This window comes from Strix uralensis, chromosome 7 (genome assembly GCF_047716275.1).
Source record: "Strix uralensis isolate ZFMK-TIS-50842 chromosome 7, bStrUra1, whole genome shotgun sequence".
Taxonomy (NCBI): domain Eukaryota; kingdom Metazoa; phylum Chordata; class Aves; order Strigiformes; family Strigidae; genus Strix; species Strix uralensis.
In genome coordinates, this window is record NC_133978.1 from 8,393,795 (window position 1) to 8,537,610 (window position 143,816).

Consider the following 143,816-nt stretch of genomic DNA (forward strand, 5'->3'; position numbering starts at 1 on the left):
TTTTTGTGTTTTTACAAAACAAACAAAAATTGCCTAGAGTAGAATAAAAATCAAAATGGCAGAAAGATGCAACGAAAAGCCTGACATTCTTCTAGTGTTCAGCAGCCTTCATAACAATGCATGTTGCTCTACGGCAGCATGTCAGCCATCCAGAGTATTTAGATTAGCAGTGGGGAGATTCATGATCCTGCAAGGAAATTTATAATCGTGACAAAAATGGAATGAAATCCAATTTTCCTCCTTTTTACGTATTTTATCTTGAATTGTACCTTATGTGACAGGACTGCAATTAATATCTCTTGTAGAACAGAAGGCTCGTTAAATTGGTCTCATTATGGTTGCCGAGGTTGTGTGCTGCTGCTGAAAGGGATTCCCCCATTATCTGTGTTTGACACGTACTCCTAATCAACCAGGCCAATTCTGCTTTATCAAAGGTCTGTCACATGAGTGGAGATAATATTTATTCTGACTTGTACTATTAGCGTAAAAAATGTAGGTTGTGTTGGCAGACTCATAACCCTCTGTCACAAATGGCCACGCAGAGCATTTGTTGAGGTGTTCCCTTTCTGCAAAGGTGGTTCTAAATGTAGCCCACTTCACCTTTCAGTACAGGGGACCTAGGCCATTGCGGATTTTTAAAACCTCTACTTTCAAGGGATATTTATTAAATTAAATTTAAATAGACTGTGAGGAAATCTCACAGCAAGAAGTGTTAAAGGGCAAGATTAATATCAATTCTGCAATTTCCTCCACAATTTAAAAAAAAAAAAAAAAAAACCACACAACCAAAAAAACGAACCAGCAGCCCTACATATCCAGCTTGCTTTGGAAGCTTGTTAGCAATGAATGTTCTTTCTGAGAGGTCTTAATATGTATCACAATATTACCTCATTAGTTGAAAATTTTCTGAACACTTGGTTTTGTTTCATATCAATACTCAGTTTAACAGGGATACAGATATTTCCTCTGTTTATAGAACTGTTTATAGAAAATTGATGAGTTTTAACAGAGGTGATGTGACTTTCGTTTGTTGGGTTTAGCAACCCTAATACACTAAGGCAAGGCTTAAGAACACCACCCATAAAAGGTCTGCACAGATATTTTCATATTGTTACAGTGATATGTGTTCAAAAGAAACATTTGTAGTTGTAATGCAGCTTCATATGTTTGTATGAGAAACCGCCTACCCCAAACCGCGAACCAAATGCTCTCTTAGTTACATGTAAGAAATTCTGGATAACAGGTAGATCCATACAAATTATATATATATATAAACACCTATACAAATGCTACAGACTTATTTTTGATTTTTCATCCTTTTCCTCATATACACAGCATCTCTTACCAGGGAAGGATGCTTCCTTGTCTCCAGTAATACAAAGCAGTCTCCGATTTGAGGGAGAAAAAGGGAACAGGGAGGAAGGGGAATTGACAGTGCTCATGTCAGCTGCTGGAATGGTGCTGCAACATGCTGACCAGAACCAATTGCTGGGAGAATGACAGGAAAATGAGGTGCAAGGATGTTATGGGCTATAGGAGTCCTTCTTTGGTTGTTTAAACTCTTTTTATTTTTTTTTTTTTTACATCAGCATAAATTCTTTCTTAAAATGCCATGAAACTGAGAGAACACTGACCTGCATTTTGTGACAGCCCCCTTGGTACAGCAGTGCTGAATATTGGCTGATACTTCAGACAAGGTAAATGAAGCCAGGAGAAAACAAGCATCCTTCCTCCCCAGAGGAGGTGTGGGAATGTGATTGCTGCAAAAGTCACTGTCACATCAATGAGGAAGGTGAGGACCTGTAAGGGCGCTGAGCCTGAATGAAAGCAGATACGATCCTGCAAATGCCTGGAAGAGGTTTTGCAGGAGGGCCCTTACGAGCACAGCTTAGTGCCAGATCTCTTGGCCTCTCCCTTCCTTTTGTCTTGGGTCTGATGGCTGAAATGCTGGGTGACCAGGAATCAAATTATTTCCCAGTCATTATTCTGTCCCTGGGAAAGATTTATCTCTTAATGAGGGCCTTATGTTTATGATTTGCTCAACTACTCTGAAAAGGTTCATCTGGGGCTGTAATTCAGAAGACAACATTTGTCTCCTTCTACAAGAAATGTTCTGAGTCATTGTGTTGATGCCAAGAGATTGGGCCCTTTATTCCCTGTTGAGAGGGAACTTTCCCTTTTTTCTGAGGTGATGGCCTCAAGTTGCGCCAGGGAAGGTTTAGACTAGATATTGGGAAGCATTTCTTTACAGAACGGGTTGTTAGGCGTTGGAATGGGCTGCCCAGGGAGGTGGTGGAGTCCCCATCCCTGGAGGTGTTTAAGAGTAGAGTCGACATAGCGCTGAGGGATCTGGTGTAGTTGGGAACTGTTAATGTTGGGTTGATGGTTGGACTGGATGATCTTCAAGGTCTTTTCCAACCTAGACAATTCTGTGATTCTGTGATTCTTTCTCTCCTTCTTCCCCTTCCAAGGTGAAAAGCTCTGTATTGTTTCTCTGGTCCCACACAGCATGATGGAGGAATAGTTGTATTTTACAAATTAACAGAGACAGAACATCACACTAGAAAGACTTTAGTCTTCCTCATCAGTCAATCAGTCAATCACAGCTTGGAAATTATTAATACATTTTTAGCCAAAACAGGTAAAGCTAAAAGTGAAATGAAGTTTCTGATCACATAGATAATAATCTTTCCCTCTTGCAGACTTATCTTCCATGAGCTCCCAGTACTGTGTGTACTTCTAACACTGTGTAGCTTGGTACATAATTAACGAGCTTAGTATAATACCGTGTTTGTTTATTCATACCTACTTCAGATTTATTAGATTAAATATCCTGAAAGTCAGTCATCTTTTGATGAATAATTTGTTGAGAAGTCGATGCTTTTGCAGACGTAAATCATCAGTTAAACAAACATGACTACAGACAACAGAATGGTCCCGGTGGGGTAGCCTTTGCCCCCAGAAGCTTAACCAGTCCCATTTGCACAAAGTTCCTGCAGGCCTTGTAAAGCCACTGCCTTGTACATGCAGTGACCTGCTTGTCAGCTGCGTGGTGCCTGTCGGGGTTAGCAGGAACTCCCCAGGCACTGCTGCGCTGGGAACAGTCAACAGCCACATCTTACTTTGTGGGGGACAGTTACTCCTGGCTTCAGTAGGGCTTGAGGCCAGACCTCGTTCTAGTTATTTACAGTGCTCGGAGAAGAGGACACCTACATGACCTGCAGTTTGCATGGATTATCAGAGCACAACTCTGCTTGTGCTTTCAAATTTTCATTCATTTTTATTGCACAATGTATTGTCTTAATGTATTGTCTTTGCAAGATGTGGCAGGAAGGATGCAGAAACACAGGGGTGTGTTTCCTGCAGTAAGTCCATCTTTCACTCCTTAGTGGACTGAGGTCTCAAAGGGAAAGTCCAAGAGTTGATATGGGCAGGGAATAACTGAGTCAACAGGGCTGAGTGGGCAAATGCTGGGCAGGTTGTAAGTCCAGGCGTGGTCTGATGCAAGAGGTTGAAGTTCTATAGGAACTTCTTAACATAATTAACAAACAACAAAGGCCAAATTCTTTCCTCTGAGTCTTTCTAATCTGGAGAAAGAATGGAAAGAAAAATCTTGCATATGCAAAGATCAGAGATGTGCATTATTCCAAAACAGTGAGGCTGAAAATAGAACTTTAAGTGTTTAGGGCAAAGATGAGCCTTTAAAAAGTCTTTCATTTAGAGATCTGGAAAACTGGAGAAACAGAGGTGAAGATCTCTGCTTACACTGAGAGCTGATTTCTCCAGGTCGGTGATACTGGGGTCAGTTTTGGCTGGTTGTGGAGGATTTCTGTTTTTTCAATAATTGCACAGAGACATCTCAATATTTTGTCAAGAGAATGTAATGAAATGAAAGGACAGTGATTTATCTGAAAAATACTGACACGAAGTTTTTGTGTTGCGAATGTCAGACTGTAGGAGTCAGGCTGGTATTCTGCCAGAAAATGTGATTTTGGTGAATTCTGTGGAAATTTCAAGAGTTCATAAACAAAAGCTGTCTGGCAAAAGGTATGGAATCCAGTGTTTTTATCTTCTGAAATATACTTATTTAAGAAATACTACAGATATGTGAAAAATTGAACAGTGCAGGGGGTGAGGGAGGAACTCCTGTTCTTCCTTTAATCCTCCTTTAATTTCCTTCTGACCAATCTCATTAAAGTATCAAGATGACTGATTTCTAACTGCACCCAGCAAAAAAAAAGGAACTGTTTCTTTTTACTCTGTTTAAATTTTTAGCTTGGTGTGGATTTTTAGAAAGTAATGTCTTTATGAAATTGGCAATGCCAATGGACTTTTCAAAGGAAACTCAATCCAGGCTTCATCAGTTCAGTTACTAATATATAAAAATATATGTGTGTATATATGTATACACCCTCTGCTGCACTTTTATTTTAGAAAGAACTCAAAGAATTTAGACTTCAATTCAGCACCTTATCTAAATATTCCCCATAGGTAGACATGTACTCAGCTGACCAGCTGCTAAATTGATAGCCACCCTAGAAACACTGTCCTTACACTTTGATATTACAAAGGCCTTCTGTTTTAGTTCCATATACATAAGGAAAAATAGAATGGGTTCCAGTGTGAGTAGGACAAGAAAATGGGATGCACATGTGTGTGAAGTTAAACATATGTGTAAGTGTTCAAAGTACTGTAGCCTGTACTAATAAAAATTACAGATTTGGTAATTTTCAATTACTTTTTCACCCAAAATGGTTGATGAATGGCTTTTTTATTCTTGTTTGGAAACATATTTATTTTAGAGTTTATACAGTAATTCAGACTGCACAAAACATACAGTTCTTACTTGTAGAGCAAATAGAACAAGCCATTATGCTGCAAAACTGCTGTGTCTGCCTGAGTCTTCTCCCAGTTTCTCTTAGTTATTACAGACAGCCTGAAATGCTTTCCTTATTTGTGCTTATATATAATGCCTATCTTGCATCCATATTTTCTATCCTCTAGATCATACTAGATAAAAACAGTGTGAAAGTTAAAAGTGATTTTGGCAATGTATCAAAGTTATTTCAGGAGTAACCTTGTTCTTAATTTTCTATTAATAGGTAGTATTTTTATAATAAATTAATTGGGGGGGGGGGGGCAGTCATTATTCAACAAAAAGGATTTTTGTGTTTCTCCAAATGGGTAGCTCAGTGCCTTTTTATTGGCTCTAAGCCTAAACTTCAGCAAGTGTGTGATCAAGTATACCGGAAAAATCCTTTGTCCATTGCTAAACCTTATGAAATTGTAGATCAAAAGAATTTTCCTATCTTACAAGGACTGTAGTACTATTCATGGGCTAAAAATGACTGTCAAAGTAATAAAACAACTACTGTTGTCAGGGAAAGATTAAAAGCAGCAGCTGGATTGTACACAGTCAACTTTAAAATCTTTCTCTAGGAAGGTAGATGCTTTAGAAAATGATCTGGCTTTTCAGTTGATTTGCCATGATTGGCAGCCCCATAAAATGACTACTGACACAGGAACTTGCGAAAGAAAGAAGCCTTTTTTTCCCTATAAAGAGAATATTCTGCTTCTTGCCTTCTCCCAAATTGGACTCTGCACTTAGAAGTGAGATGTAATGCAAGTGTCATGGCGATGATGGGTGCCAGCCTTTTCCTCTGTTTTATCCAATTTACCTATCCTCTTTTTTTTTTCTGAAATCATTCCTGCTGTCAGTTTTCTGCAGCTTGTATTTTCACCTATGTTCTTTTTACTATTTTGGTTTTGTTCCTTGAGTTCATCTGTACATTTTGCAATTCTCCTTAAATTCAGTATATTGCAACATCGGTTTCCATGTAATTTTTCCAAGCTCATAATCAGCTGGAACAGTACCAAATACATCTAATCTCCATTTGGATTCTACCTTTATCCCTGGTATCAAGGAGTGAAATTTTTTAATTGTCTCCAAACTTCTAGCCATCCTGCTCCTCAGATTAGCATGTGTGCAATCTTTGAACCTTTATTTATGCAAGGTCAGCATAATGGTTTCTTTAATTCATTCCTTTCTTCCCATTTTAATTATCTTTCTTATTTCTAGTCATCCAGACTTTCTTGTTCTATTGAAGGAAGACTATCTTTCTATCTGTATCACAAGATTTGGCCACCTGCTTGCACTTTTTGGTGATTTTTCCCAGATTGTTGTTGTCTTTGGGGTTTCTTTCCCTATATGTTTTTGATTTATATTTATTTCTTAACCTCTTCCCTCAAATATTTCTGACTACATAACTTGTTAACTTGGTGGGTAGTTTATCTTTCTTTCATCCTGACAGCACCATTGGAAATCAGCTAAATGGTTTGCTAATCCTTTTCTTTTCCCTGGCTTCTGATTCAAGCCCTTCTAGCATATTAGATTGTAATTCTGGACTCCACATTCCCCTGTGAACATCACTGTACCTCTCCTCACCTCTGCTTGGCTAGGTTAACAAAGATAAGACCTGTTTGCTTGTGCTGCTTTCCCTTAGGGTTATGGGCTACAGAGTTATGAAATGGACAGCTTTGTTCCACTAATTCCTTTTTTCCATGCACTGGTCTTAGAACCATGTATGTGTTTGGCTTTTGTGAGAATAAGAATGCATGTGTGTTGCATAATTTGTCACAACTCAAATTCATTAGCGGTGGCTGTGCGGGCCTGTAATGTGCCCAGTTTGTGAGCGTGTACGTTTTCTTCGTGCCCATTCAGATACTGGGCTTGGAACATACTGCCCCGCAGTTATCAGGTAACATCAGCAGTGTTCTTCATACCTGTGCTGAGGATGGAAAACTTCAGCTGGGAACCAAAAGTTACTGTCCCTTCTAATCTTTTTTCAGTGCCCTGCCTGAAAAACACAAGCTCCCACAGTAGGCGACAGTTGAACTGATTCAGAAGGACTGGTGTGCTGCTGAGGAATGGAGCTGCTGAGTAGGAGAGGCGCTGGATGTGGCCACTGGCACAACAGCAGGCAATGATGTGGTCCACCCCCTTGGCAGTTCCCCTGCTTACAAACTCCCTTTACTCAAATCTATAAGCACCACCGTCTGAATGCTTCTTTTTGGGCTCAAGCTCTAACAGCAGCGCCAAACCTCACCCTTGCTGACTGTGGACCTTGAAAAAGAAAAGAAAAGGACAATGTCTGATGTTTTTTTCAGATCTTTCTGAACGAGAAATACAGATAAAAGCAAAGCTCTTTGTGACTGACTTTTTTCACTATCTACTTGAAAGGCAGTGGGTCAGAATTAAGGCATTTTTGCTGCGGAGGAAATGTGTGGGATGTTGGCTGCAAGCCAGTAGCCACTAACATCCCTGCTGCACTAGGAATACTTGAATGAAGTGGGCGTCAACCTCGGGAGAGTGGGCAGCACTACCTACATCAGAGGAAAACCTCTTCATTGAGATTCAAGGAGTAAAAATATTGAATGGAGATAAACCGGTCTGGTAGTTTTTTCCGTGAGGGACAATGAAAATGCAAGAATCATCATCCAGTCTGGAAGCACATCCTCTAAGGTCCTGTGCTTGTCAGGTCCCATTCATTCTGCAGGATAAGAGATCCATATAGTCCCTGACTTCTCTGACAATTTTAAAGTTTCATCTTCTGTTTTCTCAACACAAAGAATGATGAAATAACATCCGGAAACTTTCAGCCAGTAGTCCTTGCTACAGCCAGTCTTTTAGTATTTTTTTCCAAAACCAGAATAAAGATCTGAAGTGTGTCAAATGCTTCTACAGATTATAATTTATCCAGACACTCATCCTGCTTGTGTCCAGCTGAATATCCACTGGGAAAAAAAAGTGCTTTCTAGAGTCCCTTTGTACCACTAAATTATGAATCTGAAAGATCAAACAGCATACTCCCAGTGTTGTCATTCTCATTGTTATCTGCCCTAGTTACAGAGTTAAGCCATCTCGCTGAGTCAGTCACCAGTTCTATCCAGTCTAAATATGACCACATTTTTCTTGAATCAAGTCCATCATCAAAACACCATGCCTATGAAATAGCTTTTCTTTCCAGCTCCAGTAATGTGATATGTAAGCAACAGATTTTTTTGTCCGAAACTACAGATCTGTTCTCAGTATGCATAAGGGAAAGGAGATTCCCATCTTATTTGTGACATCATTGAATTATTAGAAAGCAATACATTCGTTTTTTCAAACAAGAAAAACGGCAATGATGGAGAAAGGGAAGTGTTTTGATTAAACGTTGGCACTGGACAAGCGGCCATATAAAGAGTGGCTAGAATAGAGCATCACAAATACTTTAAAAAGCTCTCCTTGGATGGAAAATAAAGAGATCCTGGACAAGTGACAAAACTACTTCCGTGTAAATCTAGATGTTTACATGGTAGTGATGATTTAGATTTTGGATACAGTTGCTCATGTTGACTCAAACATGCCTGGTCTAGTAACACTGAGGTTACAGAAAGCTAGGGGCTAGGGGATCCAAAATGACAGGTATCTGACATGGATGAAAAAAGTGAATCTGAACAGGATTTGGGAAAACTAGACCCATGAACTGGAGCAGGTCTACTAAAGCAGACAAGGTAATTCTTGGCTTTGCTTTTATTATGTATAATAGCCTTTGTGTTGACAAATTGCCCTTCAAATTCTGGTTTTGGAAATGATCTGTAACAATGTGTTTGTGGACAATTGGTTTTCAGTGTCCTGTCTCCAGAGCAGAAAGCCTGGGACTGGGGGGAAACAGCTTTAGTGGCTCAGGACTGCGTAGTTCCTGTACCTGGTAAACTGAAAATCACCAACCAACCAACCAACCAACCGAGCAGGTCTAGGTGGGTTGATGGTTAATGTCTGGTATGAACAAAGACTGTAAGATCAGGGAGAGAAAAATACTTGCTAGAGCAAAACTAATTGTTGGATTTTTAATGAGTTGGAAAAGTGAATTAGGGCTGCAGCTTGAAAAAAAGGGGGGAGCCTGAGGAAGCGTGCAGCCAGGAGAGCCCATTAGCTGATGGATGTGGTGGAAGTTGCAAACGCCAAGGTAAGAGTGGACATCTGTGAGAAGACACAGAGCAGAGCCAAGAGACAAAGTCTGAGCTGAGGAGAAGGGCCTGGAAGAAAGCTTAATGGCAGCAACATAGGAAGGAGGGAAGGAACATTGCAGAGAAGGTTTGGATGTAATATTGGAAGATGCTTAGACACTTCAGCAAGAAAAATGGTCTGAGGGGTGAAATACTCAGGAAAGTGGAAGAAAAGAATGCAACTAATGTCTTCTACTGTGAAGAACCTTTCTCTTTCTGACATCCCTGGGTAGCAAGCAGCAAATTACCAACTCCTCAAAATGAATTTTGAAAGTAACCACACTTTCTTCTCTGAGAGGAAAGTTTAAAGTGTCTAACAAAGTTTTTGTAAGGAAAAGGAAAATGTGCTGGAGGGCTGAGAGTTCTTAAGACCAAGTTATAAACCTTTGAAAATAGGATTTTATAATGGAAATGCAGAGATCGTTAACTATTGTAAGCACCTCTAAGAATGACACCTCTATAGTAAATTACATTCAAATTAATATAAAACTGTAAAGATTCCCTGACAGCTTTGATTATGTAAGTTGATTTTAGTAGTTAAATGTTGACTTTCTATAATGCATTCTCCAAATATTATACTGAATGCTGCATCATATATAACAATTACCATGTCACAGTGCTATTTTGTGTAAATTAAATTATTGACAGCAATATAATTTTGTATTCACTTTATTATTTTGATTCATTTTTCTGTCAAAATATACAATGACTCTTCACTAGATTTAGAAACCAGAAAAACTCTTTAGATGGTGAAGTATTATTCTCCATATATTATTTTTCCTTAGCCTGTAATGAGGTTGGGGGGGAGAGAGGGAAGCAACATTTCATTCCTTCTCTGACATTGTGTGTGTTTTTAGACATGTTGTCAACTTTAAATCGTGTTACAATAAGTAAGTGTGCTTATCAGAAAGCCTGCAAAGTCCATGGCAGCCCTGGTCAGCCTCTCCAGGCATGCTGCAGACCTGGTGTTTTTAGTGTACACCAGCACAAGAGCTGTCCTGAGTCACAAGGATGGGGTTCATGAATATTCAGCCTAGCTTTAAGGAAGGTCAGTTGTACACCACAGGGTGAATACTTTCTGTACTTTGATATTTCCTGTGGATAAATGTGAAAAACATCATGTTTGGCACTGCTCTTTCTTCACACCTTTTCTTCCCATGTCCTTTGTGGGTTATGGCAACAGTGATTGTCCCTCCTTGGATGCCTGGAAAGTGCTTGCACTTTGTTGTTGTAACTGCAAATTGATACTTGTAACGCAGCACTTAAACTTTTCTCCTTAACCCTCCTCCAGATGCCTGTCAGCTCCTCGCGACCTGCTCTAAGAAGGAGTGTGGAAATGGGAACACCAGCTGTGTCTTCTACTGGATCTTGGCTCTTCTCCAGGCAGGTACCCTGACCTCTGCTGCAGAGCCAGTCCAGCTGGCTCACTTCACCTAAAGCTCAAAGTCTGCATCAGAAAAACAGAGTCAGGCCCCAGAATGACTCTGAAACATGGGTTTGGGTGCCATCCTAGAAGGCAGAAGAAATGGGCTCAGCTGCATTTTGGCAGAAAAGAGGGCTGAATCCAGCACGTCACACACCATGGGCAAGGACTCTAACTGGGTATGAAAATTCCCTCCATTCTGAGTGGTAGTAGAAAGGCCCAGAAAGTGCTCATCTTCTCAGTTTGTCCAGACCAAGGAGACTGGGGAAAACCTACTCTGCAGATTTCAGTGGGGTTTAGTTATGGCTTAGATGCAGCCAAACCTTAGACACATCTACATCTGCTTAATAATAAAAAGCAGAGGCACATTGACACTCCTGAGAGTCCAAGAAGCAGTTTCTGGTCCCTGGGCCAGTGAGTGCAGATCTGTTTGTGGCCATACAGCTGTGGGCTAGCTCCCTCTTCAGCAAACCTGCCTAGGTCTGTGCAGCGTGTAGTGCCCTGGGAGCCTTAAACCTAAAGATTATTTTTCAGATGCTCTCTGCAGCTGTGTTATTCAGCTGTATTGAGCATGTGGAGTCAAGGAGGCTGAGAGGAAAGCTGCAAGTTGCCAGCATGGTGGGGATGGGACAGGGGATGAGAGGTAACAGGGGAGGGCTAAATCCTCTCTGAGTTCACCATGTATTTAGCAGCGCTCTCCAAATACGTCAAAGTTCATTTGTCTGTTGGCCTGAGGTTGGGAACACATAAATAAAATATATTTGCTTTCTATGGCAGCACAACATTGCAAAAACTCATCTGATACTGATGAAATATGCTTAGCCATTGCACTTGCGTTTAATTCGGCATTAAATGTTTTTATATTGTCATGTCTGCAGCATACACCAAATTCTCTTGTGCTCAGTTTTAAGGGACAGAAGCCCAAAGAGACACTTGGCAGTCTCCGTTGGGGATTAGTGATAGTGCTGGAAGTAGATGTCACTTCTTAGCCTGGATCATTCATTTTTCCCTTTGTACAGCCTCTGTTTGATATGGCATATTCAAGATCTGCAGTGTGGTGGCAGTAGTAGTAATGTGGACATGGAGAAGAAGCTGTTTGTGTGAAGACTGATCTGTTTTTCTGCTGGATGGTCTGATAGAAAAGCATTAGAGCTCTGTCAGCCTTGCCCTGCTAAGATATCGGTATTGACGTGTATTCTGTTGGCAAACTGAATGCATTAACAATTATTACAGAGACAACGGTGGAAGCCCCATGTCAGCATGACCATTTGTGTTAGCTGGTTTATAAAATTCCAGGAAGTCATCAATGGATGGAAGAATCGATTCCTTCTAGCTTCTTGTGTAACATTTAGCAGCCATCCCTCCTTTAACTTGTAAGGAAAGATCTTGTCCCTGCATCTTTCTGCCTGTAATTCCATGTATCTTTCCCTGTATGAAGCAGTTTCACACACAAATGCATGTACAGCAGTACGGTTTTAATAGAACCAGCTTCTTTTGGGAACAGACAAATAGACTTGGGTCTTCTTCTGGCACAGGCACAAGATGCTTAACCATGAGGCTGAATTTCTCATTTGGCCTCATTTCTTGTTTGGTTTGCCAATGTGGGAGTTAATCGTATAAACACAGAAATATGGGGGATAGGGAGAAATAACGTTCTGTGCTGTCCTGTTCACGTAGCTCCGTTTCTTGCTGGCTTTGTTAGTGTATTGCTTACAGCGGTTTAAATGGCAGGGGTGATGAGGAACAGGTGGTGATGAGAAGGAGTTCATGTGAGAGGACATGGAGAAATCATGTTGCTCGATAGGAAATTGTTCCTCCCAGCATATTTCTGTGCTAGCCCATACGAGTGGAACTCTATAACTGTATCCTGTGACTACACCAGAAGATACAACAGCATTGAGTTCAAGTGTTAAACAAGTACATATCCTGTTTCAGCTAATTCTGGTATCTGAGATGTTATGTGGCAGTCATTCCCCTTGATGTGTGAGTGCCCAGACATTGTGGTGATGAGCTAGGCCTTGCTAGGACCTCAGGTTACTAACCTGGAGAGAGGAATTTTGCACAAAAGGGTGATTTAAAGCTAAAACAGAGCAAACAAGAACTAATAGCTGGCTAAGTTATCCTGAGAGTTGGGAAAGACAAACCTGCTGGGCAGGTATTCCCTAACAATGTCATTTTGACTTTACTAGCCTGCCTTCTCCTCGATGTATCCTCTATTTGTTCAAAGAAAATCATCTGCTCCTCTCAGTTATTTCAAAGTAAAGTCACAAGAATAGCTTGTTCCCACTCTATTCCAAATATAGCTGTTGGCAGCAATTGCTGAGATAAGGGGGAAGGAAAAGGAACTACCAAGGAAGAGGAAAGGCAGGAGGGGGAAGAGAGAAGAGAAAGCTGAAATTGTTGGACAATAGAGAGTAGAGAGAGAGACATGAATGAGAGGGGAGGTGAAAGAACAAGGACAATACATCACAGCAGAGAAATCAAAGATAGAAACAAGCTCCTGCAAAACAGGTGGAAGCAGCCCAAACACAGAATGAAAAGGACCATGCCCACCCTCAGGAGAAGTTTGAGTTTTAGCCTTGAAAAGTAACCAAACCTTAAATGAAATCATGTCCAATTTTGACTTTCGCTCAGATTGTAGGGGTTATAGCATCACAAAACTTATGCTAATTTACACCGCTTGAAGATCTGGCCCTAGAAATTTTAAAGAAAAACATGTTGCTTATTTTAATCTCTTGTGGGATTTAAAAAAAAAAATCTCTGCTTCAATAAACTTTGCTGGCAGTTCCTGACAGAAAGCCATCCATTGGGTAACTTTGCTGAAAATGAACCTCAACACCCTTCTCCTCAGGAGTTCACAGTCATGATGGTCTTCTGGTAAGACTGGAGCATGTAGACATGCCCTCGGGAGCAGAAAATAAATGACGATAAAAACTAAGGAACAGCCAGAACCACGCTCAGACTTACCCAGAGCAAAGAGCTGAGGGTTTTCAAGGCTCAAGGCAGACTGGTTTAAGACCAAAGTACAGAGAAATGAGACATAAATGGAAACAGGTTCTGAGAAGTGGCGCATAGACAGGTCAAACACAGACGAGTCCTTGACAATCTAGAAATCCTGTGAATAGCTCCAGCTTCCCTGGAGGGGTGGGAAGTTTCTGAGAAAAACCCCACAGAGCTCTTCTGCTTCTCTTCTCAGAGGACTACTTGGAAAATGGTGCCAGAGTTTTGCTTTCCTTCCTGGTCTGATGAAAAGAGAAGCCATACATGACCTTACTCCTCAGCTGAGGACAAAAAGCCATACGCAATTCTGAAGGCCTTGCTTCCTATAAACCAAGCACGTCCGGAAAGCCTTCTGACAAGCTTTCTAAGTACTCAGACACTAGGTAACGGGACCAACAGGGGAACTGAAAATGTGACACTAGCTATACTTCTTTTATTTCAGTCCTTCAAGGAAGAAGGCCACTTGCATTGCTGAGGGATGTGCTCAATTAGTCTCCCTCTGGACTAAAGGCCCAGCGCAGCCATGGGACAAGGCGGTATTTGCACAAAGCACTGGAGACGCATTAGAGCAGGAAATACGAGGGTAAGTGAAACTAGTTTCGGAAGAAAGGACTGGAAAGTAGAGCTTAGCAGTCTGACTATCGCTATTCAGAAACAAAGTCATCATTATTTTGAGAGTCTTGTCTCATGAATGATACGTGTATCTGCGTTATTTTCCCTGTTATAAGAAGCAACTTTTTTTTTTTTTTGTTCCCCCAGCAAGCATCATGCAGAGCTGATATTTTAGCCTTTCAGCAGGGATGCCCCCGCTGTGGCTTGCTCCCAGCACCTCTCTGGGGTTTGTGGTCTCCATCCTGACACCTCTGGGGCTACGGGGGTCACAGCCTGTGGGGCAGCCATCTGGCAGCCCCACTGCCCTGCCCGGGGTCTCTGACTCAACAGGGCTATACTTTGGTCTCTCTATAGGCAGCATGGCTGTGACGTAAAGCTTTAGGAGTGCTGTTACATGGTGAAACACCAGCAGCACTCAGCCTAGCGCACTGCTTTTTGCTCAGCTGCCGTGTCCTCGCCGGCTCCCGGGAGCAGCTTCCCCCAGGAGAGGGCAGTGGAGCCCGCTCCCCGCTGCTCCCCGCTGCTCCCCGCTGCCCCCCTCTCTGCACCCCGCTGCTCCCCTCTCTGCTCCCCGCTGCCCCCGCTCCCCTCCCGCCGTCTGCGGGGCACAGCCGTTCCCTCCTGTCTTACCCAAGGAACGGAAGGGGTGAGCAGCGGCAGGACTGCGGATTTAATATGTGTGCTAGAAACCGTGTACGGGAATATCCAGGAAATGTTCTGCGCGTTTAATAACGAGAATAGGTTTGGGGCGAGCGTGTTTGTTGTTGCTTTCATTTGACTGGAAGTTTCCTGTGTCACACATACTTGTTTACAGCCACACAAACTTAAACTAGTAACTCGCTGATTCCACACGGGTTTGTTTAATTCCTATAGCCCGAATTAGAAAACATTATTGACATTTAAATAACCCTTCAGGATGCTGCTAAGGCTCTCCTGAGCCAAATCCTCACAATAAAGTCATTTACTTATTTCAAATTTACAGGCATTCATTCGAAGACAACAAGCAGCCTTGGCTGAAAACCGCAGAGTGTGGTTTCAAGGTACTGTAATTAAGGGCAGACTGGGATGCCTTCTCTTCTGCTCTTTAACCATCCCCTTCCCCTGGCACGCCAGCAGCCAGGCGGCTGTTTTCTGCAGGTTCATGTTTACAGCAGGTTTCCCTGGCTGGGTACCAGGTTTCAGCGACTGGCCAGTATAGGCTGAGAGCCTGTATCGGGCCTGTGAAGGGCAGGCAGGGTAGGTTTAAGGGAAGTGGCTTTTGTCTGCAGCCTGGGAATCCAGCAGACACCCCTGGCAAAGCCAAAGGTCTCTGCAAACCAGCATTTCTTCCTGTAAGGATGTGACAAATCTCTCTACCCCAGTGAAAAGGGGCAAATTTAGGAAACTCTGAAATCCAGCTGTGGAGAGAAGACCTTCTCTTTTACGTGAAACATTAAAAAAACCCACCACCCCCAACCTGAATCTAGTCCAGCCTTAGGACAGGTGTTCCTTGCTATTGTCAGAGGACAGGGTCACTCACCTCCTATCCAGGAGCAAGTCCCTGCTCCCAGCTGAGCCCCCACTCCCGAGGGCACCTGCTGAGCTGGGGCCACCTTAACGTTCCTGAAAGCAGCGGGGTGCACGGTGGAAGTGGCGGGGTGCGTTTCCCAAGCAGGCCTACTAGCATCGCTGCTGTTAGCACATGAGGTTGGTGGAGTTTTGCTACAAAAGCATAGTAACCCCCTGGAGAGATGACTCAAATGTGTGATGTTAAGCTGGTTAAATGGTGTTGCCAGCTCTGCAGATGACGAGCTGCCTTTTCTTCCTCAGCCACTCTCAAGCTCAGGTATGGAGGCAAGGACAATTTTATTTCTACAGCTCCTGTCTCAGGTACTTGTGGTAGAGAATGACTGCAGGAAAATATACCCAGTGCAAACCTCAGCTAGCACCTTGTTAAAAGAACAAATACAGTAAATCCAAAGGGGGCTGGTTTCAAAGAAATTTGGAATAAAAGAGAAGTTCTGCCCTTCAGCTCTGAACCTTCCTCAGTCAGTCAGTGCTATATCCAGTCAGACATGTCATGCGCGTACGAGGCGCAGCTCCCCTCTTGGTGCAAGTGGGGCTTTGGCAATTTACACCAGCAATCTGTCTGTCATATGAAACCACGTGGTTTATAGGAACCACAGGAATCAGTAGGATTTTTTGCATGTAAGGCTCATTGACGTCAGCGCGAGTTGGACGGTCTAACCCTTGGAGTCTGGTATAATCAGCCAAACGAGGATCAAAGGCACAAAGCACACGCAAAGCACTACAGCAAGAATATCTGAAAAGGGACGAGAAACATTTGAGTTTCATCTGTCAACATCTTCCTGAAGACCAAGCATTAACTACATTTCCATCTTGCCCGGCACCAGATCCTGCTGCCATTCAGACAAAGCTCCCATTGAGAGAAGTCGAGTGACTTGATTGTCCCTGTAAAGGCTGGAAATCAGACACAATTTACCCCATTCTTGAGAAGACTTTTAAAATTAACCAACAAAGTCAACTAATAGTAGTATTGCTTAGGTGATGTTAGCCAGGAGGTACGTTAAATTTTACTTATGTCAGTCTTTCATTGAATCCTTCTCTATAGTGGAAGAACATTAAATTCACCAAGTTAGTTCAAAGGTGGAATTGAGACATGGGGAGGTTGAAGTGGGATGTGAAACCTTGAGTCTTCTTTCTCCTGTGTGCATTATGATTTAGTGTCATCAATGGGCACGTGGTATTTTCAAAGAATACAGGAAGATGTTGTAGAGTAACCCTAAAACCTGTATCTGATACATCTGCGACGTTCTGCAGTAAGGAGGATACTGTACTTAGAGCTACCTGTTTCTCAAATTCATGTAAAGTAACTTGCCTCACCGCACAACAGATTCCAATATTTTGTTCTTTCATAGTAGCGATTAGACCAATTATAGCTCAGCTGTAATGGAAAGGTACAATACAATTGCTCCTACTTCTCAGTCAAATTTCCCAGAACCTGTCTCTCTCTCTGTCTCTCTGTCACAATTTAACTTTTAAATTGAGATGGGTTTTTTTAAACGAAAATATCTAGAATCCTACTGAAATTGAACACAAGCTTTCTTTCAACTAAATCTTATATGCAGAACTGTATTGGCTGTAGATGAAGAGCTAGAAGGGACCGGTGACAAAATCTACATCAAAAAACACTAAGTAGTATGTATTTACTAATTACTGTGTACGCTTCCCCTATCACCCACAAAGGAAAATATCTAGGTTTATGCCTGTTATTCCTTAGCAAGTATGACAAACACCCCTAAAACTTTTACTTTTTCCAGCACGTTCCTGTCTAGCCTGGGCTGTGTGGTGACCGGACAAGTAGTGAGCCCAGGGCATCACCAAAGGCAGTGAAACAAAGCTGGGGGAACTGAGAGCACCTTTCTCAGCTGGGGTGTGAGGCGTTGCGAGGATCCAGAGGGGCCTGGGATGCAGACGCCCCGTGACAGCGTTTGGGACCCGAGGCAGAGGTAAGTGCACACGCCGCAGGGACGCCCGAGCGTGCCACGCTTCTGTGGCATGTGCTGTAAGGTCCTAAAACCTGTAGATATTGGTACCTGTAGTTAAAAATGAAAGTGATTTTAGCCTCCCTATGGATTCTCTGGCTTGTTGCTTTGGAACAGGAGCGTGCTTTTGTAGCATCTCTCATATGTTGCCGTGTCTTGCCGCCGCTTGGGTCGTCAATGTTTTTTTTTTTCTGCAGACCACTGGGAAGGGGCCTTGCACGCTACAGACCATATGTGAGAGTTGTTTTCCTAAAGGCAGGACTAAACTGCCATAAGATGAAATATTCCTGAGTAACGAGATTAGTGACACGAACGTAGCATGAGATACAGCTTTTAAAAATTATTACATCCCGACACCAGCAAGAACATGTAGGGGCTGCAAGCTTGGAGCTTGGGAACAGCATAAGAAAGATTGGCTTCTCCTGGGAAGGGAGGCACAAGGGAGGTTATTTTTAGTACTTTGGGGGGAAAGAAAAAGAGAAAAAAACGAGAATTTAAGCACTCTTTGGTTTGATACCCTCATTATGAGGGAGAAGAGGGATACGGCAGTGGAAGCAAGAGGCTGGTGTGAGCAGGGGGGGAGCGGCGGGGACGGGACGGGACGGGGGGGGGCGGCGGGGGGGCACTCGTGCCCCCCCGCCGCCCCTCCCCGTCCCGTCCCGTCCCCGGCTGCGCCCGTCGGTACAATAACAACACACCGACGGCGGAGCAGGCGGTTCCGTTTTCGCGACGGTATATATAGATCAGACACTTTCCAAAAAAAGCAGCGCCGCACTCGCTCTGCTCGGCGCCTCTTTCCACCCGTAATTCAGAAGAAAAAAAAAAAAAAAAAACACAACACAACAAAACCCAAAAAACAAGATTTTTTTTTTTTAAGCCTGATTCCGTGAATGCGGCTGTTTTCTGACCCGCCGCCGCTTTGCGGTTACGGGCTGCTGAGAAAGTGAGCGGGGTCCGGCGGGGCGGCCCCCGGGACCTCCTCTGTTTTTCCGAGCTTTTTAAAATTTTCCGGAACGAGCCCTAAAAAGGGCAGGCGGGGCGGGGCCGGATCCTCGCCTTTTTAGGACAAGGGCCCCGCCACCGGAATACCCCCCTGGGCGGCGCGGCGGGCGGCGGCGGGGCGCTGCCGGCGCGGCGGGGGCTGAGCGGGGCCGGGGCGGGTCGGGGCCGCCCCCGCGGGGCGCGGATTGGGGGGGGGGGGGGGGGTTGGGGTTCGGGGGGGTGTCGGGGCGGGCGCGGAGCGGCGGGTCCCGCACGCGGGCGCCCACGTGACCGCCGGGCCCCATTCCTCAGTCCTTATATGGGCAGTGACGTCCCGGGCATTCAGGGGGCCCCCATAAATACTTACCGCCAGACTTGTCCTCCAGCGCGAGCTGCGGCGGGAGCGCGGCTCTCCCGGGGCACCGCGGGCACCGCACCGCCGCGACGGGGCGGCCGCCCGCCCATGCCCCCCCGCCCGCCGCGCCGGCTCCCCGCCGTCCCCCCGCGCCGGTAGTGGGAGGCAGGGGGAAGCGGCCCCCTCCTCGCCCGCCCTCCCCGCCCCGAGCGCGCACCGCCGCCGGCCGGGAGCGCCGCTCCCCCGGCCGCCCCGCCGCCCCCATGATGACCGCCAAGGCGGTGGACAAGATCCCGGTGACCCTCGGCGGGTTCGTGCACCAGCTCCCCGAGGGCATTTACCCCGCGGATGACATCTCCGCCGCGCTGCCAACTTCGGTCGCGATCTTCCCCAATGCCGACCTGGCGGCGGGGCCGTTCGACCAGATGAGCGGCGTGGCAGGAGGTAAGCGGAGCCCGCGCGGGGGGCGGCCCGGGACGCCCGCGGGGGGCGACGGGCGGAGGTGGGGGGGAGTGGGGGGGGGGGGGGGGGGGGGGCGGGCAGGCTGGAACGGGGGCCGCGGCCCCCCGGGGCTCGCCCGCCGCCCGGCCGGGGTCCCCGGCGCCCCTCGCGGCAGCCCTGCCTCCGCGCCCGGCTCGGGGCAGGGTGGGCGGAAAAGTTGGGGCCGGCGCGGGGCCCCCGCAGCCGGAGCGCAACATGTGCGCGCCGCAGCCCCGGGCCGGGCCGGGGCGGGCGGCGGCCGGGTCCGGGGCGCCCGGCGGGTGGCGGCGCGGAGGGCTGACCGGCTCCTTGCCCCCCCCCCCCCCAGACGGCATGATCAACGTGGACATGGGCGACAAGCGGGCCCTGGACCTGCCCTACGGCGGCGGCTTCGCGCCCAGCGCCCCGGCCTCCCGCAACCAGACCTTCACCTACATGGGCAAATTCTCCATCGACCCGCAGTACCCCGGCGCCGGCTGCTACCCCGAGGGCATCATCAACATCGTGAGCGCGGGGATCCTGCAGGGGGTCAGCACGCCCTCCTCCGCCGCCTCCGCCGCCTCCTCCGCCGCCTCCTCCGCCTCCTCCTCGGCCACCGCCGCCTCCGCCGCCTCCGCCGCCTCCCCCAACCCGCTGGCCGGGGCCCTCGGCTGCACCATGGCGCAGGGCCAGCCGGCCGACCTGGAGCACCTCTACTCGCCGCCGCCGCCGCCCTACTCGGGCTGCGGCGACCTGTACCCGCAGGACCCCTCCTCGGCCTTCCTGCCCGCCGCCGGCGGCGGGGCGCTGCCTTTCCCCCCGCCGCCCTCCTACCCCTCCCCGAAGGCGGCGGGTGCCGACGGCGGGCTCTTCACCATGATCCCCGAGTACGGCGGCTTCTTCCCGCCGCCCCAGTGCCAGCGGGAGCTGCACGCCGGCCCCGACCGCAAGCCCTTCCCTTGCCCCCTCGACTCGCTCCGCGTCCCGCCGCCCCTCACGCCGCTCTCCACCATCCGCAACTTCACCATGGGGGCGGCCCCGGCGGGCACCGCCCCCGGCAGCGCTCCCGGCGGCGGCGGCGGCGGCAGCGGCGGGGGCGAGGGCGCGGGCGGGCGGGTGCCCGGCGGCGCCTACAGCCCGCACCACCTGCCGCTGCGGCCCATCCTGCGGCCCCGCAAGTATCCCAACCGGCCCAGCAAGACGCCGGTCCACGAGCGGCCCTACCCTTGCCCCGCCGAGGGCTGCGACCGCCGCTTCTCCCGCTCCGACGAGCTCACCCGGCACATCCGCATCCACACGGGCCACAAGCCCTTCCAGTGCCGCATCTGCATGCGGAACTTCAGCCGCAGCGACCACCTCACCACCCACATCCGCACGCACACCGGCGAGAAGCCCTTCGCCTGCGACTTCTGCGGCAGGAAGTTCGCCCGCTCCGACGAGAGGAAGCGGCACACCAAGATCCACCTGCGCCAGAAGGAGCGGAAAGGAGCCGCCGCCGCCGCCGCCGCCGGCGGGTGCCCGCAGCCCGGCGGCGGGAGCGGCGCCGCCGCCCTGGCCCCCTGCGCGGCGCGGACGCGGACGCCCTGACGGCGCGGGGCGCGCAGGACCCAGCGCGGAGCCGCGGAGCCGCCGCCGAGCGCGGCGGGGCGCGGAGCGGAGCGGAGCGGAGTCCGGCGGGGCGCGATCGGCGCCCGGCGGCGCCGCGGGGCTCCCCCGGGCCGGGCCGGGCCGGGGCGGGCCGGGCCGGGCCGGCGGGTGTACATAGGGGCTGCGGCGGGAGGATGGATGCATGCAGTGCCGTCGTGGTGAGGTGTCCTTGGTGCCTTGTGTGGTGTAGAGCCCGGTCCCCTGTCTGCATGTGGGGGGTGCCTTACCGATCCGCTCCGACGACAGCGGCGACACCGAGACCGGAAAGTTTTCCCTCCCTGGTTTTAGTATGGCTGTACATTTCTGCCTATTAATATTGGGATTTTTTTTTTTTTTTAGAGACTATATTTTTGTACGCACTGGTTTGGGGTTTTGGTTTTGTTTTCGGTGACTTAAAAGTGTTACGTTTGTAGTAGGACTTGGGACGGGATGTAAATAGTCTGGCTGGAAGCGACGCCCGTTGTCCGCCGGGCCCCGGCGCGCAGCAGATGATAACACGAATAATGCACAACCACTAACGGGAGCTGGAAGGAGAGAGGGTTTCTTTCTGGCCACTCTGTAAATAAACTTTTCGACAATAGGGTAGGTGCTTACAACGTTTATAAAAGACGACAAATAAATCTCTTAATTATGCTAAATTGACACCTTTATTTCCGTAGGTTCCCCGGCCCGGCCCGGGGGAGGGGGTCCCTCCCGCCCGTCCCCCGGCGGCGGGGGGTTGCGGGGCGGCCCGGCCTGGGGTTGCCGCCGGGCGCTCCGCACCGCCCCGCACCGCCTGGGCGCGGAAAACCGGCGTCCCCGGCCCCGGCGTACAAACGCTTGCTCTCCGGCGCGGGGATTTCCCTCGGAGACCAGACACGGGATCGTATTCACCGGGGAGCGGGGTGGGTGTTGGTTTTTGGTTTTATTTTTTTTTTTTTTGACTCACTTTCTGTTTTGTTCCGCGGTTACGAGACGCCCCGGGCAACCTCCCTGAGTGGGATCCGGAAAAGTGAGTACCGCCGCCCCGACGGCCACCGCCCGGGGACGCGGTTCCCCGCTCCCGGCGGCGCGGAGCTGCGCGGGGCTGCGCGGGTGGCGCCGCGCCCGCTCTCGGGGGGCTCCGCGGGGGCCCGCGGGCGGCGGCGCTCACCCCCGCGGCACAGCCCGGCTTTTTCTGCCGAACCCATCTGGCCACAACATCGCGCTATCGCACCTTTCCCCCCCCCATCTATTTTGATGCTTGTTTTTTAAGATGTTACCCCGGCCTGGCCCCGCCAGGGCTCCCCCTCGGGCCCTGCCGTCGGTGCAGGGCCATACCGGCCCCGGGGCCTTGCCCTGCTGCGGCGGAGACCCCCGGTACAGCCCGCACCGCGCCGGTGAGCCGTGCAGGACAGAGCTCACGGCCGAGGCCATAGGGAGCAGGAGGCAAAGGCCTTGCCCAGCCGCTGCTCGCCCCGCTGCGGCACCTGCCTCTTCTGTGGGAAATGACCCGCTCCCCAGAACCAGCGCTGGCTTTTGGGGCGGCTGCTCTTTGCTTGGGAAAGGCGGTCAGTGGTAGCTGAAGCGTCGTGCCTGGTTTTGGACTGGGCGAGGCAGGCGTCCGAAGCTGGGCACAGACCACTCCATGCGGGACAGAGAAGCCAGGGAACGCCGCCAGCTCCAGGGCCACCCCGCCGTCCACCCTAGCAGTACACGTAAGCCTTCGCCTCCCTGCCACATCTCCTGACGGGTTGCAGCTTCGCCACCCGATCCCGTGTGCCCCCAAAAGAGACGGTGTGGCCGGCTGCCGGAGGGGTGTCACACGGGAGCGCAACCCCACAGGAGCGGCGGCTTCCTCGGTCGGCACCGGTGGGCGGTGGTACGGGGAGGCGGACAGGGATCCAGCGTGCTCAGCCTGCTGCTCCCGGAGGTACTGCCACGGCCTCGGATAACGGCCGCTCAGTCGCAGCCAGGGCGTCGTGAGCCGCACTGGGATCTCGGCTACCCAGGCGCGCGGTCCGAGGCTCCGCTCCTGCTCTCCGAACCCCTGCAGCCACGCTAGAAGATTAAAACCCCAGTCAAAACCAAAATGAGATGAACCACATGAATTGTAAACGAGCTGAATGAAGGAAACTGCCGATGACTAGCACACGGCTACAGGAGAACCTTACCAGGAGAACCTTACGCTGTGCAATAGCATCGGTGACCTTAACCCCGTGCCTTTGCCTTACACCAACAGCCAAAGCAGCAGCACCGCGTGTGCTCGGACATGTCTGCAGGGCGCCGGCGGAAGATCTGGGCTGAGAAGCCAGCGTTAAGCGTCACCTTTCAGAGAGGCCAGCCGCACCCTGTGGACCGTTAGGCGAAAGAAACTTGTGCTCTGCACCATACTTGGTTCACACTCTGCACTATACTTGGTTCACGACTGTCGTACTTGTGAAGGGAAGTAATGACTGGTCAGTGGTGAGATATCCTGTATTTATTCTATAAGTCAGCAATAACAGTAATTTTGCTGTTGTGAAAACACAATAACCAGACTGCAGAGAGAAGGAACGGCATTACAGACTTAAACCTTCTGCTTACAGATATCCAGAACACATGAAGTAAGTTTCAATTACTGAGTAAGCAAGAAGTTACACAAAGAGGCTTTTCTTTAATGCATCTCAGGTTTTCTTTGCTATTTTTCCCGGCTTTAATACTTTGATGCTAACACCTTTATTAAAAGAAAAAAAAGAAATAGGTTTTGCGACAGTTGTTAACAGCACTCCGCAGTGTAAGGGACCATGCTGTCCTCTACAGAAAGACACATTAAAGACCTACCCCATTAAACATCTCGACTAGGTTTTAGACATGGAGAAAAAAATTAAAAACCAAGCAGAAAGACCTAAGGGCAGGACAGAGCAGACGAGATAAAAAAATGCTGTCGCAGTTTGTTTTTCCAGTACAGCTGTTTGCATGCACCACGGTATCTTCTTTGTGGACTTCTGAAAAAGGATGATGGTCTTCATTAGCATCGGGGAGAGTTAGAAACAGGCTGTAACATAGGGAGGCATTGCGTTGTAGTTAATGACTGCATTCGATAGAGAATTGTTGCACATTAACTAACGCCAAGCTGCAGGGGAATTCCAGGAAAAACAGGTAAGCCAGCTGCAGAAGTATCAGGCACTTTAAAGTGCTGCAAGAATAAATGGAAATCGCCTGAAATAATTTCCACCAATTTTTCCTTGCAAAAGAATTAATCTGTGAATGCATAATGCCGACTGTACATTTACACTCATTCTTTCACAGGAAAAAAAAAAAAAAAAAGCAATGCCGTATCAGAATCATTTAAAAAAAAAAATCACATACAAGCCACTGTACAGGAAAAACAAGTCTGCTTTTATAAATACACAAAGAAAAATTAAAGCCACTTGTGGAACGATTTCTGGAGCAGGTTGGTACGTCACTTAGGAGGTCGGTTAAGCTGCGTTTTCTTATTCAAATTCCCACATCGTGACCAGGAGGGCCAAGGCTGCCCCGGCACAGGCTTGTGGAACAAAGTGTGCGTTAGGATGAACGGGCACAAGACCAGTCCCTGCAGTGCAGACGGAGTATTTCACCTACAGAAAAAGTTTCTCCCTTGTTAGAAAGATCGCATCCCCTGCTGTGGACAAACTCCATCTCCAGACTGCTTCCATCACAGCAAGGCCAAATTCACGGTGTCTCTTCTATGCTACGTTTATTTAAAAGCCTTATGAAAAAGTAGTCTTTATAAATAGTATAAAGAGGGAAACCGCAAGGCTTCAAAAGCCCAAAGCGTTCACTTGTCCGTATAAAAACACAGACCGCATTTTAAAGAGAAGACATCAGGTCAAATCTTATCTGTACCTAGGGTATGCACGCCGCTGTATATACATTGAGTTTGCAAATACGTCATGTTTCTAGAATAGCTTCCACGGCGCTACAGTGGATAGTTGTTTTTTCTCTTAAGATGCCCAGTTTCCGCTACCCTCTGCCACTGCTGCACGAGAGGTTCCAAGCGAGGTTAATTAGCAGCCGACTAGCCTCCTTCTCCTAGCTGAAGGAAGTATGCATAGACGTATTCTGTAATTCTCAGTCGCAATAGCAAGATCTTATATGCAACGCTTTAAAGAACTGTTAGAAAGTCATTCTGAACCTGACGGTGTCCCTGCGGAGCGGGAATTCCCTTAACTCCAGCCCTGGGGATCGCTGGCATGTACTGGAGGAGCACGTCCTGGCTCAGGAGTTCTTCTGGGTTTGGTTTTTGCTGGCAGGGTACAGCTCTTGCTGAGACTCACTCCGGAGCGCCCGCAGGCCGCAGCCAGGCCAGCCCTTGCCCAGCCCCTGCCCAGCCCGGGCGGCCGCACTCCGCAGCCCACCGGCGCCAGGCGGCCCTGGCCGGGGGGAGCCCCGCCACAAGGCTTATTGCGTTTGCTCGCCCTGCCGGAGCCCGATCCCTCCTCACCGACGCGCGGCCCTAACTATTTACAGAGGAAGGTGGATTATTTTCCCCCCGACCGTTCAGCTGAGCAGAAGTTTAACCGTGCCGCTCCTCCACATCGGCCCAAAGGAAACAAAACACGCTCTGGCGCTTTCTTTCCCCCGACTCGTGAAGCCGGGCAGGCCCGGGGAAGGTGAAAGTCTCTGAGCCGCAGCGCTCCCGGGGAGCCCCCGCCGGCTCCCGCCGTCCCGTCCCGGCTCACCAGGCAAAGCGCAGCCGTGGCTCCGGCGGTGCCGCCGGCCGGGGCCGTGGCGGGGGCCGGGCGGGCTCCCCTCAGGCCGGCGCGCGGGGGGCGGGGCGAGCGCCAAACGTCCCGAAGGCGGCCACCGGGCCCGGGCCGCCGCCGCCGCCTCAGAGGCAGACGCGGGGCCCGGGGTAGGGCTCGCCCCCGCACCAGAAGTCGGCGGCCTGCGGGGTCTCCATCAGCCACACCTCCCGCGGCAGCCCGGGCGGCTCGGCGCCCGCCGGCGGCCCCTCCAGCAGGCGGTAGTAGTGGCAGTCCCGGCCGTGCTGGGGGTCGTAGGGCGGCGCCAGGATGTCGAGGAAGGCGGCGGGCCCGTCCACGGCGTCGATCTGGTGGAGGTTGTCGGTGTGCGGCGAGAGCAGGCAGGGCGGCGAGGCCGGCGTGTAGTGCTGGCGGGAGCGGAACAGGGCGCGGTGGCAGGGCCCGGCGGCGGCGGCGGGCGGCGGGGCGGCGGCGGCGGGGGGCAGCGTGTCCATGCAGGCGATGCGCAGCGTACCGTAGAGCACCTTCAGCATGCCGTTCATGCCCGGGTGGTCGTGCAGCGGGATGCAGGCGCCGCTCCGCAGCAGGAACACGCCCATGCTGAAGCTCTCCGTCTCGCAGATGTGCATGTAGCTGACGGGCGGCACCACGCCGGCCCACGGGAACCCCCCGCCCGCCGCCGCCGCCGCCGACGGCCCCCGCGGCGCCAAGTGCAAGTCCTCGGCGCGCACCTCGTCCAGCAGCTGCTGCAGCCGGTGCAGGTTCTCCCCGAAGGCCGGCCCCCCCGGGCTGCGGAAGGTGATGCGCGCCTGCCGCGCCACCCGCTGGATCAGGGAGGCCATGTTGTCCCGGGGCATGGCGGCACCCGGCCCGGCCCCGCCGCGCCCGGCCGCGGCAGGCGGTCCCGTCGCCGCTTCCGCCTCCGCCTCCTCCCCCTGCCCCCGCCGCGCAGGCGCGCCCGCGCCGCCGTGCACCACGGGGCTCGTAGTCCTGCTCCCCGCCGCTCCGCGGGGGCCCGCGGCGGCGCGGAGCCGGGGGCGGCCCAGCCCGGCGGTGGCTACGGAGGGAGGAAGGGCGGGAGTGAGCGAGGAGGAGGAGGAGGATGATTACGGCTCCCAGCAGGGCCGGCGGAGGTGAGTGGCCGGTGGGGCCTGCGCCCCGCGGGGCGGCGTGCGAGGGGCGGCGGGGCCGGCCGGCTGCCGGGGGCGTGCGGCGGCCCCGCCTGCGCCCGCCATTTTAGCGCCGCGGGGGCGAGGCGCGGGGCGGTGCGCGGGAGAGGGCCGCTGCCCCGGGACGCGCCCTGTGCAGCCCCGGGCTCCGTGGCGGGGCACTGAGGGACGGCGGTGCGGGGGCCCGGCGCGGTGCGGTGCTCTGCCTGCCGCAACCGGGAGTCACGGTGACAAACGAAGCGCCCGTGCGGCGCGGTTCCTCCCGTGCAGCTCTGAGGGGGCAGGAGAAGGTTGCAGGAGCAACTTCCTACTTGGCTCGTAGTTTAGCCGTGTAAAACTGGGCACGAGTCGTGGACACATAACGGACTGTGTAAACGGTTTATTCTTGATCACTAATTGCTTGTTACAACTAAGCCATTTTGGGAAATTTATCAGATTTCAACTTTCTGACACAGCCTCTCCCATTGGCGTATTGGATCAAGCTCTTGCTGTACAGCATGTGCTGTCCTTGATGTGTCTCCTTACCGTCACTTTTGAGTGTGATTATATCTGAATTCGTTATCTTTAACCGCAGATGAACATCGAATGAGCACATGGAGTTCCAGACGCTGATCCTCGGAGAATCCACGTGTGACAGAAAGGATGGATAATCTTTTGGCTCAGTTCCAGCCTGGTGGAGCCTGCATGTGGTTGTTTCAGGCTGATGTACAGAAAGGGTACACCGTTTATTCTGCCAGGGCGTTACATGCAACGTTTTATTTCATTTCTATATTTGTGGCAACGATCCTGTTATCTTCTTTCTGATACACGTGACTGCGTGTAGCAGATCATGCCTAGAAATATTGTGGCTTTGAAGTCCGAAATTAACCTGTTAGTGCTGGGATTTGTTAAACAAAGTTAGGCTCCTGTCATAACAATGTACAGGCTCATACCACCTTGAGTTCAATTATTTAAGCGGGTGTTCAGCACCTGTGTACCAGGTCTAGGCCCAGCTGGCTAGGATTCTAAAAAATGGCTGAATGATAATAATCAAATAGGACTCCAGTGGCTGCAGCCCACCAAGTTAAAAAATTTAGTTTAAAACCAAGGTAGACCGATGTGTTTTCCTGATTAAAGGCAAACTGAAGTCTTAAGATACGCATTAAACTTAAGTAAGATACATGTGGCCGTCTAGTATTGTTACGTATTATACATGAATCAGAAATATAGGTGCTGTGGGCATGTGATGGCCTGGTAGAGGATGAAATACCGATACTGTAAACAAAGATCGGTAAATTGAATCTCTCTTCCCAAATCTGTTTCCCTCCCTCTATAAATAAATTTGGTGCACAGAATGCAAATTTAGGACATGGCATTATTGCTTCCTCTTCACAGAGGAGTTTGAGTTGCTGCTTTTGAGTTCCACCTGAAGCTACAATGCATTGCAATCTTCAACTGTTTTATGTTCACACACTGATGTTCTGAGTAATTTCTCTCTCCAGTGCCAGTGTTAGGAGCACAGGGTGAAGATCAGGTGAGCATTTCTGTACCTGGCAGGAACAGGTCTGCTTGGCAGGATGCTTTAGGATGAGGGGGCAGACACCTTGAGTTGAGAGGTGGAGTCTTCAGTCGCCTGCCAGCCTTTCTGTGTTGGAATGAACTGCTGAGGACGACGGTCATACTGCTGCTGCATTGATTGGCAACTGACATTTTGTCAGAAGCCAAGGGATTTTTGAAGGCTCTGTGTTCAGTGTGCTCTTCTGTTCAGTCCTCTTAAGCAGGGACAATTCAATTGAATCATGAAGGTATGGACTGGAATTTTTGGCAGTTGTGGTTATCCGTGATAATTATAAATTATCTCTCTATTGGCTAAAGCTATCCGTTTGTGTCCTGCCTCAGCAATTACATTTTATGCTTGCTAGAACACTCACTTTTGAACATGCTGGTTCTTTTTCTGTGCAGCAGAAAAACAAGCCATTTTGTGGAAACGGAAACGCTTGGTATTGGTAGGACATTGTGCGCTTGGAGTAACATGCAGTTGTTAAAAAGATCAGCATGGAAAAACAGGATCCTGAGTTCTGACCTCAGCCTGATCTTGGCTCGCTGGGTGATACTAGGTGAGTTACTTGACCCTTTTAGTGCTTATCGTTCTGTAAACCATGAATCACACGTCCTGTGTACAAGGATGTTTAAGATTTCAAGAACATCTTTACGTGAATATTCCCAGTGCCACGTTACATCAGTGATAAGGTTCATATTTTGCATAATTGATCAACTTACGGTCTTCAATGTTTTTAACTGCTTTATTGATTCCCATTTCTAATGGATACAGACAAAAATATGTCCTTGGCACTTAACGTTCCAGCTAAATGCCATATCACACCCACACTTTTCAGTGCAGTAATATTTAAAAAAAAAAAAAAAGCAAACCCAACCTCAAAAGAAAAGAAAGCTGTCCAGCCAACTGTCAATTAAATTGACATGTTTTTTCTTCTGAAGGGCCGTATTCTTAGTTGGCCTCTACCATCTTGAGTGCACGTGAAGAAAAATTAAATCATGGTGTAGTTGCTTGGCTGGACTTTGAGACTGCTTTGTATTGGTGATGCAATGACCAAAGTTCAGCCCAGTGGTTTTATGATACAACCCGTGTGAGGGAGGTCAGGTTCAGGTTACAGTTTTGGTCTCCTGCAATGTTTGGGTTTCCCCACCACCACCGCACACAGAAAGAACCAGTTGAAAAGTGTTACAGCTATTTTCTCCTGCCCAACCCCCCTCTCCTTCTAGGCTTTTCTCCTTTCTATCTGAACTCTCCTGTGAGATTGACACGTTTTTCAGCTTCTCACATCTTTGTTGCTATTATGTATTACAATTCCCCCCCCAAACTTGTGAAATATCCCTTGCTCATTTTCACTTTCTTCTCAGGGTTGCTTCCCAGATCCTCCTAATTTGGTTTGAGAAGTTAGAATTACCTGTAAGCATCAGATAAAACAGTGTTGAATGGACAAAAATGACAGCCACCTGCTTAGAAGGTCAGTTGTTAGCTGTAATTAAATGTTGTGTCACAATGCTAGAATATTTTACAAGGTGTAGAACTTGGTATAAGAAACCATCCTCCGCTATAATGTTGCCAACGGCTGCAGATGCGTGTTTACATAGGACAGAAAATAAGAATCCGTGTCGAAGAACATCTTTTTTGCACTGTGCCTGCAGCCGGTTCTGTAAGGGTATATATATGTTTTATTTTTTTTTTTTATAGCTACCACCAATCAAGGAGATAGATATGAATGCTAGCCAAACATGATTCAGATGAGAACAAGACTAAAAAGAGACAAACATATCTGTAATATTTGCTGGCTCTCCAGTAATGGCTTACGTAAAAGAAAGTTGGTTATCAATTATTCATCAGAGAATTTATGTATCGGTAGAAACACAGAGGAGTGCTAGATATAACTGTACTGAAATCAAAAGGGGAATTAGGTTCATATATATACCAAACTTCAAGCAGATCTATGTAACATTAAGACTCCCACCCACCTTTACCACTTCTTTACTGACACACATCCTGTATTCCATTAACCACGTAATTCACCCCTCGCTGCACTCTTCATTTGTTGTAGCCTCTCAGTTAAATGCACTATTTCTATATAAAGCACATCATTAATGAGTTTTATTGACAGTTTGCTGCTGAACAGCCTAGAGCAGGAGTGACTCAGAGTAGGAAAGGCTGTGCAGCATGCAACTCCCTGTGCATGAATTTGCAGAGATAATGAACCTCATTCTGATCTTCTGAGTTTAGCTTCACTGATTTCATGCTTTCCACTGGTGCAAGTCAGATCTGTGCTGATGTCTCTGAGGCCACCCAGGTTAGACTGTGGTGATGGGTGCTGTGAGTTAGTCATGGCCTTATTCCTTCTGAACTCTCTGACTGTCTACGACCGATCCTGGATGTGAGGAAGAAGACGATGTTTACCAGCGTGGTTAGAAACTGCTCTCCCTTTATTCGCTCACTTCTCGCCCTGTAGTTTGCAGGACGGCATCTCTGGCCAGAGCTGCTTGTGTGATGTCACTCTTAGCCACCGCAGCTGTGGAGCTGCACAATACTTCTGCCAGTCGTATGCAACCGTGACAGAAAAAAAAAAAAAGGGAGAAATCCCCTAATGGTTGTGGAAAGAGTTATTATTTGACTTTTCTAAGTTTTTCATGTATCTTTAATGTTTTCTAAAGATAATCTGATTATGTAATCTGGGAAAAATATGACCTTTATGTCTAAAACTTAAAAATATATTCAAGAATATTGTTGAAGTGTGTCCACAATCCTGAGTGCTCAGATACAGGCAGGAAGGTAAAAAAAGATTATTTTTTATTATTATTACTGAGGTGAAAGAAACCCACAGCTGAATCTGCAAGTGTAATTGTGAGTCCACGGAAAGCTGTATTATCACTCTTATTACTGGCATAACTTTCAAAATAAAATAACAACAGGAATGCGTATGGCTACTATGTTGTGAAGAATGTAATTAGAAATAAATGGGAATCATTAATTTGGTTAATTTTGTAATGTACGGAACACTGTAGTTTGGACCATCGCTTTTAGTCTTTTAACTGACAGCAGAAGAGACACAGTTAAAGATGTGGTACATTTACTTGTGATTTCTTTCCTGCATGTCTTTATCTCTGGTTGTATTAAAATCATTTGATATTTTGCATAAGTGCATTCAAAAGCAGCAAAATGCATAGAAGTCATTTATCATTTTATTGATATAAATTACTGTTAATTTAAATGCTGGCACTACCTGTTGGGAAAGTTGAAATCTGTTTCCTGGGATAGTTGGTACAGAACAAAAGTCATACCTGGCTGTAGTGCTGATGAGTTATTAGCGTGAGGGGTTTGTCTCTGCCCTGGCAGGTCCTGACGAGTGGTGAAGTGGAGCACCCAGAGTCTGTCCTGCTGTCGCGGGCAGTGAGTGCGGGGCGCTGGGACGTACCCCACTGCTGCTCCAGGCGTGCCAGGGAGGAGCCGCCGGGGCCAGCTCACGGTCACTGGGCAGGTTCTTGGGCTCAGAGCATGGCCCTATCCACTGTTTTTGAAACCACTTCCCTGTAGGTCCTTTGAATTCTGTCACTGGCTGCCAGACCCATAAGGCCCCTCTGGCCTCTATTACCTCAGGGCCAAACTCCACTTGTTTTTTTTCTCTTTCTGTTGCATTTTCAGAGAATCCCAAGGGTCCTGTTTGGTCGCTTAGTGGGAGAGCGGAGGGTGGGAGAAAGCTTGCAAGGTCAACTCTGTTCAGAAGCCCTCCCTTGGCCTTCAGCCCTCCCCTCAGCAGCTGGATTTCAAATGGCAAGGGAAGGTTTTGTTGATATGACCCAGGGGAAAGGCCCCCTTAGCGTACGAAGAATCTACAGGGTCCTCGTCATTGAGCAGTGATGAGGAAAGGTGTTCCCTGCAGGGAAAGCCTTATGTTTCTCTCTCTGCATGTCTGTTCTCCCATTATCGCTGACTTCAGTGCTGTATTTACTTTTGCCTGCTTTGAGATAGGTACGGTATTTAAGCGCTTTTGTACTAGGGTAGGGTGTGATTCTGCTCAGTTGGAGTCTGAGGGTTGGAGGTAGATAGTTTACTAACTCTGGGGTCCCAGAGGGTGTGAGGTGTGGGTCTACCACTGCTTGTGCTATGCTAAGTAGTGATTACACACCAACTTTGAGGTGACTTTACTAGCAAGGTCTAAAGTAATCCTGTTTCTGTGGCTTAAAGAGTTACTGCTGTGCAGCTGAGTCACTGTAACCTGCTTGATGCTCACTCATAGCCTTCCCTCACTGCCAAAAATGCTTTAGCACAGACTATCTTTAAGCTAAGCTTTTCTTTTTCAGTCACGAGTGAGAACTGGGTATGGTCGTCACACACGTGATAAGCAGTAACGCATGAAGCCATAGTAACTTGATTGCCTTTGGTTATACATGTAACACATTATTTTAAGAATCTCTTTTCTGCAAGAGAGAGAATTATTTCATTTCTTAACGATTTGGGATCAAATTTATCCCAGTGGAGATCTATACAGGGTTAATCAATAGTGCTAAATTTAAGAATGAAAGAGTAAGTAATTTTTAAGGAATAGCCAAGGAACATTTTTCTATTTTGAATAAATAATAGAAACATTTTTTTCATGGAAAGACTTAGCGTTCAGCAGAAAAAGGTGAACAGCAAAATTTAGTGGGTAAGGTGTTTAGTGGGACAGGGAAATATCTTTCAGTGTTTTCAGGTGTTTGTAGTATTCAGGTTAATCAATAAATCCAGCAAAATCCTTTTTTGTCCCATTGGTGAAGGGTCCGTATTGAACTCAAGGCCTCTGGGAGGAGGAATAAAGTTCTATGCAAGTGTTTGAACAAGGGAGGTGGACTGAGGGAAGGAGAAGAAAAAGGCCAGGACCTGCAGAACTGTTATAGCCACCCACACAGCAGTATTGGTCTTTGAGTTGTGGTTATCAACCAGGATTTGACTACTTTCAAAGCAAAAGTATTCAAATACAAGCACATCAATTAGAAAATGTTGACAGTTGGTTAGTAGAGGAAAATGGCAAGGGAAAAAAAGAAGGAAGCGGTACTGGTGTGGATGAAATACCAGTGAATGAGGTCAGGGGGATGTTCCAAAGAAGCAGCACATAGACCTGAGCTGGCATTTGAACGTGCGGAGAATGAGGGAAGGGGGCAGTTTGATTCCATGACACAGTTGTGGGACTGTTAAAGGGAACATACAAAGGCATTTGGAAAATCAGTGCTATGCGTAGGCTAGGTTTTAAAGTGTGGATTGAAATGATGATACAAAAATTTTCGTTTCTTTAAAAATGAAGAAAGTAATTTTAATTGTGTGTTTGAGGACAAAGTGAAAAGTCACAAGTTTGGAAATGACAAATGCTTGCCAGAGCTATAAGCATGACCTTCAGTGGTTGTGCTCTAGTACTCAGAGTATTTACATGACCACATGCTCTTTTCCTGTTCGAATAACATACTTGTCAATAACGTACCATTTCTGCACTATGCTACTGTGTGCATAGGTCTGTCTTCAGGTGATTGAGGAAAAAAACCAAATGTTACCAAGATATAAAGGGAAATCAGTTCAGATATTTAGTATCTAGTTTTTACTTTTGCATTTCACAGCATGGTAGCAAAAGTGTGGAAGATTTTTCTTGGAAAATTAGGATGCATTCCAGCAGAAACCGATGCAGAGATTCATCTTTTTCCTGAAAAATAGCTTCCACTATTCCCCATAGCTAAGTACTTAGAGCCTGCAGGATCAGGACCTAACAAGTCACACATCCTTCTCACTGTTTGTTGGGGTTTTTTTCCCTCCAGGAAAACAAAGCTCTCTGTCTCCATGTTAAAATGATTGGAAATTGAACTTAGGGGGATCTAGCATGTGATTACTTTTTTTAGAGAGGATTTTCTTCATAGCTGAATTGGACTGAGTCTTTTTTTTACTCCCAAACCAGATGGTAAGTGATTCAGTACTTTTAGCAGTAGAAAAATGATTTGTTTTCTTTCCTCAGTAGTTGGTGTGAATGTACTTTTCTTTATCTATTTACATATTATGTAAACACACTTTACCAGCATTTATGTACATCGTTTACAGTCCTAATCCTGCAGAGAGCCCTGTGTAGGCACATAGAAGGAGTTGACATGGCTTACAGAGAGCTGTTCGCATGGAACTCATGGCAGGGTTGTAACTGTATTTTTTATGTATACACTTAAATTTATCACACTGTACGAGGATGCCAACAGCATGCAAGTCCACAAAATGGTTAAGTAACTTTGCACGCTTTACTTTTTTTCACCTAACAAAGTCTCTGGGGATGCCCTCAATCTCTTCTGCTGTCTTCCTGTGGTAGGCTGTAGTCCTTGTGACTTTTGAGTTAAGGCTAAAAGCTTTATCCTTATTATAGAGTGTTGGGGTGAGTTCTTCCTGGTGTGCAGGGGGAGCGAGGGCCTCCTTCCTGTGACCTTTTGGACTTGTACTGATGCTACTAGGGGGACTTCGGAAGAGATTTGCATAGTGGTAAGAAATATTTTGGGGAGTATTAAAAAGAAACTTCTTTCACGTGTATACCTGATTTTTCAAGGTTATCTGCATCTATGGTTGTGTATATATAACGTTAAAACTGAACGCTAATTGCAGCATTGTTCTTGTTTTGTGCTAAATAAAACATACATGTAAACCATATATATGCCGTGTCAGCACATGCGTATTTGAGGCAGAACAGAAGGATCCGAAGCTGATATTAGACTACATTATAGAGAAATAGTATGTTATAGTGTCCAGCCACTGATTCCTTATTCAAGAAGGTACAAACAGGGTTGCCCAAGCAGCCTTACAGTTGTCCTTTCCAAGCAGTTAAGAGCTGTTTTGTAAATCTGATGTGCTTTTACCCTAGTTTATCTGAGAATTAAAACACTGAATGCGTAGAGTTGTACTGCTGCTTTACTGAGATGATAGTACTCCAAAAATAGTGACCAGTTTCTCTGTTTACAAATCTGGCTGTATACAGCTGGAATGGGATCATCCAATTCTCTTCTTGGTTCTCGTCTCATCTATGCACGCTTCAGTTGAGTCACTGAGGTTCGTGCACAGGAGCTGGCCCCTTGCCTTGTTCTCCAGGTTTACCAGGGAGTTGAAACCCAGTTCTTAGCATCTCCCACTTGAAAAATCTGACAATCTTCTGCTTCTGTGAACTCTAGTAGGGAAAAAAAGACACATGAATTAGCATCAGTGCTGTGACATGTCAAGTTTTTCCCCTCAAATTATTCAGTGGAAAGGTGGCAGAAGAGGGCCCTTGAAACTAGCACTGGTTTTTTGACATGGATCAGTAGTCAAGCTGGGGTGATTCACTGTGCCCTGTATTTGTGTAATAAATTACTTTTCCCTTTATGGAAGGGGAATTGTTTGGGGGAGTTTGCATCTCGGACTACGTGGCTGTCAGTGCAGTCACGCGAGGTGGCAGAAAAATGCATCCTCAGAAGGGGACACAATTCTGTGAGGTGCTGCTGCAGGGGGTGGAGTGTGAATCCCACCTGAGGTCAGATTCCCTGCTGGGAGGAATGAGAGCTTGTTTGGCCAGTGCTCTCTGTGTGTTACGTACCGAGGGCTGTACCTCTGGACATACCTCATCATGGTCACAAACAGTCACATTTCTTAAAACTGGGAATTGCTTTGTTACGTTACCAGAAAGAAATAAAAGTACAAAGCAATTGTTACAAACTTCTAAACACTGTATCTGTAGAAGAGCAGAACAATAACTCCTAACCCAGCTGTTAGAGACAGTGGGATTAAGATTTCTGTTCTCTCAGACTGTTGCTGTACATGCTCTTGCGCTCATTGTAATCGCCTCCTGGCTGGCAGCAGAGTGCTTGCTTCCCAGTGCCACAGTTCCTGGTGTCCCCTGCACCTAGCCGCCTGTCCCTCACTGCCCAGGTGTTGCACTGGGAATGGTACCGTGCCTAGGAGTGTGACAGTGGCTGGGACATGAAAAGCAAATGAAGGCAGTCCAGGAGAAGTTAAACCAGGTGATCTGTCAGGGACAATGAACAAAATCTGCCCTCAGTGTGGAGGGCTCTGAAGAAACAGGGTTGGAGACCAGTTATTTGTTACCTGCTGGGAGCCCCAGGGAGTAAATACTGTGGAGAAAACTTGGCTCAAAGCTTTGAGGACTAAGTAATTGCTGGAAGCTCTAGGTTACTTAGGACATAGGCATGCATTTATAAGCACTGGAAGTACTGAAGAGAGTTTCTTCTGGTTTCAGTTAATAATAGGGCACGTTGTGTGCACTTTGTTTGCTTGACTGGTTCATTTTATTGTGTGTAAATACACAGTAGAAACAATTTTGTCTTTTGTTCAGTGTTACTCAGCTGGCGTGCTTCTTGTAAATCAAATGAATGAAGGGGGATAAATAACCTGCTCTGGTCTGTCATGAAACAAGGTCCATTTAAAATAAAGGCCTGCGAGGGATACGGTGGGACTGCAGAGGAGTTAGAAGGACTGTGAGCAGAGGAGGCATCATGTGCAGCAGAACAGAAGCCTCCAGGCCAGGTGTGCCACAGGCACAGCAACTCACTGGTGATGTGAGTTGCCTCAGTGAAAAAGGAGTTCTGCTCTCCCGTGTGTGGTACAAAACTTAAGCTCCACTGATCTTAGTGGAAATGACATGGTTTTGTACTAGGGCAAATGAGAGCAGAATCTGGCCAACTGTTAATAGCTTTTTGTATTTGGGCCTGAAATAAAGTGGCTGTGTATGCAAATAATTGTGCAAGCGTGACTCCTAAGTGACTTATAAAAGGAGAATTCAATATTTAATTGTTGGAAATACAAACTGTTTGGCACAAATCTCCTGGTTTGGCTGAGCTGTACTTGACCTGTGACAGAGAGAGCAAAGGTGATTTTTAAGTCCTGGGATCCAAGGGGCCAGTGTGCAATGTAATTCAGGGCAGAGTCAGTGCATTGGCTGCTTTGTCATTACAGATGCTTATTTTGTGTACAAAACCAGTTGATTCATTATCTTTTATTTCCATTATCTCATCTCAATCTTTATGTGTGAACCTGAGCTATTTTACTTCAAGGGGGTGGCATGTAACTGGCAATAAAAAAAAGAAGTGGATAACAAGAAGTTGGTTGTTTTGATATAAAGATGTTCTGATGTAACCAAAATGATAAAATCGGTTAAATCTATGTGTAGAATCTGAAAACTTTGTGGGAAGCCTAACAAGTTGAAAATAACCTTTCTTCTGCTCTGTGTCCTGCATTTCTTGCAATATTTTGACCAGTGCCTTGGAACAAGGATAGTTTAGATCTTAGAATATAAAAGACAATTAGAGGCAATCACGTTGCTGTAGCTTAACACTACTGTCATTCCTCGGCTGTGCTTCAGGAACTCTGCTCTCATGCTCTGTGGTGAAATGATACCTGTTGGCTTAAGCCATCTTCATGTTGTTAAATTCTTAAACTGTGGTCATCTCACCACAAGTTATCAGCTGTCCTAGAAATGTAGCCATCTCCTGAGAGCGGAGAATGTTTTTTCTGAGGCCAAGATTTAAAAATGCTTTTACCTTTCAGAGAGCCTCCAGGATTTGACAAAGTAAATTTTACTTATGCAAGCTCTTCCCCACCCCCCCACCCCCCTTCTCTCACGTAAAAGTGACAGTACAAGTGTGGATGGTGTGGAGAGACATCAGATTTTGTTGGGACATAAGTGTGAGCCCAGAGCTGATGGGGTATATTTGAAAATACTTCCTGGCAGAAGTTGTACTGGCTGAGAACCAGGAGCTCCCATCCAGTTGACATCACTGGAAGATGCACACACAAAGTGAAAGTACTATGTGGCCTTTAAGCTTCTGTTCCTGTGGTGCATGAGGTTTTATACTACACAGAAGAACTGAACCATTCTCTTTTCTGGGTAATTGATATAAAAAGGGTATCTGCTCTGTCTGAGGTATGCCTCCATGACTTTAATGGAGTGCTGTGTATGCACAACAAGGAGGCTCTCTCCTTGTGGAAACACTGTAATGCAGGACTCATTAACTGATGATAATTTTTAAAGAGATGAGTACAACAGTTGCTGCTCATCTAGAACATAGAAATAACTTGAGGGAGTATGTTCACCAAAGTGAACTGTTCTCTAAAATGCTTGCTAACAGTTACCTATGCTTGTTTGCTCCAAAAGCAGTGTCGTCTTCTCTAAGCCAAATGGAAAATTAGATTTTCTTCTTATTTAAGTGTATGAGGAGTAACTGTGACAATTGTTTGGGTTACACAAATGTTAAGTGTCACCAGTGCAAAATCAGGCCCAGTGCTTTTTTTGTGCATTTGGCCAAAGGAAGGGGCATTTCCATTTTCTGTTGGTGATTGAGTTCCCCTGTGATTTTGTCTAATATACAGAAACACTGAAACCGTATCAAGAGTATGGTTTCTCTTGTGCCCTACCACACAGAAAAATCACACAATCAAGTTCCCCGTCTGTGTGTGTCTCCTCCCTTTGACAGTCCTTTTAGATGTGGGCTCTCGGGGACAGGAGCTGTCGGTCAGTGCACTGGAGCCTGCAGACACTGCTGGAATAGAGAGAGCAGCTTTCCTTCCACTCTGCCATTCGGGTGTGACTGAGGGCTGAGCTGGAAGGCTGGTGGGTGGCTGCCGTGCTTTTCTGGGTGAACCCAGTGAAGCAGATGGATTGCACGAGGAGTCCTGCGTCGCTCTGCCAGGCACCAAGCGTGGCTGGATACGTCAGAAACCCCAGAGCTGCTCAGCTCTAAGGCCCCTCTACGCATCTGCAGCACCAGTCGCTAGGGAACTGAGGTTACTAGATTGGAGGATATGAATTGCATTAGAAGGCCAGTCCCTGGAGGTTTAGGAATGATAGCTGAATGAATACGTACAACTGGCTTTCATATTACATGGCATGGGACTTGTTCTTCCTTGCAGATGACTTCTCCAGTGCTGCTTGGATGTGCCTGCTGTTCTGTGATTGCTCCTAAAGCCTTGATTTGACAGTAGCCTCTGGCGTGTTGTGGGCCAGCAGCTCTGCATGGCAGCAGGCCCACCAGTCTTCCTGCAGAGAGTTAAAGGAGTTCTGGAGAAATTGAGTGATTCAAAAATTTGCTACTCTCTTCTCTGGCAGTTCCCTGGATTCAAAGTGTCCCTCGTCTCTGGCACAGCTGGGAAGCAAAGCAGCACTGGTTTTACTGTCTTTCAAATGCTTGGGCCTGCTGATGTTAGATGCTATAAGTATAGTTTTTTTGAGAGTTGCAGGTGTGGGAGAAGCATCATTATCAGGTGAACTGGCGGGGGTAGTACTTTGACATCTTGGCATCCAGGGCAGGCTGAGTAAAAGGAACAAGATTAACAGAAAGAAGATCCTCTTAATCTGGGCAATGTCAGCTTGTCATCATCAGTTTGGTAGTTATATAGCTGCAAGCCTACTGCTGCCTGCTTTGTAAGGGGTAGATTGTTAGTTGTAAGGCAAAGAGCAGCATGCTTTGTGCTTTGAGGTGCTGACAAGCTGATACTGCCCAGAAAAACTGCAGAGAGCATGGTCATGGCCAACACAAGGTACAGTTCTAAGAACTGAAAAAAACTGTTATCCCGTGTGTCACCCTTGAAGACCGCATGTGGCATACATGCTGAAACCTAAAACTCTCTCGCTTTCTGCCTCCACAGCAGCTTCATACATGCATTCAGCTTCTCCTTAGTGTGAGCCGCAAGGTGAGAATCAGTGTAGCAAGGGGTCGGAGGAGCTTTGGGGTTCCCTAGGCCAGCTGGTTGTGCAGCAGTCCTGTTCCTGTGCCTTTTGACCTGAGAAGCTCTAGAGCACCTGGGTAATGGTGCTGGGCAGGGCAGAGGGGGGAAGCAGGCATACTGCTAAGGTGTATCGACCCCTGGCAAGACCGAGAGCCCATTGTGGGATGTGGAGGCAATATTGTGGGTCAGAGAGCGTGGGACTGAGTTAGGTAAGAGAATGTGAGAGCACGCTCACTATATGGCTGCTAAGCAGAGAGCAAGAAAGGATTTTTCTGTTTGTGGCTTGAGGGATGCAGTGAGGCATGATGGATCACGTAGAGAAGAATCTGGTTGGGCTGTGGGGTAATTGTACAATATATCCAGAGCCTGCAATTTATCCCAGACCAGACTGCAGATGTTCTGGTGTTCTTCAGTAGTGCTCACAAGCATCTGATAGTCACTATGCTGGGCACCTGACTTACTGCCCAGAGCACTGACAGTTTGTCTCCTCATGTTTGTCATACACACCTGCAGATTTAATAATTTTTTTTTTTTTTTTTTGAGAATACAGCACTTTCCTGTTCTGTGAAACAATGCTTCTCTTTTGCCATTCTCATGGAGATGTGGTGTGATGATATCACTTCCTAGCAAGGGGCTGGTGAATCACTTTGTTGGTGTTCATGAATCACTTCTTTGCTACCAGTTTCTGCACTGGTCTTAATATAATTTCCAAAAGCAAAAATCATCATTTCAGAGACTTTTACTTTTTGTTAAACAGACAACACTGGAATGATCTCGTTGCATACCGTACTGAACGCAAGCTCCCAGCATGCTGCAGAAGAGCTCTTCCAAATCTGTTTGTGTAGCTGCAGGTATTGACACCTATCCTGTTGATCCCTCCCTGGCATTGAAGAGCTTGCTCACAGCAGGGCTGGGAGAGGGAGAGCATGTGTTTGTCTCTCAGGCTCTGGTGGGTAGTCCGATAACTTAGCTTAAGGTTTAAAGCTCTGCTGTGGGTCTGATAACCTCTTGCATGGGAGCAGAAGTGCTCTGAGCAGTCATGGCTAGGTGTGCAAAGGCTCTTCTGCTAGTTCTGCATCTCAAGTGGTGTAAAGAAGGCAGGAAGCAGGAGTAAGTTGGTCCCTCAGTATTTCCTTGTCCAAGGGGAGAACAGATGGCAGGCTGTGTGGTTGTACTGAGGCAATGTCAAAGGTCTTCCACATGCATTTTCTTATGCATTGGCACAGGACTTTTTCCTGGGGGAAAAAGGAGTTCCACATGGTGTGACTATGATCTCGTGAGGGTAAAGACACTTGTGGTTTATTCTTGGCAAAGCCTGAGGCTGCTTTAAAGTTGTCTGTATGACAGCACTAATCTGGCAATGACAGGGTCAGGGAATTGCATGAGAAGCACAGAGGTGCCTTTGCACATTACGTTGTTTGATGGGGCAAGCATCCCTCCATCACAAAGATCCAACCCATTTCTCCGACCAAGCACAACACGTGCTCTGGCAAGCCCACTGTTGCCCTTGGAGAGTATTTCCCTATTGTTTTGTCCTGACCATTATGCCTTTCCTTTTCTCTGTGATACATTGCACGTTGCCAGCTGGTATTTGTAACACATTCAGTAGAATTTTAAAATGAAACTTCTTTGGAGGAGGTCAGCGTGCCGTGCAGGACACGGCCTGCGTGTGGGCAGCATCTGACAGATTCCTGTCACTGATACCCAACAGGCTTGTCAGAAATGACAGCACCTGCCTGTGGACTGCACTAACACAGTGATACCAGCCAAAATGGAAGCGTTAATGGTATTGTTTGCCCCACGTGTTCATATTCATAGTCCCTCCCCACTATGAGAGGCACAGTGTAAATGTCTGGATGGATGGTTATATGTGTTAGGATAATGATACCAGATACCATTAAGTTCTGAGCAGCCATTGTGTCATTATTGTTATAGAAAAGCAGCATAGAAGATTGCTTAAGAGTTTTTCAGTTGTCAGTGACTTTTCTACACATAGGCAGGTAAGGAGGTAACCTGTCTAAAAGATTTCTCATTCCAGAATTAGTGCCAAGGATCAGATCTTCCTGATCCATTGCTGGGAAGCTCTATTCTCACATTTATGATGTGCCTACACACTGGAGATTTTTCTGTTTAATTTCTCTTTTGTGATGGATGAAATCACTTGAAACCTGTTTTTTATATTGAAAGGATATTTGACTTTTTCTGCCTATGTTTCAACCATTAGCGTGTTTCATGTATGTTATAGCGCTCTGTAGCAGAATGCTGTTTTGTGCCCAGTAGGGATTCTCAAAATAGTCATTGCTTCAGCCTCTCTCTAAGCTTGTCTGCAGTCCAAGCTGCTTAATTTTCCATGTGGTCCACTGTCAGCCTCCCATTGTAAATTATCTGACCTTGTAATCCACAGCCTAATTTTTCTTACTCTGTTCCGTGGAACTACTGACCACTGAGTTTAGCAAATCAGGTTGGTGTTAAGAGAATACCTGTGAGAATTTTCATGTTGCATGATTTGTACTTATTTTGTAAGTTTTGTAAGGCTGTTTGGTTCCCTGCTGCCCTGATCTCAAGTGCGTGCCCTTGGAAGTCATTTGATTTGAATGTAACTTTTTTTTTCATTTGCAGTCCCTGGAGGATTGTAATTGCAGCATTGCCTTGTGACTGCACTGAATTAAGAATCAGAGCCCAGCTGAAATTCCCAGACCAAAGGATATGATGGCTACTAGTAACCTTGGTGCCTTTTTTATGCTTTTTTTCTAAATAATATCTTTTTGCATTGTATGTGGTGAGTGGTTTTGGAAAAGAAAATATTTCCTAGGTATCTATTAAAATTTAAGAAAACAGGGGGTCCTCTTCCCCCTTATGTGCACACCTTCTCCTTCCATATGCTTTAGTGTTGTAAACTGATCATCTCTTTCCACTGTTATGGGAAAACATTTAAATAGCACACCATTTTATAGACAAAAGAAGGAAGGAAAAATGGCTGAAAGATGACTGACGTCATCTACCTGGACTTGTGCAAAGCATTTGACACTGTCCCACATGACAGCCTTGTCTCTAAATTGGAGAGACATGGATTTGATGGATGGAGCACTCAGTGAAAAAGGCTGGATGGTCGCACTCAGAGAGTTGCAGTCAACAGCTCAATGTCCCAGTGGAGAGCAGTGACGAGTGCTGTTCCTCAGGGGTGAGTGTTGGGATCGGTGCTGTTTAACATCTTTGTTGGTGACACGGACAGTGGGATTGAGTGGGATTGAGACCAAGCTGTGTGGTGGGGTTAACACGCTGGAGGGAAGGGATGTGCAGAGGGATGTCCAGAGGGACCTGGACAGGCTGGAGAGGTGGGACCATCATGAAGTGCAACAAGGCCAAGTGCAAGGTCCTGCCCATGGGTCAGGGCAATCCCAAGCACAAATACAGGCTGGGTGAGGAGTGAATTGAGAGCAGCCCTGCGGAGGAGGATTTGGGGGTAGTAGTGGATGGAAAACTGACTGTGAGCCAACAATGTGCGCTCGCAGCCCAGAAAGCCAACCATGTCCTGGGCTGCATCAAGAGAAGTGTGGCCAGCAGGGCGAGGGAGGGGATTCTCCCCCTCTACTCCACTCTCATGAGACCCCCCCTGCAGTGCTGTGTCCAGCTCTGGGGCCCACAACATGAGAAGGACACCGACCTGCTCGAGTGGATCCAGAAGAGGCCACGAAGGTGCTCAGGGGGCTGGAGCACCTCCCCTGTGAGGACAGGCTGAGAGAGTTGGGGGTGTTCATCCTGGAGAAGAGAAGGCTGCGGGGAGACCTTAAAGCGGCCTTCCAGTACTTAAAGGGGCTACAGGAAAGCTGGGGAGGGACTCTTTATCAGAGGGTGTAGGGATAAGTTGAGGGGTAACAGTTTTAAACTGAAAGAGGGTCGATTTAGATTAGATATGAGGAAGAAATTCTTCCCTTTGAGGGTGGTGAGGCACTGGCACAGGTTTCCCAGAGCAGCTGTGGCTGCCCCCTCCCTGGCAGTGTTCAAGGCCAGGTTGGACGGGGCTTTGAGCAACCTGGTCTAGTGGAAGGTGTCCCTGCCCATGGCAGGGGGGCTGGACTAGATGATCTTTAAGGTCCCTTCCAACCCAAACCATTCTGTGATTCTATGAAAATGCAACAACTTTATACTCTGCTGGTAGGAGCTTTTAGTCTAAGTATGGCAAAATTAGCAAATATGAAATGTAAGCCAACAGCTAAGGAGAAGAAGGCAGTGAAGTTATAGATGCTAAAAAGGACAGGATGAGATTGTTCAAAGAGGCAGGAGGAAGGACAGAGGATACTTGGGAAGAGAGACCCAATGACAGGGGTCAGCTTTACTGCCATTGAATCTGAGTGTTAGCCCAGATTTATGGAGATATGACATCCAAAGCCTTCCCAGGGAGAGAAAGATCTTAGCCTGGAGGGCAGCATAGGATAAGGCTCAAAGCACAGAGAAGAAAAGGAGACACGCAACCACAAAATTAATAAGAAAAGTAGAGGGAGCAAGAGGGTAAGTAGGGAGGAAGAAAAGTGGAGGGGTTGAGAGCAGTCTGGGATAGAACTGTGTAAATGCAAACTGGGGTCCTGAGCAAAGTCAAAGGGAGTTTTCCAAAAATAATTGGTCTCCAGCCCTGCACAAGAACTTGAATTTGACCTGAAAGTAGAGAGAATTACAGCAATTCTCCTGTGTGTTAGGTCTGCATTTGGAATTTGGAATTGTTGGAGTGAGGAATCAAAACTGTATTTTCAGCATGTCTTAGTAATGCATGTGAATCCATAGAACATACCTGAAATTTTATATGTATTTTAAGGTTTGCTCTTGTTCCACTTGTGACTTTTCCTCTCTCTTCCCAACTGTTGTTGCAAAAATGTCAGAGGAACCACAACTGAGCATTTCTCCCGTTCCCACCTGTGCTTTGGGATGCAAAAGAAAAACATTAGCACACAGAGACCTTGACTTCCTCTTGGATGCATCTGGATGATTTTATTAGGAAGTCCACTGTGCCTGTGATCAGTCTGAGAGCAGCTGATGATGAGCATCGCCAAGATATGGTACTGGGCTGCTGTTCAATTTTGTGTCTTTCAGAAGACTTGAAAAATAAGATTTGTGAAACATCACTCTCACAAACCACAGCCTCACCATGAGGACATTAGGGCAGCCACGACTGTACAAAGTATCTTCACCAGCAATCTTTCACCCTCTGACAAATCTTTTCTTCTTGAAGGTAACTGTGGGTGGTCTTCCTTTGTCTCATTTCTGTAAATTTGGTACATCACTTTCTAGTTATGCAGCTGATACTTGTGTTTATATGAATGGCTATTTAAAAAAGGAAAGATCAGATGTTTGTTGTTTCATTTCAACATAAATCAAACTTTGTACTCACATAGCAATTCTAGTTTAGCCCCAGGAATAGCTTTAGTATTGCTAAGTGTCTGGAGAGTATTGACTACAGAGACATGATTTTAAGCAGGCTATAATAGTTTCTACAGCTGTTAACAGTTCATAGAAGAAAGGCAGTATTATTCATCGGTGTTTAAAATGTGCATGACTTGCATTGCACAGAAGTCAGATTGGGAGAATGTCAGAATTTTTTTTCTGAAATTCTGCCAGGAAAGTCTTCAATAACTGGAGAAATTCTTTTCACTGGTGAAATCAACATGCAGCACATTGTGTTATTATAATTGCTTATAGCTCACCATGAAAGTTGTCTTTGTATGCGTGGATGTACGGCTTGTACTGTTTTGTTTTTATTTATTCTGCATTCTTTATTATAATGTTCTTTCCTTTTTTCCAGACCAGAAAGATTGTTATTGAGCCTTCCACAAAGCTGAAATAATGCTGTGTGTTAAAAAAATGTTAACAATTTGAAGAAGTTATAAAAATTTATAAGTTGACTGAATACTTTGGAAATTTCTGCATATTTTAATATAAATAGGTAATGCAAATGTTTGTTCTTTGCATTTAGAGGTGGGTCTCTGTTTTCTAAAGGTCTTGTATATAAATTTGATTCTTACAATTACACTAGAACAAAACCAGTATTTTTTCAGATTGTATAATAGGAAAAATGTATTTGCAAAAGACACAGAACATACATGGTTATCTCTGAATGTCGTATATCATGGAATTTAACATAAATACTATCAGTTGTTTGAATGACTTCATTAAGGCATTTAGGTGACTGCCTGTTGCAGTCAGCTGAGGTTCTTCCATTCAGTTCTGCGGATCCTGGGCTGGCCCACAAAGAAGAAGACCATGCTGCAGCTAACTGAGAAATAAGAGGAGATAATTTCTCTATAGATAGTGTGATGTTCCAGATTTCACTGGTAGAACTTGAATAGAAATTCAGTCACATAAAATCAAAAAAATCACAGAAGACAAAGGAGTTATTTCAGATTAATTTGGTATTAGCGATGAGTTTGAGCTTTATTCATAACTAAAATCATAAAACAGAACAAAAGAGTCCGAAAGAAAGAAAGGAAGAGTAGAAATAAGTTAAAGGGAAGAAGTGAGTGACAGAATACTGGCAGGGGAGCAAGGATTTAAATTATGACAGACAGTTTTAACAAAGACTAGTCCAAAATGATAACATTTCAAATGTTATGATCCACTGGAGGTGCTGGTTGGGTAAATATCTGAAAAGACAGGCATCAAGCTGCTTTTTTGGGAGAGTGGAGGGGAGCAATGTGAGTTTTGGGTGGTTGTTCAGAGTGGAAAGGGTTTGTTAATTTTGCCTGAAGGAGAATGAATGTCTGAAACTCCAAGGCAATTTCTCCACAAGCAAGTATAGTAGCAACTAGGAGTGGACCTGGAGAGCTGCAGCGCTGGTGAGGTCCCCTGGGCTGCATGCTGCGCGCAGCTGGGGTGCTTTGCCTGTGCTGCCTGGGTACGTCTTCCAGCTCAGTATCGTCTGAAAGGAATCCAGTCTGCGTGCTCAGGCATTGCTCCGTGATGCAAAGCACAGTAAGTGGGGCATTTGAGGGGCTGGCTTCCAAGGCACCCTGCTGCTCCAAACTTGAACACTAACATAGATGCACCCTGACAAACTTGAGGGTGGGAGTGGTGACATGGGACAGGGCAGAGGGAATACTCAGGAGGCACTGGTTCGTGTTACAGGTGCTGGCAGCATGTGGAGCTGAGAGCAGTGAAAGCCCAAAGGAATACAGCACCTGAAAAGGTCACCAGGAGCTGTAGTGCAGGGTAAGCCCTCCAGGAAAGAGAAAAGGAGAATGATGGAAGGCTGTATAGTGTGTTTAAAAAAATAAAAAAGATGCAGTTCCCTTAATATACATCTTAAAAGGAGGATTTTGGGATGGTTTTGTCCAGTGAAACAGTATTACCCAGTGAGTAAGTTCTCTCCAGAAGGGACAAAAATGCCTTTTATTAGACATATGCAGGGTGTCAGTGAAGTTATATAGAGCTTTGCATTGTCTGGCTTCTCCTCAGGATAAAGAACTCTTTGGGGAAGTTGGTGCCTATCCTAAGTTTACCGTAATTTAGTATTTCAGGATGGATTCCCTCCTGACATATTGCCCATGAAATTTTTGTAGGGCTAGAAGCACTTTGTAACACCAACTCCATTAAGAAGCGTGCAAAACTAATGCACAAGAGTCCCAGATTTTTGATGCACAGTCTTTATAGATCTTCTCAAGACATCCTGGAACATGCTTTGCTGTGTTGAAAGGCTTCCTTGGTCATTGGGACCAGTGCTATGAAATAACATTGCTGCTCAGCTGGCGGTTTGCTCTGTAGAAAGCTGCTTATCATTTTCAAAGACTGCTTTCCAAATAAAATCACTATGGTAAATGAACCCTTTAAAACTTATACTCGCAAAACCCAAATTCAGTTCAGGAAACGGTGTTGATTCTTCAGTCTTTTGTGAGTCACTTCCACTGTAACATTCTCTGGAATCATTCATTTTTGAGTGTTAAAAATGACTCGTCAGTAATACGGAGTTATCATAGATTCAGAGGTATTTCCACGTTCCCTGTCAGTGTGCCACTTCGTACTGTATTTATTCTCACAGAGCCTGTTATATAAAAGTACCATTTTACAGAGCAGAGGCACAGAGAGAATAAATGATGTAGATAAGTCTGTGTAAGGAGATATGTTGCAGAACTGATCTTGGGTTTCCTCAGCTGATGATGTTTAGCCACTGGACTAGCTCTCTTCTTGTTCTGCAGCACAGTTATCCTTTCTCACAGTGGCTCTTGGTCATCCCATCCAGCACAGCCAAAAAGGCTGCCGTGGATACAGTGATCAGGTGAGTCTGAATGTTATCAGAGAGGATATGAATCCAATAGGATTCTTATTTTTGGTGACAGGATTATGTCAAATAATGTGATGAGACAAATGTGTTTAGTACCTAAGTATAGCATGTTTATGTAAGCCAGTACTTTGAAAACAAGGCAAGCAAAAAATGTATGGACAAATAGGTTATTGTCAAGAACTGTTATCCTTGCTACAAGCAATGGGCATACACAACCGTTTGGCTTTTGAACTTTGATAAAATGATTTGCTAATAAGATTTTGGCTTATGAAAGATGATGAAATGCATGAGCAGAACACAAACATCTTTACTAGATCTTGTCAGCAGTTGCGAAGATGAATTTTAACAGTGTTAGGTTTTTCCAGGCCTCTTTCAAGATGACTGTGTTGCCTTGCTAAATACTCTGATTGTTGTACGTCTTTGTCCAAGAACAGTTGGCCTTAATTGCTTCTGAGCAATATTTCCTTGGAAGCTCTCGGATAACAAAAGGCAATCCAGAGAAGTCTGAACGAATCTCTACTTAGAAACTGGCCATATTCAATCTGTAAAGTATGTAGAATTTTTTTTTTTCCTGCAGAAAGGCAGAAGAGGGCAATAGGTGCAGGATGTGGAGGGAAGAAGCAGTGCCATGACCCTACAGCATTTCTGCATGTTGAGTCAGGGAGTGACATTTAAACAATTCTCACTGCACCCAATATGAAAAACTGTGATGCAGATCAAATTGTACTCAAAGAGAGATGAAGAGGAAAAGGTCAAGGCATCTATCTATAGGTAGCCTTTCCTGTGTTTCCAATGTTGGGAGAGTTTACCAGCAAGCCAAATGGGTCTTTAATGCCTTTTAAAATTTTTTTTCATTTTCTTTTTTTCTTTCTTTGAAGGGAATGAATGGCTCCGGACTTTCCATCTTTAGAGCTGGTGGTTTCCACACCACAGTGATTCAGCCAGTATGAACTCTTGACCAAATCCCAGTTTGTTTCCTGGTTTTGTTTTTCTAAAATATTTTGCATTTAACGGGGCATAAAGGCCTCCCTACTACGTGACGGTGTACGAAGGAGAGCCATGCTCTTTCTACTGGCTAGCTCTCAAAGGTCTGCTCTCTGTGCTTCTGAAAACATTGCAACCGAAGCAACTGAAGAGGAATCACTGAATTTTGACTAAAACTAAGACTGAATTCTTACACGCCCCTGGCTTTTTGATGCTGTGTGTTTATGTGGAATTTCCTTTGAGGTTTAATAAGGTCTGATTTTTATTTGAGAAATACGCCCTGCCTGAAATGTTCTAAGGTTTAATCAGTGTGTTATTGCCATAGGAAACTCATATACATTTGTTTAGTTGCTGGATAAATGGATTAGTATTGACAGTGATTTCAGAGCATAGTAGGTTGTTAAATTAATGTGAAGGGCTATGTTCCTTTGCCTTGCTGGATGTTTTTTGATGACTGAATTCTCTGGGGGGCCCTTTTTAGGGAATATGCTGGTGGTTGTCCATGTTATTGTGTAAGTGGTAGGCTCAGTAAGGACTTAGAGTAGCTTGGCTTTGGAGTTCTAAGCACCAAAAGAGAGATGCTAGACAGGAAATCTATAGCCTGCAAAAGCTACAAACGAAAGAAATACCCTGAAAATTAAAAACATAAAACGTTCTTTCAAAAGTTCATACATTTATATAGATGCATTATCCCAAATGATACATCATATGAGTAAACAAAATATTGCTGTAATAGGTTTGAGACCTAAGATGGAAATGTGTTACAGTTTACCTCTGAAAATACAGCATCACTCCCTTCACACCCTGTGTCTTCTTGCTGTTCAGCAGAGAGAAGTATTGGTATGTACAGATTTATTTGAGTCCTCTTCATGCAGTGACCCCCATTGTCTGCTTTTTTTTTTTTACACTACTCTCATATCTCCATAATTTTCTCCCTCTATTCCAGTAAATCGTTGTCTCAGATTCTGCATGGGTTGCCTGAGGCTGTTGGCTGAGGTGAACTTGTTGCATGGGGCCATCATCCTTCTTTTCAAATACCAGTATTTTTTAAATGGTACAGGGCATCCAAAATGCAGGACATAGATGTATGGGTATGCTAATAACATTACAGCTGATTAACAAATATTCAGGTCACCAAGTGTTCAGAAACTGTGAAGTGTCTGAACTAAGGTTGTCTTTGCAGTGGAAGTTCAGCCTTGTTTTGTATATGTGCAATGAGACAAGGTTTCATAACATGATCAAATAGGGTGGTTTTTTACTTTCTGGCACACCCTTTGAGTAGAGCAATAAGGAGGGAGCTGGTGTAGCCATTGCTACGTGCGTTGTGACTTGAAGAGCGGCTCTCTGTCCACCTCCACATGGCACTAATACTGTGTCGTCTTGGCCGTGCTTGAGATTGAGTCTGGTCATATTGCACATATTGCATGTGGAGCCCATAGGGGAGCAGGTAAGTATCCTTGCTGCTGCGGCTTTGGAATCGTTGATGATAGATTGCATGGCTGAAGTCAGTGATATAAGATCAATGTAACATCCATAATCATCTCTGAAACCTCAGATTTTCACATTTCAGAATGTAAACCACCTTTTTTCACTCCACTTTCTAATGTGACTGGCCCAGTTTGAATGTCTTCTGGAGTGGGAAGCAAGTGCTGTACCGTATGTGGAGGATACTATATAGTATCCCATAATCAAAGATACAGTTTTCTTCCTGAACAGGGCAAGATGAAAAGGAAAGAGAAATTATTTCAGCTAAGCAAATAATTTGCAAAGAATAGTATTTCCAGATCCAACCTTCTCTTCTGCTTGCATCATGTTGATGATGCAATTGCTGTCCTCTGGTATTTATGTACCTTTCAAAATATCTATTACTTTTTTAACTCCATGGATTGATGTGAAACAGTGTTCTGTGAGATATCGTTAATCATGGTGTTGGCTTGGTGGAGTTTTGGTGCTCTTATTGTATTGTTGGTGCTTTCTGTTTGGATGAAAGTACAGACACTTCTGAAATAAATGCTCCTGAGCTAATATAAACTTCAGTTTTCCTGAAGACTGTTCAGTGAAGCTCAGACACTGGCTTTCTTTAAGTACATTTGCTGGCACAACTCAGCTGCACAAATGTTTGCAGATGGTACAAAGAAAAGGGGTGCAAAGAAAGCTTGAGGTAGTGGAATGGAGGAAACAGTCTGTAGCATAGTCTGAAGCTCTAAAGGGTGCAGAGCTCTTTCTGTGCTCAGAGATGCTTATTGTGCAGAATCTTTGTACTCATCACAGATGAAAATTATACTTAGGCAAGTGCTGGAAGGATCACTGCTCTGTGACCTGCGTCTCTCAGATAGCTTTTTCAGTCTTGTACCTGTTAGCAAGTGGTTCCTGTTCTTCAGACCGCTGTTACCTGCTCCAGCAGATAAGGATGGTATGGAATACTGGAGTGTATGAGATGACTCTTCACTATGGCTGCTTCCTTCTGCTGATATCAAAAGACATTTTATGCTTTTTGCTTCCCTCATTGGTCTTAGGGCTCAAACTTCTAAGTGTTAACTGACTTTGCTTTTCATGCTTTGCAGAATCGGGGATTTCATTGAAAGAGTATGTTGCAAACTGCTTTTGAGAAACCTGATGTTTGTGTCAGGTGATAGGTGATATTACTAAATTGACTTGTTGAAAAGGATCCTTCAGGATACAGTGCTGTCACTGTGTTCGAGTGGTATGGCTACAGGTGGGACTCAGTTGACACTGGTGCCTGAGCCAGCACAGCAGAACAGCACAGGCAGCTGTTAAAACACTGCAAGGTCCCAGATTAACCAAGGTGTAAATGCTTTGCTCTTATTACAGCCTCATTGTGGCTCCCAGGCAAACAGCACAGGCCTCGTGTGGTTCAAGCTGCTCACCCTAGCCTGTTGAAGACCAAACCACCCAGCCTGAGGAGGGTCCTGTGACCATATTAGCTGCTTCCTCTGTCTCCCATTCCTCTGGCCTCCCATTTGGCTGCGTGTAAAAGCATCTTTCAGTCAAGGAAGGGTGAGTAATCTCGCCCAGCTTCTTGGCGTTTGTCTGCATAGAGTTAACCTTACATTTCTGAAGGAGGTTTCAAAGGTCATCCATCAACTCAGGGATCCAGTGCTTTAGGGAATGGGTGAGGCATGAATGGACAGGACATGGTTAGATTGGTTCAGAGGCAAGGAACTGGTAGGAGACACCTTTGCACCAGGACAGTTTTACTGCTTCCCCTGAGGGTCAGGGGAAAGGAGGTAAGAAGAACACAGACCTTCAGATGTGGAACTGGAACGGGGAAGGGAAGAGCCAGGGGCCAAGGTATGGAAATCTGGCATGAAGCTAGGACAGGGCCAGAGGTTTCAAAGGTGTTTCTTGAAGTGGAGGGATGTTGAGAGAGATGATTAGAGGGGGCTTTGGGAGTCAATGGAGGAAAGAAGGGCACCATGCATTTGCAGGACTACAATACAGTATATGCTATCTGGTACCCACTTGCCCCTGCAAGGAATAGAGAGATTCCTGTGTGGGTCTGCAGTTTTGAAAACATCTATTTATTTTGTCTGCCTCCATGATTAGGAGGCCAATTTAGGGCTTATCTATGTGGGGAAATCCCTGCAAAATAGGCTAGGGTATGAATTTACAGCCTACTTAAAGACCCAGCAGTAAATGCAGTGTAAATTCACACTTCAGCTTACTTCACAGGAACTCCCCCGCAGAAACAAACCCTCAGAGTCACCTCTGTACCCCAGTCTGGTGCTAAAAGTGAGTGGAAGCTTCTCAAAATGTGGGCCTCCAATTCCATTTTTATAGCTGGGTTTTTCTGTCTTCTGGGACTTTTTGCAGCTGTTATAAATCACTGTCACTTTGCTGAGGTTGGGGAAGCTGGGCCACTTTACACTGCTCAGGATGTGACCCTCTGCCTCAAGTAACCTTTTATTATTAATTGGCCAGAGGGTATTTTCCTTTTTACTGGCTTTGTTATTAAGCTTGTTCATTCACTCCCACCACTGCTGATGTCTTTTTTTCTTTTTTTTTTTTTCCCTGTGAATTTTGTGTTGTGTCTTTCCTCCCATGTAATTTCCTAATACTGAACTAGTGACAGAGTGGGCTGCTGGTATTTCATCTTGTGGCTGGAGAGGTCAGGCTGTTTCTGATACAGACAAACACTCCATTACAGTAAACTCACAGAAAGTTTCCTTTTCAACCTGAAAGGAGAAGGAAACGAACTCTCCACCAATGGGCTTTCAAGAATTATTTCTGTGAGCTGAACTTACACTAAAGGCCAGTTTGGTAATGTTCTGTATAGAGGAAGGAAAAAAAAAAAAAGCAGAAGACTTACTATTTCTTCTTTCTCTTTTTGCTGAGATTTGGCTCAAGTCTTGGCTCCTTATCAGATTAGAGTCCTGCAGTGAAAACACCAACCCTTTGCACTGTGTGTTACTGAAGAAATGGTCATTGTTGACATCCAGCTAAAAGAGCATAAGGATTTAAACCTTCAAAGTTCTATGTCTGATTCTGGTATTTAGGAAAACTTGCTTCTTGGCAGGAAGAACTCAGTAATAAGGCAAACACATAGTGCAGTATGTTGTTGCTGTATTCTAGAGCAAGACTAAAAACACTGCCCCTGTCTATTTGATGGAAGTTTAATTTAGTTAATCCTGTAATTCGTGGTGAGGATGTATGTACCCAGTATTGCAGTGTTCCCTGTGCATGGAATAATTTGACATAAAATGTGCTCTCTAATTCTCAGGGGAGAGGCAAATGCAACAGAGGATTGTCTTACTACTTACCACTACTTGGACTTAGCTGAGTTGCCCGTTATTAGAAAGATATGAATAAAATTAATCTAAGTGTTGAAGAAATAAGAGCTGCAAGATAATGAATATTTATATCCCAAACTTGACATAGTATCATAAATCAATAATTTTTGAAGAGATTTAATTCTTTTTTCTGCCTAATTACTTGCTCTGTGGTAACAGTTTGCTTAAATTTGTTTCTGTGGTAACTTGACTAATTTTATGCTTCTCCCTTCTACAGAAAATTTAGTATTGATTTGCTGATTTCCTCTTTAAATGCAGACAAAAATCCCCTGTTTGCTAAATTAAGAAACCAATAACACGGAATGAAAACATGCACTACATTGCATTGCCTGAGCTCTGCGGTTTGGTGACTTTGACATGTGCTGTCAATTATTAAAATACAAGTTTATATTAAATGTATAATGTTTTCTTTTCCCTACCATTCTGGTATTATACCTATATGAAAAATCAGGTTAAAGGGTAGTTAAAAGTTTGGTTAATTTAAGTGTGGAGCATATTATCAATTAAAAAATGTTATTTGAAAGATGACTTTGTAGTTGAAGCTGTTCTATTACTTGAATTAACATTGCAAGGTCAAATGTGGACCAAGTGAAAAGAAAGTCAGCTGATGTGTTTGCGCACCTTTGTGCTAGGTGTAAGTCATGAATGCAGTGTAAACTTGATATTCTTCTCCCATCTTTCATACACTGATTTTTATTATTTATGAAATACTTGCAGGGAAGAGACAGTGTCCTGCTGCTCTTTGTTTGTGGTGTATCTATCCGCACCACATACAGAACTTGGTCTAGACAACCTGGGTAATTTATAAGCCTTGGAAATAGGATCCTATAAGGAGTTGTACATGACAAACTGCTGTAAGTAGTGCTTTCAAAGTGTTCACTTTATATTACATAATAATCATATTTCAGTTGGTGGCATGAGCTTGAATGTGACTGGTGTTTTAAAAGCTGTTGATGAGGGATGCTCTCCTAAGCCTGGGGAGCCTGCTGGAGCAGTCAGTGCCTGGCTGCCTGACGCTGTGTGCTGACTCAAACAGAAACCCTTTTTCTTTCCAACTGTAGCTGACATAGGCATTTGCTGTTCTGCCTCAGCCACAGGGTAGGTACAAGCCTAGCCAGATCGGTATCTCACTGCCATTGCAGTCTCTATGCCAAATCTGTGTTTAAAGACATCTTAATTACTCTGGTCAAAGTTCCCATTTAGAAAAGAATAGTTAGAATTTTTCAGAGGGAGAACAATCCACAAGTCAGTCATCAACAAAGTGTTAAATGAAGAATGATGTATGTCTCTTGCAGTCTTCACACCTACAAGAAGCCTTTCCAGAGCCTGACTGTGCCATATTTCTTCTAGCTACCTGCTTTATGTGTTTAGAATGAAAAAGCACAAAATCCCATTCCCCCCAGGAGATAAAGGGCCATGTCACACCACACAGCTGGGTGTTTCAGAGCCACGCAAACACTGTCCAGTCCCTGGGCCTATTCCACTGGTGCTTGAACTGCTCTCTCATGGGTATGGCAGAAACCCCCACTGCAAAACGGGCAGCTGCTCCGAGATCACTGGATCACAAGGTCACTGCATGCAAATCTTGTACCTCTGTATGATGTTGTGGATCACTTGGGTCGTTTCTACTTCCTGGCAATGCTACTGTTGCTGAGAGAAGTCCGGCAGCCTGTCCTGCCTTGTGCATCCCTGCAAGAGCTTTGAAACGAGCAGGAGAGCGTCTAGCTGCTTTCACACAGACAGAGCCTGGTTCTTCCCTGCCACTTCCCCAGCTATGCAGCTTGGGCCCAAGCAGACTCTCTACAGAAGGGTTAAAAGTACTGCAGAAGCCAAGCCAAGGAAATAAATCAAAGCTATGTTGAAAGGGCAGGGTTACAGGTGTTTGTCTGGATGGAAAGTTTCATACAGGATACCAAGATCATGCAGAAGGAATCTCATGACCTGGTTTCCAAGCCCTTGGGCCAATGGCTTCTTCTTCTCTGAAAACATACACAGCATGTGATTTGGCAGTGGTCTTCATATTGGGCATATGTGTGGTACGCATCTACACACAGGTAAGCTGTGGCACACTTGAGTTTCATGTGGAACAGCTGTTGACTTCTATGGGAATCACCTTTTGTGTTATTATCATTAATATTAGTGTTGTTTGATTACTGCTTTCATGATAGTTTTATATGGTTATTGTGTCAAGAAGCCACAGTCTGAGTTCCTTTTCATTTGTCTTGACCATTGTACACATTCAAAAGAAAAGACCATTCAGGCAGGATATATCCTATCCTACTTGAGCTGTCTGAAGGTTAGGTATCTAGTCTAAGCAAAGTGTATGGGCACTCTCTGTTTCTCCCTCATCACTGAAGGTAGCCAGAGTGATTCATCAGGTATGTAAAAGAGTGAATCATCTGGCAATACTGTCTGTCTCTGCTGGTGATGGAGAGAGCCGGGATCATTAGCCTAGACTAGGTATTAACTTTAGGCTAAAAGGGCATGTTTTTCTTGCTCAAGAGACAGGGAAGTGTGAATTTAATTTCCAATTAGCAGTATTTAGATGTGAATGAACATAAAAAGAGCCTGCAGCCTTGCATGTCTGCAAAAGCAGCTGTTACCCACAGACAGATCAATGTGCTGCAGATGCCTGAGCATACTGTACATGCCCAGAGCTCCTCTTTGCCGCATCTTCAGTGAGAATCCCTTGCATGATGAGACACAGATAGAAGTTCCCTTTTGCTGACTCTGCAAGGGCAGCTGTAACTTCTGGCAGAATGTATGTAGACAGAGTGGAAATATCTTAAAGTCTAGTAGAAGGTGGACTGAGTTCATCTGTCAGAAACCTCACTCCTGGTTTCCTCATGCCAGCAGAATATCTAGGCCAGTTAGAGGCTGGAGTTTTCTTTTCTGAAGCACTTTTCCTGTTGGGAAGACAAAAGTGTACTGGTGAGAAGATGCTCCTCACTGAAAGTTTGTTCCCCTTTCTGTGGGACACATTAGCACTTCTTAGATCAGTGTTGTTTTATTCATACAAGGCAAAGCAGGGACCACCTCAGAGTTAGAGACCTTTTATGTTGCTAGCACGGTGCAAGCAGGCCTTTGTTATAATGAGCACTGGAACATAATTAAAAATGTATCTTTACAGTTTATGGAAGATCTCTCTTTCTCTAGGAAAAAGAGGGCTGCTGTGAGTCTTATTCCACTGTGGTCAAGTTATTTCTAGTACATAGTGTGAAAAACAAATTAGGAAGTTTTAGATACCATCTTCTGAAGAGAATGAAACTGGATTCAGTACAGCTGTGTGTAGAAAGGTAAGGTCTAGCAACAATTGCAGTACACAGTTACTATTCCAGTTGTCGCTCTTCATCATCTTCTTATACATGTATAAATATGGTCTTAGATTATCTATTTTATCTAGCTCAGGCATGCTTTAGTTCCAGTCTTGGCATTCAAATCTAAGACTAATTCTGGAGATAATCTGAATTATTTCATAATTATGAGAAATCCTGGGGAGGTATCTCAGTGTTTACAGAGGAGTATCTTGCTGTACCACACTCTAGATTTATCAACACAGCCAAATCTCCTTTTAGTATATTATAGTTTAATTACCTCCACATCTTGAGTCATAATCTGTTTCTCTGGGGCTGAAGCACACACACATACACACACACACAAAAGACAAAATGCAAACTGTAAAGAAGTAATTGTGATCTTTGCCTCTTGGATTTGGTACCATCTGTTAACATGACTTCTTCTGAAGTCAGTTTCAAATTTGTTTGTTGAATTGGAGTTTTGTGCTGTGGATAATATTTCCCTTCATTGTGAAGCTGTCAGATGTAGCTCCCCTGAGAAGAATCTCCCTGCCTGTCTGAGATCGGGGGCATAATTGTCTCCTGCTCAAAATTGCCATGCTTCTAGAAAGCAGTGGCACTGTTTACTCCAGCTGTGGATCTACCCCGTAAAGTCCTTCAAGGGCAAATGCTAATCGGACCGGGAACTAAAATGTCAATCCAGAGAAGCCATAAAGACGTTGATGGAGCTTCCCCAGATGTGTTGGAGGTGTCTGGGCTTCCCAAGTCACAGATCTTCCCTTGGCTCTTCTAGAATATTACTTCACCATTAACTTGGTCTGTTTACCCCTCTGCCACAAGGGTTGATGTTTCTGATTTTTCATCTTCTTTTTCCACTACCTCTGTCTTCCAATAACATAGTGTTGGAAGGACTTCAAGAGCTGATATATCCAAACCTGGCCAGGCTATGCCTTGGAGATGTATGTAGCTGTTGAGTGTTTCAAGGGTGCCTGTCATGTTGGGACAACATCATATACAAAGATCTCTCTGCTCACCAGGGCTGCTAGGTACTCTGGTCTCCTGGCTGTGGGTGGAAGTGAGCTAGATTGCTACATCAGCATCTCTGAGATGCCCAAACCATCTTGCTGTGGAGACATAGGGTCTGGTCAACCTCTCCTGCCTGTCAGTTTCTCCTGGACTTCCCCCACCTCTCAGCTCACCGAGATAAGTGGTATGTATCTCATTGATCTCAGCAGTGTGAAGACTTTGATATGTGGTTTGTTAGATTGGCTCCTCCAGGGCAGTCTGTCTCTCTGTTCCAGTGTTACTCCTGGATCTATTCTTACAGTCCTCCACTTTGAACCCTCTACAGTTAACCTCTCCTGATGCTTCACTATCACCTTTTTGGGAGATTTTCCTTGTGTGTGCACTTTTCCTCATGTCAGTTACTACTTCTCATGCTTTTCTTGTTATTCTCACTGGTGTGCAGTCATGGCACCATATACGACAACTCTCTCCTCTGTCACTGTCATTGTTAACCAGAAGTCACATCTCAGTCATCTTGCCCTTGTAAGCTGCAGAGGCTAATGGCATCAGGCTGTATATATTCTTTCTGGTCCCATTTCCTTTCTTGGTCATGTGTTGATCAATCAAGAACAGGAGAAGAAGCATGAAGCAGTTAAATGAGATTAAAGTCTCTCTTTGGAAATCTGCACAGAGAGTAACCACCATTCTCTTAGAACAGGAGCAAAAAATAGCAGCTTGTGTCACTTGGTGTGATAATGATTGCAATAAGAATGGGAAATAGTACACTTCCCTCGTGTTTTATGCAGCTTCAGGAGTAGATGAATGATAATTTTGGTTCCTTCTCCTCAGATTGAGGAGTGGATGACTAATGTCATTGTGACTGGTGCCATCTAATTGGCTCAAAAGAATTTTCTGGTTGTTCTCATGATTAACATCACTTCCCATCATGTGCAAGCCACTGGAGAGCAAAGACCTCCTTTTGAACTGTCATGGTATGAAGAAGATGTAAAAGTACTGGGTTCCTGAAGCAATTCAATGTATATGAAGTATGTATGAATCAGTATTCTGATCTTTCTGTGTAGCAAGTCATGATGACTGATCTATTTCTACAGTTGCTAATTATATTATGTTAAAAAATACTTGGTGTTGAAGTGACTTTTATGCAAAGTTTCTGTGAAGTTGAAATTTAAGAAGGACTCACCAGGAAGGTATAACTGAAATATTTTGCTTTGAGTCAGTTTGATCCATTTCAAAACAGTTTGTTGAGCTGGATTGCTGTGTGTTGCTTAATATTAAGTCTGAGCCATCTGCCTGAACTGCTGTGGTATTTTTGGTACAGGTAGAATTGTATCCCGATTATTTCTTACAGCCACCCCACCTCTGCATTACCTAACCAAGGGTGAGTTGCAGTCTCCCTTCTTACCTCCTGTAGTGCTGGATCATGGGAGAAATCTTGGTCAGAGAACCTCACTCTGGACGGATGAGACAAACCCATGTCCAACTGGATCAAACCAAAATATTTTGCTTTGGTTCAACTCTTTCAAATGAAATGTTTCAATTCATGAATACCAAGCCACTTCATTTTTTCATCAAAAGCATGGAAATAAAATATTTGGCACTTGCTAATGTCAGATTTTGAAAGTAAGGGTATGAATTTCTCAGGTGTTGTTGACAGGAGATCCTCCCTTCCACATAAGAGCTTATGTTTTGACAGGAGATCCTCCCTTCCACATAAGAGCTTATGTTCTTACACAGGCCTGTTGGGGAGAGGTGGAACTTAGGTGATGAAGAAATAGGAGTCCATCACATTGCACCATACACCAGACTAGTGAAAAGAGGGCTTTATGCTCAGTATGAAAGAGGCCAGTGCAAAAGTTACCTAGGTAAGTAAAAATTAAGAAACACATAGAAGAAAAACATTGGAAAGTTTAAAAGAGCAAATATTACCGTAGCACCTTTCGAAGTTTAAGAGGGCAATGTCAATACAAACATGGGAAAAATGGAAAGGACCTGATGTTGTAGCACAGAATCAAATTAAATACTTAACAGGCATGTTAGAAATTTGCTGGGATAAGCTGCAGGACTGGAGTGCAGCTCCTTCTGGAAGGACAGGCTTGGAGAGATGGAGAAGCATTATCCATGCTTGGTCTGAAGCTGTGGAATAAATGAGGGACAGAGTTGTCTGGGTGAAGTCAGAAAGAAAGAACAGAGCCTCTTTGACAGGTGAGTGTAGTTTAAGTCACCTCCCTGGAAGGAGTGGAAAGATGTTTTTGAGTGATTCTTGGAAGCACCTAGTAGCCAAGCCTCAGTGGCAACGAACACTTCATCTGCATATTGCTTGGGAAGGCAATAAGGCAAAAAACCTCACTGTATCACCATCTTGGAGTATGTTGAGGCAACTCTGTTTCACAAGGTAGAAGTTATGAGGGAGTTATTTTATCTGGGTCTTACTAAAGAGAGCTTGCCTGTGCATAGAATCATAGAATGGTTTGGGTTGGGAGGGACCTCATCTGTCTAATCCAGCCCCTGCCCCTGCAATGAGCAGGGACATCTTCAACTAGACCAGGTTGCTCAGAGCCCCGTCCAGCCAGACCTTGAGTGTTTCCAGGAATGGGGCATCTACAACCTCACCAGGCAACCTGTTCCTGTGTTTCACCACTCTCATTGTCAAAAATTTCTTCCTTATACCTAGTCTAAATCTACCCTCTTTTAATTTAAAACTGTTACCCCTTGTCCTATCGCAACAGGCCCTACTAAAAAATCTGTCCTAATCTTTCTTATAAGTCCCCTTTAAGTACTCTAAAGAAGGGAATGTTAATGAAGCTGAAAATATGAATCCACTTTAAAAAGAGATTTGGGTTCCTGGACAGATAGTGGACCAGACTATCAGACAGTCTATACAGACCTGGATTGTAAAGCGATTAAAAAATATAATTGCCAAGAGTAATTAATGTTAAACTAATGTAATTTCCCAGTTTAGAGGGCAGCTAGCTAAGGAAAAAAGAGTATGCAGTAGATATACAGATATTCTTTTGATCTTGCTATATCTGTTGATCTTGGCTTTCAACATTAACCTTCGTTATATTCTCTAAATTACCAGTCAAAATCTCGGTGATAAGACTGGGTAATTTGACCCAGTCAAAGTTGTCCGGTTGGACAAATATCCTAATGAGGTAAAGAGACAAGGCTCAGGCATTAGGAAGAATGTTCTAATTGCATGAGTAGTAAAATCATGGCACAGGTTACTTAGGGAGAAAGTAGGATCTTCTTGACTGAATTTTTGCAAGAACAAGGGTGACAAATATTTTTCAGAGGTGATCTAAATTATTTATCTGCCTTAGAGCAAGGAAAGAGATTAAATAATCCCTCCAGATAACCTGTAGGCATGGATTTTTAAACTTCTATTAAGTGGGCACTTTGGAACTTTTAAGATCCCTGTTTCTCAGGTGCAGTCAGGACAAGGATAAGCATTGCACTATGGAAATTTTCCTCAGGGCAGGTGTACATACAAGTACGGCTTTTGGGATGTACTGTAAAGAATTATTCTTTATCTGCTCTGCAGAACTTTAGACAAAGATGCCCAACTTCCCAGGTTGAAATACTGCACATCAGACCAGCATAAGCATTTCTGGAGGCTACAGCAGATTATCTGAAAATGTTTTTGCATTAACCTAATTTTATTAAACAGTTATGCTCCAATGATGAGAAACAAAGGAAGGGCATGTGATGGAAATGTGCAGTGTAAACAGCTCAGATTGCTCCTAGCAATTGCATGGTTTTAATTGGGTAACAGATCATGAACTATATTTGTAAAGATTATTCAGCAGTTTCAAAACCCAAAAATATTTAAGAAAACCATGCCCTTCTGGAGACATCTGGCAAACAGATAAAGAGCCAAAGTTCGTTAATAGATAAGTCATTGCTTCTGTGTCCTTCCCTGAGATACCCCCACGAAACTCCTACTGGCTTCAGCAGGTGGTGTGGTCAGCCTGAAGGAGAGTGTGGTCTCTTCACCTGGCTCTGGCTTGACTTTGATCTCACGCTGATTTGTTGGTGATTTTAGGCAAGCAGAGAGGAAAGACTGCCTTAAACAAGAAGGTGCTTTAGCACTCCACTTTCTCCCTTTCCCCTTCTCATCCCGTCCCTCTCATTGCTTCTTCTGCTCCCCTTATGGCCAGGGACTTGCTGTGCCTTTTCCTGGGTGGTGACCACATGGCCAATCTCTCTACAAAGCCCTGACTTGTGAGTGACAGCTGTAAAACTTCTTGCCTTTAATTGGTCACCACTGCTTTCTTCCCAAGTACCTTGCCCTTGCTACAGGGATGGCTGTTGCTTGTGAAGCAAGGGGTGATTTGCAAATTATAAAATTGCAATAATTCTCTGTACTTTTATATTGAATTACAGAAGTACTGATTTAATTGACTGCATGGATTTGCAACCAGCAGTTCAGCAGCTGCTTCATGAGCCATCCTTGCAGGAGGGGAACCTCAGAGAGATGGGTGAGTTGGATGCTGAGAAATGGTAATCGGTCTAGTCATCCCAAGAGAAATCATCCTCATTTGTGAGTCAAGGCCTGCAGCCTCTTGCCTGAGATGAAGGGAATCTCCCAAGGACAGCTAATCTTGCACGATCTCATCATTTGAGATCAAACATCATGATATCGGGTCAATAGATATTTCTAAAAGTACACGCAAACCTCATTCAAATTCACATTTAGCTCTAGCCAAAACACAACCCGAATCACGATCCAAATAACCTCCTCCTCAGCCCACCTTCATTGCCGTTCTGTTTCAGTGGCAGATGCAGTACAGAAAAGATGCCTGAATACTTAATTCAGAAATTTACTGTTTAAGGCATTACTTGTATGAACACCAGCGTAACACATAGAATACCAATGCCCTAAATTTAGTAGTTTTGTCTGAGTCATTTTCACTATGTGGGAGGGCTGTGAAGACACTCCACAGAGTGGAGAAACTTGCTGGTGGTGTCTGTCCAATGAGATTATTTTTTTTTTAAAGTCAGAACACAACAGAACTACAGATATGTTTGTGAGTAAAATGCAATTTTGTTGCAGACTTCAGGAAAGGGATGGTGTTGCTCTCCACCCACTTCAAAAGCTAAAGTCAAGTTTGACTGATATGTATCTCTGATACTGAAATGGGTACTGAACTTTTCATGACAGCAGCACGCAGACACAGGTAAACACTCTGGCTGCGTGATTTGAAGGGACATGATGTGGTGTAATCCCCAGATTTGTCTGTGCAATTACATTTTATTTTCAGATCTTCTAGCAATAGCAGCTGAGTTGTTACAATCCTACATGTCACCAACCAGCAGCCAAAAGCTATTCCTGGGTTTATTCACTGAGGGCTGAAATGTTGTCCCACTGAAAACCAGGTGACTTTTGCCACAGAAGTCATTCAGTAGGGCTAGCAGTACACACACAGTTTTTGAAATAGATGTGGGCACGAGTAATTAGGTATGGATGTGAAGGAGGCATTTAGACTTGGTGTTCTAAACTGGTAACACCTTCCTGCCAGTCTGGATTTTATTCTTACTCCATTAGCCTCTCTGCTTGAATGCAGCTGATTTCAAGTTGATATGAATGGACTTAGCAATTCCATTTTGTTGATTTTTCCTGGGACCTTGTGAAATAAAACTGCCCCTCTCCTCAAATGAAAACCTAACTTCACTGCTTGAGTTTAGTCAGAATTTATAATGTTTTTACTCTGAATAAAGTTAGTTCTAGCTCAACCCTTGCACTCTGGGTTTGGAGAAGACTCTTCATCAGGCAGAGATGAAGCATGTTTTTATGTACTGTATGCTGTCTGATATCAGCCATGGCAGATATGTGAACATGCTAGGACTTGATCCTATGGCCCTGATTCTCATGAGTAGTGCCACTGAGTTCAGGCCTCTGCTCACACGAACTGGAGTATCAGTTGTAATGTGTTTAATGCCAATGAGGTGAACTCTGTTCCTAGAGAAACTCCAGTAAAATCAAAAGCTTGTGAATAGAAAAACTAGTTAGCTGTTATCATAAATGGAGCAAAATTGCCAAACAAAATCCTGCTCTGCTATTTGTTCCCATGCAGGCATTTAGCTGCCAGGAAAGACCAGTCTTATAAACATGAAATTATATCCATGGTAACATGCAAGGCGTGTTTAACTTTGCAGCTTGTTAAAAGGTACATTAAAAAAAATAATTTTGTATTTTACTGCTGAGAAGAGCAATTATGACTTTTAAGTCAGCTATTTTAACTCAGTCAGCCTGGGAGTTGTTGACCGGTGAAGGTAAGGGCCAGAGGCACAGCTCCTTCCTCAGAACGCTTCTTGTTGCTAGAAATTCCCAGAAGGTATTATTGCTTAAAGACAGCTTGTGTTTTCTTTATCCAGATTCCTTTAACTAGAAAAATGCGACAGGTTTTGATACTGGACTGTGGTGAAGTCCCACCTGTGCTATTCTACCCTTCATGAGTGAACAGTGATGGGGCTGTGCAGCTGTTAAGCACGTGCCCTTTTTGGGTAAGTACTGGATTCAAGGAGCCTGCTTTGTGGTGTACTATCCTGGGATTATAAACACTCTTCTCAGGTGCTGTTTCATGAGTCCTGCATCATGCTTGAAAGCAGACGTTACTTACAGAGTGGGAGAGCAGCTGGAGTAGGGAGTAGACTGAATTAGTGTCTGGGCTGGAAAACGTATTGGGAAAAGTAACTGAAAGATCCCAGCTTGGAGCAAAAGCTGAAGCTGAAAACTGCAGATGGTTTTCTTGTATGTATGATAATGTCAAACCCAAAAAAAGGGAGTTTTCGCACTCTGTTGTCTGTTTAGTGCAAAGTGAAAATTATGTACTGGAAAATGAAGCCCCATGTCTGGAGAAAACAGCTATGACTGTGCCTATACAATACCATATCGGGCCCTGTGGAAGTTGGGCTTGATTGCTTTTGCAGATGTCTCTGAAGTCTTAAGTCACTTTGCCATGGAGTGGAGGGAGGGAAAAAGAGCAATGGGATGTCGCCTCAGTTTTTATGTATTAGCACCTGCATGGTAATGCCACTCTGAGCGAATTGTGCGAGGAACGACTTCTAAAAACCAGAAAATACATCTCTGGGGGCAGCAGAACAGCCCATGCTGGATGTGAGGGAAGTGCCAGAGGTCACAGTGGCTACAGCTGGATCCCACAAACAGTGGTGGAAAAGAACAGAGTGTTCTGGTAGCTACTGTCATGTGTGCGTCTTGAAGTGAAGGGGCTGGTGGATGCAGTAGCCTGGGTGTCTGGCTCTGAAAAGACAGCAGCATCTTTGAAGAATATACATATTTTTGCTGTCTTCCCTTAGCTTTCCCTTAGGGTTCTGGGAGTTTTTTTAGCTACACAGAGGTGAGACAAAGATGATACAAGGTGCACTTTGTGTAGAAATTTAAGAACACATGTACTAGCATGTACCTCTCTTAACAGAAAAGTGGAAATAGTTTGTCAGCACAACCTGTCCCCTCACTTAGGTAAATCCCTAATTTACTAACAGTCAATGTTGTATAGGAGAGACTCAGACCTATCTCTCTAGCCAGACAAGGAGGGTTGGGTTGTGTTATGCCTTTTCCACTTTTGTAAAGTGGACACAGATTGTGTCTTCCAGCAGGGTGTACGATTTAACACTGCAAGACCCGACAATGCCTCAGTTACTGGAGGTGCTGTGTTCAGGCTAGGGAGGATGAAGAGTGTCTGAAGATGCCTTGCCACTAAGTTTCTCACTGGTGTAAGGGGAGAGAAATGAAGCACCAGGCAGTATCAGAATAGCATCCTAGGGGCCTGAATCCACAGTAACTTTTTACATTACTTTTTACAGTGAGAGTTGTCTGTTCCATCATCTTTGAAATACTTATCTTCAGATGCCTAAAGTGAGAGCCTAGGAGCCTGAAGTACCTAATTTTGCAAAGAAAATGGTCTTTGTTTATGGGAAGTTTCCTGAAAGGACTTTAGTGGTCATTCTGTAATGAACTTTGGATTCTACCTTGGGTGGTGGTGTCCCTTGTGGGATAGGCATAGTTCAATCTGTAGAGGGGTCAATGCAAGGCATATCTGCTGTATCAGCCCTGTGGGTGCTTTGGCCTTTGCTCTGGATCTTAGATCTAGTCATGCAACTCTTCTCCTTTTTCAGGATGATAGTATCTTCAGACTTGTCTGCTGGGTTCTTCCTGCTTTCATGCTGAAGAGGTGTGTGGGAGAAAGTGGCCAGGCATGTTGGTAGTGCAATGACCTTTTACTGATGGAGGCACACTGGTAGTGCATGCTGGCAACACACTTCAGCAGTAGATGTGTCAGTTTTGGCAAAGCTGTGCCTTCTACTGATTAATCTTATGGGAGCAGAAAGGAAAGAAACAGTACTTGGAGAAGTCTAGGTTGGAGGGTGGTGTTGTATGTGTAACAGATATGCTAGTGGACACCCAAAGTGGGGGTCCAATGTTAGCCATGGGTTTTAGCCCTTCACATTGTAGTGTATATAACCATGCCAGCAAAAGTCAGTTGTGTGCGTGTAGCTGGGATGTCTTCTGCCACTTTCATTTCTGCTATGGGAAGTCTCATTAAAAAGTTCCTTGAGCATGGACTAGGAGAACTGTGGCACCCATGTGGACACACTGGGAATCACAGACCCCATTACCTCAAGGACTTTCTGTAACCTTAGCAGACCTCAGGGAAGACTTACAGCACTTGGGTCCTGGCCTCAGACTAAATGCCTCTGTCAGGTGTCTGTGAGGGGAATTTGATAGAATTTTCCTCATTCCACCATTAAGTGCCCACTGGTGGGTTGTTCTGTTGACAAGACAACAGGACCCACTGAAAGGCTATTTTTCCATTAGGTTAATTTCAGCTTACTGGTGACAGCTATGGTGGGTGGCTATTGAACCAAGAGTGTCAAAGCCAACATCTAAAATGACCTTTAGGCTGTTTACTCAAAGCAGTAACAGACTCGCCCCCGACTTCCTGATAGGGGCCATCACTTATCAAGAAATAAGAAGAGCAAGTGGCTAGATATGGAAATCATTGTGGGAGTGAGCCTAATTGAAAACATACAGCATTGTACAGAAGTAATATTAATACACTGGTAACCTTTACCTCTTCTGTGGAATACGTATGTAGAAACTAAGCCAGGAGAATTACCGGGAATTGGGGAAAAATAAATATATAGTAAAAGCCCATTCTAAAACAAATAGAAAACCTTTTCTTGGGCAGACAGATGTGTATCTCCTTAAGGCTGTGCCACATGCCCCATGATCCTTTTTCCTAGCTATGCAGTAAAGCATCAGAAATCAGTGATTTTCATCTCACTTGCATGAAACTTTTTAGAAAAGGAGTCTAAAGTAAGCTAAGTGATTAAGTAGACACTAAAAATTCATTAAGCTGTTAATTTAGTAGCTAGATATGCAGAAAGCTAAGTATCAAGTAGAAGCCAATGAGACTGGTCTCCACCCTAATTTAGAAAGCTAAATTAGGTTCCTACTTAAAAAAAAGTTTCTACATAATCATAAGACAAACAAATACATACTTTAATACATGCTTTAAATATACTTTTTAAAGTGCTTGGAATTTTAATGGATTTACCTCAATAAACTATATTGTAGCATTTCACCATCTCAAACTAAACTTGTTTTTAGCTAATGTTTACCTGGTTTTGTTCAAGAAGTTGTTTTGCTTTTAATTAATTTTTCTGTTCATTTGGATCAGAATAACAGCACCATCTAATCCCACTTTTGTATTTGCTATAAAATGTCTAGACTGGCTAGCATGAAGGTTTTCATCCTGGAAGGTTTTAGTAAGATGCTTCTCCACTTGGTATATACGTCACATAAGTAAGTACTGAAACTGAAAGTTTCAGATGCGAAACAACACCTAGTAATAAACTGTTTCTACTTTTTTTTTTTTTAAAGGAAAAGAAACACCATCTTTTGGCAGTGTTTCCTCCCAAACCTCAGAGACTTGCTGATCTGCCATGTAGATCTGTACTGTGGTTGCAAAATATCAAAACAGAACTAAGGATTTTTATATCTACTCTTCCCACCCAGCACTCACAGCTCCTTCCCCCTTCCTTGTCTGTCGGGTAGTTTCTGAAGGTGTTGAGGAGACAGGAAAGGAAGGGACACAGAACTGACCATTGGACAGATAAATGGACACATATGCCAATAGCTAAGCCTCATTTCTTTAGGAATGTAGCCTGAAAATGCCTTAGTAATTAGAATGGATTGGGAATATTTTATTTCTCATGGAAAACTTCAGATTTTTTGAGGGGGGGGAAAAAGCAAGATAGAAGTAACTGGTTTCTATGTCAGATTCAGGAACTTACAAGTCTTCAGGGCAAATGACCCATTCTCTTCCTTAAACTCAGGGCTTTTCAAATGTGAATGATGGTTTCCTGTTGTCTTGTGCTGTTGTGATACATTGTGGGAACATCTCGCACATTGGACATGGAGTCCAGTTGCAGCAAATGGTCCATGAAGGATAATGACACCCAAGCCACAACTCCAGTAAGTCACTGGGATGTTCAATTTCTTCTCAAATTTTGGAAATTTCTTTGCAATTTTCTATGCAAAGCAGGCACTTGGAGTGAAAAAGGTCATTTTGATAAAAATCCAACTTTTCACTAAAATCAGTTCTTCTCAGCACACTGTCCCAAAATCTGTTATGTTCACAGTGTTCCAGAACAGCCTTGCCATCTGTCAGAAGCATTTTTAGGTAACAAATTATTCAACCTAACTGTGCCCTGTCTTCGCCACACCAGTTGTGCATGTGTTTGAAGTTCCTCGGGATACATAAGCCTCTGAGGCTCCCCAATGCCTGCAGGAATCCCCAGATGCTCAAGGGGGAACCCCTAGAGCCAGGAAGCAGAAATATCCTGAGGACATGTGTGTTTCTGAAGCACCAGCCATCTCCTGGGTAGAGATGTCTTTACCTACTACTGCAGAAAGCAAGTGTGTTCCAGCAGGGAGGTAGCGCTGTTTCAGAGAGGAGCGTATGTCTTGCTCTCCCTTTAAAATGGATCCTCTTTTGCATATTGTGTGTTCTGGTAGGAGGTGGGAGGTCACACTCAGACTCTTCCTGACAAGATCCAAATTCATATTATCCACCCCCAGTTACTGCCTAAAACATATGAAAAGTCCTCAGATAAAGGATTCATCTCTTCTAGCCATGTGTCCTAATCACTAGGCTGAAGATTCAGCCCTTTTAGGATCAAAGCCTGAGTTTTTATTGCATGATTTCAGTAGGATAAGAGGGGAGTCCCCTATCCAAAGCCCTGTGGTTAAGACACTTTCTGAGGAGGTGAGAGACATGGGTTTGCACTGATAATACGTATCTTCTGCTTCCTTTCATGATCATGTTAATTACTAGACTGTGATATGAGAAGCAGACAGTGTTGCCACTATCAAATCACTCAGCCTGGGTTTTAAAAGAAAGTGGCCACAGCCAAGTTTGAGAGCCCAGCCAGCCCTGGGTCAATGTGCTCATAGCTGTACTGCCTCTAGCGTGGGAGATAGCCAGGCTTTCTGGGTCCAGGTTTCAGTCTGGATGTGAGTTCAGACATGTCGAGTCTCTGAGGCTGGGGGATATCCTGGGCAGGTGGGAGGGGGATATGGACTCAAATGAGAGGTGGTTAGAGGGCACAGGCATCTCGGGCTCTGGTGAAGAGGCAGAGGGGAAGCCTTTTCTAGCTATAGTTCTAGACTTAATTTTCTCCAGATGCTGAGATGTAAATGCAACATGTCGCTATGAGAGCTGTTGAATATTTTGTCATGAGACCACTAGTGAATTTGCTAGCCACCACATTCACCAGTTGGTGGAACAGATTTACCCATCATTTCTGAATTTGAGTTTAAGTGAATGGGACTTCACTCGTGGTTAAAGGTTTCGTGGGGTTTTTTTTAATGCACTTAAGTATCTTGCTGGACTGGAACTTTTAACAGTGTTATTTTGTCTCTTCAAGTCTCCTTCAAGATAAGGTTTTCTTGTATTCTGAAATGATGTGGCAGAAGGCAAAAAATAATCTTGTGACTCATTAGGAAATAAACAGAGGCATAATTGCCATCTGTGTTTCAGTCCGTTTAATCTTTTCTCTCTCCAGTCATGGAAAAAAGTTCATAAAAAAAGTTGAGGTCTGGTTTTGTGATATTTTTGAGAGAAGCTGGCTTAAAAAAATTACAGAAAAGAAAGGAAAAAAAACCCCAATACTGGCTCTATACATTATCTTAGACAAAATGGATTAAATTTCTGACACCCTACTCATCAAATTCTGACCTTGATTTGACCCCATTGGCTTTTTACTGTTTGATGTTCTCAAACGATTTGGTGCCACTTTTCCTTAGTAGTGCAGTTAATTTTGAGTGTTAGATAGAGATCAATAGTCATAGCTTGAAATTGGCACCTTTGGAGGAAAAATATGTTGTGTGGCAGTAACATAGATTTGATAGTACTTCAGTTAAGAAAATGGTGTACTCTTTCATTATTGTTTTCAATGACAGTATCCAGAGTGTTATTTCATTCTCCTACCAAGCTTCTGACAGTCTCTTGTAATATCTTATCTATCAAAGAGTTTTCATTCCTCTCCTTTCATGCTTGGCTTCTGGAGTGGAACTTTATTTAAAAGGTCCCTGAAATTAGAAAGAATGACCATGGCATTTCTGCTATCAGGCTGGTCAGTAAGAAATAAACCCCCTTACTTCTAGACTTGTGTCTGGCTTGCTTGCCCACATTGAAATCTCATGTAATGTGCTGGCTGTACAATGGAAGCTTAGCTGTCAGGAGGAGGTGAGCGGCCTGTTGGATAAGGTCTGATCTTCTCACAGGTAGCTGGGTTTTGCATAGTGGCATTAAAAGGAAGGATGGGAGTGGCATCCCTACCTTTATCCATATGAAAGTGCCCTGTGCCTTGCTTTCAGCCCATTGCTGCAGTGAGAGGTAGGCCTCCATCTGCAGGGGATGGTTGTTCCTACACTACTGCTTGAGTAGCTGCCTCTGGAGTACACAGCTGCTCTGGAGTACTGGGCTGGGGCTGAGGCAGTCGCTAGGGCACAGGATTTGCCTGTGATCCCACCCCAGAGCCCCTGGTACTGTGGAGGTGTGATGAAGCTCTTCTTCAGGCTTACAGCAGTGCAGGTGCTGAACAGTTGAGGGAGCTTTCAGTGTGCCACTCAAATCTGGCCTCCAGTGCAAGTGTGCCCTTCCTCCTGTGTAACTTTGGATATCCTGACTAGTTTCATCCAAATTTGACAGGTGGTTGGAAATAACTTTTTGATCAGTTTCAATGAAATTACGTACGTGGAGGTAGGGAGGAAAATGCAGATATGCCCAGGAGAGGAGAGACTGTGGAGAGGCACTTGGGAGAGAGATGTCATGACAGTCTCAGGTACAGGGAGATGTCAGCCATGGCCTGTGCCTTCTTCATAGCAAGGAATCCAGCCTTTGGACGCAGATAAATAAGGAACCTGGCTGCAGCAGTTTGCTGCTCCTGGAGCTATTTGATTAATTTTCACATATTTCCCAGGAAAATCATGAGCACCTCTGTTCCACCAACTACTTGAAAAACATTCACCTGACTCCCCCCAAAAAGAAGTTTTCTTCAAAGATGAAGTAAATTTGTTTGTCAGGTGCCTTCTGAGAGCTTCTTAAATGTCAAGTGCTAACAATTTCAGATCAGCAAAGTATTCAGTTTCTCTTTTAACTTGGAACCAATGACAAAGATGACCTGGATGTGTTTTTGATTAGTGGTGATGATAAAGCAGAGGAGGGTGGAGCCGTGTGGAGAGTTACTCTCCTGTACATTATTTAACCATTTGAATAACTACAGTGTAATCTGGACAACTGTTCCTTTTATACCACCAGCCTTGTGGCTGCTGCCTGGGAGCAGAAATAATCTTCCTCTCTGCTGGGAAACAGTCCATTCAGATGTAGTGATGGGATATTCAGACTCCTAATTCAGAGGAAACCTTACCAACAGAAAACCTCATCGAAGTGACCACTATCAGTCATGGCACATGCAGCTACTCTTTCTAAGTGATCCCACTGGTCTGAGTTTGTGATTATGGGAAACAAATGCACTTAGTAAGAAAAGATCACAAACATGGTAATTCAATACAATTTATTACTATGTGCTTCACAAGTAATCTAAGAGGTTTTCAAGAACTGTCCCTTTAGAAGTGTTCAGCTCATTACAACAGCTAGAAATGAAGGAGGAGTATTATCAAGTGAGTCCTTTCTAGATGGACAGCTCTTTCTTACTGCATTCCATGGAAAGGAGTATCGGTTTCTGGTTTTCACCCTCCATGGCCTCTTCAGGCTGTTTACTGGAGAACCAAATGTCCAAGCCACAAATCATTTTTACACCTTGGAATTGAAGATGCCCAGTTCAAAACTGTATCGATTCTTACTGACTGTTCTCTAAGTCATGATGTCTAATCTTGTTGAGGAAAAGAGTGCACAATATGCAAAGCAGTATCCTGGATAGTATGTAGGATCTTTGGGTGGTGTAAATAACTGCCAGTCCAAGAAATTCAACAGAGTGCTGTCCATTTACAGTCACTGAAGATCTTGCCCCATGCTACTAGCAGTGAAGTCTCTTTGGAGCAAAAGAGAACAGGGAGGGACTTCCAAAAGGCAAGTTTGTCTTCTTTTGTTAAGAAACCTGAGGCATGTCATTATCAGCTCTTCCTAGCCAGCAGTCAGAAGTTACAGAGTCTAAATGCAAATACAGACTACAGGGAAAGTGAGAGGGCAACCAGGCCCCATTTCCAAGGGATTCCTGCATCTTTGAGTAGGCAACTCAGCAGAGGTGGCTCTGAATGGAAGCAGTTTTGTCAGGTGCACCATGATGCCTTCATGAAGAAGTGAGGACTTCTGTAACAGGGACAGACCTCTGGTAATATTTTCCTTCCTGCTTTCTTTACTATTCAATCTCTGGAGAGCATGTGCAGATAAAACAGGGAAGAAATATTTCTCCATGACTTTCTGACTGTTTAGCAGAGGAGCAATTGCAGAGTGATAGGATAAAGACTGCTGAGAAGGGATGTTGTAGATACTCATGACTCATACTCCTCACCTGACAGCACCTCTGAGGCCTGAAGATATGAAAGGGAGTTAGACCTTGTACCAAGGAGCTTCATGCTTTCATTCTCTGACTCAGGTCTGCAAATGCTTTGTGTACTGCTTTCCTGACATTTTTCACCTCCTGAAGGCAATTGCTTTTAGTGTGCTTTTCAATAGATCTATATTCTTCCAGCCACAAGCCCCAGCCTGCAGTCAGGAAGGCTTGGACCTATCAAAGCGATGTTCTCCCAACATGTGACCAGAGTTTAATCTGCAGCTGTCTGGAGAGGTATTCCCTGATGGGAACGCTAGGGGTGTACCGAGATACCAACTTCTCACATGCGTGGCTGGGGTTCATACCTCGTATTATATAGGAAAGCCTATAGGTGTATGTGTACTCCAAGGGGAGAACTGACAACTTAAGTTCCTTTCAAGGGTGTGTCTTTGTGGCAGATTCCTGCTGTAATCAATGAGCTCATGATAAATCATAAAGTCCTGTCCTAGAGACAAAGCCTCAGTGGTGCTGAGTACCAGCAATTCCCACTAGCTTCAGTGGCAGCTGCAGGTGCTGAGTGTCCTGGTTATATCTGCAAGACTCTGGCCCCAGGCCTCACCTCCTGCAAGGAGGGGCCATACTTCCCTTATTCTGCAGCCAGACGTTCCTACCTGGCAGATCCAACTGCATCTGGATACATGCTGTTCTCCTTGGCTGGGATTTGTTACTAGTGGAATAAAGTTACCACACTGCTTTAAATCCAGTTTAACAGCAGGAACAAAGATTTAGTAAAAACAAACCTTTAATAAGACTTTATCTTAACTACAATTTTTACCATCCTCTGAAAATTGTTTAGGTAGGCCAGCTTCTTTACATGCCCTCTGTGAACTCATGTGGGTCCCTGAGCAGCTGCCTTCCTTCCCAAGTTCAGTTTTAAACCTAAAACAAGGCTTAGGCCTTGCCTCCCAACAGCCATTAAGTGTGTTTTGAAAAGCAGTGGCACTGTAGCAGTGTCTGCTCCTCTTGTTTACGCTTTTTGTGACTGATATGTTTCAGTGCCAATGTACATTACTCGTGAGTTATTCTAGAACAGCTCCAAAGCTGTGCCAGGGAGTTTTCCCAGTTTATGGCACCAACTGTACAAAGAGGTGTTTAACAACCTGCTTGACTGTAGATTTAGGTGATGCCATTGATTACTGAAGCAACGCATACACTTACAGGTAAGACATGTTTAAAAATATCTTGCTCGGTCAGGACTGGAGCCCTTAACCTGCTCTGCATACTGCGGTTCACCAAGAAGGCTGGATTTGGTTCAGTGGGAGCAAGAGCAGACTCCAGACCACTGAAGAGGTGAATGAGAGTAATCACTGCAAGACTTTGCAGATGAGATTTGATTGCCTTGCTGAATCTAGGGATTCGTCAGGGATGGGATCTGTGAGAAATCCCTGGCATGCTGCTGATTACATGAAATTGCTATTAATAGTGAATTATTTTTAGAAGGGAAGCCAACATATTGTAAAAGTGTCAAATGATAATGATATGATAGTTGGTATATGTCATGTGCATTTGCAGCCTGGATTGTTAGGCACTTCTACGTTTGCTAGAAATTTCAGGTACACCCTTACTGCAACTTTTAGTGTAGGCAAAATACCCAGCAATACTTAAGTAAATGAATTGGAACAGGAATTGCAAATGCGAAAGAATTGTCTCATTTGCTCCATTAAGAGGGACTATACATGTGCTGAAAGAGCTTGGTCTGGTTCATTAGAGCCAGATGTAAAAATGCTGCCTCCAGCTAACTCCATCCCCTGCAAACTGCCTTCTGTGAGCACCTTTCCTTCCTGCTGCTCATCTCCTACAAGTCCTCTGATCTCTGCCTGGCTGGTGAGTGACTGCTCAGTCCTCTCACCTTTACAGACCTTTACCCCAAAGTGCCCACCCCCTCTGTAGCTGAAGTCAGAGCCTCCAAGTCTATCCAGATCTATAGTAGCATTTGTCTGGTGTATACCTGTATTGGTGTGGCATGGCTGCATTCTCTGCATGACTGCACAGAAAGGAGTATCCGAGTATTTGTGGATCTAGAAAGGACCATTTTTGTGGTATGTGGGGCATGAGTAAGAACAGTTAGAACAGTTATGTTACAGAGTGAGAGAGCAGTATGCTGGGAAGCTCAACAGTGCCTGTGATATTTTGGCTGAGCTGTTTTGGTCTAGGACTGAGTTTAAATTGTGGTGACATCCGTTTTGAACAATGTCTTGCTACAATGTCCTGGATCTGATTGTAGCAACGGGACAAGAGAATGGATTGTGGGAAGCGGATGAAATACTGGACTTCAGTGCTTCTAGAAATAATAAAATGTCTGTTCTGCAGTATGTTTAGCAATGCATACAGAAACAAATAATCCGTGGGGTTGCTTAGTGTTTTTCCAAGCTTTTATTAGGATGTTAAAGGTAGAATCTTGGCCATCTTGAAGACAGTGGGAAACTGCCTTTGCCTCTCTTGGGTCAGGATTTCTCCCTTACGTTGGTGCCTGCAGTATTTGGCAAATCACCAGAAACGCCATCACATCTAACCTAGGGAAGCAGAGAGGAGCAAGCATCTGACCTGTACTTTCTACACAAAATGGAGTGCCTCCAGGCCGTGCTCAGGGGTGGGTGTTGTACCTGGCCACCCTCAGTCTCCATGCAGAGGGTCTCCTGGGCAAAGAGGTGGGAAGAGCCAACAGGAAACATAGCTGCTTGAAAACAGGGCTCAGAGATACCAAAGGGACTCATGGCAGGCCAGGGGCAGAGCTGGGAAGGGACCCTGTTGGCCTGACCACTCTGACTGTGTAACAGTCTATATGTGCAAGGGATTTAGATAGTATCACAAGTAAGTAAAGTTACATTGCATTAAATGCATCCCAGAAGAAAGCAACTTCTGCTCCAACATCCTGACAGACAAACAAACCGAAAAAAACCTCTCAATTGCCCAGAAATCTTGCTTATAATATGTATTAGTGTGTGGAAGTTCTCCAAATTTAAGTGACAAATGTTTGGAGCTGGAGTATGTGAAATGGTGCCATGCCTCATTTCTGAGCAATGCAAACCTGGACCAATTTGACCACAGGCACCTCCGCTCTGGTGTCTTAATTCTGAGTAGATAGATTATAATAACTCTTCCCACTTAAATACTGCTTTTCCTCTTTTGACCTCAGAACACTTTAAAAAGGGGATAATGCTTCAGCTCAATCATGGGCTAGGAATTTCTGTACTGAGTTTTAGCCTAAGAGCAGTTACAACAGCCCAACGTGTAAATCTCTCAAAGATCTTAAAATGATGCTACTGATCTCCAAGTGATAGCCTCTTAGATATTATTACTGAAACTTTCTGGAAGTAGTGCAAACCAGAAGGGAACAATTAATCCGTGGAGTAACCCCATTTACTCTAGCAGTTTGGCCCTGAGGGAGTGGGAGCACTTGATGTCTGAGAGCAGCCCCAAATGTCAGTATTTCTCCCCTTGTTCATTTGCCTGCTTGCTGTGGTAGATTTCATGCCGTTATAAGCTGTTTATGTACAGCCTGATCAAAGTACTTAATGACAGGGTTAATTTCTACATATAATGAGGAAGTCAAGACAGGAGACAGGTACTGTGTAATCGAATTTTTCATTTTGGAATTTGTTTCTCTTCATGTAGGGCTTAGCTTTGATTTTTATTTCCATTAATGTCTGCATTTACTGTTCTTTCTAGTCTCTCAGATGAGCTAAACCTACTGTGGAAATAGCGGAGGCACTGAATTGTTCCAACAGCTTCCATGAAAGCATGATGATAAAGTAAAAATAGTCTAGAACTTCTCTGCAACAAGACCTCAAACTGCATTTTGGTTGGGGGGACAGTTCCTAATAAAATTACACTGCTTAAATAGTCTACTGAGACATCTAATCCTCTTTTTATGTCTCAGTAGGTATGTGCATGGGCATGGATGCTTAGGTATGTGTGTACATAGCTAGAGAGAGACAAAGATTGTGTTAAAATCTGGAAATATTATAGTTTATGAAGTGTGTGTCTTCGGCAAGACTTTGCAGACATAAATGAATCCCCACAGCATCCCTCTGAAAGATCTGATGGTGAAAAAGATGTTAACAGTCCTCATTTCTCAAAAGATGGAAATCAGACATGGAGTGTTAGATTTGCCCTGCTTATTCTAGCTTTCATTTTTAGATGCACTGAGCACTGTGAATGTTTCTGGACATTCAGAAATCTAGGGGTACAGAAGTGATGGAGGCCTTAGAAAATATGGCTCTCGCTGAGGCAGCCAGCTTCAGGAATCAAGCTAGAAGAAGTTAGGTGAAGTTAAATATGGGCATATCTAGCTCACCCTGCATCCACCATGTTTCTCTTTTTCTATCACTCTTTAAATTTTAAGAAAACAGGGATTTAAAAGTTCGTGTGATGCTAATTTCTGTGAACCACTGTTAGCCAAGTTTCCTTATAGCTGAGATAGAAATCTTTCTTTGTGAGGAGTGTGCACCTCTATTAGCACCACTGTGCAAGCTGTAGTTTGCAAATGCGGTGGGAGGCTTTGCTCATGCTAATTTGGGCTCAGTCATGCACCTTCTTTTCCTCTTTTACATGCAAATAGCAGCTGTGTCAGTCTCTGGGATGCCTGCTTGTTCCTTTAACGGAGAGATTCCAGTTCATACCTTCAACCAGTGCATTTGTGCGTGGGCTGAGGTATAGAGCAGTGGTACAGTTGCTGACAAGGAAAGAGCTGTGATGGAGGCTGGAACAAGTTAGTGAAATAGAGAAGTTTTGAAAGAAGACGCTGAGCTTTTCTGGTGTGTTTTCATTTATTAAAAAAAAGAGGGAGGGAGGAGAACAGCAGAGGACTACACAAAATGATAATCCATGATCCTGCCCCCATAAAAAGGGATCTCTTGATTGCCAGAGGGATCCATTTCTTTCTTCTGAGCCCAAGGGTTCAGGAAGCAGCTGCTGGGGCTGGAGCAGGTCAGCCTGCTTGGATCCCTCACCGTGGTGCCCCGGTGCAGAGGGAGCTGAGGCTGTCCTGCTGGGAGCCGCAGCGGTGCCACGCTCGCCCCGTGCTCCAGAGGGGCCTTGGCCTCGCCGAGCCGCTGGCTGCTCTGCCACTCTGCTCTCCCAGCATTTTCCATGGTGGGGTGCAGCACGTCTGCCCTGCTGCAAAGACAAGGATGTTCATGGTGCTTGCTTGGGGCCAGCAGGCAAACTGGGTAGAAATAATTGAAAACAAAGCGTGTTGCATGATGTTATTTTCTCCTCTGTCTTCAGCCTTCACCTCCGCTTTACGGTTGTGGCTACCTGAACCCAGCCACTACGTTACTCTTCCTTTTCTGAAAGGCTGTCCCTGCTCTCGTGTCACAGAAGTCAATGCAAAATGGAATCAGATAAAATAATTTCCATGGCATCACTTTGGATGCCACTGAACTTACTGAAGAGAGTAGGCATTAGTGCCATGTGGGCCATGCAATGTAAGTGTTGTACAACAAGGATCTGTTTAAAAGGGTGTTTGATTTAGGGGGCAAGGATTTCCAGGAATTTGGACTGCAAAGCTTTCTAGGAAGGTCAGCTCAAATAAATATGATGTCCCTGTGAAGTGCTCAGTTGAGTCCGTAGGCAGCTTGCCGCAGGGTTTTCAGGTGAAAACTCACCTTTCAGAAAGCCCTGGCTAGTATTTGTCTGTTCTCCCTCGAAAAGACTGCCTTGATGTCAGTGCCACAGCAGGACCCAGTGTACAGCCAGGACTCGGTGTATGTCCGCTTCTTTGTGTGTCCATGGACATCCTTGGAGGCTGTAACATAACTGTGAAATAACTGTGCTTCAGCTCCCCTCTGACCTGCTTTATAATCTTCTTGAATATATCCCCTGTGTGTGTGTGCAACTGACAGAGAGTGGAGTGGGGTAAGGGGACGAAACACGTGTACATGCTTTAATCATACTGATTAGTGAAAGTGATGCCATCTTTATACAAGGAAGGCCCTTAAACACCTCTCTAGCCTCTCCACTGATCTGTGGGGAAGCAAGGCTGTGACCAAGGGTTTCCATTGACTTCAGATTTGGCAACACTAAATTGAGTGGGTAATATATTATGGCACAATAGGATGAAATCCTGGCCCTAGTAATGGCAGTGGATTTTGGTATTGATTTTGAAAGTATTTTAGGATTTCAGCTGTAGAAATTAGTGGCAAACCCCATGATGAAATAATCTATTTCCTGTCAAACAGAGGTTCCTCAGCAACATGGATATTACAGAAAATACTTTACAAATGGAAATTTATCCTGCAGAGAAACATTTTGAGCTATTGACCCCACAAAGTAATACATGCATATAATAAAGTTATTTCCTGTCTATTTAAAACTTCCTTGTAACAATGTGGGTAGATCCAGTTATGCTGTTCTCTGCCATAACAACAATTTATCCAAGCAATTTGTTGCCAGGCCTAAATTTTGCAAAAATATCTGGTCTTTAAAACCTTTGAGAAAGGGAGATATTTGCACCTGACATGTCTACAAGTAATTTAGATCAGGTTATTGATCGGTCCTGTATATGTTGCTTTCCAGTGGGAGGATGAGATGGAGAGGCCAATCCATTACTGCAGCTATCTACCACTGGTGGAAGGCAATAGAGCTAATGATACAGGTTTTCAATAGCTGATTTATATTATCCTGTAGTCAATAAAAACTCATGATTTTGTCACTGTATTGTTTAAAGCAATGCTCCCAAATGCTGGCTGGCTCCAAATCGGATCCTCTGTAACACAGCTGCTGTGTTACAAGCAGGTGAAAATTTAACAAAATCCCACCAGCCCTCCAGAGTAAGGTCTGGACAAGCTCTTTGCTCGCTGAGCAGTGGGTCCTGTGAGCCCTGAGCTGGTATGAGGCTCATTCCAGTGAGTGATTCCTGTTAAGACCAGCTATGGCTCCCCTAGCTGCTCCCCTGCACCATGCCACACAGCAGGGAAGGATGAAGGAGTTACTCTGGTGACTCTGGTACTCCTTTCTCTGGGCAATTATTGCACCTATCTCAGTGACTGACCGCTAATTTGATGGTGATTAACGAGAAATAAGTGTCAGTGGCTATAAATGAGAGGCAATAACTAGCTCTCCTCTTCTTCCTTCTAGTGATGCAAGTACTTTCGGGACTGCAGAGGAACTGCCCACTGAATCCAGCATGGTGCAGAGCTCCTGAGGGAGAGAGCGGCAGCAGCGAGGAGCTGCATTTGCTGGAGAAAGCGTTTGACAAGCCATGTGAGAGTCAGCCTGAGCAGACAGTAGGCACAGTCCCATCCTCTCTTGCGGTTGTGTTTGAACATGAGAACGGTCACATCAGAGTGGACTATCGTAGCAGGTGAGCTCAGCCAGGCTGGGGACTTGCCTCAGGACACGCTGGTGGTCCCCGACAACATGTGTGTGAGGGAAAGGCTGTGTGCAGACCAGCCATGCACTGGAGGAGAGTGTAGATGTAGCGTGGAGGTTTGCACATTCAGACGGGCTGACCTGCAGGGATAATGAATGTCTTTTTGGACTTGTACACACCCTGTTTTCATGCAAACATTTCATGCAGATTTGTAACATGTGATAGCTGCCAAGCATCTTTTACACAGTCACAGTCTAGTGACTGAAGGATCCACTAATTAAGAAGCCCCTAATTAGGCTTTTAAATGATAAACTGTAATAGCTCTAGTGCAGCTGTTGTAAACTATAGAGTAAATTATACCCAGTTGCAAGAGACTTTAATTACGTATTTATATAACAGACTTTAAGGACTTTGAAAGATAAAAGAATTTTTAGTATAGGCAGAGAGTAACAATAGAGCTCTTAAACCAATGAAAGCAAGGAAATTCAAAGTTAATCTGAAAAGCGTTCTAATTTTGGGGGGATTGTTTTTGTTCTTTTTTGTTTTCATAATGGATGAGATAAAAGTATTGTCAGCTAGGAGTTTGTCCTCTGCTCTTGATTTCCTAGCTTTTATAGGTCCATGTACAGCATTAATGATACTTTGGCAAACTTTCTGTAGTATCATTTTTGCAGAAATTCTAACAAGATGACCCTTATCAGCCAGATTTTCTTCTTGCACCCCAATTTACAGAATGGTTGGTTGTACACATGCCTTTGTGAAGTCAACAGGAGCTCAAAAATTGGTCATGTTGGGCCCTTGGAGGCCATGTTCAGGCCAAGTCTAGCCTGCACATTGTTAGTGCAATTTTGGCAGCCGTTCACCATGCTGTGCTTACCAAGTGGAGGAGAGGTGTGGATGTATTTGGGACTATTCTGCTATTTGGAGATTTGTACTCTGGGCTTTTTTTTTACAGGCCTCAGTCTTGCTCCACTGAAATCGAGGAGAGTTTAGCCCTTGCCCACATTTGGGGCTGGACCAGACTCCAGTGTGCCTACCCTTTAGACATCAACACTGCTTGTCTCCCCCGAGCTCTGCCCGTTAGTGCCTCTCTTGGTAACCTCACCAGTTCTGTCTCCAAACTCGCATCTGCCCTCAGCCTCCCTCACTTACCCAGCCCTGTTTGCTGCCCTTCCTTGCCACCTCTGATCACAACTAACTCTGACGCACTGCAGTGAACAAATACCTCTTTATAGAGAGAAGGAAAGATCTCTGATGTGCCATCCATTGTCTGATGGCTTTGCTCATAGGTTGCCAATTCTTTTAGTTTCTTAGATTACCGCTCCTCAGGACAAGGGCTGTGCTTTTTGTGTCTGTGTGCTGCCATCACACAGAAGAAACAGATATTAGGCTGTGATGTGCAGAGAGCTCAGCTCCTTTAGCTGCTCTTAGGGACTGGCCTTCACAGCCATAGGACTGAGCAGCCCATGACAGCCAAACAAGGTAGTGCTTTTTGCTTATTCCAGCCACATCCAAGTATTTTTATCTGGAAATGTCACAGCAAGAGAAATAAGGAATACAGTTCTCAGAGTTAATTTTACGGCTGATTAATTAGCCCAAAGAGTATTAAATTGTGCTAATGTAGTTTGCCTCTTCGATGCTGTCGTTTGACTTCAATGGAACTAAATGCATGCTTAAAGTTAACTACATGCCTAAGTGCTGTGGTGAATCGGGGCCTAGGGCATTAATTAGAACTTGGCTCAGATTTACTTTCAAGGCTCCCCCCCCCCTTTTTTTTTTTAACTCTTCAGCGCTCAGCAGTTTAATTGGTATGCAGATGTTCCCCTTTATTGCTGGCAGAGGCCTCTGTCACTGTTCTGAAGGTACTCAGACATCAAGGCTGGTACAGTGGGCAGGAAGAAACCCCCCCTGAAGGCTTTCAAGCTTTGTGGGAAATAATGATGTATGAGACAGGGATTCCTTTGGAACCTGAAGGGAACATGACAGACAGAATAATATGGGAGGAAAACATTGTCTTCACAATTGAGACTGATGGTCTCATCTTGTCTCCTTGTTATTGTTACCAACCAAGACTGAGATGAGCTTTCTTATGAAGAACTTCATTTCTTGGCAGGTTCTATATGTTGGACACACTGCGCTCAGTGGTAGCTTTCCATCCAAGGTACAGATATTGACAGGCTCTGAGGAACCCTTTGGGGTGGTGTTTTAGCTTAAAACCTAAAATTCCTTCCAGCATTGAGATGCATTTTGTCAGGAATGACAGTTGCAATTTGATAATCTTTTACCACTTTGCCTCAAACAGCTAGCTGGAGGGGAGAAACCCAGAGTTGTTGGGCACAGGAGTGTCAGCTTTATGAATCAGCTTTTCTTGCACTTTATTAATTTCACTTTCCAGTGGTTAGTGCATGTTTGCAAGAGACAATTGATTTGTACGGATCTGTGTAGGATGAAGCAAGGCTGGAAGTAAAGAAGGAGTGCAAGCTGACAGCAATGCAATAGCTCTAATTGATAAATACCAAAGGCACTGTTTAAAGAAACTTTTCTTCTCTGTTTAGGTTAAAAATGGCCCTCAATTTGTCCTCCAATTGCCATGTTTAAAAAGAAGTGTTTTCATGCATATTCATTTCAAATGGATTAGCTGAAATATCAAGTGCTCATTTTCTGTACTTGTATTTTCAAGTTAGATGATTCAAAATGCTGTTGTGCAAGGTACAGGAAGATGGCTGTTTCTTAACTCCTCCAGAGTAAAAGCTGTCTTTCAGGGTACACTTTGCACATGTGAGATTTGTGTTAGTATTTTTTGGCACCCACAGTTTCATCAGAAATGCATTTCAGCTAATGGGAGGCAGAAGGACTAATACACATGCTGCATGTTGTGGGTGCAAAAATGCAAATAAAAATTACACCCACCATGGAAGGGTCTAGGAAAATGTACCTTCCTGGATGTGAGCAGGGCAGGTTAGGAAACATCATCTTCCTTTTACAATTGGCTGTTACTCTTTACATTTCTGGAGAACTGGGATCTTGCTGTTAATCTTACAAAAATAGATGCTGTGGTGAAGCCTCAGGCATGAATAAAATTGGATGATAATCTTAAAGCAGATTTTTTACAGCTATGCACTCAGAGCCAGTGAATCCAAATGATTTTGGAAACTCTGCGTTTGTTACTTATTTAGATCAAAATGCTGTGGAGAAAGAGGTCAGTGGCACAGGTACATATTGTAACATTTGGGGCTCCTTAAAGCTGAGCAGATAAGCACAGCAAACATTAAACATCTCTGGCTTGACACAAATAATAGGCAAAGCTGAAAAAAGCCTGCTGACAAGAGGAGTAGGTGTTGGTGGGTGACTTGCCGCAGTTTTAGAGCTGTTAAGTGTAGGTTTTTTAGCATTTTCATTATTTAAAAGTGGAGTGGTAGTTTCTTCACTCCCTCTGAAAAGTTACTAATTTACTCTGAAATACAGGGTAAGCCACAATGATTTAACAGATTTGTAATGTGCTTTAGAGTGATTTCAAGTAACAGACACCCTCCTCTCCAAGCTTCCCACTGTCTCAGTTCTGCCCTCACTCCTTTCTCTGTGTACATCTGCACCGAAATGCAGAGCAGTAGCTTTCATCAGTCTAGCTCCAGAGTCAGCAGGTTGGATGGCTTTGACCACTGGTGCTCATGCAGGTTTGCCTCATTCCCAGTGTTCAGAAACAGAGGCTGAGTTAGCTACGTTCGGATGTTGGGAACGGCATCCTAGAGCATGGAGTGGTTTAAAAGCTGCTGCTCTGCAGGTATGCTGCAAGTGGACAGGCCTTCCTTAGAGTAGCCCTGACGTGCAGAGGCTGCCTTTTGCCTAGTGCGTGGAAAGTGCCTCGTGGAGCATGGGCGAGGACCGTGATTAAGGTCCCAGGATGCTCCTGGAATACAGGCAATATTAAGTAATCTGCAGTCCTCCGTGTCTGATTCAGAGAAGGCAGCTGGGTTCTGTTCTCAAGGGTCTGTCCAACAAGACAAGCAGCCTGCGGGGATGGGAGGTGGTCAGGGGATTTTCTCCGGTTGTCAAGCTGAACGGGTCTCGGCTATCTCACACTCCAGCTGATTTGTGCCTACATATTGCTGTGCTGAATAACCATGCCTATGGCAGGATGCTTAAGCTGGAGGCCTTCATGGATGATACTTAAATTTGATGGAGCTTCGCTGAGAAGGAGCTGGCCTTGCATTTAGTCAGAGAGGTCTCTGGTGGTTTGTGGTAAGGAATTGGGACCTGGGGCTGAAGCCACAATCTCCAGGACCAAACCACAGTATTTACACAAGTTCCAAGGCCTTCCCATTTGCCTTCACAGCTGAAGGTCTGTGTTACCACACATCTGCTGCTTTTCTGTCTGCTCTTGTCATTGCTGCTTGAGGGAAGAATCTATTTTGTGCAATACAGCCATGTTGTCTAGCTTAGTTTAATTTTATTAGCTGCTGCTGCTTTGTTACTATTCAGAGCATCCATGGGTTTGTTTTGTATCAATAACCAAGGGTAGAAATGCTTGAATAGAAAGCTAGATGGAAATGCTGAGGTTCTGGTGGACTCCAGGGTTTCTTTTACTCTTCTTTGTTTCTGTGTTCTAGGGGGCCTGGAGAATACTCATCATTCGTAACAGAAACTATTCAAGATGCATGGGCCTGAAAGGTCACTATAAGTTTCTATTGCTCTTCTGGTGTGACTGGTATAGATCACGTCTTCTAGCAAACTTCAAGGAAGAAAATTTTTGTTACAAGGAGAGATGGAAAGTTTGTGCACCCAGCCTCTATTTGGAAGAATATTTTGTTGTGAAACCTTTCTTGTTGTGAAACTAGAGGCTTGAGCCAACTGCTTTTGATCTGAGAGCTTAAAGTGTGAATAAGTGCAGCCGTATCAAGCTGGATAGATGTCACCCTCAGGGATTTGTGCACGTAACTCTCCTTGACTTGAACTGGAGAAGGCCAGAGTTTATTCACTTTGACTTTCTGTCACTGAGAAAAATGAATTCTGTTCTATAGAAGACATAATTTTTTCCTTTCTTCCCAAGTAGATGATGACTAAAGAAGGCCTGAACTGAGTATAGATATTCTTATATTTACTTGCAATGAATGTAGCTCATGACTCTTATTTTAGCACCAATCTGGATCACTACTGTGAACAGATTTACAATGTCTGCTTCTTCCTTACCTTGGTATTCTGGCATTTATGCTCATTCTTGCACTGATACTTGGGAGTTTAATGAAGCCAAATGTCTGAAAGGTGAGTAGGTAAAAGGTAGACACTTTCATATACAAACCTATTCCTTTTGTGTGCTCCATAATCTTCTTTAAGTTCTTAAATATGGTTTTATTCTTCTGATACTAAGGGTCTCAGCATGGATTTTTGTTCCGGTATGTGTGTCATCAGCAGAGTTATTAGCTGTGTTCCAGTTGCATGGTCCTTTGTTGCTGGATTGAAAAGATCTACTAACTTCAACCGTGTGTTTTTAGAGTAGACACTTACAGAAAGCCTTTGCTGTGTTTATAGCAGAGCAGATTTAATCTGGAAGTCATTGAGTGAAACCAATAAAGAACTTCCTTGATGTGATTTTTGGAGTTACTCTGTGGAACAGAATTGCATGTTTTCAGGTATTGGACATAAGGGCGCTTGAAAGCATAAAGAAGGTTAAGTGTAGATGATAATAAAAATGTTATTGGTATTTATAGGTCAGTCGATAATGTCAGTATATTAAAGTGATATGAAATATCTCTTTGATTTCATGGACAGTGCCTTACTCTATATAGTTTACTGTAATAACATGATCCTTGGTATACATTGATGATAAGTTTAACTTTATAAAATGTTTGTTAGTAATCCAATTGCCCTGAAATGCCTTATGAAAAGTATGTTTATTACAGAACACATACAGTTGCTATCTGCCTAGTGTTATCTCTGTTACAGCGACCTAAGCTAAGCAAACACATTTGGAAAAAACATGTGCCAAGCAGAGGTGGCTGGGGTTTTTTTTGTTAGACTTGCTGGAAACATTCATCAATAGTTGGAGATGTGGTCTTTCAACTAGATTTCTTTCACCCAGATCATATGCAAATTGCATGATTCTTCAAGTATAGAGTCATATGCCAGGGGTATGATGTTAGCATTTCTTTAAAAAAGAATAACTTTGGAATAAGTACCATGTTTGGTGAATTACCTTCCTTGTCATTCATCACTGTGTAACATCTTTGTAGAACCGCAGTAACTGGAAGGAAGGAAAATACTGGAAAGTGTTTCTGTAATTGGAGCTGAGTTTGACAGAGTTCTGCCTTTCTGGAAAAGAAATGCTGATTTTGGTTCTTTACTTTGCCATCCCCTTTTTGTGCTGTTGTGTACTGGAATAAAAGAATAAAGGTGAGCACTAGATGAGCTGTGAATTCCCTTTGGAGTCTCTGCTCCAACACACATTTTGGTGTTACTTTTTCCTGGGGGACTTTATTCACAAAATCTCAGAACGTATTCTTCCAATGAGATTTCACATAGTTTGATAAATGTTTGGATAAATTTCATACCATTTTATAAAAGTAGGCACAATAGTTCTTTCTTGAAGAACTGAGCTTAAATGAAATGCTCATTTATGTTGGTGGGATAATAATTAAGACTACAGATCCAAATCAGTGGTTTGTTATTCTGTTGCTGGAGTAGGCTGAATCAAAGCCTCTGTCAACAACTAGAGCTGAAATACTGAATTAACATACCGAACAGTAGCACATCAGGAGTATGGTCTTCTACTTGGGACAGTGTTGAGGTGTATCTTGCTCACAGAAGCTCTGGAAACGTTGTGAGACTTGGACAAACACAGTGCAACCTTGGACTGCAGGGATGTTGCTGCTCTCAGAGCACTGCACACTCTGAGTGTGTTCTTGGCTGATGGAAATCTGCCCACTATTGGGGGAGCTTGGTGTCACGGCTGCGCTATTAGGATAGCTTATCACTTTCTTGTGGGGCAAGATGCAGCCTCTGTTCTCTTTTGCACCTGCAAAACTGGTATAATATTAATTAGATTTTCATCAGGTTTCATTAGTGAAGCCCCATAAAACAAAAAAAGGAATGGCTCTATAGTGATGCTAAAACTTGGTATGTCGTTCATATTGAGTGGGTGAACAGAGATCAGTAGCCATGAAGACACTGCTTTTCCAGAATTATGAAATATTTAGGTAAAATATCCAGGTAAAATCTGAACAGAAATTTGATTACTGCCTGCTAAAATGGTGATCTCTTCCCTTCTAAATAGGTTTGGTTCTCTTCTTGATGAGACTCCTGCACCTTCACCTAAATTCCTCCCCGGGCAGCTGCGGTGAATGGATCTGACCACCGAGGGAATCTGGCCCACTGAATTCCTTTTCTTTCTGTGCAGTTGAATGAAAAACGTGTCTTCTGAAGACCAGTGACTGAAAGAAATATTGATGACTGCCAGGGCATCTACAGAAAAGGATAAGAAAATTACTCTACTACAACAGAGAAGACAAAGGGGCTTTGTTAACTCTTTCTTGTAGGTTGTATATATTAATAGTAACAACTAAAGTTTTGTATTTTTTCAGAGAAACACACAAGGCTTTGAATTGTATTGTTTTAATTGCAGCTAACTGAATGAATTAAGTGGAAAACTGCACACAGTACTTTGATTGTCTAACTCTCTGTATGTGAGGCTTTGGGAACAGTTTGTTATTATAAAAGAACAGCACTAACAAGAAATCAACCAACATATAATTGCTAGGCTAAGGGGCAGTTTGGGGAAAGCTGATATTTATTTATAAATTATTAAATAAAATCATCTCTGTGGATCATCTCTCACTGCCTCCACACTTCATACATTACTCATCTTCCTAAATTTCATGTTCTCCAGGACATTGCTTCTTGTAACCAGTGCAAGCATCAAAACCACCCACATCTAGCAAAGGAGATGCCTGTGCATTTGTTACACTGGCAGTTTTGGTTATGGGCCTCATCTAAGAACATGAGCCTTCAGTTCAAGGAAAGGACTCTTGATGAGGCTTTTAAAGGTTGTTTTCTGTGCCTAAAATACACGTGAGCACCTAGGACTCTGTTCAGGTAGCTTAAACTCTGGCCAGTGTTTCCCACTGACTAGGTACCTTTGGAGATTTACAGCCAGCCGATACCCTAAATAGGACTTAAGAGCAATTCAGGCATTAAATTTAGCAGGGTTCTCAAAATAAAATTGCTTATATAGTTCCCATAAGTTTTGGTAAGAATGAGGTAACTCCTGATTGTCCCGTGCAGTTCTCTCTGCATGCTTAGTGCCTTACTGCCTTAAGAAACACAGCCACTTAGTGGCTGGAGTCACCGAGAAGGGGGCAGTACTTCATCCTCAATGTTTTTGGCTACTGAGTATTGATTCCAGCTCTCCTAGGGAATGGAGCTGCCCTTCTTTCCTTCAGCATAGATCTGTGGGCTTTTTTCTAGAAGAGCGGAGGGAACAATTATCGTAGGCCTAGCTCTTCACAGCTGTACACCGTTTCCTCTCATTTGCAGGCAAGAGCCAATAAACTGAAATTATTAGGGATTAGCCCTCTGAGGCTCTCTAGCTGTGTGGGAAGAGCATTCTCCCCTCCACCTTTCCCTTCGCAGCTGAGGAGATTTCTGGGGACACACACAGCCCAGATTCCTTGCTTTGCTGCCCTTCTCAAGGGACAGCAGTAGGTGCTGGTGCTTGTGGCACTCACAGTCAGGTACACGGGGCAACCAATAATAGTCTCTATTTCAGAGGACCCAGTTGCTAACCAGGTGCACTGACACATCAGCAGTTCCTCATGTGCCCAGGTAACAAGGTAATGTCCTGGCCTCACAAGTGAGATACATGTCCTGCAGACAGAGAGGCCCTTGGCGTTCTGCAGCGGAGAGTCTGGGGATGGAAAGGTGTGCCATCACCTGGGTCGCTGGCACTGCTGGACGCATCTTTGGCCTCCCTGTGCTGCTATATACAAATGATGTTCATGCTGTACAAACAAATCACACTATTAAACCACTTAAACAGTGTTTATGCAACTTAAAAATGGTAGAGGCATAATTATATAACTTCATCTGCAGGCTTGTCAAAACTTACGTGTCCACAGTGAAGTGATGTGAGGATTATATCGCTAATACTGGCTACCAACTTAGCTGATGTGAGACTACATTGCGCAGAAGGTGCTTAAGAGGTGGAACTGGGCAGAGATTAGTTTTGCACAGCTCTTGCCAAGTGTGGCTTGGTATCCCTGTCTCTGGTTTTTGAAGTCCAAAAAATATTTTCCCCCAAATAACCTATTTTTCTACAAGAGAACACAGCTGCATTTATGAAAGGTCTTGGCTCTTACAGTAAACCTGGTTTGTATAGTTTCCTCTCTATATGTATGTTGCCTGCATAATTACCGAGTCATAATGAAAAACACAGTTTTGTTACATGAGCTTTCAACAGTAGTTTTCAGTAATTTAGAAAATATTGGAGCTACTTCCAACAAAGGAGAAAATCAAAACAAAGCAGCTTTGAAAATGTTGATACACTCGGGGAAATAAATCTTCATTTTTAACCCAGTTCTATTATTCTCCCTCTCTGATACTAAAACCCCATATAAAGCACTATTTTTTTCAACCAGCTCAACAGGAGATAACATACAGCTTCCACCCCGCTCTCCCCTGTTGGGGAGCTAAATCTTGCCATGCTCTAGTGTGGCCTTTGGCTGGGCTTTATGGGACAGCCTCTACTCAACGCTTGTGTGCTCTGCAAAAGCTGTCCTCGCTGCCAGAAGTAACTTGCCTTCACCACACCTCTTTTTCAGCAGGATGTGGGAAAGTTGCTGGATTAAATTCTCCTCAATCACAAAACTTGTTGTATTGGAGGCACTCAAAATATACGGCCTTTCAAACCCTTGTGAGTTCACAGCATTTAAAGATAAGAGACAGTATTGCCAAGAAATGTGTCTTGTTGAGGCCCACAATTAACTTTATCAAAAGAAGGAATCTTATTTTCGCTGACTGCGGATAGAGGGTGCATCTCAAAGCAGCCTAAAGTTAAAGATAGATACAGCGTCTGGTTCAGATCACGATACGAAGAAAGAATCAGGTTAATTAGTATTTATTCTTAGTTTATAGATATTCCTTTTGGCTTGAGCTAACAGGCAGGAGTTGGAGCCCCACAGAGTTGCTTCTCCTGGGACCAGAGATGAATGAGAGAGACAGTCTCAGTGGTGAAAATGTATTCAGGGATGGGAATGTCACTAAGACAGCCTGGCCATTGCCCTGGGCTACGTCAGCCTGCAGGAAGGATGCTCTGAGGGGCGGCTCAGTGCTGGCAGGGAGGACCAGGAATAGTCATGGACCAAGGCATCCCAGGGGGCTGTGGAGAAAGGGAGGTGCCCCAGGTCCCTCCTCGACCAGGTGCCATCACACCTCTGTGCCCGCACAACCCCTCATCCACACTGCCTGTTGCCCTTTCTGGGTGTTTTTGGCCACAGGGAGCGGTTGCACAAGGGCAATCCGGCAGCTGGTTGGTTGGCAGCCTGCAGAGAAGGCGGCTTTCCAGAGCCCCTCCAAGGCTTTCAATTCCCCTTTCTTGACAATGTTTTCTGCAACGCCACACGGGCTCTACCAGCAACAACATCAGAGCTTGGGTGCAGCTGTTTATCTTACATGGAGCTGTTTTTTTCCTGAGGTCTCCCCACTGCTCCCACAGTTGGGAGGGGCCGAGTGAGGTGCCCACCCACTGGAGACCAGACCTTCACACTTTTGCAGCTCCTATTTTTCATACAATTTTTCCCCCTGTTGGTGTTCGGTTGGAGCTGAGATGTTCCTAGCAGGATCTCCTGCGTACTTCGGCAGAGTGCCCCTTTTCCAGTAACTGCACAGTCCGTTTTATTCCCTTAGGCAGTTGCAGAGAAGTTAATTTCTATTTTAGGGGGAATTTTCTGGTTTTGCAGATGTCTGGTTCCAGTACCCCAGGGACAGGCAGCCCCACGGTGGGCGGGCTCTGGGCCTCCTGCCCTGCAGCCATAGGGCACCTCCTCTCCCACTCTGTGATGTGATTGGCTGGCTCCTCCCAGCAGGCGGGGCTGGTGGTATAAAAGGGCTGTGGGCGGGGACCTCCTCTCCTGAGGGGCTGAGGCTATCTCTGGGCTGTCACCACCGCTCACAGCGTGCTGTGGATGCGCCTGGGCAGCTTTTGCCTTGTGGGTACGGCTACACAGGCACTGCTAGAGGCCAGGCAATGTATGTAGATTTGTGACTCTCCCCTGCCTTCCTTTCTAGAAATGTTTGCTTTAAACTCTCAACAAGACCTAAATTCAGTTCTATTAATGTGCTTTTGGCTGTCCTCCTTTCCCATCTGCCCTGTGGAGGAGCTGGGGTGGCACTGGCCCCTCCTAGGTTACCTCATGCAGGCTGCTGAGGTGAGGCTGAGCTTGTGGTCCTCGCCAACGCTTCCGTCTGCAAGGGACCTTGCTCAAGAGCTGTTGGGTTGAATAGTAATAAAAGAACATAAACTATGTTTTTGAATGCAAGTTTACTTGCAGAAAGGTGAGAAAAGGACTCCCAGGCTTGCACATAAGCAAAATAGGTGGTAATTCTGCCTTGGAAACACCATGGTAGTCTCAGGGGGGACTACCAAACAGCGAGCTCCAGCCTCAGAGCACAGTGCTGGGCCTTGCAAAAATCTGGCATTGCTAGCTCCTTGGCGGTCTGCAGGAGCCTTGGTAGACAAGACTCATCGCTTTTAGCACAGGAAAATCCTTAAAACAAACTATGTGTAATAATAAATGCTAAGATCACCCATTTCAGGGCTTCTTATGCCATTATAAAGAAACTACTGGAAAAAAAGAAAAGCAGAAATATGCTTTGTTGCTCACTTAATTGTGGAAGTTTTATTATGTCTAGTGATAAAGGCCTACTACAAAAGCTAAATCCAAATTAGGTCAGGTGCTTTCCATGTCATTGCAATCTTGAGCATCAGCTGTTTCAGCTGTGCAACAAAACATTTGGGACAAGCAGCCCAGTTCCTTGAGAATTTGCTCTTGTAGATACATAGACCCACTATTGATTTGGCCACCACCTACTGACAGCATGGCATCCTTATAATGCTCTTATGTATGTAAAGGTGTGGACAAATGGGCTTGGAGATTATTAAGTCAATTTAAAACTGGCTTTGTTTCCCCTTTTCCTGATCCCTTCCCCTGATCTTTAATTAAATGACCAAAATATGTTTTCAGTAAATACCTAGAAATCACCTCTGTTTTTTGTTTGCTCCCAGAAAGAAAAGAACAGCACTCCTACCTGTTACCTCTGTGATGGAAATGTGAGGACAGCTGTGAATCTGCAGCAAATTCCAAGCTGTATAGCAACTATAGGTAAGCTCAGAAATTAAGCTGTTACTATGGAAAGCACAAAGCTTGGAAGCAGTTTGTTATTCCTCGTTGTGTTTGACTACCTGAAAGTACATTCTGTTTTATGCTGTGCTCAGATACAGTCTTTTCCACAGGCTAAGCATTCAGCAAGTTCACTGGACAGAAGTGACTTTGTGTTTTGGAGATGTGATGAGGCTGGATGGGCAGCTGTGGTAGATGGTGTTAGGTGGATCTGCCACCCTGGAAAGCATTGGAGCTGGATTGTGAGATGCTAGAGTTGAAAGAATTTTTTAGTGTGTCTTCCCTTTTCTCTTGTGCTCTTGGGCAGGTGGGACTTGAAGTCTAGGGGCTTGGATTATTAATTCCTGCTCTTTGTTGTGATGGTGGTCCTCCTCCAGACCTTGCACTGAGTCTGAAAGCTCTGAGTGAGCACAAACCTGTTCCAGGGCTGAACATGGACATCATTAGTATTAATGTCTATTTATTATAGCTGGTTTTCAGAGTAAGCCTTTCTTTTAATAAAAATGTGCACTTATATGCTTCTCTGAGCTGTTGTCTCAGGCTTTCTGTAGATTCAGGAAGACTATATTGAATGTTGGTAAGTACATACTAAAAGAGGATGTGGTTGAGTACACATTTTGAAATAGCTCTTCTACCACAAGGATTAGTATCTACTGCCTTCCTTTTAACTGATGGCTTCTGTTCTGTAGTATAAATTTGTGTCAGTGTCTCTGGAATATGTTTGTAAATATATTTGCTATAATGTATTTGCCAAAGTTATATATTGAATAATTCATCTGTTTCTAGCATGTCTGAAATGAACACATACAGAATGTAATTAAAAATGAACGTGCTATAGTAATTGCATGTTAATATCAGCTTTTTAACATCTTACTAGGAAATACTTTTCCCTGGTTTACTACATCTTCTATTTAAGTGAATGTCATTGACATGAGAAAAATAAGCGTATGTACTGAAGAGGACTGGGTAAAACTATTCATTTGTATTTAGAATGTTACGAAGCATTTTCACACTAGAGGCCATTACAAAACCCAAGCAATCCAATAGCACAGGCAGCCCGTAGTTTTCAAGTATTTGGTGTGTGTGGAAGGGAAAAGGCTATAGAAGAGGCTTGTGGGAGATAAATGAGGGGAAAAAGGAGGTTGAATTTTTTGCATGGTTTATTGACTGGTTGACAAGTCAGAACATATTTATTTTTCTGTGTTCCCATGGCTAGCCAGGATCAAGCAAAGGATGTCTTGGAAAGGAAGGGAGATGTCTTGGATTCTCAAACATGATGAGTTTCCACTTGGTGATTATCATATACTCAGCTCTGTAGAGTGCTAAGTCTTTGGTTTAGTTTCCCATACAGAGAAATGGAACACCACTGAAGCTGAGATTTACACTATGACGTGTTTCAGAAAGTCCATGAGCTTTCAGCAATGCTCTATACAAACACAGCACAAGTGCCAAAGTACATGTATTTCTTGAGGTAACACTTCACAATGTTATGTTAATTTCTGAACTTATATAATTACTAAGAGAGTAAAAAGTACTTGGAAAGAACATCTCTTTCTGAAAGGTTTCCTGCTGCTGGTTTTGGTGAATCTACCTTACTGTACAGGCATGTTTTTGGCATGCACTCTGTGTAAGGAGAGCACTCCCTAATAATAAAAAATTTGCAGGACACAAGGGGTTATCATGCTGTCCTGGTGTTCCTGTTGCCAGCTGCCCACCAGACAGTCTCTCCGAAGTGGATGGCTTTGTCCAAGAGTGAGAAATTTATTTATGAACCTGGCAAATTCCTGATATGGGGGTTATGTTTGAAATTACATCTTCTTGGAAGAGCTCTCAAGCAGATGTGCCTGAGTTATCCATGGCTGTCCTTGCCCTCTTCCCTTAGTTTGAACTTTCTGCCATCTTGATGGAAGGTCTCCTTTTTATGTGTATTTCTTAATACTTAGGAACTGAATGTAACTTTTATCTGTTTATGGGTTCTGCAGTATTCATAAGATGACCCTTTCCCACTGCACTGAATGCCTTCCCATTCTGCATGAATGGTGCACACAGTGTTGAGCTGTATATATTATTTTTCACCAGAAATACGTTTTACTTCATGAAAGTGGCCAATTGTAGAGAAAATTTGCAGATTAATGCAATTTAGGCAGATGTGTGACAGAACAGTAGAGTAAGTATGTGTGATAAAATGTTTCACTTTCTTTCTATAACCCTCCTTTTATCTTTTCTAAAATTCAGGCTGTCAGCACTGATACCCTGTTTCCTTTGTTGGCCCTTCAGATTCCAAGGGTGTTTGGCAAACTGCTGAGCTGAGTGCATTTAGGAAGGTGGACGCAGTGCTGGTGTCATTGCAATCTGAAATAGAATGAAAATCACTTTTGGACCGGTATGCTCAGTGTTTCTAGAAGGCCCTTGTAGTATAAGGAGTAGGCAGATGCTGTAGTGGGCATGTAGCTTAAATAATGCTTGATGGATCCTCAGATAGTTGAGGCTACCATAGTGTGTGGGTTATTGCTACAAGTGGCAGTCCCCTTCAGTGCTGTGGGCCCTGCTTTGTTTGAAAGGAGGTAGAAGAGAGGAGATGGAACATCTACCATTCGCACCCAGGCTTCCCTCTCCTCAGGGAACCAGCAGAGCAGCCCATTGCACTCTGGTATTGCCAGTACACCATCCTAGAGACGAAGGTGGGTGTCTCACTTGAAACACACTTTCTCTTTTCAAAGCTCTCTCTCCAAGCCTCCCAGACCATATGCTTCTGTCCTCACCAAGGAACTGCAGAAATACCCAACCATGCAATCTTCCTTTCCCTCTTCATATTCTTGGGAGAATAATGGACAAACAATTCTAATAAAGCTGCTCATGTGCTTCGGGAATCAGGCTCTATCTGTCCAGACATCTCTGTGAGACCAAAGAGCCAAATGCAGACTCTTAACACTCCTGGGGCTCCTGTGTTTCTCCCTATGGACCTTTCAGCCTGGTAAACTCATCTGCGGAAGGGTCCTGCTTTTCTACTTGGAGGTTGTGGAGTGCAGAATGGAAAACTTACTTTAAGTGTTAGAGTAGTCATTCCATAGACATTCATAGAGCTTTGAATCCCTCTCCCCAAGTCAAATCACTTCTCATTATTCTCTCTCTCTGCCAAAGCAGAACGATTTGCTTCAGTAGATCCTTGACTGCATTGTCTGTTGTGCGGCCTCTGTTGCAATACCATCCAAACTGTTCAAGGTCTTCCATGAATTTTCTTTACACTACTCACAACAGTTAGAGACGTGATACTTACAGAGAAAACATTAAAGTAACCAAAGAGCAACTGAGGCTATAGAGGACACTGAAGGAACATTGCCACTGCTGTCCTGGGTCCCCAGATGGGATGTCCTAAAAGCTGCAACTGCTTTCCCATCTTACCTTAACTCCATGAAAAAGGGTGGAGAGGAAGCAAGAAGAGAAAGATGTTTCCGCAGTGATTGCAACACGCTGTGATATGCAGATTCCCTCTCCCTGCCCTGTGACAAGCATGGTGTAGGCCACAAAGTGCTGCAATCCTTATTGGGGCTTTTTGGGCCATTTTAAAAAAGAATTCCATCTTTGCCGTCACATCTTCCTCCCTTGCTGAAGGGGGGACTGACTAATTAGCAACAGTTCAGTGGCAGATGCTATTGTGAAAATGGTTTGATGGTGATCTAACTGGGAATAAAATCCTCTTAAAGGTCCAGGCAAACATTTTCTACCCTCTCTATGATACGGGCTCTCTTGGCTGGTGCATGAAACCAGCCCACTCAGTCCTGAAAGGATGAACCCTGTTGCTCACAAATGGCTGCTCCTCTTCAAGATGATACCTGTGGGCCTTATAGTTGTGTCGTGCACTAGTACTCACTGGTGTATTAAAAACAATAATGACATTGACTGTTTGATATACCCAGTAACATTTTCTACTAGGAGAATAAAATGCCAGGGTTGATGGTAGTTATCTGTTTCACTCCCCCGAACACAGTTAGCATGCAATCAACATTGGTTGTTTTCTTCTCAGTCTGAAATCACATTAACATTAGTCATGTAAAACGCTATACTGTTTTGAAATAAATATTTATCAACATATCCTATTGTGGTTTATTTTTAGTCTGCTGATGTGTTTGACTAGTATCTCATATGACCATGACATCTGTAGACAGAGCAGGGAGGGTGTGTCAATGCCCTTTAGGTTGGTATTTTCCTAGTAATTATTATCAGATTGTGATATTCATATGTTGAACCCTAAACTCTAATTGTACCAGTGCAGACAGGAGAGCTATAACTTGAGTTCTTGCAGTTACCAGATTTTCCAGTTGCTTTTAGTTTGATTTGCAGAGGAATGATTCAGGTGCATAAACACGGAGGACTAATGCCATCTGAGGTGCCCACACATGTAGTGCCTGAACTCCAGCTATTGCTGCAGAGGAGCAGTGGCCTCCCAAGTGTCCTGTGCCACGCTTTCAGCCCTGTGAAGGCATTGCAGATGCCTGGAGATGGCTAAATTGTGTTGGACAAATTGTGCGGGTAACTGACCATCATCCTAGGTTTCTGCCAGCTGTTTTCCATGGGTGTCACTAGGGAGATACCTTCAGCACACAGCCATCTGCTGACAGCTTCTGAGGAGATCCTCGTGCCTCCCACTGAGCAGGCACAGGCTCAATCCTCTTAGCTACTCCCTAGCTACTGCATCACTCACTGCAAGCTTGGTGATTTGGGCAGCCTACAGAGAGATGTACATACTTTTTTCCCCCTGATACTATTTGGGAATATTTCCTCACATGTATGAGAAAATACAGTTGCCTTGCCAGCAGAAGATAGGGAAAAGCCTGAAAAAAATAAGTTACTGCCATGCTTTAAGGTGTAATGAATTTGGCTTTTTATACATAATTAAAATTTAGATATGTAAGTCAATCGTATCTATTGGTTAGAGGCTCATGCAGCTATTGTGCAGAAGATCAGTGAGTAGTTCAGAGGTGTGTGGGCTGCAGCTTGTTTAGCAGTGGTGGGCTGTGGGAGGTTGCTGCAAGACCCGAGAAAGCCACTTGGTCTCTTACATATCTCCTTGTTTCTGATGATGAACTGTAGAGAGAGAAAGTGCATTTCACATTAATTGGTTTTCTCCATAGTAATTTCTGCAGCTGTCACAAGAGTGGAGTGAGATTTGAGGTTGTGGGGATGTGTTCTTCTCTATCTGAGGTGATGTTTGGGAGTTAGCTGGCAGATTTCATGCCCCAGACAAGAGGCTGGGGACAACATTTGTGTGGTCATGGCACAGCATTGGACATGGTGTGAAATTCTGGCAGGCCTGTCTGAAAGACACAGGTCTGACAGTGCAGCATGGGCAGCTCTGGTACTTCTCACCAGTTGTGCCCTCTGAGGAGAGGGACAAGGGCTGCCTCAGTGGGGCATGTCCTATGTATGGCACCACTGCCTCCCACTTGTGCCATTGCTCACAGGTGCTACTGCTGACAGGTCCTTCCAGGCTGCAGAGGGCCTGCTCCCATGCATGGCCAGGCTGCCCAGGAAAGAAGTTTAACTGACCATGGATGGTATTTTCAAAATAAGGGATCTGTCCCCACTCATCACTATTTCCATCCTGCCAGATTGCTGCACACCTCCTCAGCTGTGTGAGCACTCATGGGGGTCATCCAGGCTGTGCTGTGTCAGAGTGCTTTCTGTGCCTTTCCTAGCCTGGCGGATTTTGGCAAAAGCCTGCCCAACCACTGCTTCAGGGAAGTTTAAGTTCCTAAATCCCTTTGGCTGCTTCAAAAAATCATAAGCTGCAGAAGTAGAAAACCTGGTGGATGGAACTACCAGTTATGCAGTTAAGAATGAATGAAAAAACAACAACATGTAGGAAATAGAGAGTTGATGAGCTTGTTGCCTAGGAGAGGAGGATTTATGGGATGCCAGAGTTCCTGCTGCCTTAAGAAAATGCTGTGATGATAGGCCAGCAAGTCAAGAGAGAGTTGGAGGGTCTCGTCACACTGATGGCATGGTTCAGCCCTCAGCTGGTTTGAGTGGGTGGTGTCTATCACTTTTGCTTGTCAAACTCTGGGTCACCAAATAACAAGGTGATTGTTAAAACCCTTCAAAATATTTTACAGGGCATGCATTTGCCCATGTTCATTGTATTTTTTTAAAGCAGTGGTGCTCAGGCTGTGTCTGTTATCTTGGGAGGGAGTTCCTCCCAGCCCATGTGAGTCTGGGGAGCTGTGAAGAGGCACCTGTACCAGCAGGGAGGTTGGTGCTTGACAGACAGCCCAATTTCTCTTGGTTCATAGGCCATCCTGACTGACCCTCCTGCAGTCCCAGCTGAGCTGACAGCAGAGTATGGCAGGAGGAGCCCCGCTCCGCTCTCCACCTTTGGTTTTATCCTGAAGAATGGAGATTTTAAAATTCATAAAGTCAATGCCTTCCATCAGCCCTGCAGAACTAAAGATAAATGCTAATTGCCGAAGCCTTTCTCAATATGAATGGGCATACATCAGCTCCTGAAAAATGCACTTGCTATTTTAGTTAAAAATAAACAAATCAATTCTTGGCTTTTGAGCATTTAAGCTTCCTTAAGTAAGCAATAGATTTTTCAGAAGAAAAAAATTTTACTAGGAGGCAATCCAGTGAGTCTCATTAAGAATAGGCAGGAGCACTAGGAATCAAATCTTAGTTTTGCCAGAGTTTCCCAATATATTCCTAGAAAAATCAACTAAATCATTTATAAGACAAGAATTATCTTTCAGTGTGTTCACAGTGTACTTTTCTGATAAACCCAGAGCGATGAAAGGTTTGTTACAGCAGGAATAAAATTCACCTTGCTGATGGGGTAATGTGATAACTAATTAGACAAAATGTTTTTGTAGTGGTTTTGACCCAGTGAAAGGTAGGTACTATCAGTTCGTTGGCTGCCTGAAATCACTGAGAGGAAAGCATGTCTCGAAAGAAGCAATTGCTGAAATGTCCCTGTAGCTCCTTTGCATTGATTGAGTGAAAGGATGGTGCTGTCCTCATACTTTTAATATTTTTCTTATCTGTCCTCAGTGAACTGAGAGAGATGATGGAAGCACTGACTGATAACTGCTCCTGCTGTACAGTGAGATTTTGGTTACTACAGGGGGCTTCTTCCCTGCCAGGATGAACTGGGTGCTGGAAGAAAAGAATAGGGAAGGTCCCAAACAGAGGCACTTCTTTTAAAACAAACAAACAAGCCCACCAAAGTGTTTTTTCAGTTTGTGACAGTGAGGCAGCCTTAGCATTTGTTTCATGGAAACCTCTGCACTTGATCAAGACAGGCGATGAGTAAGATTGTGCTCTGCTCATGAAAGCACCTTCTTCCAGAGACCACTGCTTGCTCCCGATCTGCTGCTAATCAGTCTCCGCCCTGTGATACTGAGTCATTATATTCTTTGCCCTTTTCCGTGGCTGCTTTTGGTGTGGAAACTGAGACAAATATTGCTCCCCTGCTGGAAATCTTCATCATGTCATCAAATTCATAAGTACCTGTAAGCCAAGATGAGAAGGGAATAGATTTTTTTTTTTTTTGTCAGCCAGTGATCTCTGACAGGAATGTTTTGAAGTTCAGCCATGCTGTATGTTATGGTGATGCACTACATACAGCATCTGGCTAGTTTCTGTAATGTCACAAATTATTTTATTTGTTAAAACAGCAAAGCTATTATGCAGCCTTTAAAGCTACTGTCAGGAAAAGGTGGGAGGGATTCCACGCTTGAGGCTCTTGAGTGTTTCTGTCAACAGCAGGTGTTTGTACTTGCCCATAGCTTGCCATGAGGTGTGTTGCCTCCAGCCATGACTTCCCAGTTTATTACAGGATTGTGCGGAATGTTGCCCTACAACGTTCCTGTGTCCCCTTGTTCCATGCATCACTGGATTAAATGCTTCCTGCCTGATGTGTCAAGTTCTGTTTTGCTTTTTCTTGGTGGAGGAAGAAGGGGACAGGTTGCCAGGGTCACCAGTGTCTTTCCCTGGTATGACTGACTTCCTTGATTTGGCAGGCATTGCTAGCACTGGGCTATTCTTGAGAACGTGTCCTTCTGCTGAACTGTACTTGACTGAGGCTGGTTCAGGCTTGGTGCTGTGACTCAGATGAGCCGGATAGAGACCCTTGGGACTTATGGAAGCAATTAGTTTAAGATGACCGAGTTGGAAAGTTGCATAGTGGGTTACTGTAGCAGATGCACACAATCATCCCATTACGCCTTAACCCCTGAAGTGAGCCAAGAGTCTCCTAGCTGTGTCTACTGTGATGCGTGGCTGCAAAGCTGTAGCGGGTATGCCTAGGCAACAGGAGAAAAACTGAAGTGGGTCATCAAAAACTTTAATTAACATAGTAGGACAGAGCTACCAGTTCCCCAAGAATCCATGTCCCATGCTGTATTGCTTCTTCCCCTGTTATCTCTGAATTGGGCATATTACTGGCTGGAAAACCGTGCTTCTCTTTTGAAGCCATCAATGTGCGCTCACAGCCCAGAAAGCCAACCGTGCCCTGGGCTGCATCAAGAGAAGTGTGGCCAGCAGGGCGAGGGAGGGGATTCTCCCCCTCTACTCTGCTCTCGTGAGACCCCCCCTGCAGTGCTGCGTCCAGCTCTGGGGTCCCCAACATAAGAAGGACACGGACCTTCTTGAGCGGGTCCAGAGGAGGCCACGAAGATGGTCAGGGGGCTGGAGCACCTCCCCTGTGAGGACAGGCTGAGAGAGTTGGGGGTGTTCATCCTGGAGAAGAGAAGGCTCCGGGGAGACCTTATAGCGGCCTTCCAGTACTTAAAGGGGGCTACAGGAAAGATGGGGAGGGACTCTTGATCAGGGGGTGTAGGGACAGGATGAGGGGTAATAGTTTAAACTGAAAGAGGGTAGATTTAGATCAGATATGAGGAAGAAATTCTTCCCTGTGAGGGTGGTGAGGCACTGGCACAGGTTTCCCAGAGCAGCTGTGGCTGCCCCCTCCCTGGCAGTGTTCAAGGCCAGGTTGGACGGGGCTTTGAGCAACCTGGTCTAGTGGAAGGTGTCCCTGCCCATGGCAGGGGGGTTGGGACTAGATGATCTTTAAGGTCCCTTCCAACCCAAACCAGTCTATGATTCTATGAATCCCCAGTGTCTGCTGTTTTTCTTTCTTCAGCACTTTAGGGCTGGGTGGCATCTTACCTTTCCAAAAGGGCTTGTCAGTTGAAAAATGTAATTTGCCTGGATGGCCACCATGTACCTCTGGGTTGGCAGCTAGGAATTCTGTGGTGCTCTACCTGGTCAGCTCTTGATGGGGAATAAAAAACCCTAAAACATGGCTGAGCCTTTCTGTCTGGGCTGCTGGGTCTAGTCAGTGCAGGGAGAGTAAGGGTGCTCTCCTAGGGCGCTGGGAGGAGGCTGCTGAGCCCTCCCCACAACAGCAAATTCCTGCTTTTTTTCTTTGCTGTGTTCCTGTGGGAATTAGGATGGATGTGCCATGCTGGTGGAAGTAATTCCACCCATTGCACATGTACTGCACTGATGAGACTGATGGTGACTGTGTCAGAAAAGGCTGAATAGACGGTGACAACTGTCAGTGACTAATTTGATGGAAGGATAAGAGGATCGTAATAAAATAATTTTTCTGTGGCACAGCAATTTTAAGAGTCGGAGAAGCCCAAGCATCCAGTAGCACTACGAAGACTGAAGGCTTTTTCTACTCTTTCTCCATGTCCTTCTCTTAATAAGCATCTGTTGCAATAAAAACAAAGATGCAGGAAGACAGGAAGAGAAGAACCATCTGCACTCATGTGAAATGTTAAAATAAAGGCAGCTTTTTTCAAGCATGCTTGGTGAAACAGTTCTACGGTAACACAAAGATTTATGAAAGGGACAAATCCTCATCACTGAATATTTGTTCCTTTTGCAGTGAGCCTTGGTAAAACTCAAATAGTCTCTGACCTTACAGTACTAGTTTACAGTATCAGTAGTTTCCTGCCATGACTCAGTGGCTGGAACAGTAATATCTGACAGTCGTTTTTTTCCTCTCTCTTTCCAGATCTCTTTTGAAGCTTTTCAGAGTGGGCGGGGGGAGACGAGTGACAGATATAGTCCTGGTTCTTGCCCTTCCTCTTGCCCTCCCCTTTTTTTTAAAAAAACGAATTAACCTGTTCCTGCTTTTTCTGTTCCTTTCAGTCCTCTTATCCATCAGGCTTCCCTTTCATGCATGTTCTTGACCAAATCTTACTTTCCTTTTCGTTCCTACTGGTGGTGCCTAGGCCTGCTGATAATGCCTGGGAAATACTGAGCTCATTCCCTCCCTGGCTTTTTTCCCTCACTGGTACTTTTCTACTCTCCAAATCAAACCTCTTTATATCCTCCCTTCCTCTGCAGTTATCTTGCAGAGCCTGTACTTCTATAATAAACTCTGCTACCAGCAGAGATTGATCGAGTGTTGTATAGTCTGGGCTGAATATGGTCTATGGTTAAGGCTGCAGTAAAAGTTGGCTGTAAGATTGAGGGCAACCTGGCCTTGAAGGCGCTGCTTCATCTTTGGGTCATCCATAGCTGGGATAATGAGTGATAATGGAGTAAGACAATGGCAAGCCCCACTTGTGTGGAATGGTCTTATTTCTGCCCAGTGGCCTTGCTGTCACAAGGTCCCCCTGCCTCAGGGCTAAGAAGCAGCAAATGATGTTTATTCCTGTTAATTGGCAGCAAGTGCTGAGGCCTTCCCAGGAGCCTAGAGTGAAACCCTCCTGCTTCTGCAGCCTCCAGCCTAGAGATGGCTGATCCAGCATGAAGCACTGGCTCAGGGTTAGGACAACTAGGAACAGGGAGGGTGTTTCATTACATCCAGACGGGCAGCCCTTAACCCTCCCTACAGAAGGTGTAAAAACCTGCTTGTAGGCCTGACTATGCCTTCTGACCCTACTTAGCCTTTCAGTTAAGAAAAAGTCTCCAGAGTCTTCGTGTATATCAATTTAACTCTCCTAGATTTTCCAATGCTGGGTAGTAATCTCGACTCTGCAGCTTCTCTTGTGGAGACCCCTAGTCCTACACCTCTGAACAGCACCCTGGGAACTTGCTTCAGACCATAGTTAAGAAGTCATTTGAATTTGCAAGTCACAGCCATGAGCCAATCTTCTAGACTGGCAAAATTATTTCATAATTTCAGTTTGGTAGTTCCTTTTCTGCTGAACTGAACCCTTGTGTAGGCTGTGGGTTAGAAGCCCATCTTTACAGGAAAATTTAGCTTGCTTCTGAGGTCTTGGAGTAATAGTCATGGCCCTGCTGCATGTATTCAGGAGGTGTGAATCTGGGAGACTGTCAACAGATAGGAATCCATTTCAGACCTAAATTAAGTGGAAAGTATTTTAGTCTACTGAAGGCCATCTTCAGCTTTGTATGATCCTTTCAACTTCTGTCTACCCACAGCAGGCCCACAGGCTGGGAAGGTATCTGTGCTCAGTAGAAGCTGCTGGTGTTGGCTGTTATTTCTCCAAGGTTACCTCTTCAAGGCATGCAAAGCTCAGGAGCAATTTCAGGTGTGCAGCTTGACTATAACTCAATACAGGGAACCTCTGTCTTACCCTGGTAGATGAGGGGTACCACTGAGGCCAAAACGAAGCACAGGGTGTTTGAATCTACTGATAACTGCAAAGTTGATCATGCTCTTGCAGCCTCTGTTTCTGGGATCCCTCATGCTAATGTAGGCAATGAAGCAGAAATGTGTTGAAGGCCAGAAATCTGAGGGAAAGTCTACTGCCACCAGTCCTCCACGTTTCCAGCAGAACATATAAAATTTGGTAACAGTCCTGATTTCCTCAACAAAACTCTAGCACTATGTCTAATCTGGAATCAGCCTAGGAGTATGTCTTGGGTTGGAGAGTCAAAAGATGAGTGAGACTATAGGATCCCAGGCTTGCCTCAGGGGCTATCAACACCAACGGCTCTGGTCCTGCAGCTTCTGGTTTGGGAACAGAAGCCTTAATTAACCTGGATTTTTGAAAATGAGTTATAAACCTGACCCTGCTCTGGACACCACATCAGCAATATATTTCAGGCCAAAATTACTTGGAAGCCATCACAATGTTTTGTTTAGGCTGTGGTCTAAAGATGTTTCTTGGAAAAATTACAGGCTATTGAAATCGGCCCTCAGTTCAGCTATGCAATATTTCTAATATGAGATGTAGTCTTGCCTCTGCAACCTACATTCAGGAGAACCCCTACTTGCAAAATAAACAAAAGAGCAGAATAAACAATGCTTTTTATATGAAATGTGAAGAAGTAATGTTAGTGTATGGGGACCAGACTTCTCTTTAGCTTGCAGGACTTTATAAAATCAGTTTTTTAGATATACTCAAGGAAACTCTAGAGTAATTGTTTGGGTGAGAGAGGGAGAATGCTTTTCAGGACCATGTGAAATAGAAACTAGTTGAATTTGCTTTCATGTGAAGCTGAAGAGACCAACCCAATAGAAAAGGTGAATCTTTCATCAACTCTGCAACATGGCTCAGAAAACTCCACTTTTGTGGAGTCTCCCTTGTCTCCATATGGATGTCCATGTCAACAGGAGCAGCATTTGGGACCTGGTGGCCCTGAGCTGTGGTGGCATGAGGTGGGATGTGCTGCCAGTGGAGCTGCCTTCCCTGAATCCTCTTGGCTGAAGTGAGAGGCTTGGGCAGGCAGAGCTGGCTGATGGCTTTCCCGTCTCAGGAGAGCACATTAAGCAAAAGAAGCATTTTCTGAAGTTGTTTTCAGTGTCTCCAGACTAGATGTAAACACATGGTGAACTACTGTGCTTTGAAAATTGCTTTTTGTTGCCCTTTCCTATACATCTTGGATGTTTACTTAAGTTTTTACAGTATATGCAGCCTCCTCTGAGAATTTAGCCCTTCAAAGCCCTGAAAGACGTTTGTGTTTATAATTATTTTTTTTAAGAAAAGCAAAGCCTCTTCTCCAACTTCCACTTTCCCATCGCTAGCTATCCCCACAAGAATCTCCCTCTCCACCTAAGAGCCAGGAGCCGCGCACACACCGGACCTCGGGCATCTCTCAGACCGGCAGCGCACAGGCTGCAGCCCAGCGTGCGGCCGCTCTTTAGCTCTCCGCGGCTGCCTGCGGGAGCAGGCAGGGCCGCCCTCCCCCCGCTCCCGCCGGCGGGGGCAGCAGGGCCGCCCTCCCCTGCCCTGCCCTGCCCTGCCCTCCCTGCCTCCCCCCGCCGCCCTCCCGCTGGCCGGGGAGCCCCGCGCCCCGCCGCTGGCTGAGCCGCCAGCGCCCTCTCTCGGCCCCGCGGCGCCGGGCCCTCCGCCCCGGGGCGGGGTGCGGGTGCGGGGCCGGACCGCAGCCGGGGGAGGCGGCCGCAGCTCCCTGCTTAAGCCTGGCAGCCTCGTTAACCCGGCGGTGGTGCAGTCCTCCGGAGTCACGCTTATCCCTCCCGGTTTAACGGCAAGAGCCTGCTCCCCCTCACCTGGGTGGGAAGTACGTGCACGTTTCAGCTGGAGAAGAATCAGGACCGACATAAAAATCACAGTAATGCCCAAAAGATAACGTTTGTCTCCTGCTTGTACATACAGCCGCTCTGCCTCAGAAGGCTCTTTACTTTTGGATCGCTAAATGTTGAGGGATTTGGTATGCTAGGAGGAATAGAAATCTTCTGAAATTTTAGGTCTCAGTTAAACTGCTCTGGACAACAAAGAGAGTCTGCTGCTGGGAAGCAGGTAGCAGGATTTCCCCTGCAAACCTGTTGCTTGATGGCTCTTTTTCCCCGCTTACTTCCTCAAAACCAAGTCCTGTCAGCGGAGGTCTTTCCTTCTAATAAGGAAACGATTTATCAACAGCCTGAAGCCTCTCAAATTCATATAAAGATAGACCAGTCGAGGGAGAGTCCTAGAGAGCTCTCAGGAGACATCAGATTCTGAAAGTGAGCAGATCAGGTCTGGCTGAATAATAACAATAACCAGTGATCTAATTTCTCTACTGCAAACCACTCTTCTGTCTCGCCTGAAATTTTGAGTTTGCTAATTTTTTAAGTAGCGTGCAGTTGGGAGTATTATTCGTGCTAATTTCAGAAAATCTCTTCCTCGTGTTACTGTCTCCAAACTTAATTTTAATGTTGAATACCAGAATTTGCATGTGAAATCTTTTATGTACCTGAAGATTATGAGAAAGTGAAACCGAGTCCTATCATCTCAGAGTAGTGTTTTGTGATAACAGAAGTAACAGGCCTTTCCTTTCTCGAACGCCGTTTTGAACATCTTGGGCCCAAGCACTGGGGAATTTCAAAGCAGAAGTCAGACATCCCCTTCGGATCTTATCGTGAAGGTGTCTGTGTTTCTGTAGCTCTGTGCTGCGCTTACCGTCTGTCCGATGTCTTTCCATGCCTTCTGGTCATCTGGAATTACAGCCACCAGGCGCAGCCCTTTAAGCTCTTCAGAGGATGATTCTCACGATGTGTTGGGCACTTGCACTTGACACTGTACTTGCTGTACTACAAAAACATCGATCCTGTGAACAGACCGTTAGTATGGCAGCACACAAAGGTGACTTGCAGGCACAAAAGAAGGCTTGTAAGTGGGTACTACATCAACCATGGTATGAAGTGCTCCTCTTACACCAGAGAAGAGTACTGTGGTAACGTTGCCCTGCTGCGGCATCCCTCTCTGAGCTGAGTGTGGCACCGCTGGGTCAGCACGGGCGAGGAAAGAAAAGAGGTTCTGAATGGCAAGTGATACAGCTAGGAGCTCTGACCTGGGTACAATCCTGTCTTGTTTGCTGGTCTTGCGATATATGTTAGTATTTGTGGAAGCCTTCAGTCAACACACAGCCTTTAAAGACAAGGTGTGGAGTGTTTTGCTCTGAGTAGGGCAGCTGTCTGCCAGCCCTTGCCAGGGGCATGACCCGAAGCTGGGGTGCATAACCTGAGGCACAGTGGCAAGCTCCTGCCTTGCTCTTTGAGGGAAGGCTCAGCAAGCACCAGGGGTTGGGTTTGGTTTGGCAGCATGCTTTCAGGTTAAAATATGAAGTATTGCAATAATTAACAATATTTTGTACTTTATACTGTGCTTTTTATTATAGCTAAGATGGAGGTGAACAGTAAACTCAAATCTTCCCCTTTGCTCATTTCTTAGTTTTAATACAGGATATATATTTCTGCTATAGGTTTTCTTGTTGCTATAGATCCTGCATTCATCCTGCTATTCCTACACCATTAAGGGAATGTGAAGTTGTTTTAAGAAGCCACCTGAGAATTTCTGTAGTGTGGCCCAAGTTCACAGATATCCAGACTGCACTTACTCCCCAGTAAGGCTGGCCAGTGTTGCAGTGGGCCTTTGCTGTTGTAGGGGTCCTCTGAGCATTACTGAAGTCAGACCAAGGCCAGCAGCTCTCTGGTGGCCACAAGGCCTGAGATCTCACGCTGATGTTCTTCCTCTTACCTGGTTGCACTGAGGTGTGAGGGCTAGCAAGAAAGACACTGTGTCCTCAGGACTAAGTGGGATCTGTAAACCATGCGGAAGCTTTGCCCCATTATACCAATCAGCTTTTGGTTTTGAGCTGCTTAAACATAAAACCTGTTTCTTCTGGCCAACAGCTGAAGTGCTTAAGCAAAGGACTGTCTTGCATGGAGAGTGGAGATGCTTATCCTCTCAGTGTTTCCATGCTTCAAAAAGATATATGAAGTGCTGTGGACCATCTTTTTACTGGGACGAATAAATTTCCCAAATAATTCCCCGGCTTTTGGGAGAGGTTTTTCTTTTTATTTCTGCACATCCTTCAGTCTCTTGTCCTGTTTGCTAGCAGGAGGCAGAAATAATTTTGGAGAAAACATCTTAGCAGTTTTTATGGTGGTTCTTCATTTCCTACAGAAAAGACTGAGAGGGCCGGGAGGTTTCGAGTCCTTAACCTGTTGGTCTTCAGAAGATTTCTCTCAGTGTATGTGCTCTGGAGGCCCTGGTTCTCAGCCATCCAAGGAAGCAGAGGATGGAGATGGTGAAAGGTGGATTTTTGGTGCAGTTTGCTGCATAGACCAATATATCAAAATACCACCCAGTATAGTCTGTCAGGACTTGGTGTGTCACCTAGTAACAGACTTTGCAATTAGATCTCTCTGTCACTCCTGCACGTTAAAAAATCCTACCGACCTTGGGAGGACTCTGCTGCTGTCGTCTCCCTCGGAAGAGCTGCTCTAGCTAATTGACACCAAGTGTTTTGTATTGACCCCAGTAACACCAGTGTTACAAAGCCATGGAAATCTGGGACATGTGTCCTCTCCAAACAGCCTCATTTGGCATCTTTTCCTCCAGTGTTTGTCAGGCAGCTCCGCATGCTTTCTTCTGAATGCCTCTGGCATGTTGCTCTGCGATGGGCTATCCCTTCCCCGTGGCTTGCTGGTACCTGTTTCTGGTGACCCACCCATCAGTGGGAGCTCTTGCAAGCTGTGAAGCATAAGAAATTTTACTTCAGAAACTCTCATCACTTTGGGTTGATGGTGGCTTAACATCTGGAGTAGCAACCTAAACATTTATATACATGTCTACATACAGTGAGTTGCCTTGGTAGTGGTAAATCATCCCAGTTGATGAATTTTCAATGTGGCTTTAGGTAGCTGTTGTTTTCATAAACAAATGGTTTTGCTGTGCATGTTTCTCCATAAGGGATGGTTTGAGCAAAGTGCTGCTGACAGTTGTGAGCAAGTAGCGGTGCCGTTTCAGGCATTTCATGTCCCTTTGATGTCACGCGCTTTGTGGTAATGCAGCATAGTGGTTGTTAATGAGGAAGTGGGGTGCACTGTCTCCTGTCATTCCCGCATGAGAGCTGCTGGTGCTTGCACGTGTCTTTAATTCTATATATGAACACCCTGCTGAATCAGTGGGCAGCTTCAGTGAGACTCTTTCGAGTGATTTGTTTTATACAGCAGCGAACAAGCAGCCTGGCTCAGCACAGCTTCAAAGAATGACATTTTTAATATTTTGATTGACTCAGTACAAAAAGGGATGAGACTCCAGCAGCTTGGAAAGATGCAGTTACTGTGGTAGGTGTTACCCAGTGATTAATGTCTCTTACTTTAAATCCAAACCTATCAGCTCCTTTCATACATTTTTGCTAGCAACAGCAGATCCTGTGCCAGTCTCCTCGGTCTGAATTTCTTTAGGTGCAGACACTATTGCCAAATTTGGTTTCTTGGCAATTTTGGGCTTAGGAGTTCAGTTCTGACTACGCATTCAGATCCCCGAGTATTCTGCCTAGAAGTTGTTGATCTGTTGAGCTGATTTATAGAATGTGTTATTCTGCTTTCCTGAGGCATTTTTACTGTATGGAAAACATTTTGTGCTTATTATCACTTGCCACATGCATTTAATCTATTTTTGGTAATTCTTCAGGGCCCATCACCATGGTATCCTAGCACCAGTGAACATAATGCCGATATCCATTCAATATGAACCGCTGATGCACAGCTCCTTCTAATATTAACACAGCTTCGTTATGTTACTTATTTTTCATTTTTCAAATACAAGGCATTTGTGCTTTTAAAAAAAAAGACTTAAAGCTAAGACCATGCATACTGTAGACAGAGCCATTTCTAAATGGCCAAATGGAATTAATGAACCCAGTGGACTAGGTCTGCCTGTTACTGCTGGCTACGTGTTATTGTGTTGGTGATGCACTTGAGATGACTTTATTTTTTAAAAAATAAAAATCTGTACCACTCTAGTGACACAAAGCGGCCAAAGTGCCATGGGTAGCTCTGTCTTGTGGCACTATCTATATAATTTTTTCCTACATGCTGGATACTCTAGTCTGTAGGGTGTGTAGCAGGTTGCCGATGTGATGAGAGGGATTGGTATAACATATAGAGAGAGGTGGTCACTAAACCTGATGCACAGCAGTGGATCCAGATGTGTTGACAGCTGTCAATCACCAGTGTCACTCACTGTCCTACTTCCAGCCCAGTCAACAGCAGAATGGTAATTCAGTCATTTCTAACTTTCTCTGACCTCATACTGTAGGAAAATGAAGTGCTTAGGGGAGATAAGTGATGAGTGTGTAGAAGATAACACTGTAAGAGGTTGCAATTCAGCTCCATTTCTTTCAACATAACACAGAATTTTACTAAGGTAAATGTCTCTGTGCAAGACAATAATATGTACATTTAACATGTTCAGTGTTTTTCTTATCACCTACGTTTACCTCTTTCTATATCATTATGCAAATGATTCTGAACTAAATGCTTCACAACTAAAATATGAATGAAAACAAGGCTGTATTTATTCTTTTGGCAAGTACATGCTCAGGGTATATTTAAAAGACATCAAAGTGGACTGCGTGGGAAAAGTGTAAACACCTTTGGATCAAAATCAAACCAGTAACCTTGCACTGCTGCAAAAGTCTGTGGTGGGAATGCCTGAGACTCTCTTGCACATGCTGGGCAGGTATGCAGAGAGAAGGCAGTTCTGAGAGCCAAGTGGCATCTCCTGGGGCTAGCGCTGGTGTTGAGTCTCAGCCATGTTCTGCCTCTAGTGTATACATCCTACCAGAAGTGGAAGGATGGCTTGATATTTTAAGGCGAAGGCCCACCAAGGTCCCAAATGACTTGCGTGCTAGTGAAAAATAATTCTAAAATGGAGTCTCTTCCTCTCTCTAAGAACAGCAAATCACCCCTTCCACTTTCTGTGGGTTCATGGATAGCTTTGTACTATGTCCCTGTGGCAATGCAAGGCAAATGGCATTTTATTTACATGTCTAGCTGTAGCGTGGCAACTTTTTAAAAGTAATACATACTTATTTTCATTATGCCTAGAAAATATGCATAAAAGGATGGTTAATCTCTTGGCAGAGGACACTACTTAAAGTTTCTGTCTAGCTACAGGTGTCTGGTCTCTGTTAACTGTCCACATCTGTGGGGAGAGGGTGGGTATCTCTGGAACGAGCACAGCCCGTGTGTCTCAGGGCTGGGCAAGTCATGCTCTGCGTTTCCAGTTACTGCACGTCACTCCATGATTACCAGGTTCTTGTGGGAGATAAACCGTTGTGATTGAAAATCAAAGCAAAACAAGAAACTCCAGCATATGGTATCTAGGATGGATTTAGATGACAACTCACTGTAAAAAGTAGTATGCTGACCATGCAGGTGAGTGCCACCTTTGCCAGTAAAGACACTATTTCCTTTCCTTAGTTTTAAATTATGTCCTTGTTCTATATAATATTCTTCTTACAAGACTAAAAGAAAGTTTAGTCTTTCCAGCACATGCTGGAACTGTTGTTTGAAGCGTTCCAGTTTCCTAATTTCTGTGAGTATTACAGTCCAGAATGGCATGGGTCACCAGAGGTCAGGAAAGATAATTTCTGTGTAGTTGTGGAGCTCGGTGGACCTCAAAAAGCTCTCTGCCAAAGGTGGAATCACTACTACCTCTCATTTCTGAAGGATGCTTGCCCAAAACTTTGCAGCTTCCCAATGCAAGCTGTAGCTGTTCTTCTCTCCTTTCACCATTAAGAGGGTTTATCTCATGTCTGAACTGCATCTTCCCAGCTGTGCAGTAAACTCATCACTTCCTACACTCTTCTGTACATTATGGATATTAGAAGGTAGATTCTTCCTTTCCCCCAAGCCACAGACTTTACATATCCAAAAACTGCTTTCATGAGTTCCCCAGTCTTCATTTCTTAAGAAGAAATAAGCCCATCTTCTTCCCTCTCTTCCCTGTTGGTACTGTTCTCTGGCCTTTTAATCATTCTTCCTGTTCCCTGGATTCTTTCCAGTTGTTCCCATATTTCATCAGGTGCAGTTCCTGGCCCAGGAAACAGGTGTTGAGAAGATGGGACCTGGGAGCAGGGGTGTGTGCAGTGGATAGACCACTTCATTAGCAGTGCAGGCTTCTAGCTCAGCCTATTTACGTCAGTGCTACAGTTGACTTTCTGCAATACCATGGCACAGCTGACTCCTGGTTTCCCTCGTGACCCGTCCACCTCCAGGTCCTTCTCTTCAGAGCTGCTGCCTGCGCAAGTTATTTTCCTCCCGTAGTTGTGAAGCTGATTCTTCCTGCCTGGCAGAAGCATCTTTCAATTTTCCCTGTTGAATTTTTTTTCCCCCAGAGCATTTCTGCAAGCAGTTAAAGTTTTTAAGTCCAAACCTATCCTCCAAGATACTGACAGTCCCATCTGTCTTGCCTCCCGGCTTGTGGTGCCTTCAAAGGCTGTGGTCTCTCTTCTACTTGTTTGTATTTTTCTATCCTTAATGCAAAGCCTGAACAGCAAACTACAGCCCAAACATAGTTTGCTCATGACAGTGTCAAGCCAAGTGATATTGATCTAGCTACCATTTATTTTGGCAAGTAATAGCTGGAAATGATCAGGACTCAGCGGTCTCCCACTTAATGCATCCAAAAGCCCAAAGCCTCGTGAGCAGCAGGACCTGAACAGTCCAGCACTGGCACGTAAAATCCCAATATCAATAGTAAAACACCAGAATAATCTACTGAGTGACAAATCGGTTGTCCTTTTCACTAATACTGAAACTAAGTATGTGTTTTTGATTCAAACAGGCAGTCTAGTTTGAATCTGAAACCAGCTTTCACTTTGCAGACATGACACACTGACATTTATTCGTTTCAATCTATTGCATGAAATTAATACAATGTCTTTTAAAAATTAATTGCAGGCTAGCTTTTTCCTCTCCGTTGCTTCTGCCAGGCTCAGGAAAAGCCTGCCACGTAATACATGTAAGGAATTCACACTGAACACACAAGCTAGGCTGGAAGGATCCAGTCCAGCACTCTGCCTCAGTGACACACCGTACGCTGCTTACCCACCAGTAGTGGGTAAGCTCCCAAGTGCTTATGATAGTATTTTTCCCCAGCTAAACGAGTGCTTTTGTTGGCTTTTGTGGTTTTGCATTTTGCTATTTCAGTACCAGAATGAACTGCTTTGCTGGGGCATTTACTACTTGTCGTTCCAGTGACATTTTGGCAAGATGTATGTTGTTTTAAGAGGAGATTTGTATTTCAAACAGTGGTCCAGGTCCTTGCAAAGACTCAGGGGATAGTTCAGAAAACCTAAGGTCAAAGGGTGACTTCAGCATGTGTGACCTGTGTGTTACACAGCTCTCTTGCTCACTGCTGTTTCACCAACCGTGCCCGTCTGCTGGTAACCTCACAAACAGTGTCCTCAAAGTGGAATAACAATTTACAGTGAGCTTCCATCAGGTAGTGGAGGGCAGTGAGTTGTGATCTTGGCCTCTCTTCTGCCATTTGCAAGCTGAGCCATCTTTTCCTGAGCAATACCTGTAATTTTATCCTCATGTTCAAACTCTCTACATTCTTCTGCTTTCTGTCTTCTCCATTGAGAGTCCAGAAATAAAATAACCTCCTAATCATTTCTTCTGTAACTATATAACTGGAAATGTAAGTGTAAAGGGAAATGTAAAGTCTCTTCCTGTTGCTTATTAGTCAAGGTAATACATTTTCTAGTCTCAGAGAGATTATAGTAATATTTTATGCCACTTTTTTCTAATCTGCTTTCTCAATTATCAAACCCCTTGGAGGAAAACTTTGCAATTCAGTCATCAGAATAGCCAGAGTTGCTTTATGTGCTGTTTCCATTTTCATTACTCGAGTCCATATCAGGAAGGGCAAAGAAAAACACTTGTATGAGTGTCTATTCTCAGCCCATCAAGGAACACAGCAAAATGTAGGCTGCCCAATCGCTGGCTCAGCCAAAGTCCTAGGCTGTTGTACTGTTCAACTCCATGTATTTTTATCACCTTGTGTTTCAGGCTTTCTCTGGGTGAGAGAGTTTAGATCTAAATGTTGCTTAACAAGTCTGTAAGTGAGAGAAGGAAGGAAAGATCCTAAAATAAGGCCAAAGAGACTAGAACATGAGTTCACTGTTACGGTCCAATCATTCTTTCCATTAGTCTCAAGGATTATAAATTAGTGACTCCACTATTTATTCTTTTTCTCTCACTGAAACATTTGGTTAAGCCCATAAACTGCATGAGTCTGTGAATATGAAAAGACTTGGCATTTGATGCCTTCTGTCATGCCAGCGGGGTTGCTGGTTTCTGTTTTCCTCTTAATGTTTCTGTTCCTAAAACACCTTGCTATACACTTGCTGTGCCAGGATTATTTTGAGGCAATAGCAATCCTTTCCATGTCAGCCCAGGATCCGCTCACGCTGAGGGAATTCATGACAATACTTTCCTTGCTTTGCACAGCTAGAGTAGTAGAGGAGGGAGAAAGAGATCACGGGTGGGTGCCAGGCCTGGCTCTTAGTGGGTTTTACTCCAGAGGTGCCTAAATCATGCAGTGTGTAGCAGCCTGCAGACTCCTCCAAAGTCGTATGATTGTAAGGAGTTATTGTTGCTGCCTGCAGCTCTGCTTGTGGGCAGTGGCAAGGTGTGAACTTCCTGGCCCAGGGGCAGGTCTGGGCAGCGACCCGCCAGGCTGTGCCAAGAGCCAGTGAGGGGCCCTGGGTTGGTAATGCAGGGGTAGGTTTAGTGGGAGCGGAGCTGGGGTGGGGATAAGGAAGGAGGCAGAGATCCCACCCAGTGTGTGAGTATGGCTTGAGGTTGGGTTTTGGTTTGGACAGATGCTGTAATAAGAGTGGACATGGGCTTAGGGGCCACTTTTGGGAGGGTGAGAGTGGTGGGAAAAGAACATGGAGATTGGGTGGGAGTCCTCGGCGATGGTACTCACAGCTGTGGGCAGTATCAGAGCACAGTATGATTTTGAACCCTTGTTTTACTCTGTTCTGACACTCTTTGTGATATATATAACGTGGAAACAGAAAACCTTTGCATTCAACCCACTGCAGAGAAGACAGATGTTTCCTCGTGGTATGGGAAGCTTTCAGGTGACAGATATTGCAAAGCACACCTTTTAAAAGAATTCAGTTGAGTGCCAATTAGCCATAATGAAATAAGTTTAGCTTGGATATTTTCATACGGAAGAGAGCATTAGCTGCTGCAACGTGCAGTGTGAATGGAAGCATATCCTGCATTACAGGGCTTCGCCGTGCGAGGGTCAGAGGCATAATCGTTTGCAGCTGTTCCAGGCTTGTTTCCACTGTCAGTGTAAACACTGGGGATGAGCGCACCGGCCGGCTAGACTTTGGGCTGACCTAGACGGCTTCTGGAAACTCAGGATGTGCCATTCCTAAAAGGCTCTTAATTTTTCCCATCCCACCCTGATTGAAAACACTCCTCGTTCAGCCAAAATGTGAAGGAGAGAGCAAAGGGTCCAGTTCAGCTCCCGTTGAGAGCAGTGACCAGTCTCAGCCAGGGCAGGAGCTGGCTGACAGCGGGTGACAGCAGCCTGCTGCGTTAAATCAGTCCGATTCTGGCATTTAGAAACCCAGGGTAGTGTCCCTTGTTTCCCCCAATTTTTCTTAAAGGTCTGGAGTCAGATCCTGTTCTGGTGCTGGTGTAGGGGCCTGCCAATTTGGCAACAATTTCCTTTACACCATCTGAAGAGCTGGTTCATTGCACAGGTCTTGAATAAAAAAAAAAACAAACAGAAAAAGGGCTCTTAGGTAAAGTACTCTATCCACTCCATGGTAACATAGGTTATAGGAGCAATATCCTTTGATTCATTCAAGTAATATTGTAGATTATTTGCTGCTTAAAGAAAAAAAAACATTTGAAGAAAGGAACAAAGAATCAAAAGAGGTTTATTGTAAGGAAAATAGTTAGAAATGAGCCTGACCATGGCAGCATCTACCAGGTTGGTGTTTACTGCTTGGTATAGTCACATTTTAGCCACAAATGGGTGACAGAGGAAAAGCCACAATCGGTGTAGTTTATTATTTCTGGGGCTGATCACTGCACTTGTTAATTTCTTGTTATTTTTATAAATTGGTAAATTCTAGACTTGTATGTGTAAACAAGACAGATTTGTGTTTGACAGGCTGTCTGAAAAGTGATTCATCCAGAGGGAAAACAAATGGGTCATCCCTTGAGACAGGCTACCAAGAGCAGTGAGGTCATCATGGTCATCTCCATTGATTGCAGTGGATCCTCCTAGATCTGTTGAAACCTTTGGATGCTAACGTTTTAAAAGCCTGGAACTCTGAAAATGTCTCCAGGAACCTCTTAGAAACTTTCTCTCCTTATTTCTGTTGTTGGGACACAAGGCCCGGGATCTGGCAGCACACACCCATGCTTTCAGTGCAGCCTGGGGATGTTAGCGTGTTAGGAAGCCCTGGGGGTGTGAGGCGTGAGCCAGACCTGCTGCCTGTGTGTACTGACTGCTACTGTGTGCAGTGAACCTGATGCTTCAAGTTGTGGTGACTTTGCCAGCCCTTCCCCTTATTCTAAGAACTTAACTTGACCTCTAGAAATCATATTGTGCCTCTTCCAGAGTTAAAATCCATGGAAAAAAGCTTTACAGAGCTATTGAACAACATGTATTATCCACATTAATACATTATGGCCATAGGACCCAACCTCAGTGAAAAGCGACCTGGTGCATGATAGCTTTTAAACCTGATTTCTGTTCTCTCTGCTGCACTGTACAACAGGCGTGAGTGATTATCTATGAACACACCTGCCAGTTAACACCTCTGATATTATTGCCCCACTGTGCTAATGAGGAAGAGAACGTAAGATTTTGTACCTCATTTTCACCATGTGCAAGCTTTTATTTTTGCGATAGGAACTCCATTTGAACAATGTGCTTCCGCGCATGCTGCTGCCCCAGTGCTTGCAGCTAGCAACTGCTTTGATTCGGGCACAGGCAAATTAGCCCTTCTCTTTCTTTGTGAGTTCCTCCTCTCCATTTATCGCCAGTTTATGTGGAAATATGTTCAGCTGGCTATACTCAAAGTGGGGTTTTCAATGAAAAGGTAAATTCGTTTCCCATATTTAAATTATGCCTTTGAGGTATGAAACATCTTGCCATTTGCTCTGAGGTATTGAATAGGCTTCTTGGTAGTGTTCGGGGATGGAGGGAACCAGGAAATGTTTGTGAGTCTTGTTGCAAGTCAGAGGAACTTGGCAGCACACTTCTACACAGGGAAGGAATTCTTCCCTGCTTGCTGCCGGGGTGGCCCTTAAACAAATAAATAAAAGCACCGGTCAGACTGAAAACTAGCTCTCCACCCTGGTGTGGAATCCGCTGGGTTTTAAAACTCCTGGTAGGATGATTTGCTGTTAGCTTTTCTTCCCTTTCTGGTCACTGGTGGAAGATGTGTGTTGGATGGAAACCTATTTCCCTGATGGTTGGGGTGCAACTGTGATCCTGGAGAAAGAGGGTCATACGTGCACCTCTCAGGGCAGCCAGCATGAGAGCTTCCAAGTCAGGTAGCAGAGGAAGAGGGGGACAGACAGGGAGCCTTTGTGTTGCACCAGCCTGGGCTGTTGCCTGGCTCATAACATAAGGTGGTCTGAAGCCTTCACAAACTCATGGTGGCTCTCACCAACTCCATGTGGGTCACCACAAGGCTGATCAAGATGAGGAAGGTGTGCTCTGGCTGTGTCCTTCATCTTGCATCAGAAGGGTTTTACAGAGGGTGCTGGTTCATCTCTGTACCAATAGCGCATCTCTCCTTGATAGTGCCATCCTCCTCACACCAGTGACATCAGTTTTAGGGCCAAAATCTGTCCATTGATTAGCAGTTTCCAAAGGGCATCTTGAAAAGGGGCATAAAATACAACAAAAAGGCAATTTAAGTGGCGATCATTTAGATCTTCTGCAGCAGAGCGGAGAGGAGCTGCCCTGTGGTGCGAGATGCTGCATAGGGGGCGGTGGGCACGGTGCCTCCAGCAGACAGCAGCTCTTCGTCCCTGCTTGCAGGTTCATAATGTGCTCCTCTTGCCACGGCATGGAGTGGACTGGGCAAGACCGAGGAGCCAAAGCCAAGAAGAAAACACTCCAAAAAACTAGAGAAACACTGATGCTGTGCAGCATGGTCCTGCATACTCCTCCAGCCTTTGCTTGTGTTCGGGCTGCTAGGTGTGATGGCAGGAAGCTGATGTTTCTCTGCCTTTTTATTAGGTGGACATGAGTTTCTGTCACTTGGGACAGGTGCCTTTATCCTGTAGCAGATGTGTGTGGCACAGCTGAGACCTTTTGCCTGTTTTCCACCCTGTATTTGGGTGTGATTTCGGGGGTGTTTGCAAGCACATAAGCAGTTTAAAACAATATGAATTGATTGTTCCATTACCAGAATTACACCATAAATCCTACTTTCTAATATAATTTATAACTAAAAATAATTTATATATTGTCCCCCAAAATGCAAGACATTACTAGAATATGAATAGAATACTAGAAAATAAACATACACATGTATACATGCATGCATTAAAAAAACCCTTTTGCCTCAAAATTTTGAGCCAAAAAGAAAATTAATTTGGCATCCTAAAGTTTTCTTATCTTTTGGGTAGAGCTGATTTTTTTCTTTTTTTCAAAATTCTGTATCATTGGATAATCAAATTTCATTTTTAAACCATACTACAGCTTTTTAAAGTTGTAAAATAGAAATGATTGAAACAAGCTGGCTTTTCCAAAGGAGTGCTGTCTGTCAGGGTAAAGTAAAAATAAGGATAACAAAAGATATATATTGGGCCGCTTCTTAATGCGGTTTCTGCCACAACTGACTTCCAAACATTTTAGCAATGTTCATCTTAAAGAGTTTTAGTGATTCAGTTTCACTCCAAAAATTCTGAATTTTATTTAAACCAGTTTTGGTAAAAGACTATCTTGACAAATTTGCAAGGAAAAGGAAAAGGCCACACAGTCAAGGAAGTATTCATTTCTTGGTTATACATTGCTTCATTCATATTTTTCATAGAAACAGATGAAACTTAAATTCCAGAGCATGATGCTAATGAAAACGATAGTCTAGTCACAGAAGTTTGTTGGTTTTTTTTTTTTTTCTTCCCTGACTGTGTCTCTTTTTCCAATCAATGTTTATTTGTATTGCTGTCTGAATTGGTTTTGGACACTGACCTTACAATGTTTCCCTAACTTGAGACCTCACGAAGTGAAATACAGTTTCCTTAGACCCATGAAGGAAACAAATTAGATGGGACTGGTTATTTAGATCACGTTGTGCAACAAAACTGAAGGGAAAAGTCTTTGGCCTAGCTCCAGGCCAGCTGTGGCTCGTCGGACGTAGCTGACTCAGAGGATATCAGACAGTCCGTGCTGGAAGACACTGTGCATGGTGACGGGGTGGTTTGGAAAAGGCTTCCAGCTTGTTTCTGAGGGGGAAGGGAGAGGAAAAACTGTGCAAAGCCAAGGCACTTCTCGCATAGTTCAAAATAACCTGTGTAATAGGGGATCCAGAGGTTGAAATATGTAATTAGAATACTGCACGGTAATGGTCTGTGCCTGAGTTGCACCAACCAAAGCTGTGAGGGGACACATGTCAGGAGTTGGGCTGTAAAGGTGGCTGCGATTGCTGGAGGCCGCAGTCTGTTGTGCTTCCATCTGGAGCTGGCTGAAGCCATCCCTAAAAATAGATGCCTGCCTGTGAGTCACAAATTACCAGTCTGAAAAGAAATTAGATTAGTAGCCCTCAACCTTGAGTATGTTGGAAGCCTTCTCCCAGATGTATTTTGGGGAGAGGGTTCCTGTCCCAGCCACGCATGGGTACCCACGGGCTTGGCAAAGCCGTGGGCTGGGGGCTAGCTGGGGTGCTGGTGTCAGCGGTGGCTGGCAGGCTGCCAGGCACTCTGTTTTCTCACAGGTAGGTTCTTTCGTGTGATCGTCACTTTGAGTACGAGCTTAATGCCAAAATAGCAAAGACTGGAGGCTGGCCATGAGGAGCAGCTAATTCCTGCTCATGATTACTGCCTGTGTACCATCAACACTCAGCATCACTCCATCCCTGTGTGATGGATATGGTAACAGGGATTTGGAGGAAAAATCCTTATAGATGACTATTGACATATACTGTCTTCATGCCCCCTTCTCCCTCCTCTTAAGGATGCTGCCTGAAACCCTGGTTTTGCCAAGAGTTAGTTTACTTAGAAAACTGAAGCTCTTAAAGAAATTTACCTCTGTTGGGTCCGTGTCATACTGTGTCTTTTTGGCAGAGGATCTAAGAGTGGGACTCCCATCATTGGGACACTGGGTTGATTCAACTGTTAGGTACAAATAGTATTTGCTTCTAATTTGTTCCACCTCATTTAAAAAGGACAGTGGAAGGGCTGACCAGCTTGCCTCTCTCTCAGGCGTATGATCTGTTCCACACGGAGCCCCTCTGTTGGCCTTGGCAGGACCGGCAACTGGAAGGGGGAGGTTTAGCTGCTGGAGTAACTACACCATTTGCTGGGAAAAAGTTAGTGTGAAAAATATTTAGCCCGAGACTCAGAGTTGTGGAAAGAAGCCTGGCTGTTTCTTTAGGAAAATGAGTGCTTTCTAAGAATAAATAGAAAACTTCCAACACCCTTCTCTTCCAATAAATAAAAATATTGGCGACAGTGTTTTTAAGACTCCCTGCTTGCATAGTTTATCTGATGACAGAGGAGCGGGCCAGGCAGATGTCCTCAGGGTCGCCAGTGCCACACCTTCCCAGCACATTGGTGTCCGGGCACCCTTTGCAGAGCTTTCTGCTGGCTTATGCCTTAGCGGAGCTGCGATTTCGGCGCGGGGCTTTCTAGGGCATCCCAAAGGAGACCTGCACTTATGATTCAGATCTGGGGTGTGACAGGCTTCAGTTCATCTGGATTCCAGGCATTATTTAAAACAGCTTGTGGCTTAGCAGCTCAGAGTGATTTTTCTTTTCTTTTTTGGTTTGTAAGACATTCATATTCAGGTCCTTCCTATCAAAGCTGTTGGTGCATTTCTGAAATTAATATATTCAGAAACCATTTTTTTAGTTTGGGTACCATAATACATTTGTTTTCCCATCAGTGTATTAAAGGACTAGATAAATACATGACTGATTTGTAAGAAAGCAATTCTGTTTCCTAAAGTTGTTGTAATGATCTTCTATTTGCCTTCATATGCAAAGCTACACCATATCTGGAATTCATATTAAAGGAAATATCCAGCAGCATAATCTGTTTCAACTCCACAGCCGTATTTACCATTCTTAATAATAGTGGTTACATATCTGTGATTCAGTTTTGCAGTTCTCCACATATGTTAAGCATACAATTTCCTGTTATATTTTAGTTGGCAAAAATAGAACTGACATTTTTCACACAACTTGGTTTTTATTTGCTAATATCCGTAAAAACCACTAGATTTACTGACAGAAAGTTTCAGAAGGACACCCTGCTTCCCCCCAACCTGAAGGCTATAGAAATTTAAAGTGCTGCAGAAAGAGACCGACATTCCTCTCCTGTGCCGTGACACCTTCAGCACTGTCAATAAAGCTCTGCTGATTGTGGGGCGCTCATTTCCAGCTCGAGCAGCTAGAAAGAAGCAGGGCACACCCTCGCTTCACCGAGTTAATCTTGGGCAGCACCTCAGAAATGACAACAAATACTTTTATCTGAGTAGATCCCCTCTGACTGTCCCACCTTGCAGAAACAAGTTTGCCTCAGGACTTCTGAGGCCACTGTGGCAGATTTTGAAAGAGGACGTGGGAAGCATGGCAATGTTTTTGTCTACTAGACCCTGAGAAAGGGTGGTTTTGGACTTCCAGAAGTCCAGATGCCGTTTCTGAGAGCTGTAAGAGGAGGAAATGAAGTCAGGGACAGACAGCAGCCCATGTAGGAATCTATTGCAAGGGAAAGTGGGACAGGACAGAGAATGGAGAGAAGAGGTACAGCTGAAGCTGCTTCCCATCCTATTCACAGCATGGCCCTTCTGCCTGTGCTTGGTCTGAGGTTTGGTGTTGCAAGGAAAAATTCCAGACGCATTACTCATTTATGTTAGAGTCTGTTGACCTGATACTGTAAGCTGGGAAAACAGACTTGAAACAAAGAGGCCAGACATGAGTGAACAGAATGGTAATTACTTTACAGTAAATCGTGTCGTTTTGAAGAGGTTAATAATATGCTCATATTTTACTGAATGTATTAAAACTCTTAATTAAATATTGTATGTTACTGGAAGGGAAATAAAATTTTATTTAAGTGGGAGCATTTTAATTTTATCACATTTCCTTTGATTTCCTTGAAGTCTCCAAAATTGATTTTACAGGATTTTCAAAGTGGATAGTGTATTTATAGTTTTGCTAGGTTTGCTGCTGAAAACAAAGAAAGCAAGGCTTCAAGATTAACATGGTTAAGAACTAACCCCTGCCAAAACTTACACATGTGCAATTGAAAGCCTGCAAGTATTCTCCGTGCACTAATTCAAACTACTCACATGAGTAAAGTTAAAAGCTTAATTGCATGCAGGTATTGTTTCCTCAAAATTAAGTAATTTGGTTTCGAGGCTGTGAAGACCTGGTGTTATGCAGCTCCCATGACCCCTGAAATAAGAAAGCATTGTAAAGGCTGCATAAAATGACTTCTTTTGTTAAAATATTACTGAGATGAATGCTCCCCTCCCCGCTCTGGTCGATATAATCTGAACGTTACATCGTTTCATCTAAAAGAGCTGCAGGTTTATATACTTCTCTGTGCAGAGCCATATGAAATGAAAACTAATGAGGTTCAAAAGGTTTCTGAACATTTCAAAAAAAGTTTCTTTTCAGCTTCCCATCTGGAAACTGCCAGAATTGACGGGGGAAGGGCTCCTTATTTTTTCCACAAGATCCTCTTGAGATCTTTTGTTACTGTGAATTCGCCCTCAAGAACCCACAGAGGGTCTATTCCCAGATGTTATCCCACCCACATTTTGGGACAGAACCCCGGGAGTTTTCACATCCACCTTCCCCACGGTCCCTGCCATCAGCACAGGTTAGTGTGGGGTGTGAATCCCATCTCATGGACAGGGCTAAGTTGAAGCAATAGCTTTTTCGGCACGAGCCGACTGGCAGCAGTGGGCAGCACCTGCCTGCACTGTGGGCAAGGCTGTGTGGAGGCCACAACGGGTCCCTGGCTCCATGCTTGGCTGTTGCAGCCTGCCAGCGGCATTCACCTTCCTTCCTCAGGCCCCAAGGATCATTGCCACCCCATCCTGCTTATTACTTGGGTTCATATCCTTTGTCAAACCTCAGTGTTGGACCCCTTGCAGTTGTTTCAACTGAGACTACATTCATCTCTTTCCAATGAAGTGATTTTTTGCCTGTAAATCGTGTGAGTCTGGTTAGAGATGACCTTCTTTCCTGAGTGATATTCTCACCTGTTCTTTAATTCTCATGCATCCTCTCCCGATGAAAAGTGTTTTCTTGGACACCTCGTCAGACCAATGTCCGTCCCCTGTTTACGGGACAGGAGTTCTCTGATGACAGGCTCTCCCATTTCAGACTAAATTAATTACTCTATTTAACATCTGCTGGCTCCCTGGAGCGGTTAACTTTTAATATTTCTCCCCACTTTCTGTAAGAATGCTGGTTTTGTGCCACAGCTCTGGCTCCTGGGAGCCTTTTTTCTTTCAGTTGTGACACCCAGGACTCTCAAAGCATTTAAACGGAGGGTGCTTGTGATCTACTTGTGACAGCTTCCCCCAACTTCAGCCAAGATCCTTTTAGGTGTATATTTTAAAGGATGGTTATTTATTCTGGGGTAGCCAGTTTTGGCCTCCAAACTTGAGCTATCTTAAAGTTGTTCTGAATTTTGGAGTTTGGTGGCAGGAGTTCATCCTCCAGGGATCCCAGGCCAGGAAAAAGCTGCTTCAAGTCTTGAAGCAAATAAAATGCTTTCCCTTCCCCTTGCAGCCCTTCCTGCTGCATATGGACTCCTGTGGAGATAGAGCGTGCTGAGGTTGGAGGAGGCAGGAGGAGGTGGGGAGATAAGAGAGGTGCAGGGGGACCACCAGGGAAATGCGGGATTTTTCCCAGCCTACCCGTGGTGGAGGGAAGCTCTCTGCCTGCTGTCTTTCTCTGTGCCAAAGAGGAGAAAAAAAAGAGGCCATCGTTGAAAAATGCATCTCCTCGCAGGTACTAGTTAACTCATTTAAATGTCACTTAGCAGACATGTAGACACAACCCTGCTGTTTAAAACACTCTATCTGCTCATAATCACTGCAGGGGGAGTAAAGGCATCTGTAATGAGCCTGTGGGATCAATAATTACTCTTAAGACTCTGTTTCTGCCTGGTTTTAAACACCAGCAAACACAGAGAAATGCCCAAGTTAAAAAGCTGTAGCTTGGCTGCTGCAGAGCCAGAGTAGCAGTTGCCTCATGAGATGGGATCAGGGCACGTGTGACAGTGGGTGTGGGTAAGACAATATACAGACCATCCCAAAATACATCCACCCCTCCTCCCTGAGGGCAGCAGCCCTACCAGCCAAGCTGCATGGCTCTGGGCCACACAACCTCTTCCCTGAAGCTGCAAAATTCAGTTTTCCTTGGCTTTGCATACCCCCCAGCTCCAGTCAAGAATCATCCTCTTGAAGTTGGTGTATCTGCAAGAGCGTGACAGCTGTGACAGCACTCGCGGGTGGCCAACCTCCTCCTTTCGCTCCTGCTCCATAGAAGTGAGCCTGGCTTATCCGCCCTCTGCGAATGTCTGCCCCAGGTGTAGTTTGACATCTGCTTTTTCCACCCCCTCCCATTAAAGTTCGCGTCTCGTTGTTCTGACAAATCTCTGAGTTGTTTAAATCATCTACATTTATGATGTATGGCTCCTGCATTTGATATACCTCTTAGCTCCTTGTCACTCACAGATTGCTGTCAAATTCACATATTCCACCAATAAATAACACAGAATAAATAATGTTGCTGATAAATAGGCTGAATGACATTCACCCCAGTGCCAGTGCCGGGGGAGCTGAACTGATACTGCTTGCTGGCCTGCTGCAGCACCCACTTAATGACTCACTGCTTCCTGGATGTCAACCGGGTTTATATTCACCTTTATTGTACTAATAACTAGACAATAGTTCCTTGCTTTCTGCCAGCCACCTCTATGTCAGAGATTTTGTTAAAACCTGACAAATGACTGCTTTCCTCCACAGAAGTCTTCAGTTTTACTATCTGTGCTCGGCAACTGCTAAGCTAAAAAAGAGCAATCATTGAAGTAATATGTCCTAAACACAGAGTTGGTATTTGCTACACAAGTAAAAACTGCAAACAAGAGCCATAGGTGACTCACTAAAACACTTTGGTGTGATGTATTTCCAGAGGTTCAGCAGCCAGCAGAGCACTGTAGATGGCTCAATATATGACTGCAAAGGAAAATAAATTAAGTAGCAGGAAAGCCAAGGAGAGGCTTGAAGCAAGATGCTGATACAATTACTGCAGAAATGAAATCCAAGCACTCTCTGAAGAGCTGAGTAACATGTATGGTAGAATTGTTAATGTACCTGACACAATACTTTTAAAAGCAAAATCCTGTTCATTTCCTCCAGTAGGTTTGTTTCATACCGAACAGGACATGTAGTCGGAACACAATATTTAAGGCAATGCAAGATGTGCTGGCAAGTGGCCAGTGGCCGACTTTCCTCCTGGCTGGCCCCAGCGCTGGTGGCTGGCAGGGTGATGTCTCCCACGTAACCCCTGAGGGCAGGGCTGCCAGGCACTGCAGGACAGGGGTCCCGAGGAGGACTGTCAGCCTCCACCCTGCCTGAAAGCAGCCTGAGCCCACCCAGCTGGCTGAGGGGCCAGCGAGCCAGGCACTGCACCCCAGCACCTGGCCGGCTGCAAGTCTGGACCATGTGGCACATCTGAGTAGCGATTCTGAGTAGTGGCTTCTCCCTTTGTTGGGCAAAACTCCTCTGCAGCACCTGAGAGAAAGGTTTGCTTTCCTTTTTCTCACCTGGTTTCTTCATGGGTTACCGTCCCCTTCCTTATCTTGTCTGCGGTTCCCCTTTGGTCTGGGTTGCATTTGACCTCATGACGCTGGCTGCCTCCCTGCCCTCTTGTCAGACCTGATGGCGGTCTCTGCCTGGTTTGGGTGCTGTGCCACTTTGGGGAGATTTGGGAAGCAGCAGAGCAGAGGGACAGCACAGGTCCTCGGTCACTGCTTTCCTCAAGTGTCGCGCATAACAGATGTGGTTTTGCTAGCCATGGTGTCACCAGCAGAGCCCTGTCTGTTGTTGGGCCATGGTTTCACAGGCTGGAGTTTTACAGTGCAATCGTGTCTGAGTATGTAATTGCTTTATCTTGTAGTAACAAATCAGGTTGGAAAATGGAGCCCAAATGATAAAGTACCTAATAAAGAAAAGTGAGAAATCAGATTCCAATACATACTTGGCTTTATTAACTTAAGGAGCAGCAGTATTAAGACATCTATTTTCACTGCTGTTTTGGGTTTTTTTTCCAGTGAAAGCTGGAAAGTCAGACCACTGGTATGGTCAGAAACAGGTATTACAGTCACTGGGGAGAGATAAGGCAAAAAAAAGATGAGTTGTGGACTGTTATCTCAGCTGCGGGTTGTTTGTATCTGTCCTGAGAAGCAGTGGCTGCAGACAGCAGCGACACAGAAGGAGGTAGCCCTGCCCTCGCATGAGGCTGTCATGCATGACAGATATACATCATCAACAGAGGGAGAACTGGGTAATGGCAGTATTTTCCAATGAGGTTGTTTCACAGAAGTACAGATGATTGTACTGACAAAATATTTTCTGGTTATCTTATTCTCGATGCAAACTATCTTCTCTAGAAGTTGCCACACTGAAATTTTGCGCTCTAGAATTAACCCCCAAGTACTCCAGAACAAGCAGGACACTCTCCCAGCAATCTTCGTTTGCTGGTACTGCAGGCAAAAGCAGGGGCTCTCGGCAGCAGGGCAGCACCACTGATCCCAGCACCTGAGATCAAGTGCTCAGCCCTGGGCAACACAGCATGAATGCTCCCCATGGGGTTGTGCAAAAACATTTGGAGGTAGGGGTTAGGCCCACGTGGGGAACCATGAGCACCAGCGACTTTATTTTCTGCTTTATTTGCTCTAAATAGCATCATTCTGAGGAGGTGTCCACTGCTTCTCTAAGAAATCGCATCTTTAGTCATGGAGATCTTTTTTTTGAAGGGTAGGCAAATATCACAAGCATTCATTTTAAATCTTCTGGTTTTATTTTTAGGCATAGGGCATTAATGAGACAAAAATGTCTTTCTGATGTATGAAAGCACTCTTCCTCTTAAATGATATGCAATGTACCGATATAAAATAATTCTATGAAGGAAAACAAATAACAGCAAATAGCATTTCTAATTGGTCCTACGTACATTTGAATATGTGTGGGAATTAAGTACTCTGGAATATTTTTAAAGGATGATACTGCTGCTTTCTGATGGTACTTTTTTATTTGTCCATAATGACTTGTTTTTCTATTTGGCAAAGCAATGTCTAATGGGCCTGTGAGTCAGGCCCCTTGGTAGACCCCCAATGTTCTTCCTGAAAGTGTGCACATGAGGAGACTCCCAGGGATGCCTCAGTGCAACGTTTCCTCAGACAACAGGCTCCAACAGGGTAACTTTTTGAAGCAGAAAAAATCTCAGGTTAAAATAGAAGGCTCTTTTTGTGCCCTTGGAGGACAGGTCCTTCCCCTAGTCTTGTTTTTGAGCCCAGTGCCTCCTGTGTGACAGCCTCCAGCCAGCCCAGTCCCCCATGTCCCCAGGCAAGCCACCATCTCTCCATTGCCACTGAGGCTGGTTCCAGGATGCTCCCCGCTCCTCCCAGAAGGCATGCCAAGCCCCCCAGGTGTTGCAGTCATCTCTGCCCTGCCTCACACTGCCTCTCCAAACTGAGGGTGTCCTGAGCTCTCTGAGGAGGGACGATTCCCCTCTCCTCCCGGGGGGCTCCATCAAACCTGAAGTGCAACAGCAAGAGCAAAGTGAATTGGCAGCTCCTCTCCCTGTCTCCGCGCCAGGCTGGGACATGCTCTACACATGCAGGCAACGGAGAGCATAAACCAGAGCTGGGCCACCATGCTGGGTTATATGGATTACTCCCTCTTTCGCAGAATTACTGTTTGATGAATTTTTAGAGCTGAATTTTTGAGCCTTCCCGAAGTAAGGGCATGGAAAAGTGATGGGACAAAGGTGACACCGTGGTATTGCCGTGGGCAGTTGTGTTGGCTTCACTGCGTGTCGCCCATTTGTAGTAAGAGATTGTAGCGTTTTTATTGGGAGATACGTACAAATTGGTGTCAATCTAGTGTAGAAACCTGAAACTGCTTAGCAATATCCGGCTGCACAAGGTTGTTTCTTTCCAAGTTTATTTACATTCATTTTATAGTCAGAAGCATGAGGAAGTGCACTGCAGAAGTCAACAAGAGCAGCTCTCGATCTGCTGGTACTGGCTGAAGTGCCTAGACAGCAAAATTGCATTTCTATTTTTTCTCTAAATAATTGAAGGGGGGAAAAAGCTCTAACAACTTTGTCTATAAAGACTCTGTTTATACTAAGGAAAGTTTACACAGCTTGTAGAGAATTAATTTGTAGGAAATTAAACCTCTGTATCTTTTCCATCTTATATACATGGTCACCACCTCATTCCAAATCACACCACCACTTGGGTTAGGACTTTAGGATTATCAGCAAGATTTCAGTTTTCAGAAAGAAATGCTTTTAATCTTACATTGAGAAAAATGAGCAGAAAGAAGAAATGTAATCTTGCTTTATAGCCTTTTCAGAGGAGCTAGGCTCAGTTAATATCCTGACCTAAATCTGAGAGATCCTGGGAGGGTGCAATAGGTCCTGTTTGCCCTGCTCTTTATGTTGTGGGACAAAATTGGTGCCACCAGGTGCAGCTGGGAGTCCATTTTGCGCTGGCCTTGCTCTGGCGGAGGACAAGGCATCAGCAAGAAGTGGGTGAGGGCTGCCATGGGTCTCAGCTGGTGCCAGCGGTCCTGCTGTTGAGCTTGGTACACAGACATTGTAGGGATGCTCAACTCTGCTGGGCAGCAATGGGGAGCCATGGTTGATTTGTGGGCATGGGAACCAGGAGAGCTGTGAGTCGCAGGAAAGCAGCATCAAAGTGACAGTCCAGGCTCTGACTCCCTCTTCCCACCGGCCTGAGGAGTGTCAGGAAAAAGCCAAACTTTCCGGTCAAAATGGAACGGGAAGCTTACAGGGTTTGGGGTCACTTTAAGAATGTAAAAAAGACAGACTCCTGGATGAACTTTTTATATCCTCTGATCCTCTGCCTCTGCACATCCTGCAGTCGTGGGCAGTGGGAATGACAAAAGCCTGAACTATACTTGTAGTATTTTTAGCCCAGGCTGCAGCAAGAGGTGCTGGACATCTTATGGGAGAGCACGTTTCCACAGACCTTCAAAAACATTTGTTTTTATCCATAAGGCTTGGGTAGAAGTCAGCTGCCATCTGAGTCTCTGACATTGGTCTTTGTCCATCAGTTAGCTGAAACAGGTATGCTTGTGCTTGTGAAAGGTACTTGTCATAAATGAACACTGTACCTAAATAAAAACTGCATCCAAGGGCACTTGAAATCTGTGGCCAGTGGAGATATTTCAGTGAATGTGAAATCCTTCTGGAGGTGCAGAGGGGCAGTGAATGAGTCCAGGGGTTTGGGTTTCAGCAGCAGCCATGCACAGTTGGTTAGGAGTCGTTCTGCATGGCTTTGGGAAGCTGCTGGGCTGCGCAATGCTGTGAGGCCTCGTCACCCCACGCTGCTGGTGTTTGGGACTCTGAGGGTGGCCAGCCTGCTGGTAGCCTCCAGCTCTTCCTCTGTGGTGTCATGTGAAACCCCCTGTTAGTAGAAACCTCCTTCACACCTGGAAGTAAAACCCCAGTTGGGTTCATCTGATAAGCAGGAAGGAAACAAAAGTGTCATTTCAGTGTTTTCAGTAGATTTCCCTTGTGTCCCCAGGGAGTTCAAGTGCTCCCTTGGATTCAGCTGGCCTCTGCAGCTCTCGTGGCCTTCTTTGTTTAGCCTGGCACAGCTTGAAGTTTTCCACTGAACCGTCACCAGGCGTTCACAGTAGCATCCACTCTCCCCCACACACATCCCCAAGTTGTGGATGTCTTTTAAAACCAAAATAAGAGCAACAATAAATAAATAGTGCAATCCAGGACTCCTGTGAGAGAGAAGGATGCAGCATTAGTAATAATTAAGGGTCAAAACATAAAGAAAAGATCAAACAGGAAATAATGGGGGGGACGGGACAGGACACAGCAGGGGTTGGATGTGACCGGGGACATTGAACTGGCAGCCGCATTGCCAGCTGATGCTTGAAAGAGCTGGTGGTCTCCGATCCAGGTTGTAGCGGGTCATGGTACTCTTGTTGCATGGCCTCTGAGTAGTGGGGGCCCTTACACCGAAGATGTTGTACTGCTGTGCTGGCCCAATGGGGCACCCCAAAAGCACGGCCAAGCAGCACAGCCAGGCCCGCCTGGAGACTTGCTCTCCTGTGGATTGTGCTGGAGGTCTGCCATGGACTCGGTCCAGCACATCTGATGAGTACTAAATTCACTGCATTTTTTAAAGAGGAAAAAAAATTAGATTTATTTTCAAGATGGATCATGATGTCTTTAACTTACTTTTTTTTTTTTTTTTTTTAAATAAAGACCAGTGCTCGGAGGGAGAGACCTCTACCACACAAAATCAATATCAATTACTACGCTGTAAAAGACTAGGCCATGCATACGTGCTGCGGCAACGACCAAACCGAATCCCCTTTGTGCAGGGAGTACTTAGCTCTTTCATAGCATTTGTGGCTGTAGTGGTAGTTGAGCTATTACAGGAACAATTGATGAGGCTAGCTGACGTCAGTACTTGAAAAGAACTTCACCTGTTTTAGAAGCAAAAATAAAAATGGATGTCTGTAAAAAAAGTATAATTTAAGGTAATCAGAATGCCATACAATAAGAGCTCGGTTGCACATAATTGATGCTCGTCTCATTTAGCTTAGCAGTTTGTCTGTATTCAATTTCCTCACATGGTTTGGTTATTACTATCTATATCTAATGACAAGTAAACTTTTTTTCTCGTTCCTTTCAAAATGGCCTTGTGTCATTTTTCATTTAAGGGGAAAATACACATGTATCTGCTGGGCAAAGTCCTAGATAAGTTTTGCAGTCGCAGGTTGCTACTTAATTCAGAATTCAGGCAGGTTGGCTGGTCGGCTTTGGTGAGCAGCTGTGTGTGAGCAGAGGGAAAGACACAGGTTTTCATCTCAGAGGTAGAGCTCTTGTACCACACTGGCAGTTTGGTGCTTTGGGGTTAGTGGTTTTCTGTCAAGGTCAGGTTTTAATTCTGCATTTTAGGGTCAGTGCCAGGGGCCTTATCCTGGTTTCCTAATCTAACCTGTGTCGCTCAGTATTTCCCTGGATCTCCTGAACTACTCTGCTAAACTCAGTACAGTACTCAGGACCTAAAAATTATCATTTAGCATTGCAGTGAAGAATTTAAACTATATAAAAATTTGCAGAAGCATGAGTTGAAATAAAGGTTTTAAAGGTTTCCAATTAATGGATAGAGAGGCTTCCAAGCCTAAAGAAAAGTAACTTTTGCCCTTGTCCCTCATGTCCCTTTGCTGGTTGCCCTGAGGTGGTGTTAGGCGGTTGCTGGCGAGTGCCCTGGCTGCCTGCATGATACCTGTCCCTGAGTGGTGGGCACCCTCCTCGCCATGGGAGCTGTGCATTGTCTGTGAGGACATACAGCCGTTGCTTCAGGTAGCTTAGGAAATGCCCAGCTCAAGGTAAGGAAGTGATGACCCCTGAGTGTACCTCTCTACGGCCAGCTCCTCGCACCTGCCTGGGGCTCAGGGGGAGTTTTGGAGGCACCCTGGCTCCTCCTCCTGGCGCTGGCCGCGGCCTCTCCTGCTTCTCCAGCAAGGCAGGCTGACCTCTCTGTTGCCCTATGGTGTTCGGCAGGAGAGAGTTTCTTTTACAATCTCCCTTCATCAGAGTGCTCTCCCTCCCAGCCCCTCCGCCCCAGCATTAGCTGCTTATGTTATCAGAGTTCGCCCCAGATGATCTGTTACTTGGGTCTCCGTCCAGGATATATTAATTTGAAAAAGAGGATCATCAAGTTTAACAGCTTTCCTTTCCTGTGCCAGCTGCTGTAATTTCTCCTGTCACCTCTTGGGATTTTCACTCAATACTGAGACAAAACCGTGCAGAAAAGGCAAGAAAGTCCCTTGTTTAAAATGGGCTCTGTTCAAGGAATGCTCCCCCTCCTCAAGCAACGGCTGAATACTCTCCTCAGATGTGTAGAAAGGGCCAGCTGAAATGTGTATATTGGAATACCATATTTTGCTGACTGTTTACTCTTATGAGATTTCTGATGAGATTACTAGATGACCTCTTAAAGCCCTTTCCCACCCAATTATTTATGATTCTGGGTTGCTCTAAGTTCTCATAATGGCTCCTTTATGACTCCTTACATAGTTTACTTGCTATTGAAGTTAAATGAATTGGTTAGTAAATTCCTGGATGCCCCTTTTTATAACTCAGTTGAGTGCTGTATTTTGTGGCTCTGAAATCCTCTGGCACCTCATCTGTTCTCCATGAACTTTCAAAAATCACTGCTCAAGGTATCGCACTTCCCTCTATTAGCTCTGTTAGCAATCTCGGATGCTTGTCGTTCAGTCCTGTGGGTTTATAAATACTTTCCCAGGAATTCTTTTCATCTTCCCCTTTGATTTACTCATGGTTCAATCAAATCATCAGTCAAATCCAACCTCAAAGTTCTCTCCCCCCCGCCTTGATTACAAAAAGGCAGCAGTAATTGGTGAAGAGACCTCAGTTTCCCAACACAGGACAAATGCTCTTATTTAAAGCAGTCAGCTGAGACCCAGAAAGACTAATTCTTGCTGTACATTAAACAGCTTTTCTGTTCATGATTGCAAACAACACATTGGTCAGATAGCATACAAATCATCCCTCTATAAAGGAAAGTTTCTGGTGAACTACAAACAAATATTTGATGTGAATATCAAGACCATCATTGCTTGAAGAGGTGACCACTTGGACCACATCACATTTAACAATTTTGCTTCAAAATTCAACTTCCAGCAGCTCAGCAGCAGATCAGGCAGGACATAACAAAATGGGGTTAGACAAGTTAATGTCATAATTGGAAGAATACTAATAAAAAGTCCATAATACATGTAATGATCCACTGATTTTAAATGTCCTGAATCCCCTTGACAAGAACACTGATAATGACATAATTCTGATTAAATCTTGAATGAATTTGGCTTAGTAAGGAATATGTAGGCAAAAGCTCCCTTGAAAGTGTGAACAATCTTAAATAATTTGGACAAAACTGTAATAAAATAAATAATTATTCAGATTAGTTTTACATGGCTCCCTATTCAGATTAGTTTTACATGGCTCCCATATGCCACAAACTATGCTGTGGTTGAATCTAGGTGAATGCTAACTCACCAACATATAAAGGTACATTTAAGCAGATGAGAAACAGGTTTAGCAGCAATCGAAAAATTAGATTAAAAAAATAAAACCAATAGTTCCTGGTTATCAGGTGCACGTCTGTTGAGGGAATCGCATGGCAATAAGCCGTATGGACCAGTCATATTTCTGACTGTGTGCTGGTCTCAAAACACTCCGGCCTGCAGTGGAGGCTGTTCAGTTAACTCTGCTTGAAACCCTCCTGCACGTTTACAGTCAGAAAAACTTCCATGTGATATAGAGAAGAGAGGCACTGAGGTCCTGATTCTACACACACGCATATGTTTACACCCATGAATTAGAGTGGGAACATTCATGTGCAGAAAGCTTAGCATATGTGTTAATCTTTGCAGGACTGACATGCCCAGTCCTGATACAGATCCTTGATGGAGCTTGCTTTCCTGCCAAGTGTTTATCCTGAGCTCCAAATGGGCCAGTCCTCCCTCACGGCAGGGTGTGAGCTTCCCCCACAGCAAGATCTGCCTGCAGAGAGATTTCCCGCAGCAGCTCCAAAAATATGTCCTTTGGAGAATACTTTTTCCCACCTTCTGCAAGTCTCAACCCATGTGACATTCAAACTTTTTTCTTACGTCGCATCTCTCCGTTATAGGGGAGAACAACACTGGCTGCTTTTTCTCTTTCAGGCTTCTCCAGAGACGTGCTCTTTCTATTTCAGTAGCTTTTCAGTATAGCTGATACAGCCTATCGATATAGGGCGCAGTGGAGTTTAGTGTCATCTGTCTGTACTTGCAGACCTTGAATTTTGCTCTCAAAGTGGCAAGAGTGGAGAAGGACTTTTATAGAAATAAATAGCACTTATTTAACCAAATATTATTTCAGCTCCTGAACTCCAATAGTTACAAGTGACAAGAACTAGATTCTTAGATTTCACCAAATGTAGGCAGTATTTTGATGTGTGGGTGTCTGTTGAAAAATAGACCATGATCTTTAGAAGAGCCCATTGTGTGGTATTTCTGAATAGTCCAAATCCACATCTTTGAGCCCCACTCCTGTAGATCACAGCTCTGTTCGTGTCCTCCCTGATGTGTCCCTTCTGTTTGAATCATTTTGTTGTGAGAAATCCTACCTAGTAACAATATTTTGCTGAGATCTTCAGTAAAGCACTCGTCATCCTCCCTCCTTCTTCCTCCCCCACAGTTTCATTTGCTTTCACACTTGCAAATGTCCCTTCTACAGCTGATCACTTACCTCCTGTTAAATAAAAAATAATGGAAATCTAGCTGGTAGATTTGCCTGAGAAAGATTGCGGGTGCTTAAACATAACCATTGCACCCAAAGATCGTACTGAATGAGTGATGCACAACTTCACCAACTGGTGTTTACAGCTGAAATATTTTCTGTGTATGTGAACCACAACAAACTTTCCATTGCCTATGTAAACAAAATCCTGCACAACAGAAACCAGAGACTATCCATATTCATGAACATAATTGAGGATTTTTTTCAGTTATCCATTTAAATGGTACTTAGTATAGAAACTGAATTCAAATCCAGGCGCAAGGAAATTAAACAGGGTGGTAATAGAGATTCTTCAATGTACCTATGTCATTTGTATTCCTAGAAGTATCACAATTTTGTAAGCTTCCTAAAAGTGTGAAGTGTATCTCTGTTTCCCACATACATTACTCCACACACATAAGTCATCTGTTAAAATAGGCTCTGTAATAGTCTGAGAAACGCCTCTGTATCTAGCATGTTTGTTTTGGCATTCGTGCTCCAGGCAGATGCACGGGAGACGGGCCCAAGGCAGGAGGGGGATGACGGCTGTCCAAGGGGCCTGTGACACTTGGGGACAAGTAAGCAAAATAAAGACATACGTGAGAAGAAAGTCTGCTCTCCCAATCCTCTCATCTCTTAGAAAGACAAGTGGATGAACAAATCTGGGTGACAGAAATAGACATATTTGTCCATGTGTATGTGCATACACGGGACTTCAGTCCCAGGACCTTTGCTTTGGCACCTCCACAAGCTTCTCTGCCCTCTTGTTGAGCAGCTGAGCAGCATGATTACTTTCACAGTGGACAGAAGCAGGCCCAGAATTGCAACCCTGGTCCCTGGGGCCATTTGTCCAAACGAAAGAGACATCCCAGTGCCAGGATAAGGATGTGCAGAGGCATGTCTCTGAGTGCTTTGCTAACAGCTAAAGCCAAACTCCTTCATGGGGCATGGCAGCAAGGAGGGGATGCCGTGGGCTGCCCAGGGAGCATGCTGGCCAAACCTGAGTACGTGGCTCCTGCTTAACCCAGGATCTCGCCCTTGAGGATATGGGCAATGGTACAGTTAACAGGTGAATGTCACACAGGGATCAAAGGGGAAGAATTCTCAGAGCGTTGTGTTTCTAATTCAGTCATCATGAGATTTCCATTGAGTAAGACAGCACACGTCAGATATTCAATCCTTCATTACTTGGAGGAACTTCCTAGCACATTGGAAACTTCAAAAGATCTCATCTGATCCTCAGATTGGAATCTGGTACTATTGCAGTGATTGTAGCTGGACTTGGATTTCCAACAAATGGATAAGCTGTGAGCTGGATTCGGGGAGGCACTAGCTATTGCTGTCAGGAATGACTCACTGTAGCTATGCCAAAGGGGCAAGCGGCTGGTGCTGGTGCTGTTACCGCCTGATGCATCATGCTATGAGTGAGGCAGGCAGTAACCAGCTCTGAGCTTGCTCTGTCCATCAGTTCAGCAAACTTTAAAAAAATAAAAAAACAGTTCTGGTTTGATTCTCTACCTGCAGAGACCTAATGAAGCTGTGTACGGAAAGGACGGTGCTCCTATGAAATCCGGTGAAAAAAACCCAGGTTAAATAACAGGATGCAATTTGCATGTGTGTTTTCAAAAAATCCTATCCTGGCAATGGCAGTATGGACTGTGAAATAAAATAATAGCTGTGTCTTTCTGTTCCCAGATGGCCTTTAGCTGATTGGCACTTGAGTGTGCAGGGACGGCAAGGTGCACTCTTTTACCTTTTTCTTTACATTTCATCCAACTGCGCTTCGTAGGAAGATAGTTATCAGCGTCAGTAGGAGTTGGAAGCAGCAGGGAATAGCACAGTTCAGCGTGCTTCTGCTTCAAGAGGGTGCTGTTGAATTACTGCTTAGCAATCCAGAGGCCCACTGCATCACCAATATTTAACATGTCCAATTACTGCAATCTTTGTGTTTTATTATAGGATATTATTCATCGGTAATGTACCTGAAATCAGAGGGACAACAGAGAAAGCAGTGAAGAGCTCTGTAGTGCTCATTTTTCCTAATGAAAGGGATTTTCTGTGCATGACAGATTGTACACCTGTTAGAAATTGTAACAAACAAACAAAATCCAGATCTGTTGCTTGCAGTAAATTTTTGTCAATAGCATGCATACACTAAGGCACAAATCTTCCCTACGAAAAAGTTCTCAGCGTTAAGAAGCAATTCCTGCAACAGTGTTTATTTTTGTCTTGTGATAGTCCCACACAGCGACTTATGTAGACATTCCAGACATTAAATTATCTGAAATTGGACAAATATCTACACAAAATAAACATTCAGAACGTACAGAAAGAGAAAAAATTTAGGAAGTATTGTTCAGGGTGCAGCAGGCAGCCCTGGAAAGAACATAGCAGGGGTTGGAAAACATACCTCAAGTTAATAGCTTCTCAATTGTAGGCTTCATAGCAGCTCAGGCTCTTCTTTTTGAAAGGGCTGAAGAGGAGTCAATTCTCCCTGTGCACCCTCCAGTCGTGCTGTTACATAAGTGCCATGACGTGCTGCGCTTGTTCAGCTATTTTACAAGTGGGCCATATTTGCAGAGCATATTCGCAAGAAGGTGGTGGTGAGACAGAATTTCATTCAGACGTTCCTCCTAACAGTCGCACACCCTGCTTTGCTGCACCATCCAGCCCTTTTTTGGTGAATGCAGAGATCAAAATTAATCAGGGAATTGGACTGGATTTTCTACTTTGCATTTGTTTTGGTTACTTTACTCCTCATTCTTTGCCAGCTGTTTTCTTTTTCCTTCTCCCTGTCTTCCCCCTTGCCCTCCTCATACCTGCAGGTGAAAAAGTGCTGGAGGGAGAGGCTGGTGTGCCCTGGGCCACAGGCTGGAGCCGGCCCCCACAGGCAGCAGAGCCTCCCCCGTGGCTGTGGCGGGCACCCTGCAGTCCTTGCTGTGCCCCTGCGTGATACCTCCTTCCATGCCTCTCCCTGTGCGGTGGTGCACACAACACCAGGCACCCATCCTGCTGCTCCCATGCCTACTGGATCTGGAGTGGGCAAAGATATTCCAAGCATGGGAATGGCTTGCTCCTTCTTCTGCCCCCCTGCCCGGCAGGAAATGGCGAGTGAAATATTGCAACTCAGAACTGAGCCAGTGAGCCCCACATGCTGCCTGGCATGCTGGGCTGAGGGGTACATTTGAGGCTGCCAGAATGGGTATCTGTAAAATAAGCTCCCACTTTTTACCTTTCTTAATAATTAATCTATTTCTTTATTCTTGTAGTTTAATTAATAATGATATAGATGACTATAATGTAGTCATGTCAAATGCAGATGTGCAGTTGAGATGGCCACAGGTCCAGCCTGCGAGAAGGCTCTCAGCGGCTTCAGAGCATACGTGCAGGGAGGAAATTGCTGCAGTAGCTTCTGTGAGGTACTCGGCTTTCCCCTGTCTATGAGCTGACCCACAATGTGCAAAAGCAATCTCCCAGAGCACCCACATGTGAAATATAAACTCAGTTTGGCAGCTCTTGGGATTTGAAATTCACTTAGCCAAGTTTTTCTGGGTGATTCAAGTGGTGCTAGGAGAGAAACAGCAAAGAGGGGTGGGGCTATGTCAGCACGAGGCAGATACGAAGCTGGTCTGTTAGCTGGCAGGTAGCCTCCACAGGCAGCAGCACAGTGCCATGAGACTCGAGCCATTGCTTCTTCAGGCAGAGATGGCCCTTAGTTTGGTGCTAAAACCTTAGCAACAATTAAGCAAAGAGGTGATGAAATGAAATGCCTTGCAGAAGGGTTCACGTGGAAAGTTTGACCAGTGTTTTTGAAACAGGGAGTCGTGTGAGTGGGAAGTGTTTGTAAGCTATTGGAGATTTTTTTACACTGTTTAGCTTGTGGTCTCAGCATCCTCAGGGCATGTTGCTGTGAATGCTGTGCCAGAGTAGCATGTGAGCGCTATTAGAAAGAGAGATGAATCGTACATTATGTTCAAGATTGACTTCTCGTCTTCTACTAGCTTGGCATGAATACACAGACCTGCTAATTTTACTGCAAATACAGAGATAACACCAGAACAACCAAGCAAGTGAGCCATGAACCAGTTTAAAGAGCTTAGATATGAAGTGTTTTATGGCAAAGGCTTTCCATGATCACATCCAGTTGTCCATCAGCCTGGCTAGAGGGTCACTGAGATGTTCCACATGACTATGAAGAGTACACAATGTCATGGCATAAATAAAGGCAGTCAAATAACAGCACCTGGATGGCTGAGGAGAGAAAGTCTCTTAAGACTAGTTGAGAGCCTTTTTGGTATACTAACCTTTATCCAGGTTCCCCAAGGATGTTATCTGCTTGCCAAATGTGAGCACAGAAATTCAATACTTCATGTGCAGCTACAAAGCAGAAGTGCCATCTGGTCAAAAAGCAAATACATGCATCACCTGACAGATCTGGGAGCCAAGGAGAAATATCCCATTTCACTGTTAACCATGCAAACTGCATTTCAGACAGAACTTATGCCAAATCATCCAGCACCAGGAGGGATGAAAACAAGGCAAATTCAGGCAGGCTTGTTTCAGAAGTAGGCATGGTCTCCAGCACACCATACTTTGTTTTGAGAGCAAGCGTACCATTTTTGCATAAGGCAAGGAAATACTTGAGTTTGGGGATGGCATTAAGAATTAAGATGCTTTACTGGTGATGTGAGCATGGTCAGGGAGCTGCTGTGTGAAGGGAGCTGCTGGTCTATGGAGCAGTGGCCTCTCTTGCAACTGGATGGTAGGGCACGTGTGACATGGAGGGAAAATCAAAGCCACCTTTTAGGCATCTTTCCTTTAGCCTTTTTTTGAAGTACTAAGTGTATTATCAGTGCAGTAGTTATGCATGCAAGGGCACTGACTCAGCCCATTCACAGGAAAATGCTCAAAGATGAAACTAAGTATTTGTGAAATTTGGGAGGAAAAAGCGCCTCACACCCTTCCCCCTCCCAGCTTTCGTCTATCACTATTTTTAAACCATATAAATGAGTTGTAATGCCAGTCGTTTCAGCAACACAGATGTTTGCAATAAGCATGCAGTTGGGAAGTGTAAAGTGAAGATGAATGTATCATTATTATGCGTAAGTAAACTTTTGTGGCCCATTTGTCAGATCAAGCTGAATTGCGTCCTGTCTTTCCAGATTACAAATGGCTTGCATTAAAGCAACAGCTTTTTAAGAAGGCTGGGAAAATGTCCTACTCCGATTGCTCATTGTAAATACTTTAGTGCGGAAACTTTGCCTAGTCTCTTCTCTCTTGGCTTTGGAAATAAAAGCTTAGGTAAAAGCACTATTATTTCCAGTCCGAGACCCTGTTCAGTGAGAGGCTGCCAGATCCTTTCCTATCAAGGAGAGGTCCTAGCAGCTATCAACTACTGCATCTATGACAAGATGCTCAAGTGATATATAGATGCATTCCTCCATTTGTTTTTAAGCTGCTCTTAAACACATTTTCTTTGGAGCAATGTTTCAGCCAAACAAGACAGGAAGGTAGGGGGTTTTTTTTGCCTTTAAACTAGTGAACATTTTTAAAAGTGAGCTATGCTTCAGTGTTTTTTGGCACACGGAATCCATCTTAATGTGGAGTACATGACAAAAAGTTCCATGCTTTCTATAAAGATCTTAAGGAGAATGACTGAGCCCCAGTACCAAACTGTAAATTAACTATTGTCCTTTGTCAGCATCGAGTGTGCCCCATCATGTCAAATAACCACAGTTGGCATCCTGTCTATGAGCATGACCCCATTCATTCCATCCACCCAGCAGTGAATAATTCATATAGCAAGTTTTACCCTGGGCAAAATACACTGACATCAAGAGTCACTAAACTATAGTCATTCACGGAACAAAATAGTTATTCATGCTTTCAATGTGAACCATTCAATCTTGCCAGTTAAATTTAAGAATGAATCGAATTAATTCATTTAACATCTTCTGAGCTCACAATAACGTTGTTGCACACTTGCTGTGCCTTGCTTTACTTTCCCCGTTTTTTTCCAAACTGTTTGTACCTGGAAATTGAAATGCTGTGCCAAACAGGTTTTAGTAAGTCCTGTAAAGGGAGACCTCAGGAAAGAAGATAATTCCTAAGTCATGATGCAGCACCCTAAGCTTACAGAGTTTCTTGCATTACACATCATTAGTTATTAAATGGTAATGTGGTTATCAGTAGCATTTCATCCAGCTAAGAAAGCAATGATTGCTCCTAAACACCTGGACCTGCCTCTCGGTGTGCACGCGGGCAGGGTGTGTGCCTACCGAGGCTGAAGGGCTGTGCTTGGGTCTCCCCTTGCTTCTTCTGCTCTGCCTTGAGTGGGACCTTGCCTTTTCCCTCTACGGCGGCTGTTGTGCCCTTCAGGGCTGGGAGAAGAGGTGGACCTGCGCTAGAGAAAGGAGGGAGTGGGCAGGCCCTCATGCTTTCCGTGACACCCTGCCTGGCACGTAGGTCCCGGGTAATAAAGTAGATAATAGTGCTGGTCAGATGGCAGAGGAGCACAGGCAAGCAAGGGGGAGCAGAGGAGATAGGGGACTGAATGAAGAGTCCTGTATCATCAGCTCAGGCTTCTTACTTATTGTTTCCTTGCAAGAAAGAAAATGGCTTTTGCGTGCTGGTGGTGGCTCTTTGTGTCAGTTACCACGTAACCACAAGTGCGAGGGACAGTGTGAGCCCTCTCAGATGCCTCCTGTGCTGGCAGGCATTGGCAGGGGTCTCTCAGGGCCATCGCAAAGGCCTGGGAAGGGATTTGTGGGTGTTTTCTCAAAATGCTGTCACTTACAGGAAAAAAATGTTTCGTTGGAGGTTTATCACAAGATGGTAAACATGGTAAGTGAGTTTTCATCTGCCGTGACCAAAAGAGCTGATGTATGGGTGGTGGTTGGTGCAGTCTCTTAGTCATGTGGTGAGGAGATTGCATTGTTAAACCTCCACGTGCGGTGGCTCCGTCCTTTCAAAGCCTGGTAACAGGTGGGATGGGAGTGGCACCTAATTAGGAGCAGTTAATAATTTACTCTTTTGTGACTGAGGGTGTGCTAACAATATTTGCACTGCAGGCTCTCTCCCCTTTCAGCATAACCACTTTAACCTGTTGCATGCTGGTCATTTCAGGGGTGACAGGCATCCGTGGCCTAACAAGAGGAGCATCGTTTGGTCTTGAAGGGATTGATGCATGTTCTTTGGCTCTGTGGCTGACAACCTTTTCTCCCCAGCCTGCAGTAACCTCTATGCCCACGTGCATCTCCAGGCTATTTCAGCCAGTCTTCAACAGCTATTTCACTTATATTGCACAAGGTCCCTCACATTTTCTGTTTAATTGCTTAGTTTTCTTCCCAGATGTGTTTAAGTTGCTTTGTTTGAAAAACAGCAGTGGAAGGGTGCACGAAAAAAAGTAAATGTGGTTTACTGCAGATTGACTACAAGTGAAGCTGTAGAGCTGGTGTAGGGATTCATCTGAGGCAGGTTGGATCCCTTGCTGCCACCACCCTTCCTGCCCTATGATCACTGTCAAGCCTAAAATTTGGTGTAAACCCCTGAGCGTCTTCCAAGCTGACAAGTCCTCTTTGGAGATGATTTCCTTATGGTTTAGCGCAAAATAATCAGCTGAAAAGTATTTATCACATCCTTCTGAAAAAATAGATCATATTCCAAAACACGTGCTTCCCTCTTAGAAATCACAGCTTCTGATCTGTGTAACATAACACTGTCAAATCCAGGTCACTGCTTTTATTGTGATTAGAGATGTATGTGCTGTGTTGTTTCAGCCTCTGCTCGAGGCTGGCTCCCTGTGTGCGAGCAAGTGGTGTGGAGAGAGTCGGGTTTGGTGCTGGACATCACGTGGCAGGGTCATGCAGAGACAGGACACTACTGATGTAGGATGAAGTGGCTTTGTTGCGACAGCACAGCAAA

At 44.8% G+C, this 143,816-nt stretch overlaps 2 protein-coding genes and 1 long non-coding RNA gene across 18 annotated transcripts; 2 read left to right on the forward strand and 1 right to left on the reverse strand.

Moving 5' to 3' along the window:
* Positions 1–19,027: 19,027 nt before the first annotated feature.
* EGR2 (early growth response 2) lies at positions 19,028–21,013 on the forward strand. Its single transcript, XM_074873979.1, has 2 exons — positions 19,028–19,411; positions 19,776–21,013. Exons 1-2 carry the CDS (start codon positions 19,231–19,233, stop codon positions 21,011–21,013), a joined length of 1,419 nt encoding a protein of 472 aa, XP_074730080.1. The 5' UTR covers positions 19,028–19,230.
* Positions 21,014–23,498: 2,485 nt separating this feature from the next.
* Positions 23,499–26,651, reverse strand: ADO (2-aminoethanethiol dioxygenase). The gene has a single exon (XM_074874331.1). The coding sequence runs from the start codon at positions 26,616–26,618 to the stop codon at positions 25,887–25,889; it is 732 nt and encodes a 243-aa protein (XP_074730432.1). The 5' UTR covers positions 26,619–26,651; the 3' UTR covers positions 23,499–25,886.
* Positions 26,652–26,754: 103 nt separating this feature from the next.
* Positions 26,755–88,776, forward strand: LOC141945781 (uncharacterized). Of its 16 annotated transcripts, none has more exons than XR_012629597.1 (7): positions 26,755–26,894; positions 27,505–29,938; positions 52,268–52,453; positions 62,952–63,046; positions 64,944–65,072; positions 68,928–69,066; positions 88,253–88,776. It is a non-coding gene; the product is annotated as an uncharacterized LOC141945781 (long non-coding RNA). The 16 variants fall into 16 exon arrangements; XR_012629603.1 differs by lacking the exon at positions 88,253–88,776 and adding an exon at positions 85,593–85,654; XR_012629601.1 differs by lacking the exon at positions 68,928–69,066.
* The last annotated feature ends 55,040 nt before the right edge of the window (positions 88,777–143,816 follow it).

Excerpts from the sequence above, each read along its gene's own strand:
- EGR2 (XM_074873979.1), top strand. The coding sequence starts at position 19,231 with ATGATGACCGCCAAGGCGGTGGACAAGATCCCGGTGACCCTCGGCGGG. Across the intron at positions 19,412-19,775 it reads GATGAGCGGCGTGGCAGGAG|ACGGCATGATCAACGTGGAC; the intron begins GTAAGCGGAGCC and ends CCCCCCCCCCAG.
- ADO (XM_074874331.1), bottom strand. The coding sequence starts at position 26,618 with ATGCCCCGGGACAACATGGCCTCCCTGATCCAGCGGGTGGCGCGGCAG.